The sequence below is a fragment of the Sceloporus occidentalis genome, unplaced genomic scaffold (assembly GCF_023333645.1).
Source record: "Sceloporus occidentalis isolate IW3139 unplaced genomic scaffold, rSceOcc1.0.p SCAF_32, whole genome shotgun sequence".
Classification (NCBI taxonomy): domain Eukaryota; kingdom Metazoa; phylum Chordata; class Lepidosauria; order Squamata; family Phrynosomatidae; genus Sceloporus; species Sceloporus occidentalis.
Window position 1 is genome coordinate 5,953,527 of NW_028317012.1, and position 144,179 is coordinate 6,097,705.

Below are 144,179 nucleotides of genomic sequence, written 5' to 3' on the forward strand. Positions count from 1 at the left end.
GAAATTTAAAGCTATAGCGCCCCAAATATCAGCCCAGTAGAGAGCAACTGCCATTTTTCAACATTCTACAGGGGGTTAAAAAAAAATTCCCCATTCGACCAATACAGTTACACTGCAGATATCTCAAACACATGCCCCTCTATTATTTCTGAGAATATGGTGCATTTTTACTGTGGAAATTTAAAGCTATAGTGCCCCAAATATCAGCCCAGTACACAGCAACCGTCATTTTTCAACATTCTACAGGGGGTTAAAAAAAATTCCCCCATTGGACCAATACAGTTACACTGTATATATCTCAAACACATGCCCCTCTATTATTTCTGAGAATATGGTGCATTTTTACTGTGGAAATTTAAAGCTATAGGGCCCCAAATATCAGCCCAGTAGACAGCAACCGTCATTTTTCAACATTCTACAGGGGGATATTATAGAGGTACATCTATGTGTAAAAATATTGTTTCAATGGAGGAACATTTTTTCGCCATATATGATATAGAAAAATGTCTGGTTTTAACCAATGGGATAAAATGTAGGGCTCTATATCTTTAAAATTCCACAGTAAGCTTTTCCATATTGTAAGATATTATAAAGGGGGGTATATGTGAAACTACTGCACTGTTAATATTTTGGTCCAGTGAGGGAATTTTAATACCTTCTAGAATGTTGAAAAAATTACAGTTGATAACTACTGGGCTTATATTTGGGGTGCTATAGATTTAAATTTCCACAGTAAAAATGCACCATATTCTCAAAAATAATAGAGGGTATGTGTTTGAGATATCTGCAGTGTAACTGTATTGTCCAATGGGGAATTATTATTTTTTTTTTCCCAGTCTCATTTATTCATAAAAATGCATAAAAGCGCACAAAAAAGCGATCAAATACATACAACGGTATGACAGAGGCCGTATCAAGTAAATCGGATGAAGGTACACGTATACAAGTACAAGTATACAAATTCTGCATGACTTAACCCCTTCAATCCCAGGGGGTTTTGGTACCTCAAAGCCCAGAGCAATTTTGCCATTTTTGGGGTATGTCGGTTTAGCGATGATTCTCTTTTCCTGTGAATAGTGTACCCATGTAAACTATATATTGTTTTTTCAAGGAGAGATAGAGCTTTCGTTTGATACCATAGTTGGATGATTAGCTGAAAATTTAGAATGAGAAATTTAGTAAAAACTAGCGAAGATTAGAAAAATAAACTAATTTTTTTTTACATTTTCCCTCTGAATCCTCACAAAATTAGGTAAAGTGATGGAAAATCCCCTCCAAGTTTATCAATTCAGGTGTCCTGATTTCAGAAATACCTAATTTATATAGATTTTCCAGACTTTCACAGCACCAGGGAGCATACTATAAGGTGTACAATTTTGTATAATTTTTATGCCTATGGCTTAACGGGTTTGGGGGTTGTGAACGGGGGTAGAAGGGTTATACTGGCTAGATGTTATGCTAGGGCAATGGGATGTAAGGTTTTTTTAAGAATTTTTTTTATTATCTTTTTTTATATATTTTTTTTTATTTTTTTTTTATTTTAATTTTTTTTACATTTTTTATATTTTTTACATTTTTTTTTTTACACAGTAATGGTTAGAGGTCCTCCTAGGGACCTCCTGAACATACCAGTGATGTCGCAGTGACATCACAGCTCATATTATAATTTTTTTTAGTATTATTTATATTATTATTTTAATGATTTATTTAATATTATTTTTAAATGACTAACCGTTTTTTTTTTTTTCAGCTTTTCTGTTACAGGCCGGGAGGGGGAGTGAGAGAGATGGTTTCTCATTCCCCTCCCCGCGATCCCCCTGCACCGATCACACTGTGATCTCTATGCAGGTCCTCACAGACCTGCATAGAGATCGCAGCGTCTCTGTGCCCTGCGGGGATATCCTGCCCTCCGATGACCTTCCGGGTTACGTCAGCAGTGACGTAACCCGGAAGGGAATGCCCGATCGCGCGTTTGCAACTGCGCGATCGGGCAGTTTACCGGTAACAGCTTACCGGCTTTCATGCCGGAAGCTGTTACAGGCGATCGGACAGCAGAAAGCCGGCAAAGCCGGCTTCTGCTGTCAGTGGGGAGTCCAGGCTGTCAAACGACAGCCTGGTCTCCCGTGCAGCGGCAGGGATGTGTCCCTGACGCTGCACGAAGGGCTGGACGTTTTTTTTTTTTTTTGTGGGCGTTTTTTGGACGTCCCGGTACGTCTATAGGGGATTGAAGGGGTTAAGATACATCATACCAAGACATTGATACATAGTGACAGCCTTGTACAACATAAATGAGACATTAAGAAATGAACAGAGGAATGTAACACCAAAACAAAGTAACAGGATTGTACCCCATTGTCTTAGGAAAGTCGAGGTGAGAGGATATCTCCCTAATATCATCACGGGCCCCGATGGGCACCACTAAAAATGAAAGAAAATCACACCACATACTAGTGAGACGTAATGCCCGTCACGGGAGGTGTGTATCTGACAGAGGGGTAAAGGAGAAGGCAGAATATAAAAGGAGGGGAAAAGAAAGGGGAGGCGGCGAGAGAGGGGTCATAAGTAATGAGATTGTGCGAAAAGGTGCCTGGCAGGCGGTACGCGAGGTGATAGAACAAACTATATTGAGATAGGTCAAAAAGAAAGGATACAATACAACCAAGGGCTGACGCTGGAGATCGGGGCCTGAAAACGCAGAAGGTAGGGGAGGCCAGGGCGGCGACCGAAGAGTATATTACGAGGCGGATGGGGGCTGACAGTGCAATATGGAAGTGAATCCAGGCGAGGGGAATTTTTTTTTTAACCCCATGTAGAATGTTGAAAATTGGCAGTTGCTGTCTACTGGGCTGATATTTGGGGCGCTATAGCTTTAAATTCTCACAGTAAAAATGCACCATATTCTCAGAAATAATAGAAGGGGGTGTGCTTGAGATATGTGCAGTGTAACTGTATTGGTCCAATGGGGGAATTTTTTTTAACCCCTGAAGATTTTTGAAAAATCCCATTTGCTATGTATTGGGCTAATATTTGGGGCGCTATAGCTTTAAATTTCCACAGTAAAAATGCACCACATTCTCAAAATAATAGAGGGGCACTTGTTTGAGATATCTGCAGTGTAACTGTATTGGTCCAATGGGAGAATTTTTTTCAACCCCTGTAGATTGTTGAAAAATGACAGTTGCTGTCTACTGGGCTGATATTTGGGGCCCTATAGCTTTAAATTTCCACAGTAAAAATGCACCATATTCTCAGAAATAATAGAGGGGCATGTGTTTGAGATATCTGCAGTGTAACTGTATTGGTCCAATGGGGGAATTTCTTTTAACCCCATGTAGAATGTTGAAAAATCCCATTAGCTGTCCACTGGGATGATATTTGGGGCACCATAGCTTTAAATTTTCACTGTAAAAATGCACCATATTCTCAGAAATCATAGAGGGGCATGTGTTTGAGATATCTGCAGTGTAACTGTATTGGTCCAATGGGGACATTTTTTTTAACCCCCTGTAGAATGTTGAAAAATGACGGTTGCTGTCTACTGGGCTGATATGTGGGGCACTATAGCTTTAAATTTCCACAGTAAAAATGCACCATATTCTCAGAAATAATAGAGGGTTATGTGTTTGGGATATATACAGTGTAACTGTATTGGTCCAATGGGGAAATTTTTTTTTAACCCCCTGTAGAATGTTGAAAAATGACGGTTGCTGTCTACTGGGCTGATATTTGGGGCCCTATAGCTTTAAATTTCCACAGTAAAAATGCACCATATTCTCAGAAATAATAGAGGGTTATGTGTTTGAGATATATACAGTGTAACTGTATTGGTCCAATGGGGGAATTTTTTTTAACCCCATGTAGAATGTTGAAAAATGACGTTTGCTGTGTGCTGGGCTGATATTTGGGGCACTACAGCTTTAAATTTCCACAGTAAAAATGCACCATATTCTCAGAAAAAATAGAGGGGCATCTGTTTGAGATATGTGCTGTGTAACTGTATTGGTCCAATGGGTGAATTTTTTTTTAAACCCATGTAGAATGTTGAAATATGACATTGATCAAGTACTACGCTGGTAATTGGGGTGATATATCTTAAAATTTCCACAGTAAAAATGCACCATATTGTAAGATATTATATAGGGGTGTGTGAGATATGTGCAGTGTAAATGTGTTGGTCCAACGGTGGAATTTTGTAATATATGCAGAAATGTTATAAAAGGTAATTTGCTAGATATGAGCTGATATTTACCTTTAATTTGTTTAATAAACGTATCTAATTTTGCAGGGAGATATATTTGTGTGAGAACTCTGCAAAATCCAATAAAAATTGTAACATTATATGATTATTATCACATTTCCAGGTCTAATGCACCTTTTGCTAATGTAATGAAAAAGCGTCTGATGGCATGTCCACTGATTTGAAAGTGTCTGATAGCTTGACTCCAGTAGTATTTCAGGGGACGTACTAAACCGCATATTGGGATGATGGGATGATTGGCTGCAATGCTCAGCACTATCAATAGGTGTCGGTACACATTTTACACTCATGGTAAATCAAAGTATGTACTTTTAGGTAGTTCTTGATACTAAATTGCAATGAATAAATTGCAAAAAGAAGCTGCAAATGTTTAACTATTTCCTTGCTGAAATATATACAGTTTTATAACAGAATCATAGTAAATTCTATAGAAATAATAGAAAAATGTTATGTAATCAAAATATTGATTTAATATGGTACATGTATGTGCAACACCATATTTTACCTGTTTTGATTGGCACAATATGGGAATATACATTTTAAACATGGGGATTATGGGTGGAATATTATAGTTACACATGCTAAGGAACATATTTGACCCTTTTCTGATAAGGATATGGGTATAATATTTTTTTACATGGGGTTTATGAGTGGAATATTATAGCTTCACATGCTAAGTAACATATTTGACCTGTTTCTGATAAGAATATGACTATAAACATTTTTTTACATGTGGATTAGAGGTGGAATATCATGGTTACAAATGCCAAAGAACCCGTTTGACCTGTTTCTGATAAGAATATGGGCATTTTATTATTTTTACATGGGGATTATGGGTGGAATATTATAGTTACACATGCTAAGGAACACAATTGACCTGTTTCTGATAAGAATATGGCTATAAATAATTTTTATAAATGGGAATTATGCGTGGAATATTATGGTTACACATGTTTAGTACCTTATTCGACAAGTTTCTGTTAAGAATATGGCTATAATTATTTTTCTACATGGGGATTTTGGGTGCAATATCAAGGTTACACATGCCATGGAACATAATTGACCTCTTTCTGATAAGAATATGGGTAAAATCATTTTTCTACATGGGGATTATGGGTGGAATATTATGGTTACACATGCCTAGTAATGTATTTAGTAACATAGAAAGTGACGGCAGATAAGAACCAGTAGGCCCATCCAGTCTGCCCAACCTCTGAGTACTTTCCTTTAGTACTTGCCCTTATCCTATATCTAGCTTGGCCTTATGCCTATCCCATGCTTGCTTAAATGACTTTACTGTATTAACATCTATCACTTCTGCTGGAAGGCTATTCCATGCGTCCACTACCCTTTCCGTAAAGTAATATTTTCTGATGTTACCATTAAACCTTTGCCCCTCTAGTTTATGGTTGTGTCCTCTTGTTGTGGTAGTATTTCTCCTTTTAAATAAACTATCTTCCTTTACCTTGTTGATTCCCTTTAAGTATTTAAATGTTTCTATCATATAGAAAGATCCTATAGGTTAAGATCCTTTAACCTGACCTGGTAAGGTTTATCTTGTAATCCATAAACCATTTCTATATCCTTCTGGAGATACGGTCTCCAGTACCGTACACAATACCACAATACTCCAAGTGAGGTCTCACCAGTGATCTGTACAACGGCATGAGCACTTCCCTCTTTCTACTGCTAATACCTCTTGCTATACAACCAAGCATTCTGCTAGCATTACCTACTGCTCTACTGCATTGTCTGCCTACCTTTAAATCCTCAGAAATAATTTCCCCTAAATCCCTTTCCTCACACGTTGAGGTTAGGACAGTATCAAATATTCTATACTCTGCCCTTGGGGTTTTATGCCCCAGGTGCATTACTTTGCATTTATCTACATTAAATCTACATTAAATGCCACTTGCCACAGCTCTGACCATTTTTCCAGTTTACCTAGATCGTTTGCCATTTGGCTTTTTCCTTGTGCTTTTTCCAAATGTCATGGTGATTAAATATGTTACTGGGCACGTGTAACCATGATATTCCACCCATAATCCCCATGTAAAAAATATCTATAACTAGATTCCTATCAGAAACAGGTCAAATGTGTCCCTTTGACCATGCTATTCCTCTCATAATCCCTATGTAGAAAAAATATACCAACATTCTTAGCAGAAATGGGTCAAATATGTTACTAGGGGTGTGTAACCATGACATTTCACCCATAATCCCCATGTAGAAAAACATTTATAACCATTTTCTTAACAGAAATAGATCAAATATGTTTTATGGCACATGCAATCATATCATAGTATCCATAATATCTATGAAAAAATGTAATCATACCCAGTTTCCTAACAGAAACAAGAGAAATACATTACTAGGCATGTGTAACCATAATATTCCACCCATAATCCCCATGTAGAAAAATGATTTTACCCATATTCTTATCAGAAAAAGGTCAATTATGTTCCATGGCATGTGTAACCTTGATATTGCACCCAAAATCCCCATGTAGAAAAATAATTATAGCCATATTCTTAACAGAAACTTGTCGAATAAGGTACTAAGCATGTGTAACCATAATATTCCACCCATAATCCCCATATATAAAAATTATTTATAGCCATATTCTTATCAGAAAAGGGTCAAATATGTTCCTTAGCATGTGTAACTATAATATTCCACACATAATCCCCATGTAAAAATAATATTCCCATATTCTTATCAGAAACAGGTCAAAGTATTCTTTGGCATCTGTAACCATGATATTCCACCCATAATCCCCATGCAAAAAAATATTATACCCATATTCTTATCAGAAATGGGTCAAATATGTTATTTAGCATGCGTAACTATAATATTCCACCCATAATCCCCATGTAAAAATAATAAAATGCCCATATTCTTATCAGAAACAGGTCAAATATGTTACTTACCATGTGTAACTAATATTCCACCCATAAACCCCATGTAAAAATAATAATACTCCCATATTCCTATCAGAAAAAGGTCACATTTGTTCCTTGGCATCTGTAACCATGATATTCCACCCATAATCCCCATGTAAAAAAAATATTATACCCATATTCTTATCAGAAATGGGTCAAATGTGTTATTTAGCATGTGTAACTATAATATTCCACCCATAATCCCCATGTAAAAAAATGAGTATACCCATATTCTTATCAGAAATGGGTCAAATGTGTTATTTAGCATGTGTAACAATAATATTCCACCCATAATCCTCATGTAAAAATAATAATATTCCCATATTCTTATCAGAAACAGATCAAGTATGTTATTTAGCATGTGTAACTATAATATTCCACCCACAATCCCCATTGAAAAATAATAATATTCCTATATTCTTATCAGAAACAGGTCAAATGTGTTCTTTGGCATCTGTAACCATGATATTCATCCCATAATCCCCATGTATAAAATATTTATAGCCATATTCTTATCAGAAACAGGTCAAATGTGTTCCTTAGCATGTGTAACCATGATATTCATACCATAATCCCCATGTAAAAAAATATTATACCCATATTCTTTTCAGAAACAGGTCAAATATGTTCCTTAGCATGTGTAACTATAATATTCCACCCACAATCCCCATGTAAAATGAATAAAATTCCCATATCCTTATCAGAAACAGGTAGAATATGTTCCTTAGCATGTGTAACCATGATATTCCACCCATAATCCCCATGTAAAAAATGAGTATGCCCATATTCTTATCAGAAATGGGTCAAATGTGTTACTTATCATGTGTAACTATAATATTCCACCCATAATCCCCATGTTTAAAATATATATTCCAATATTGTGCCAATCAAAACAGGTAAAATATGATGTTGCAAATACATGTACCATATTAAATCAATATTTTGATTACATAACATTTTTTTCTATTATTTCTATAGAATTTACCATGATTCCGTTATAAAACTGTATATATTTCAGCAAGTAAATAGTTAAACATTTGCAGCTTCTTTTTGCAATGTATTCATTGCAATTTAGTATCAAGAACTACCTAAAAGAACATACTTTGATTTACCATGAGTGTAAAATGTGTACTGACACCTATTGATAGTGCTGAGCATTGCCGCCAATCATCCCATCATCCCAATATGCTGTTTAGTATGTCCCGTATTTCAGTAAATGTCCTTGGGTAGATGAAATTACTGAAACAACTTGTGATTTGTATTCAGAAACACCCACCGAGTACAGGAATACCCCATATACATGGGTCGGGTATGTGTTTTGTAAAGGACTTTTACTCATGTATAAAAGCTAATAATAAAAAAAAAAACCTGCTAAATAGATTCTACTATTTGTCCTGAGTTTAGAAATACCCAATGTTTTTATGGTTTTTTTTGCTCTTTTTCTGCACGTTTATGGGGCAATAAGTATGGGTAGCGTTTTGCTATCTCAAAACCATTTTTTCCAAATATGTTAATCCCCCCCCATGTGCTATTTCGGGTATCTTTGAAGCCAGCCAATGCAATTTACCCCATCAAACCATATATTTTTTTTAAACTAGACTAATTCAAATGCTGGTGTTCTAACTCTTTCCATGCACTAATTCTACCGCCAGTCTTTGTCAAACTTTATGGTAATATGAAACGAAAAAGGAACACCTTCACAAGTGGGTGAATCTTGAAATTATATAAAAATAATAATGTACAGTACCCTACAGATCTTGCTGCTCCCGTAGATCAAACACTCCTCATAGGTGTTACAACAAACGGTATATACAGAAGTCGGGGCGCATAGATATGTGGGAAAAAAGATAAAACGAATATAGTGTAATAAGTTCGAACAGAAAACAAAAATTTAAATATTTGTTGCACTCACAAGTGTACTTGAAAGTATTAGTTCGTCAAAAAGTCCAGACTCTTTTCTGTCTTGGGACTTCTGTGTAGAAAATAGGAAACGAAATTGTTGACTCTTGAACTTCTCCTGAGGAAGCCAAATTAAAATTGGCGAAACGTGCTTACAGGCACTTTCACTGGAGCTTCATAGAAGCCCCAGCGGAAGTGAATGGCAGTAACGGAGGCTGTCTGTGCACATCGTGCAGACCCCCACCAGCTGACAGAGAGGATGATCCTCGCAGGAGACCTCGATTCTCTGTCAGCCGGTTGGGGTCTGCACGATGTGCACAGACAGGCTCCGTTACTGCCCTTCACTTCCGCTGGGGCTTCTACATCATGTGATGCTGCAAATGCATCGCAGGAGCGGAAGTGGAGGGGAGAGGCGGAAGTTGTCTGTGCGCATCGCACGGACACCCACCGGCTGACAGTGGGGGGAATCCAGGTCCCCTGCACCATTGCGGGGGATCTGGATTCTAGTGTTATAATCCGATCTCTGTTTGAGGTCGGATTATATAAAGAGAGGAATTTTTCAGAGCATTTGCTCTGAAAAAAACCTCTTTTTATAATCGATAAAAATCGATTCGACTAATCGATAATGAAAATCATTGTCAACCATTTTCATTATCGATTAGTTGTTTCAGCCCTACCCCAAAATGTGTTCAGCAACATCTCCTGAGTACAGTGATAACCCACATGAATGGTTTGCCTGGCAGTTTGGGGGCAAAATGGCCACATTTGGGGCAATCGCATTTTTCAACATGAAACTTTGACATTTGGTGATCCACTGCCCATGCCCTATTTGATACATCTTTTCAAAACTATGGTATTTCAAATGCTGGTATTTTAACTCTTTGCATGCACACATCTTACCACCAGCATTTTTTCAAAATTTGCAGTATTTTATGTGTATTTTCCCCACACATGTACTTTAGGTATAAATGTTCAGCTCCTGGTATATGTCACTCTCACACAACACCCCAAAATGTGTTCAGCAACATCTCAGTGATACCCCGCGTGCATGGGTTTGTTGGGTTTTTGGGGGGCTAAAAGGCCACATTTGGGCCATGTGCATTTTTCAAATTGGAAATTAGATGTGTGGCCATCCATTCCCCCCATGTTAATAGGGACATTGTTGAATCTGGCCAATTCAATTTACCCCGTCAAAGCATGCATTTTTTAAAAGTAGTCACCCCATGGGCATTTAACGTGCCAGTATTTTAACTCTTTCCATGTGAGAATTGTTTTAAGCTAAAGCGCTAATTTTAGGACTTGCTCATAAAAATATTTTTATATATATATTTTTTTTTTCGCCTTTTTTTATTTTTACATAAGTGGTGACATCAGTGGGAAATAATTTTTACATTTTACTATTTTTTTTTTATAAACGATTTCTTTTTTTTGTCCTAATTCTTTTTTTTTTTAAATGTATTTATTTTACTAATCATATTGTGATCAGAAAGCTGGGCTCCATGGACTTGCCTGGTTGAATGCAGACCCTTCATTGTTTTTTTTTGTTTGTTTTTTTTAAGGACGCCGCCATCTTGCGAGTGGCAAAATCACTCGCAGTGGGGTCGTGATCGAGTGATTTCAGCGACGCCATTGAAGTAGATCGCTTTCTGCACCCTTTCGAAGTCATGACAGTGCTGGCACGTCAGTTATCATTAACCGTTTGTTTTCAGGTGACGTGTCCCCTGACCGTCAATTGTCATTAAGGGGTTAAAACTGGTTAAAATGTTATGCTTACTGCATAAAGTAGCTGTCCTGGGTCTCAACATTAATCCAAGGCGTTTACTGCAAAATTCAGTACTAAGAAGCGAAAAAAGCATCCTCTCAAAAATATATATATGTTTGCAGAGGCTTAGTTAAAAAAAAGGCTGCACTGGTGCTAATACCTTAACCCAGAGGCCCCCTGAGTCCAAAATTTATTCTAAACTCTTTCTAATACAGTATTTTACAATGGATAGTGAAGTCAAGGCATTTTAGAACTTGCTCATTAAATATTTTTCTTTGAACTGGATGATTCCCCTTATGTCATCATGGTGACCTCACTGGTCTTTTTATTTTTACATTTTAAATTTTCAATATTTTTTCATTTTATTTTACTGATCACATAGTGATTAGTGAGCTCAAAGGTCTCAGGAGGGCCTGGAGAGACCCTTTGTGAACTATTTTATTTTGAATGGGTGCCGCCAAGAAGACAGCATGTCTCTAACAGGTGGGTGATTGAAACACTCCTAGGAGTGCTCAAACGGGGACCCTGACTTTTTTGTGTTGCTGAACGCCTCTACGTAGAGGCACTTCACCAACTCTGGCTTTTTCTTTAATTGCTGGGCGCCACCATAAATGAATGGAGTGAATACGATGGCTTGTACAGGGTACCAACTTTTTTTTTTTTTGTTGCAACACTAGCTGAGTGAAGAAAGCAATCGATTCTTTTCTATGCTCGGTTAATCTCATGACATGACTTCAATTGTCATTAAGGGGACATATTTCTGTGACGTGCCTGGCACATCAATTGTTTTCGAGGGGTTAAACTTGACAGCAAGCAGGTCCTTAAGGACATTGCGGATACATTTCACAGAAGCTGGTGTATAGGGTTAGATTTTAAAATTCTTGTATATAAAATATATATTTTTCCATGTTTCCCCCCAAAGTATTTAACTGTGGCTTTTTGTGTGGTTACAATGGGATTAAGCCCTCCTCAGGTATATACCAAAAGTGGAGATGTAATTCTGTTTATTTCTGGTTTGCTTGCTACACATTAGATTTTGATTATGAGTCGGCAGAGGTGATGTGTCTCGCATTCGGATGATGTTTTGCGTTTCCCTTCCACTTTTCTCCATTCTGTATCCCAACTTTGCATTCATCTGATTCAATAAAAAGACATTTTTCAGAAAAATAATATATATTTAAAACTGTGACCTTTTCTCCCCTCTGTCGTTTACCTGTCAGTGTTGTGCACTGACTCTGGAGACTAGACTGTTTAGGAGTGTGTGAATATCAGTACTGGATGTTGCACAGGGAAAGTTGGAAGTTAATCGTTAAGGTCCTGTTTTTGATAAATTTGAATGCTAATAATTGAACCCTTATGGTTGTTTTCCACTGTTTTTCTTTAAACATAAGCTTTATATTTATAATTTGAAGTATCTTTGTGTGTACTGCGCCTTATTTGATACTCTATGGTGTCGTAATGCTTTGACTATAATAGCCGTTTTGTTTTATGCTATATGAAGCACTAAGCACAATATTTTAAAAAATGTATTTATTACTTTTGACTTGCACTTTTAGCTATCCCTATTGCAATTCTTTGTAGGTAATCTTTGCCTTCTAATTTATCAATGATGAAGACACTTCCTGGGGTTGGTGTTTTTGGAACTGGGAGCACAGCAAGGGTCTTAATTCCATTGCTTCGATCTGAAGGATTTTGCATTAAGGCGCTTTGGGGGAAAACGGATGAAGAAGCCAAACAATTGGCAGAAGAAATGGATATTTCATTTTACACTAGCCGTACAGATGATGTGTTACTTCACCAGGATGTAGATCTTGTGTGCATCAGCATACCTCCCCCTCTCACACGGCAGATTGCAGTGAAGGCATTAGGTAAGGTCACACTTTATGATGTGAAAGTCCATATAAACCTTCAACTGTTAGTGGTATAATAACCTCTTATACATGTTCTTATTGATTTTATTTTTAATATTGTGCTTTATGATATAAAAAAAAACAAAAAACACTTCAATGTGTCTTACTACATCTAGATTGTGCATGCATTGTTCAGTTACTGGAGCCAGAACATCCAGGGTTCTGTCTCATTTAATGTCTCCCTTGGCCATCTAAGGTGAAACCAGGCATACTTCCAGCAAATGCTCAGTTGTACTCCCATTTAAGTCACTAGGGGCTTGGCATCCATTTAAGTCCACTGGAGTAGCAGAAGGCAATTGGATGTATACATGCTAGCAAAACATCGGTGTTCAAATGCCATACTCATGAATGGCTAGTACTACACCCATAGTAGCACTATTGAGCATGTGTCAGAAATACAATGCATATTTTTTGGTTTTCAGATGTACTAGAAAAGAAAGGCACTAAAATAATAAGGAATGAACAAAATGTGTATTAGCATAGCTTATTTAAATTTTATACAAACAAAAAAGCAATAATGCTGGATGTGAATATAACAATTAATGAAGACCAAGTAATCATCAAATTCAAATGAATGGATGAAGAGCGTTGAAGAGAATGTAGAGAAATACTACTGTTAGGAAAAGCTAATCAAAGATTCAGAATGTTAGAAAAACAAGTTCTTCATGTGCCTTTATTACACCCATACTACTGTGCTTGCATGTAGGATGCTAATCAGGTGACATTTTTGGTAATGTACAAAGTATGATGAATGTGTTTAATATAGATAGTTGCATCAGAGGTCCCAAGTATCCTGGAAATTCCAGAAGTCTCCTGGAAATAAGATTGTTTTGTCTGCCTCCCTGATGCACGGATATATCAAATGCACGCTATCTCAATGTCTCCTTACTGACTTCTTCCATGTCCCTGTCGCTTTTTCTACAGCTCGGCTTTTTTCTTGCCTTTTCTTGGCATTCTGTTTTCGTCCATTTCTGTCTGGTATCAGCTCCGTTAACCATGCCTCCCAGATTACAAATTAAAGTTTGTATGAATGCTAGTACACAAGACAAATTTGGACTAAAACATGCATTTCTAACAATTTTAATTGCAGGGAATATTCTTTTGTGAAGTGGCCATCAAGTTTTAAAAATACACAGGCAGAACAAATACATAACCACAACAAATCCCAGGTGCCAGGTCGCCATGACGACTCAGAATTTTGTCCTGGCGCCTAGGAGTTTGTCAGCCTCTTACATCCACAAAAAAATGAGTCTGGGCAGACAGCACAGCCACTCAGAGCCCGCCCCCGAGCCTGAGATCACTCCCACGGAGTGATCCTGTAGGCTGAAACCGCGATTGCAGGAAAACCTGCAATAGCGTTTTCAGCTGCCACAGGCAGCTTCAGGAAAGGGGGTTCAGTGTTGATTGGGTCCCCACACACTGACACAACATCCCCCTGCTGCCTGATCGCTCCATGAGAGTGACAGGGCAGCGTTAACCCCTTCAATGCCGCGGCATTTTAGGGGTTAATTCCCGTTTTGTATTGGGCTCTGCTGCTGGAAGGCCAGGCAGGCCAGCAACAGCAAAAACGAGCCCCCGCAAAAAGCCCTTTGATGACTCCTGTAGGCATGGAAGCCTACAGCAGTCATCAGAGAGACTCCCCCCTGCAATGGCTGGTTTATAGACCAGCCATTGCGTCCCAGCTGCCAGAGGCAGCTTCAGGGACAGGGGGAGAGGGTTCTTTGGTCTCCACATGAGTGTGGAGACCAGCCCCAACACCCCCCTGCTGCCATGAGAGCGACAGTGCAGCGTTACCCCCCTTCAATTCCACAATTGTGTATACCACATTCGTGCCATTGCAGGGGTTAACATTTAAACATTATTAAAAAATAATAATAATTAAAAAAAAACAACAAAAAAACAGCACTGACCTGAAAGTCCAGGGTGCTTCCAGGTCAAATGATGTGAGTTTAGTAAGTGGGCTGATGATGATCAGATCACTCCTAACCAACTTAGTTAATTTAAAAAAAAAATCCTGGCTTCTTACTTTTTTAGCTGGCGCCTAGATTCACAACAAATTTGTCAAGCCCTGTTCTAAAAGCTACACATATGTACATTTTGAGACAACTGTGTCTTCGGTGGCATTAAATATATAAAGTCATTCCGGTTTCTGGAATACATACCATTGTACAACCGTGGGACCTCTGTTAGCATCAAAATAGACTTGCCACTAACACATTGCAAGTACAATTTGCAGTACAAATAATGTATCTGTCCAAAAAGCCCCCAGTATATATGAGACGACATTGTGGTTTAGATCGCTAATTTCATGGTCTGTGTACATAATAATTTTGAAAAGACTTTTAAATTAAAATTCACATTCTGACAATTTGAGACAAGGAGGGGTTTCTTTATGTTGTTGCTATAGTCACATTTAGGTGCCACCTCTAAGAAACGGCCTAACTAGAGTTATACAGTATAACATATACACACTATATGGACAAAAGTATTGCAACACACTGAATTACTAAATTCAATTCCATCAGACTCGTTGCCACAGTTGTATAAAATCAAGAACATAGCCATGCATTCTGCATTTATAAACATTTGTGAAAATAATGGGTCATTCTGAAGAGCTCACTGAATTCAAGCTTGGTACTGTGGTCGGGTACCACCAACAATTCTGTGGTTTCATGAGTTGGAGTATGGAGATGCGTTAATTGCTAACACTTTTATCACCCTGCATCCACTGATCAAGCCACCATTACGGAATTTCGCTCGGGTGATATGACCGACCACACTGTGTTTTTCTATTACAATGAATTATGCTTCTCTTTTTGGCAGTGATGGGCGAATCTGGGTTTGGCAAATGCCAGGAGAACTTTACCAGCCCTGTGCTTGTGCCAGTGGTGGGCGAGGTATAATGATATGGGACTGTTTTTTATTTTTTTAGGGGTTGGGCTAAACACCTCACTTCCTGTCGAGGGAAATCTTAGTGCTTCAGCATAACAAGACATTTTGCATAACGCTACGCTTTTTGGGAACAGTTTAGGGAAGGCCCTGTTCCATTCCAGCATGACGGTGCCCCAGTGCACAAAGCAAGATCCATAAAGATATGGTTGGGGGAGTTTGACGTGGAAGAACTAGAATGGCCCGCATAAAGCTCTGACCTCAACTACATCAAATGCTTTTGGGATGAACTGGAACAGAGATTGCAAGCCAGGCCTTGTCGAACATCAGTGCCTGACTTCACAAATCTTGTGGAAAGCTTTCCTAGAAGGGTGAAAGCTGCTGCTGTTGCAAATGGGGGCCCAAATACATATTAATGTCTATCTTTTAGAATGCAATGTCAGAAAAGTCCCTGATCGTGTGATTGCCAGGTGTCCCAGTACTTTTGTCCTTATAGTGTACACTAGATAATTACAGACCTATTGGCCTGACACATGGGGGGAAATTCTAGGAAAGTTTAAGGTATAATCAGTAATATGAAGGATAGATTGTGCCAGACTAACTTACAGTTGTGCTCAAGTGTGCATACCCTGGCAGAAATTGTGAACTGTTGGCATCTCTTTTGAAAATATGGCCGTTTATGCAAAAAAACTAAAGCTAGTGCTCATATGAAGCCAATTACTACATAGTTAGGCTCCTTTTGTAAATCATAATGATAACATATATCGCCCAAATGGCCCAGATCACTTGTTAAAATGGCAAAGGTTAATTTCCCACACCTGTGGCTTTTTAACCCCTTAATGACAATTGCCGGTTCTGGCACGTCATTTGTCATAATCGACTTGTTTTTCCGTGCTGTGCCAGAAGATTATGACAAATGACGTGCCAGAACCGGCATGCCTTTAAACGGGTGCAGAAAGCGAACGATCCGCACCAGGGGCCATGTCTGGCCCCTCCCCGGGGCGTCAACAACCGCCATACACTGTATGGCGGCGGACGCCCGTTTTAAAAGTGTTTAGGAGGCGATCAACGATCACCTCCTAAACTTAAATGGTGTCGCTGGAATGCCTCGATCAGGAGGCATCCAGCGACACCAAACACTTAACTCTGGATGATCTTCGCCAACTGCAAGATGGCGGCGGCCCGGGAAAAAAAACAATAAAGGTGAAAAAGTTCGCTAGACGGTCTCCTGACCCTCTGGCTCCACTTGCAGGTTGAATACAGGTACTGCATTCAACCATGCAAGTCAATGGAGCCCAGCTTTCTAATCACAGTGTGATTAGTAAAAATAAATTAAAAAATAAAATTAATAATAATTAGAAAAAAATAGTAAAAAAAACAGTAAAATGTAAAAATAATTTCCCACTGATGTCACTATCAGGGGAACCTTCAAGCTGAAATTTTTTTTAAAATTTTTTTAAAAAAAAGGCAAAAAAAATAAAATATATATATAAAAAATATATTTTTGTGAGCAAGTCCTAAAATTAGCACATTAGCTTAAAACAATTCTCGCATGGAAAGAGTTAAAATATTGGAATATTAAATGCCCATGGGGTGTCTACTTTTAAAAAATGTATGATTTGATGGGGTAAATTGAATTGGCCGGGTTCAACAATGTCCCAATTAACACGGGGGGAAGGATGGCCACACATCTAATTTCCAATTAGAAAAATGCACACGTACCAAATGTGGCCTTTTAGTTCCCCCAAAAAATGACAAACCCATGCATGTGGGGTATCAATGTACTCAGGAGATGTTGCTGAACCCATATTGGGGTGTCGTGTGACAGCGGCATATACCAGGAGCTGTAAATTCATACATTACATAGGTGTGTGGGGGAAAAATACACACAAAAGAATACTACTGCAAACTTTGAAAAAATTCTGGTGGTAAAATACCAGCATTTAAAATACCCTGGGGTGTCTAGTTTTCAAAAATATATGGTTTTGTTGGGCACACTGAAATGGCGCGGCTCAAAGATGTACCAAATAGGGCATGGGCAGTGGATCCCCATATGCTGAAGTTCAACATTGAAAAATGCGCATGTCCCAAATGTGGCCCTTTTGCCCCCAAACAGCCAGGCAAAATCATTCATGTGAGGTATTGCTGTACTCAGGAGATGTTGCTAAACACATATTGGGGTGTTTTATGATACTGACATATACCAGAACCTGTTTATTCATACCTGAAGTAAAATGTGTGTGACAAAACAAATGCAAAAAAAATTACTACCATAAAGTTTGACAAAGGCTAATGGTAGAATTAGTGCTTGGAAAGGGTTAAAATACTAGCATTTGGAATACACTGGGCTGCCTAGTTTTCAAAAATATATGACTTGATGGGGTAAATTGCATTGGCCGGCTTCAAATATACCCGAAATGGCACATGGGGGGAAGAATTACCAGATTTGGAAAAAATGGCTTTGAAATAGCAAGACGCTACCTGTACTTATTGCCCCGTAATGTGTAGAAAAAAGCAAAAAAACATAAAAACATTGGGTATTTCTAAACTCAGGACAAATAGTAGAATCTATTTAGCAGGTTTTTTCATTACCTTTTATAGATGAGTAAAAGATTTTTCAACTAAAAGTTAGAAACAGTCATTTTTTTCTAAATTTCACCATATTTTATACTTTTTTTAATAGTAAATAATATGATACAATCAAAACAATGTCATCTAAAGAAAGCCCTTCTTGTCCTGAAAAAAACAATATATAATGTGTGTGGGTTCAGTAAACGGGAAAGAAGAAAATTACAGCTAAACACGAGCAGTGCAGAAATGTTAAAACGGCCATTGTCACGAAGGGTACAAAAAGTAAAATCAGCCTTTGTCACGAAGGGGTTAAATTAAAATTAGTATCTGTGTAAAAATAGTCAATGAGTTTGTTAGCTCTCGCGTGGAAGCACTGAGAACAGGCTAGATACTGAGCCATAGGGAGCTCAAAAGACCTGCGTAACAAGTTAATAGAACTTTTGTAAAGATTGAAAAGGATATAAAGATATCCAAAACCTTGAAAATGCCAGTCTGTATGGTTCAATCATTTTAACCAGCCTCCCTGTGCCATGCTTCACCCACTAACACATGTATGCTATCACACACATTCATACAGATACTCATTCATAAATATTCCCTCAATCATATACACACTCATTCAGATATTCCCTTATTCAGAGACTCATTTACACATACTCATTCATACACCCTCCACCCCCCCTTATCTGCAGATCACCGCCCAGGGGAAGCAGGAACCAGGTGACTTAATTAGGGCTGCAACTAACGATTATTTTAATAATCTATTAGTTGGCCGATTATTTTTTCGATTAATCGGATAAAAAAAATGAAATTTTTTTTAATTTAAAATAATGTAATAAAAAACGTACAATTTGGGGGGCGTGGCTTGCCTTGCTTGGTGATGGCTGCTTAGGCTCTTAGCTCCTCAGCGTGCCCGAAGAAATCCGCATCCATCCTCACTCAAAATTCGCCATGGGCCGCCTGAAGCGCCCCTCTCAACAACATGAAGCTCCTGACTCACAACCCAGGTCATCTGGGCATTCTCTGCGGCAATATTTTCAGACCCCCGCGGCCTTGGACACGCAGCCCCCATCTCCTGCAATGGCGCCTTCACCTGCCAGTACATCATCCTCGGAGGAGAATCCGCACACCGTACCCAAGGAGGATGTTGCGCTGTCGGCTGCAACACTGCAGGACATGTTCCGATCTCTTCCCACAAAAACAGATTTTAGCAATCTCATCTCCGAAATGAAACTCGTGTTACACGAGGAAGTGGCGGCACTGCGAGCAGATATCGCTGGTATCGACAGACGCACTACTCACCTTGAATCATCGCTGGACACTAACGTGCACCAACTGACAGAGCTGCGGCAGACCACAGCACAGCTGCGCACCGTGACAGCAGACCTGCTCCGCACGGTTGAGGACCTGGAGAATCGAGGTAGGCGCCACAACATACGGGTCAGGGGCATACCGGAACCAGAAGGCCCTGAAGACCTACGGGCCTCACTGACCCGACTATTTAACTCCATCCTGGGCCGTGCACTGGACTCCCCCATTAGGATGGACAGAGCCCATCGGGCCTTGCGGCCGCGAGGTAGGCCCTCAGACCCACCCAGGGATGTGATTTGTTGCCTGCCAGACTTTCTCCTTAAAGAAGAAATCATGGCACAAGCCCGTAATTCCCGCACCTTCGAATTTGAGGGTCGTACGGTATCGCTCTTCCAGGACCTCTCCTCAATAACCCTGCGTAATAGACGCGCGCTGCGGCCTTTGACGACCCTCCTGAGTGATAGGGGCATTCGCTACCGCTGGGGATTCCCCTTTCAGCTGATAATTCCGCATGCTGGCACGACACATTTTGTGAAACAGCCTGGAGATGTCGAGTCGGTGGCTAGATTGTTGGGGATCCCCACGCCTCAAGTGGAAAACTGGCTCCTTGCCCCCGGTTCGGCCCCTCGGGAACCGCAAGCTCCTCGACACCCACGGGCTCGACGCATGGGAGAAGTAGCTGATGGTAGATATTCTGCCTTCACACACGAAGAATGAAGGGCTGACCGGCCCAGAGCTACCTCCCACGGATATCTCCGCTTACACACTACACATCTGAGTGCATCCATATTATTATTTTTTTTTTTTTTTTTTCTCTCCACTCTGTCACCTGTTGGGCTATACTCTGTTTCGGTGATACTGTGGCCCTACAAGAGTCGACTACCGCACCCGCTGGACACTCCTTCTCCACTGCAACATACATCCATACACACAGACGGGGACCGTCCTCTATTCAAGATAGCGGTTGACACAAACCTCAGCTTGTGGACGCTCATTTGCAGCCGCACGCACAACCCGGTTCCCATAAGATGACTACTCGCACTGCTCCTCAAGGACGGTATTCTGGGTCTTGCCCTCCGCATGTTCCTGATGTCCCGGGTCATCACGCTCTTCTACTGACTGCCTCGGCTACCCTCGGACCGCACCCAACCGTACGTTTGTGGGCCCCGGCCTCGGCGCGTAGGATGCATGGGACCCTCAATTTGACTTCCCTACTGCTGCCATACCCATGTGGTCTTTTCTGCGGCCACTGATTCAGATGCGGTGTCGTCAGCTGCGGTATTCTTTGCATAACATTGTCATGTATTAACTAGATTCTATGGGGCCAGGGAGTGGTGGTAGTATCGTGGGACTAGTTGGTTACCGCTTTATATTCCCCCCCCCTTTTTAATTTATTTATTTATTTTTATTTATTTATTCTTTCTTTTTATTATTATTTTTTATAATTTTTGTAAATTTTTTTTTTCTCTTTTTTCTCCCCCCCATTTCATACACGTACTCTATTGCATACACTTCTTTACATTTAGCTTCGGTTCTCAGCTTGTGAAGGTGGGACCCCTGCTTCCTATAACTAGTTTGCGGTTTACAGCGCATATCGCGTACAACCCTTCTTTTGTGTATGTGTATGTATATATACATATATATGTATGTATATGTATGTGTATATGTGTCTATACTTAATTTATTTTATTTATTTATTTTTAGTAATTTTTTTTTTTTTTTTTCTTTCTTTTCTCCCCCCCGCTCCATACATATTCCCCGTTACATCCACTCCACTACATTTAGCTTTGGTCCTCGGCTTGTGGGGGTGGCACCCCTGATTCATCTAATTAGTTTCCAGTTTACAGCATACCGCATACAAACCTCCTTTTATAACTATATATATGTGTGGGTTTGTTTTTTTGTTGTTGTTGTTTTTTTTTTTTTTGTTTTGTTTTTTTTTTTTTTTTTTCTCTGGAAGCACTCCGTTGATAGAGATACTCGCTCCATAGTGGATGGTCCCGCGGGTCACTAACACTGTTATTATTTTTCTTAAACTCCCTACAGCATTTTGACCTATTTAGGTTACTCGGTTACTTCTGCGATCTTCCTGTTACTTGTTGCAGGAGTCGTTAACTCGCCTGTTTACTGGGATATGTTTGCTGGCTTCATTAACTCTGAGTTTTCTGTACTATGTATTTGCTGTGTTATGGGTTTGTATGCTATTACTGATCTACTATGTGGGGCCCACTGCTACTGCCGACAACGCCACTGATTGGGCCCCCCATTAAATAACCAGATATACTCGATTAGACCTCTGGGGCATCACTCGTTGACTGGGAGCTTCTCGTTTGGAGCTTTTCTGTTTGTTTACTCCTCACTGATAGTCCCAGTAGCTTAATCCTGCACCCAAGTCGGTTTCCAGTCCTTCTGGCGTCCCTAGACGCTCTCCACTGGCACCTGGCAGTGGAGACTGACCACACACTCCCCGCCCATGGCTGGGCGGGTGTCTGCTGTTACTCAGGTTGGTTGCCACACTGCTCTTGAGTCGGGACATGAGCTTCTATTTCACTGTTGGGGGGGTTCTGGCGACCCCTTTTTCCGCTACCATCGGATGGTCACATGCATTGTTCATATGTAGCTGGGCGTACGCTGTGGAGCACTGTGATTCTCCCCTTCTTGGTTTTTCTCCTGGAGACTGGGTTCCCGGGGACTCTGACGGAGGTCACTCCGGGCACGGCTTCCATTAAACCCCTGGCAGTTCGGGACTCTACCGGAGCAGTTGGTCTCGGCTAAACTCCGTAGACCTTGCCTCCGCTCTTCCCGACACCTGCTGCTGACTGCTCGTTTTGAGCTTCCCGACCTTATTCGGTCGGGACACTTTCTTCCCTACCCTTCTCACAACCCCCCCCCTCCTTTTATTTCTTTTTTTTTTTTTTTTTTTTTCTTCCTCTCTCCTCCTACCTCCCCTGCCTATCCTTTTGTTGCCCCTCTTCTGTTGTCTAATTTGTGTTTCAACACTCCTTCACCATGCCCACTCTGGGGACATCCTTTCGCCCTTCCCCTTTGGTGGTAACGAGCCTCAATGTGCGCGGACTTAACACCCCAGAGAAGCGTTCCCGGTTGTTCAGGGAGCTCCGTCGGACTTCCCCCTCGGTTGTGCTGTTGCAAGAGACCCACTTCAGAGGATCCCATGCCCCGACACTTCGCGACTCGTTGTATCCCCATGTGTACACAAGTAATTACACGTCCTCTAAATCTCGAGGCACTGCCATTCTGATCTCCCGCCGGGTTCCCTTTCAAATGCTTGACATCCGACAGGACCCTGATGGTCGATACACGTTCCTCAAGGGTACAATAAATGATCAGATGTTCACTTTCGCCTCCGTATACTTACCCAACCGCAGACAATGCTCTGCGCTCTCACGTATTCTTCGGGTCCTGATGGAGTTCAGGCAGGGTGCGCTGATCCTAGGTGGCGATTTTAACATCCCTCCCGATCCCCGGGTAGATACCACTTCAGGTGCCCCCGGCTTGTCGCAGTCCCATCTCAAACACTTCAACTCTATTCTCCGACAGCATAACTTGGTCGACTGTTGGAGGGCCTTCCATCCGGAGGGCAGAGACTATACCTGTTTCTCTGCTCCCCACCGAACATACCAACATTACCAAATGGGGTCAACGCTGAGCTGCACAATCGGGGCGGCGGGGCTCTCGGACCATTCGCCTGTCACCCTGTGTATTCGGGCACGACTGTTCCATCCCACCTCTACCTCCTGGCGCTTTAATGAATCCTTACTTGCAGACGACGAAGTGAAGCGTGAGATTTCCGAACGCTTACAACTATATTTTTCGGAAAACACGGGTGTTGGAGTGGGCCATTCCTCGGTTTGGGAGGCCCATAAATGCACTATCCGAGGGTTTCTCATCAGCAAAACCACCCAGATTAAGCGAATGAGAACCCAAGAGATCACAGATCTCTCGAATCGCATAGCTGCCTTGGAATCGCTTCATAAACAATCAGGTGATGAGGATGACTATCAGGAACTTTTACTCTTGCGAAAGCGTCTCAGCACGTTGCTTAACTATAAAATTCAGAAATCTCTTTTGTACTCTAAGGCTCACTATTATGAGTTTGACAATAAGAGCGGGCGAATGCTTGCGAGGGCTCTAAAAGCTAGACAGCAATCACTTTATATTAGCAAAATTCGGACGCCCCGGGGACTGACCTCCTGCTCTCCCGCCGACATTGCTGACTCCTTTTGTCAGTATTACCAAACGCTCTATCATCTCCCTGGAGCTAACACAGATGCCCAGAGGGGGTCTCTCATTAGGGATTACCTGGCGACACGTGTTCGCCGCAAACTCACGGCGGAGCAAATGGGGAACCTTGACTGCGAAATCTCAGGTGACGAAGTTGGGGCTGCTGTGAAGACTATGCATTCTGGGAAGGCTCCTGGCCCGGATGGGCTGACTCTCAGGTACTACAAGGCGTTCTGGGAGCACTTGCAGGGACCCTTCACGTCCATGCTTAATGGAGTCCGCAGTGGGAGCCCCTTACATCCCCACTCCCTCATGGCAACGATCTCTGTTCTGCCTAAGGAGGGAAGAGACCCGGCACTCTGTCAAAGCTATAGGCCCATTTCCCTCTTAAATACGGATGTGAAGCTCTTTGCGAAAGTCCTCGCCACTAGACTTCAAGTTGTCTTAGGCTCCTTAATTCACCCGGACCAGACTGGCTTCATCTTGGGTAGGGAGGGTCGTGATAGTACCTATAGAGTTCTGAATTCGGTTCATTTGGCCCGGGTGACTGGTCAGAGGCTCCTCCTCCTGTCAACTGATGCGGAGAAGGCCTTTGACAGTGTCGCATGGGACTTCATGTTGCAGACCCTGCGGGTCTTCGGCTTTGGCCAATCATGGCTTCTTTGGATTGAGGCCTTGTACTCTGCCCCTTCTGCGCGTATCCGCATAAATGGCGCCCTTCACCATTCACAATGGCACCCGGCAGGGTTGCCCCTTATCCCCGCTTTTATTCGCTGTGACCTTGGAGCCCCTTTTGCAGTCGATCCGCAACAATCGAGATATCCACGGTTTGCTTTGCTCAGGACACACATACAAGGTGTCGGCCTACGCTGACGACCTGTTATTCACGGTGACCCAACCCAGGATTTCCCTACCGGTCCTACAGGAGGAGCTGCGGCTTTACGGGTCGCTCTCTAATTTTAAAATCAATACGGATAAGTCCGAGCTTCTAGACGTCTCGTTATCCCCTGATGAGGCGCGGGCGGTTAGGGGGTCATTCGGTTATAAGTGGTGTCAGGGTAGCTTGCGATACTTGGGGACCTGGATTCCCAGTGATTTGAGACTGGTTTATCGGGAGAATTTTCCTAGGATCCTGGCGCAGATACGGCTTGACCTGCGACGTTGGTCCTTCCCCCATATCTCTTGGCACGGTAGAGTTAACGTGCTCAAAATGAACGTTCTCCCACGAGTCCTCTACCTTTTTCAGTCACTCCCTGTCTCCATCCCGAGGGAGTTCTTCTCAGAACTTCGTTCCCTAGTCATCAGGTATGTTTGGCAGGGCAAGAGCCCTAGAATAAGGCACTCTACGCTTATTCGGCCAAAAGAGAAGGGGGGCCTTGCGCTCCCGGACTTTCGGGGGTATTATCGCGCTACTCACCTTCTGCGCATGCTCGAATGGCGCTTCGCTCCACCCGCTAAGCTCTGGATCTCACTGGAACAGGCCACTACGCAGGTCCCTCTGTCATCTTGTTTGGGGATCCGCCCAGGGGCTCTCCATTCGTCCGAGACAGAGAATCCTTTTGTCCGCGCCACGTTGATGGTGTGGCGCTTGCGGCATGTGGGTGGGACTCTCACCTCCTTCCCCTCTCCTCTGACCCCCGTTGAGGGTAACCCTGACTTCCCACCTGGCATGGAGCGGGGTTACCTAGACTCATTGGGGTTGCCCCCGCGCACGCTCCTCTCCGCGGTGTGGGGTCAGAGTGCCATCCTCCCTATCGACCGCGCAATTCCTGGCACGGAGCTCACTCTGCTAAAACGCTTCCGATATGCCCAACTTACCCGATATGCGTCATCTATCCCGGGCAGGCACCACATCTCTAGAGCGTTGACACCCTTTGAAACGCTTGCTGGCCGCGACTCGTTGCTTAGGAGTGGGGTCTCTTCGCTCTACCGTCTGTTGATGGCAGCTGACCTCTCCTCACCGCCGAGGTTTGCTGGCTCCTGGGAGGCCGCCCTGGGTGAGACTCTGACTGAACCACAGTGGGATGGGGTTTGCGCATTGGCACATAAATGCTCAATGGCAACCAGCATGCAGGAGACAGCCTACAAACTGTTGGCGATGTGGTATAGGACCCCTGTGACTCTTGCTAGGTTCTTTCCCGGCAGCGATCCCTCCTGCTGGAGATGCGGCGCGGAACCCGGTACATACCTACATCTTTGGTGGGGCTGCAGCAGTCTCCAACCATTCTGGCAAGGCGTATTTCGAGGCTCGGGGGAAGTGGTGGGTCAGTTGATTCCGCTCTCCCCGTGCCTTGCTCTTCTTCTGCACGGTGGGCCCTCACGGACCCTGGTTAAAACTACAGTGCTGCGTCATCTTCTCAATGCGGCCCGTAGCTTAATTCCATTATTCTGGAAACGCACAGAGGCCCCTTCCCTGCGCCTTTGGGTATCCCGCGTAGAGGAGATACGAGTCATGGAGGAGCTCATTCATATGTCTAACGATAAAATGGACAAGTACACGGGTGTATGGGCGAGCTGGCTGTCTTATCTGTCGTCCGCCTCGCTGCGGGCTCTTCTCACACAACCCTGAATGCATCCGATTGCGCTTGGATCGTTCCCGCCTACCTTCTTGACTTCATTGTCTATCCCCCATACCCTGACCTGATGTGTTTACCCTTGCCCTCCCCTCCCTCCCCCCTCTTTTTTTTTTTTTTTTTTTTCCGTAATCCGCTGGATCTAGTCCTTTCACCTCATGAATCGCAGTGCTCCACGGCATGTTATACCCTCACTTTATCATTGCGCCTGTGACTGATGGTTGGGCTCGTTTTGTATCACATTGTACCTGTATGTACTGCACCACTCTGAATTCACTTGGACGCTGGCGCTCCATGCAGATTCGCGGTCCGCGACATTTTCATGTTACGTCACTACCTGTTCCTATTGGTTATGTAACCTCGTGGTTGACTGTAGTGTATCGAATTGTAATGTTGTAACGCCAGGCAGACCATGGTGCACTGCAGGACGTTATATCCTCCTGTAATGATCGCAACAATGACCTATGTTCGTGTCCACCATCGGTCACACAATGGCTGTATGTATCATACCGTACTGTATCATGCTGGATCATCAACTCTGATGTTGCTCTCCCTCTTAACCCTTTACTTCCTGTACCCTTCTTCGTTTGACATGTTAAAACAATAAAAATTGATTTACCTAAAAACGTACAATTTACACTTTGATCTCTTTATTGTAATGGCCTCTCTCTATTCACCTTCTTATTTTACTGACATAATAATAAAAGCTACAAGAACCCAAACAGTGTTTCTCAAACTAGGTTTTAATACAAAGTTATTAGTAAATATTAATTCATATGTTAACTATTTTTCATATTTAATAAAAACTATGAGAAAAAAGCCTTGTTTATATTTTCTTTTATTTACCAAACTGCCCCCAGTTATGCACATCTGACCCCCAGCTTGCCACTCTGCCCCCAGATATGCCTTATACCTCCTATATGCCAGAGATTCCACTGTGCCCCTGATATGCCACTGTGCCCCCGATATGCCTTTATACTCCTTATATGCCAGTGATATGCAACTGAGCCCCCTGATATACCTATGCCCCCCTGATATGCCTAATATCGATATGCCTTATACCCACTATATGCCTTATAACTTCCAATATGCCACTCGCCCCCATTTATGCCTTATACCTCCCTATATGTCACTGTGCACCCTGATATGCCACTCTGCCTCTCCCATAAATACCCTGCACCACCCTGAAATTCATTATACTCCCTGATTCACCACTCTGCCTCCCCCAGATATGCCACTCTAAAATTCATTATACCCCCCATACACCACTCTACCTCCCCCTATACACCACTCTAACTCCCCCAGATATGCCATTCTGCCTCCCTGAAATTCATTACACACCCATACACCACTATAACTCACCCATATACCACTATGCCTCCTCCCCATCCCATACACCACTCTGCCTCCTCCCCCCTCCCATACACCACTCTGCCTCCCCCCATACACCACTCTGCCTCCTCCCCCCTCCCATACACCACTCTGCCTCCTCCCCCCTCCCATACACCACTCTGCCTCCTCCCCCCTCCCATACACCACTTTGCCTCCTCCCCCCTCCCATACTCCACTCTGCCTCCTGTCAGCAAGGGAGGTTCACAAGACACCAGGGAGCCGGGTAGAGAGGCAGAGGCGTATGGGAGGGGGAGGAGCCAGAGTGGTGTAAGGGTGGCTCCCATACACCCCTCTGACTCCTCCCCCCTCCCATACACCGCTCTGCCTCTCTCCCGACTCCCTGGTGTCTTGTGAACCTCTGTTGCTGACAGGCACTTACACTGCCGCTTCATAGAAGCCTCAGTGTAAGTGAAGGCCAGTAACGGAGGCTGTCTGTGCGCATCGTGCAGACCCCCACCGGCTGACAGAGAGGATGATCCTCTGCAGGAGACCTCTATTCTCTGACAGCCTCCGTTACTGCCCTTCACTTACGCTGAGGCTTCTATGAAGCTGCAGTGAAAGTGCCTGTCAGCAACGGAGGTTCACAAAATACCAGGGAGTTGGGAGAGAGGCAGAGTGGTGTATGGGAGGGGGGAGGAGTCGGAGAGGTTTATGGGAGTGGAGGGGGGAGAGACGGAAGTTGTCTGTGCGTATCGCACGGACACCCGCTGGCCGACAGTGAGGGGAATCCAGGTCCCCTGCAGCGTCGCGGGGGATCTGGATTCTAGTGTTATAATCCGATCTCTATTTGAGATCGGATTATATTAGGAGAGGAGTTTTTCAGAGCATTTGCTCTGAAAAACACTCTTTTTATAATCGATTTGACTAATTGATAAAGAAAATCGTTGTAAACGATTTTAATTATCGATTAGTTATTTCAGCCCTAGACTTAATGTGACATGACTCCGCTGGGTCACGCCGGTGCTCCGTCACAGAAGCCCTGGCAAACGTGTCGGGTAGCAGCGGAGGTTGTCTGAGCGCATCACACGGATGTTTACCGGCTGCAGGAGAGGAGGAACCAGGTCTCCTGCAGCACTGCGGGGGATCCTCTTTGGCAGCCAGGGGACGTCTGCGCGATGTGCGCTGACAACCTTCGCTGCTGCCGGCCCGTACTTCCGCCGGGGCTTCTATGATGGAGCACCGGAAGGTCATGTGACGCCAGCGCTCCGTCATAGAAGCCCTGGCAGAAGTGGAGATTGCCAGAGAGGAGGATCTTATTATAAGACAACCTTGAATATAAGTTGAGGGGTATTTTTCAGAGCATTTGCACTGAAAAAAACCTTGTCTTATAATCGAGCAAATACGGTAGTTTAAAATTAAAAAAAAAAATGTAATAAAATCTGAAAATTAAAAAGACCCCAGTCATGTCATTATGACACCGTAAGGGGAACCATCCAGTTTAAATATTTGAGCCAGTCCTAAAATTGGCACTGTAGCTTCCCAAAGATTCTGCTGTTGAAAGTGTTAAAACACAACTATTTGAAAGTACATTGCATATTAATTCGCAACTTTTGGTATATGTCTCTTCCAAACATCCCTGTAAGAATAGTAAAGATGTGGACTTCATTGGTTACAGAGGTTGTGCTATGAAATTCAATTGATGTGTTTAAAGGGATAGTCTAATTTCCCTGAAACCCCTATTATAGAAGAATGCATATGAAAGTACTCTGTATACTTTAACCCCTTAAGGACAATAGGGGTTATTACTCGTAGTACCGTATTTGCTCAATTATAAGACGACCCCCCAAATCTGAATATTAATTTAGGGGGAAAAAAAAGCCTGAATATAAAACGACCCTATAGGAAAAAAGTTTTACCAGTAAATGTTAATTCATCTAAACTATTTTTTTTTAATAAAAGCTATGATTGAGAAAAATATTTTGGTTTTATTTCCTTCTATTTTCCAACCTGCCCCCCCAGTTATGCACATCTGCCCCAGAAATGCCTTATACCCCCTATATGCCACTGTGCCCCATGATATGCCTTTTAACCCTCTAAATGCCACTGTGCCCCATGATATGCCTTTTAACCCTATATGCCACTGTGTCCCATGATATGCCTTTTGACCCCCTATGTGCCACTCTACCTCCAGAAATGCTTTATACCCCTATATGCCACTCTGGCATTTAGAGTGTTAAAAGGCATATTATGGGGAAGAGTGGCATATAGGGAGGTTTAAGGCATTCAGGAGGAAGAGTGGCGTATGGAGGGTTAAAGGCATTTCAGCAGGCAGAGTGGCATTAAGGGGGTTAAAAGGCATTTCACAGAGCACTCTGCCTCAGAAATACCTTATGCCCCCCATTTAACACTCCCCCCCCCCCCACCAAACTTACCGGTGCTTCTGACTTCCCTGTCATGTAGCCGGGGCAGCGTGTAGATCCCACGCACTTACGCTGCAGCCGGAAAGAGGCGTGGCTAGCAGCGGGGGTTGTCTGCGTTCATCGCGCAGACCTTCCCCGGCTGTCAGCCACACCTCCTTCCTGCTGCAGCGGAAGTTGTCTACGCGAATCACGTAGACATCTACACGCTGCCCCCAGCTACACACCGGGGACTCAGAAGTACCGGTAAGTGGGGCGGGGGGGGGGGGGGGACAGGAGGATCCAGGTCCCCTGCAGCTGCGGGGGATCTGGATCTTAGTCGTCTCATAGTCAGACCTATTTGAGGTCTGATTATAAGACGACCCCGATTATAAGACGAGGGGTATTTTTCAGAGCATTTGCTCTGAAAAAACCTCGTCTTATAATCGAGCAAATACGGTATATTGTGGGACAATGGCTCTTTTAACATTTTTCAGTGCTGCTGTTTAGCTGTGATTTTTCTCTTTCTCATTTCATGCTCCCACACATATTATATATCGTTTTTTTCAGGACAAACACGGCTTTCTTTAGATACCATTAATTTTATCATATAATCTAATTTACTATAAAAAATGATAAAATATGGGTAGTTTTTTGTTTAAAAAGTGAGAAAGTAATTTTTTAACAAACTTTTACTCATCTGCAAAAACGAATGAAAAAACCTACTAAAAAGATTCTACTATTTGTCCCGGGTTTAGAAATACCCAATGTTTTTTTGCTTTTTTCTGCATGTTATGGGGCAATAAGTACAGGTAGCATTTTGCTATTTCAAAACTGTTTTCCAAATCTGGTAATTCTTCCTCCCATGTGCCATTTTGGGTGTCTTTGGTGCCGGCCAATGCAATTTACCCCATCAAATCATATATTTTTAAAAACTAGACACCCCCAAGGTATTTGAAATGCTGGTATTTTTACCCTTTCCATGCACTGATTTTACCACCAGCCTTTGTGAAACTTTATGGTAGTAAATTTTTTTTTGTATTTTTTTCACACACGTTGTACTTCAGGTATAAATTTACCGCTCCTGGTATATGTCCATGTCAAACCCCCCAATATGTGTTCTGTAACATCTCCTGAGCGCATTGATACCCCCCATGCATGGGTTTGTTTGGATATTTGGGAGGTAAAAGGGGCGCCTTTGTGAGGTGTGTATTTTTGCCATTTAGACATCTGATCCTACTGCCCCGGTGTCCCATATTTGGGACATCTTTGAACCCAGCCAATTCAATTCAGCCATCAAATCATATATTTTTTAATACTATGTGCATTTGTAATGCTAATATTTTAACTCTTTCCATGCGGGAATTATTGTGAAGATAAAGAATTGTAGGACTTGCTTATTAAAAACTTTTTTTATTTTTGTTTTTGGTTACAGTGCAAAATGCAAAAAAAATGACTACCGCAAAGTTTGACAAAGACTGGTGGTAAAATGAGTGATTGCATTGGCCGGCTTCAAAGATACCCAAAATGGCACATAACATAGTAACATAGTTCATAAGGTTGAAAAAAGACCAAAGTCCATCAAGTTCAACCTATATACATATTGTGTCCCTACTGTGTTGATCCAGAGGAAGGCAAAAAAACCCTTATGAAGCAGATGCCAATTGCCCCATACCAGGGGGAAAATTCCTTCCCGACTCCAAATATGGCAATCAAAATAAATCCCTGGATCAACGTTCTGTCCCTATTAATCTAATATCCATAACTTGTAATATTATTGCTTTCAAGAAACACTCCTTTTGAACTCTTTTATTGAGTTTACCATTACCACTTCTGGCAGAGAGTTCCATAATCTCACCGCTCTTACTGTAAAGAACCCCCGTCTGTGCTGGTGTAGAAACCTTCTTTCCTCCAACCGTAGAGGATGTCCCCTTTGTTTCCTATCACTGAGCCAGTTACTTACCCACATACACACATTCTCCCCCAGCCCAAGCATTCTCATTTTATGTACCAGCCTTTTATGTGGCACTGTATCAAATGCTTTGGAAAAATCAAGATATACGACATCCAGCGATTCACCCCGATCCAGTCTTGAGCTCACCTCCTCATAAAAGCTGATCAGGTTAGTTTGACAGGACCGATCCCTTGTAAACCCATGCTGATATGGAGTCATACACTTATTTTCATTGAGATACTCTAAAATAGCATCTCTTAGGAAACCCTCAAACAGTTTACACACAACAGAAGTTAAACTAACAGGCCTATAATTCCCCGGGTCACTTTTTGTCCCCTTTTTGAATATTGGCACAACATTTGCTATGCGCCAGTCCTGGGGAACAGACCCTGTCACTATAGAGTCCTTGAATATTAGAAATAGGGGTCTGTCTATTACATTACTTAACTCCCTTAGAACACGGGGGTGAATGCCATCTGGACCTGGTGATTTGTCTATTTTGATTTTTTTAGGCGGCACTGCACTTCTTCCTGGGTTAGACAGGCGACATGTACTGGGGCAGTTATCTCATCCTGCTGTATATTACCTGGCATTTAATTTTCCTCTGTGAATACAGCAGAGAAGAATATATTTAATAGATTAGCTTTTTCCTGATCCCCGTCTATAACTTCTCCCTCATTACTTTTTAAGGGGCCAACGCTTTCATTTTTAACCTTTTTACTATTTATATACTTAAAGAACATTTTGGGGTTTGTCTTACTCTCTTTGGCAATGAGTCTTTCTGTCTCCACTTTTGCTGCTTTTATCTGATTTTTACATATTTTATTTTTTTCCCGATAGCTTTTTAGTGCTTCCTCACTGCCTTCCTGTTTTAGTAGCTTAACCCCTTCGTGACAATAGCCGGTCCGGGCACGTCACTGAAAATCGTGACGATTATGACAATTGACGTGCCAGGACCGGCACGTCTTTAAACGGGTGAAAAAAATCGATCCGTGATCGATTTTTTCACTCAAACGGTGTTGCTCTAATGCCTCGACATCGAGGCATTGAGCAACACCAAAAAAAACATTCCCGCCCCCCCCCGATCGCTCCTAGGAGCAAAAAAAAAACATGTTTGAAAGACTGCACGTCTTTCAAACATGGCGGCGCCCGCCGCCGAAAAACGGGTTTAGGAAGCGATCGCGAGTCGCTTCCTTTGCTTAGCTGGTGTTGCTAAGATGCCTCAGTATCGAGGCATCTTTGCAACACCTGTTTAGCAAAGGAAGCAACTCGCGATCGCTTCCTAAATGCTCAACTTACCTTCCCGGTGCCGGTGTCTTCGAAACACACGCGGTGTTTCAAGATGGCGGCGCCCATCAAGCCGGGGGGCGGAGCCTGCTGACATCATCGGGGGGGTGTTGCTGGATGTCATGGACATCCAGTGAATAACACCCCTAGTGGTCAGATCACTCATAAGAGTGATCATGATTTGATAAATCAAAGGCAATGTTTTCTAAACATTGCCTTTGATCAGTATTGGATCTGCCCCCCTCCTTCACTTGCTTCTAGTGAGGGAGAGAGACAGATCAGTGTGTTCTGGTATTTCAGGTATTCCCTAATAAAAATATATATATATTGATCCAAAGGCTCTTATAAGAGCCACCCATATAATATTAACCCCTTCATTGCCATTGATCACTGCATAAACAGTGATCTTGCATAGTGGCAATTGTTTTGGGGGTTTTTTTTTTTTTTTTTACATGTTTTTTTACTTTTTTTTAGGTTTTTTTTTTTATTTTTCTTTACCCAGATGTAAAATTCCTACTGAATTTGAATTGCTCATGTTCCAAATGTGGCCCTTTTGCCCCCAAACAATCTGACAAACCCATGCATGTGGGGTATCAATGTACTCAGGAGATGTTGCTGGACACATATCTGGGTGTTGTGTGACAGCAACATATACCAGGAGCTGTAATTTCACACCTGAAGTACAAAGTATGTGAAAAAAACACCAAAAACAATTACTATCCCAAACTTTGACAAGGGTTGGTGGTAGGATTAGTGCATGGAAAGGGTTAAACTATCAGCATCTAAAATACCCTGGGGTGTCTAGTTTTCAAAAATATATGGTTTGGTGGGGTAAATTTAATTTGCTGGCTTCAAAGATGCCCCAAATACCACATAGAGACAGAATTACCAGATTCAGAGAAAAATGGTTTTGAATTAGCAAAACGCTACTTGTACTTATTGCCCCATAACGTGTAGAAGAAAGCAAAAAAACATAAAAACATTGGGTATTTCTAAACTCGGGACAAATAGTAGAATCTATTTAGCAGGTTTTTTCAGTAGTTTTTTATGATGAATAAAAGATTTTTCAAATAAAAGTGAGAAAATGTGTTTTTTTTCAATTTTTCGTCATATTTTATTATAGGAAATTACATCATATGAAAAAAATTTTGGTGTCTGAAGAAAGCCCTTCTTGTCCTGAAAAAAACAATATATAACTTGTATGGGTTTAGTAAATGGGTTAAGAGAAAATTACAGCTAAACACAAACACCGCAGAAACGATAAAACAGCCATTGTCACGAAGGGTACAAAAAGTAAAATCAGCCTTTGTCACGAAGGGGTTAAATGCCTTTTTTTTGCCATTTATTACCCCCTTTACATTTTTATTTATCCACATTGGTTTTCTCTTGTTCCTGACTCTTTTATTCCCATACGGTATGTACCTTTCACAGTGAGAATTTAAGATATCCTTAAAAATCTCCCATTGAGTGTCTGTACTCTTGTTTTTGAGGACATTTTCCCAATTTACAGTGTTAAGGGCTTCTCTTAGTTGATCAAACTTTGCCTTCCTAAAGTTCATAGTTCTTGTGGCTCCTCTAAGAGTTCCCTTATTGAAGGACAAGTTATAATGTATCATATTGTGACCACTATTCCCTAGATGCCCCCTGACCTGCACATTAGTTACATAGGGGGAAGAATTACCAGATTTGGAAAAAATGGTTTTGAAATAGCAAAACGCTGTACCTGTACTTATTGCCCCATAATGTGCAGAAAACAGGAAAAAAAACAAAAACATAAAAGCATTGGGTATTTCTAGATGAGTAAAATATTTTTCAACTAAAAAAAATTTTCACCATATTTTAGACCTTTTTTTTTTATTATTTTTTTTTTATCATAGTAAATAATGATACAATCAAAGCAATGTCATCTAAAGAAAGCCCTTCTTGTCCTGGAACAAAACAATATATAACTTGTGTGGGTTCAGTAAACAGGAAAGAAGAAAATTACAGCTAAACACGAGCAGCGCAAAAATGTTAAAATGGCCTTTGTCATGAAGGGTACAAAATATAAAATCAGTCATTGTCACAAAGGGGTCAAGGACTAGGCTGTTTTGTTGTTTTTTTTAATTATTATTTCTATTATTATTATTATTTTGGACCATTTGTGACCGAGGCTGTTTTTAACGTTTCTATGGTATCTGTGTTTAGCTGTAATTATTTTTTTTTTTTTTTCTAACTTAGTGTATTAACACAAATTAATTGGTTTTCAAGAATGGCTTTCTTTAGATACCATTATTTTGATCATATCATCTAATTTAACTTTCTTTGGTTTATAATCTGTTATCTACAGAAGCTAATTGAAAATTGATTCTGATATTTGTTCTGAGTTTAGCAATGACCTTTTTTATTAATTTTTTTTTCCTTTTACCGTTTTTTGGCAATAAGTTCAATTAACGTGCTATAAAGCCGGCCAAATTCGTATTCAGTTTACTCCCATCAAACTATTTCTTTTTCCAAACTAGACGCAACAAGCTATTTCAAATGCTGGTATTTTAATACTTCATGCGAATTTTAGAACTTGCTCATAATTATACATTTTTGGGGATTTGTTAATTTTTATTTTTTGTGTTCTTGGAATTGGATGGTTCCTCGTATGGGGTCATGGTGAGAACACTGGGGCCTTTTTTTTTAACGTTATGTTTTATGATCCAAAACCTGGAGAGTTCTCAGGTATGGGATCCTAGTTAACTTTAACTTATCATTAAATGCAATAATAAATTGAGCTTAATTTAAACTGCTTCTGGATGCTTTTTCAAACAACTATTTCTCAACACCAAGCTCATTTGAAACATCAAATGTGCCTGGTTCATGCAAAGTTTATACCATGCTGGCAATAAATGACCTTTTTCAAAATTGTTATGTCTCAATTGCCACGTTAGGCTTTTTTTCAACATTTTCCAAAGGCCTCAACTGCCTAACCAAATAAGCATTGGTACCAATTCTGACAGCGCCAGGTCCTGCTTTTAACAAATTAATCAATCCAGTATTTGTAATTCAAGTCATTACCAGCTCTGAGTATAATTTACTTATGGTTCTGGAAACTTACATTTACATTTAACTACTTCCAGAATCCCTGCCTAAGGCCTTACACACCGTGCCAACACACTTGAAACTGTTAAAATCTACATTCAAACTATAAAGCTTTTACCGTGCCTGTGAAACGGTCCAAAAAAAATTATCATGCAAAAGCTCAGTCCTTATATAAATCTTTAATTATTCCTTCCCCCAAACCAAGCCTTGCAACACCAGTGACCACCCCATTCGATTTATTAAACTGTGCAATCCATTTCAATTAGACCAAATGGGCTAACTGCATAAGCACACAGGTGGGGGGGGAGTGTTTGATGCATGGATTAAACATTTATTTGGGCCAGCGCCCTGCATCACCATTGCCTACTGAAGGGCACCATGCTGCAAGTGTGTCGGGAAAAGCTGATCACCACGTTCAAAGAGGTGCTCTACTGGATCTTCTGCAGAATATCGACCATGCGCAAAGAGGTACAGGGCATGCAGACCTCTAATTTTGAATAGTTTGAGGATAGCTGGAATTAATTACACTACTGGTTTTCTAATTTAGGACATTTTTACTTTTCCAAAAAAATAAAATTTGGTTTTTATAGCTTTTCAGCAGTTAAGGCGGCTTCGGGAATCCCCTGAGGTATTTCCAAAAGACCTTTAAACAGAACCTGGTGGTGGCAGTGAATAAAGTTTGGGGGTGTGGGGTGAACTGGTTTGGGGTTAATGTGTGTAATTGCTCTGGGCTCTGTGGGGAGGGCTGCAAATAAGCCTGCAGGGCGGGTTTTTACCATTAACCCTTTCAGCCCACGTTCCACCCTTACTGCCCAGCAAGGCAGCGGGTAGTGGTTATGGCTGCTGTTGTGTTTTATGGGCTTTCCTGGTATTGCTTCACTTTTGAGACTTTTTTGAGTAGGGGTGTTTGGAGGGTCATAAGGCTCTTCTGCGTCAAGAGATGGAACAGTGCATCATTGTGTTTGATGAAATACCTCAAAGGAAATGTTAGAGGTTAAGATGATGAGAATCCAACTTTGCTACATTTAGACTTTTACCTGGTGAGTTGGATGTCCCTGATTCTTATTGGTGTTATCCTTAAAGGTTTTATTGATGATTTGTGCCCACTAAGAGGTCTGTTTTTTCTGAATCATTTTGAATCGCCCACAAGGTAAATTTTCCCTTTTCTTGATGATGTATCAACTGGTTCAAAATATATAAAAGTTATAGGTTCCATTAATCATTTAAGATTTAACACTGACTTCTGTCTAAAGTGAATGTAGTAAAGCAGGGCTCGACAAATCCCAGGTCGCCATGAGGTGTTTGTCAGCCTGTTAAATCCCCCCAAAAATGCCCCCACGTCGCCACAATCATGGTGATCGCGGCGGTGCTGCTGCTGTCTGCCCAGACCAGCACAGCCACCCCGAGCCCGTCCGTGAACCTTTGATTGAGTGATTCTGTAGGCTGAAAATAATTGCGTTTTCAGCTGCCACAGACAGCTTCAGGGAAGGGGGTTGTGTGTTGATTGGGTCCAGGGGCGGCCCTACCATGGAGCAGAGTTGGGCAATTGCTCCAGGCGGCACTTTTTTTTTTTTTTAAAGCGGAAGCCCTCTAGCTCGGTCTCAGTGGCGGCTTGTAATGCTGAGCGACTGAAGATGATGTAATTTCCGGCGCTCAGCATTACAAGCCGGCACAGAGACCGAGCAGGGAGACTCGCCGCAGGACTGATGAAAGGTAAGTACAAGGGGGGGTAGATAATAGGGAGGGAGAGTAAGGGTAGATAATGGGGGGGGGCACTTTAAACTTCGCCCCAGACGGTAGAGCCCTGCGCGGGACTACTTTTTTAATCCCGCTCCCGCCCGCTCCCGCGGTTTTTAATCCCGCTCCCGCAATGTGGGTGTGCCGCTCCCGCCACATTTGTGGCCAATCCCGCCCGCTCCCGCCACATTTGTGGCCAATCATGCCCGCCTCCTTACCTGATTTCCCGCGCAGTCCCCCTCGAGTTGTTCCCTCACGGCGTCTCTTCTCTTGCTCCGCCCAGGAACAAGGCGGAGTCACAGGAAGTGACGTCACATCACGTGACTCCGTTTTGTTCCTGGGCGGAGCAAGCTAGGAGACACTGTAAGGGAGCAGCAAGAAGGCAGCCTTGCGGGACTGCGCGGGATTACCGGGACCCGCAGGTACAGTGCCTGACCGCCCGCTCCCGCCCGCAGCCCCAGCAAGACCGCCCGCGCCCGCAAGTTTTTTGGCGGGTCCCGCGGGACCCGCCTCCCAGTGCAGTCCTCTACCAGACGGCATTATGTCTTGGGCTGGCCCTGATTGGGTCAACAACATCCCCCTGCTGCCTGATCGCTCCACAAGTGCAGCGTTAACCCCTTTTTTTTGCTTTTTTCTGCACGTTACAGGTCAATAAGTACAGGTAGCGTTTTGCTATTTCAAAACCATTTTTTCCAAATCTTGTAATTCTTCCCCCCATGTGCCAATTCGGGTATCTTTGAAGCCAGACGATGCAATTTACCCCATCAAATCATATATTTTTGAAAACTAGACACCCCAGGGTATTTCAAACGCGTTTAGGAGGCGATCAATGATCACCTCCTTCATGCGCATTTTTCAATGTTGAACTTTGGCATTTGGTGATCCACTGCCCATGCCCTATTTGGTACATCTTTGAGCCATTTCAGTGTGCCCTATAAAACCATATATTTTTGAAAACTAGACACCCCAGGGTATTTCCAATGCTGGTATTTTAACTTATTTTTTCAAAGTTTGCAGTAGCATTTTTTATGTATTCCCACACACCTACTTTATGTATGAATTTACAGCTCCTGGTATATGTTGCTGTCGCACGACACCCCAATATGTGTTTAGCAACATCTCCTGAGTACGGTGATACCCCACATGTATGGGTTTGTCAGGCTTTTTTTTGGTAACTAAAAGGCCACATTTGGGACATGTGCATTTTTCTAATTGGAAATTAGATGTGTGGCCACCCCATGGGCATTTAATATGCCAGTATTTTAGCTCTTTCCATGCGAGAATTGTTTTAAGCTAATGTGCTAATTAGGGCTGCGATGTGCACAGACAACTTCCGTCTCTCCCCTCCACTTCCGCTGGGGCTTCTACGATGCAGCGCCAGCATCACATGATGTAGAAGCCCCAGCGGAAGTGAATGGAAATAATGAAGGCTGTCTGTGCACATCGTGCAGACCCCCAGATTCTGACAGAGAATCGAAATCTCCTGCAGAGGATCATCCTCTGTCAGCTGGTGGGGGTCTGCGCGATGTGCACAGACAGCCTCCGTTACTCCCCTTCACTTCCGCTGGGGCTTCTATGAAGCTGCAGTGAAAGTGCCTGTCAGCAACGGAGGTTCACAAAACACCAGGGAGTCGGTGTATGGGAGGAGGGAGAGAGGCAGAGTGGTGTATGGGAGGAGGGAGAGAGGCAGAGTGGTGTATGGGAGGGGGGAGAGAGGCAGAGTGGTTTATGGGAGGGGGGAGAGAGGCAGAGTGGTGTATGGGAGGAGGGAGAGAGGCAGAGTGGTGTATGGGAGGAGGGAGAGAGGCAGAGTGGTGTATGGGAGGAGGGAGAGAGGCAGAGTGGTGTATGGGAAGGGGGAGAGAGGCAGAGTGGTGTATGGGTGAGTTATAGTGGTTTATGGGGGGTATAATGAATTTCAGGGTAGCAGAGTGGTGTATGGGTGTGTAATGAATTTCAGGGAGGCAGAGTGGCATATCTGGGGGAGGTAGAGTGGTGTATGGGGGGTATAATGAATTTCAGAGTGGCATATCTTGGGGAGGCAGAGTGGTGAATCGGTGAGTATAATGAATTTCAGGGTGGCGGAGTGGCATATCAGGGTGCATAGTGGCATATTGGAAGTTATAAGGCATATCGGGGGGCACAGTGGCATATAGGAGTATAAGGCATATCGATATTAGGCATATCAGGGGGGCATAAGACATATCTGGGGGTAAAAGGTATATCAGGGGGCTCAGTTGCATATCAGTGGCATATAAGGAGTATAAGGCATATCGGGGGCACAGTGAAATCTCTGGCACATAGGAGGTATAAGGCATATCTGGGGGCAGAGTGGCAAGCTGGGGGTCAGATGTGCATAACTGGGGCAGTTTGGTAAATAAAAGAAAATATAAACAAGGCTTTTTTTTCTCATAGTCTTTATTAAATATGAAGAATAGTTAACATATGAATTAATATTTACTAATAACTTTATATTAAAACCTAGTTTGAGAAACACTGTTTGGGTTCTTGTAGCTTTTATTATTATGTTAATAAAATAAGAAGGTGACTAGAGAAATGCCATTGTGATAAAGATGAAAGTGTAAATTGTAAGTTTTTTTTATTACATTATTTTAAATAAAAAAAATTTGCATTTTTTAATCCGATTAATGGAAAAAATAATCGGCCAACTAATCGATTATTAAAATAATAACTTGCTCAAAAAATATTTTTTTATATATTGTCTTTTTTACATTTTTGGAACTTGAAGGTTCCCCTGATCGGTGGGAAATAATTTTTACATTTTACTGTTTTTTAAACAAATTTTTTTTATTATTATTATTTATTTTACATTTTACTAATTACACTGTGGTTAAAAAGCTGGGCTCCATTGACTTGCATGGTTGAATGCAGTACCTGTATTCAACCTGCAAGTGGAGCCAGAATTCTCTAGAGGGTCTGGAGCCCCTCTGGCAAACTTTTCCAGCTTTGTTGTTGTTTTACAGGGCGGCCGCCATCTTGCGATTGGCAACTCGCTCGCAGTGGAGGGTCCTGGGGTGAGTGTTTGGTGTTGCTGAATGCCTCCTGATCGAGGCATTTCAGCAACACCATTGAAGTTTAGGAGGTGATCATTGATCGCCTCCTAAACATTTTTAAAATGGGCGTCCGCCACCTTACAGTGTATGGTGGATGTTGACGCCCCAGGAGGCATTACAGCAACACCGTTTGGGTGTAGAACGCGAACGTAGATCGCTTTCTGCACCGGTTTAAAGTAATGACGGTCCTTCGGGTGACGTGCCCGGACCGTCAGTTGTAATTAAGGGGTTAAATAGGTAGCTTTTTTTTTTTTTTTTTAACCATAATGCATAACTTTGCATTTCTCTATATTGAACCTCATCTGCCGCTTGCACGGCCAGTTCCCAAGTGCAAAGAAGAAACATCTAGATTAGTCTGAATTACCCGGCCTAATTTTGTGTCATAAGCAAAAACTGTGACATGGCTCTCAATGCAACCTGGGAGATCATTTATAAATAAATTAAAAAGAAGAGGACCAAGGACAGATCCCTGAGGTAATCCACTTAATACCTGGGTACAGGCTGAGAAACATCCATTCACAACAACCCTCTGCATTCTATCTTTTAGCCAATTTCTGATCCACATTCAGACATTTGCCCCTAAGCCTATTTCTGTTCGTTTTGTAGAGTAGCCTTTTATGTGCAACCGTATCAAATGCCTTAGCAAAGTCCAGATAAATCATATCTACAGCCACACCCAGGTCCATATTTGTATTAACTTCTTCTTAGAATGCTAATAGGTTGGTTTGACAAGACCGGTCTTTCACAAATCCATGTTGACTTCTACTAATTGGATAATGGGTCAAGATTTGAACCAACCCTTCATGAAGTAGTCATCTTTTTATAGTATGTGTGTGTATATGTGTATATATATATATTTTTAGGATGCCATTCCCTTTATGAAGATATTATTAATGATTACTGTTATGAGTATATAAAAACAAAATTGAACACACAAATGTTACTAGGTCTTTACACTGACAGTTATGCATATTACTTATTTAATACCTTTGTATGTAGTAGGATTGAAATTTTGCTTGATGTGTGGTGTTTGATAAATAATACTACCCATACTGATGGTATAGAAGAATCTCTGCCTACTATAATTTTGTGGAGCATTGTTGTAAAACTGAAAATTATTAAAAAAAAAAAAAAAAAATTTATGGAAAGCAAAACAATAATATCACTAAGCTCCTTGAATGCTGAATTGTAGTATTTACATGTTGTAACTTTTTTTTTTTTTTTTTTCCCTGGACTGGCAGGAATTGGGAAGAATGTGCTCTGTGAAAAGGCTGCTACATGCCTGGATGCTTTTTTGATGGTGAAAGCTGCATGTTACTATCCAAAGCTCATGAGCCTAGTGGGTAATGCTCTGCGGTTCCTGCCAGCCTTTGTGCGCATGCGACAGCTAATCCTAGAGGAAGGCTACGTTGGGGAAGTCCAGATATGTGATGTACGTGTTTACTGGGGGAGCTTGCTGAGCAGCAAGTACAACTGGATCTGTGATGAACTAATGGGAGGAGGTGGACTGCACACAATTGGTACATATGTGGTAGATCTTCTCACTCATTTGACAGGCAAGAGGGCAGTCAAAGTTCATGGACTTCTTAAGACTTTTGTAAAGCAAAACAAGGCTATCACTGGAATCCGCCATGTAACCAGTGATGATTTCTGCTTTTTCCAAATGCAAATGACCGGAGGGGCTTGCAGCACAGTAACACTTAACTTCAATATGCCCGGTGCTTTTGTACATGAAGTATTGGTTGTGGGATCAGCTGGAAGGCTAATTGCACGTGGAACTGAACTTTATGGCCAGACAAACTCTTCTCCAGAAGAAGAGCTTTTACTTTCAGATACTCTGACCATGGATAATGTTGTTTTCAATGGATTTGAAAAGGTCCCTCAGCCTTATCTTAAAGGCATGGCACACATGGTTAAGGCACTGTCTCTCTCATTCCAGGATCAGGAGGATCAAAGAACTTGGGACCATAAGCCATTAGCAGCTGCTGCCACCTTTGAAGATGGCTTATACATGCAAAGTGTTGTAGATGCAATCCGGTTGTCAAACCGTTCTGGGGAATGGGAAACTGTTAAAGTGATGACTAAAGAACCTGGTTCCAACCAAAATATGTGTGAAGCTATTCAAGGGAACAGCTTTTAATTTCTATTAAAAAAATGTCTTCCTTATATCAATGCTTTATTTATTTTAACTTTTTTTTTAAAAGCCCTACTTGTCCAGAAATATATATACCGTATTTACTCTATTATAAAAGTAATTTTATGTACCCAGGAAAACAAATACTGAAATACTGTGTTCAGACATTTTACTGTAATGTTTAGGACAGACTGGCACTAAAATGGTTAAATCAAGTGTTAAAATGCCCCTAGTAAAATACTTTGGGATGCCATCTTTAAAAAAATATATACTTTTGTTTAGCAATTTTTATTTTTCTGGCCGCTATTTTGGCGTAACTCCCAGGATACCACATTAAAAAAAAATCTTATTTAGAAACAGTGATACAGGGTTAAGTATGAATCACGCGTAAGTGCCAAAATAAATGAAAATACAAGGCATATGAGGTGTTTCCAAACCTCTTTTGGTTTACACTTTTGGAAGTTTTTCTCCATTTGCACTGGTTATATATAGTTTTTATAGGTGGAACTGAAAATATTCTGTTTACTTCGTAATTTTCCCCACATTTTTAGATATTTTTCATACTGAATGATGGTTTGGGGGTGCACTAAATGAGTTAGTGGGCAATCAGAGTTGAATAGTTATAGCAAAGCACAAAAACACTCTGGTCCTTTAGTGCAAACATGGTGAAAAAAACCCAGTCCTGAAGGGGTCAAATAGTTTACATTTGACTTAATATTTACTAGTAAAACTTCTTTCTTATAGGGTAGTCTTATATTCATTTTTTTTTCTTTAATTTTTCTAAATTAATATTCAAATTTTGGGGGGGTCGTCTTATAATCGAACGAATATGGTGTATGAGATATATGAGGTATATGTAGATCAGCAGTTTCTGAAATACTCAGAAATACTCAGACCAGATGTCGGGCACCAACAACCATGCCACATTCAAAGTTACTTCTTCCCCATTCTGATGCCCGGGTTTGACCACGTCTACATGTCTAAATGCTTTGAGTTGCTGCCATGTGATTGGCTGATTAGCTGTTTGTGTTAACAAGCAATTGAACAGGTGTACCTAATAGAGTGGCCAGTGAGAAAGTGTGTATGTATGTATGTATATATATATACACAATGTGTATGTGTAAATTACTGTATTTGCTCCCATTTTAAGACACTTCCCCCCCCCCCCCCCGAGTAAATGATCTGGGGGGAAAACCTTGTCTTGTATACAAGACCACCAAATAAAGGTCTGACTATAAAACTAAGATCCAGATCCCCTGCACAGCTGCAGGGGACCTGGATCCTCCCCTCTGGCAGCCGGTGAACGTCTGTACACTGCCTGGAGATAGCCTCCTCTGCTACCCGACACATCCCCAGGGGCTTCTATGATGGAGCACAGGCGTGAAGTCCCTGGTAGCAGCGGAGGTTGTCTGCGCAAACGTCCAACAACTAGTTTTTAATAAATTACTCATACTAAGTGTTTGACTAAACATGGGAATACGGTATCAAATTAAAGCACTTCCTCTGGTTGAAAAAAAAACCCCAATATATAGCTTACATATATATTAATTTTCCTCTAATTTTCCATGAAAGTGGGGCTGGTTTATCGAATGGTGGCTTTACACAAAAAAGTGTTAAATACCTTTTTATTATAATCATTGACTGGTTGCCAAAAGTCTGGCAGGATCAAATTTGAAAGCATCAGTTTATCAGTTACAAATGCCTCAATATAATACTACTGCCTGAATCATCACTCTCATCTGGGAATATTCCTGCCGAAATGTATCTCTTATTGCATACCCACCAATAACCTCTGCTTCCAGCCAAAGATTTCTTGAAATTTTCTTTTCATTGCACGGCTTAGCCAAATAACTCCATTAATCCTTAGCCATGTAACTTTTTGTGTACGGTGTCAAAGGACGGCTCTACTAGGTGGAGGGAATGGTACAAGTAGCCAAGAAATAAAGAGTTAGAAACAAAACTGGAATGCAAAGAAAAGCAGTTAAAGAGCACAGATCCATATATAAAATTGCCTATTCTAGATCTGGTGGTTATATAAAAGAAAAAAACATTAATAGTTGCCCAGACAGCAATTGCACAGGGGATTCCTGGGGAACACCCGTTTTGAGCAAGCGCTTAAACGTTAGGGCTGAAACCTCACGTAAATTAGCTCCTAGCAAGCGGGACCCTTTTAAAATATCCATTGTACAATCATTATGCAAATAAAACATGCTTAAAGTATATATCAACAGGAGTACAACATAATAATAATAATTTGCAAATCAGTTCAATATTTGATTGTGTTTGCAGAGGATACAAGCACATAAATACAGATACATATCAGCTGGCAAGCATACCGAAAATCCAAGTGTAACTGACACAAAGGTCTTAAACTATTGCTGTAAAGTGTTTAGATTTGTATAAGGAATATCAGACACATCTTCACCTCCCTATTTTTTCCAGTTCTAATTATGGGATAAATGTGAAAATAACTGCTTTAAACAGAACAATAGGAATACATTTAAGTTCATGAATCTATTTTTATGAAGACTTTGGGGTGAGAAAATATTTTAACAGCTTCATCCATTTCTGAGAGTTTTTTCTCCAGCTCCGTTCGTCTGTTTTGAATGCTGAGTGTGTTTGCTCGGAGCGGTAACCCCAGTAACTCTTTTGTCAGCTGAGTCTGGGCTAAGGATAAAAGAGAAATATAAGTCAATACTTCATTACTTATTTCAAAAGCTTTATTCAGCTGTATGTAAGAGCAAAGAAACCCCCACTACACAATATTACACTCACAGGACCAAATCAAGGTGCCACTGTGCCCCATGATATGCTTTTTAACCCTATATGCCACTGTGCCCCATGATGTACCTTTTAACCCTATATGCCACTGTGCCCCATGATATGCCTTTGACCACCTATGTGCCACTCTACTTCCAGAAATGCCTTATACCCCTATATGCCACTCTGGCATTTAGGGGGTTAAAAAGCATATCATGGGGCACAGTGGCATATAGAGGGTTTAAGGCAGTTCTGGGGCAGAGTGGCAAGCCTGGGGGCAGATGTGCATAACTTGTGGGTAGGTTGGAAAATAAAAGGAAATAAAAACAAAATATTTTTTTCTGGAAAACAGGAAGTGATGTATCGCAATAAATGCGGAAAGCGGAAGTCGTCACAATAAGAAAGATGACCGCTTGAAACCGGAAGTGCTAATGATGTAACAGGAAACGATCGTCAGATGCACCTTGTATGATCGCCTCTATTTGTATTACCACCACTATTTGTATTAATTCCCCCAGCAAGCCCATTTATTATTGATTTATGTGATGGCCCCTATCACATACACGCACTAGACGTTCATTTTTAACTACATAATAAGTACGTCTCCTTGAAGTAAAGACTATGATTGAAATATGATTTGAACTGGCAGTTTGTTTAATATTAGACCCTGCTGCCGATATATCTCTCTCAATAAATATATATATATATATATATATATATACACATACACATACATGGTATAAGGTATACATAAATAATGGAAACATAGCATAGCAGATATGGATCTACAGAATAACACAAAAACCCAGCTTTGCAGGTATAGATCAATTGGAATTCACATAAAAACATGGCATTAAACGTAAAAAAAACCCTAAATTACAGGCATAGATCACAGGTTGCACACCCCAAAGCCAGCCCTGGTATCCACACTGCTTACATAGAACCTGACCAGCGCCCAGCACAATTCAACTTTGTTGCCAAACAGCCCAGCCTGTGCCATCTTTGTCCCATAAACACCCTGCTTGTGCCATCTTGGTCCTGAAGGCTCAAACACCCTGCTAGTGCCATCTTTGCCTTTCCACAATTATACATCTGATATACACACAAACACTTTTACAGTCACTCACTAATTTACTTTCATTCACACAATGCATCCATATATTAATTCATACTCAATTACACTCTTTACTTATTTCAATATTCTTACTACCCTCTTTCTCACTATCTACCCGCTCAATTATAGGCCGCACCCGATTGTAGGCCACACCCTTAAAGTTTGGTGCTATTTTAAAGAAAAAAATATTTTTAAAGAAAAAATACACATAAGTGGAATGGTAAAGCAGTATTTTATCTAATGAACATGAATACATGTATTGTATCATTTTTGGTATCTCTTATGCAGTTAATCAGCATATGTTATATATAAACAGAAATTTGGAAAACCAATAGCCAATAGCCCCCCTTAATTCATAATCCACCTTACTTATAGATGTGCCCCTCTGCCCCCTGATATGCCACTATGTCCTCCAGATATGCTTTATAACCTCTGACATGCCACTCTGTCCCCTGATATGCTTTATAACCCCTGATATGCCACACTGCCCCATAAATGCTTTATAACCCCTGATATACCACTCTGTCGTTGAGTGGGGTGTCATGTTGATCAGTATTGCTTCAGACCTGATGAAGAGAGGATAACTCTTGAAAGCTTGTCTTTTAAATATTATGTTAGTCCAATAAAAAAGGTATCACCACATACTCTGCAATACTCTGATTTTTTGACATAGTGTCTAGTGGACTAATACGGCTTAACCCATTTACGTTACTATGAAAGATAACGAATACCGAATACAGCCTCTTAAAGAAGCAAGTAACCAAACTGATTAAAAAAGCAACTCAGATCAACAGTGACATCTATATTAAAAGCTTCCATACAAGAGTAGCATCCCTCGCTACCACACAACAGAACAGAATCCTACACAACCTCCTACCTCCAGAAAGAAATGACTCGCATAATTTAATGAATAATAAAAACATCATCATCAAGTCAGCTGACAAAGGCGGATCAGTAGTCATCACGAACACCCAGGACTACACTGCAGAAGGAAACAGACGGTCTGATGAATTCTACTACAAAAAATTGAACCAGGACCCCACCAGGGAATATACAGAATATCTTATTAAACTAATCAGATCCTTCTCAAAACACATGCAACAAGAATTAGAAAATCTTGTGCCTTCCAATCCAAAAACAGGGACTTTCTACATGCTGCCCAAAATCCACAAGCCAGGCAACCCAGGACGACCCGTTATTACACAATATTATTACTGAACCAATATCTGGCCTTATGGAAAACAATCTTAAGCCCCTAGTTATCAACACTGAGAGCTTTATACAGGACACCACAGATTTTCTTAATAAACTGAGCCTAGTCACTAACCTACCTGCTAATACTATACTCGCTACTATGGATGTGGAGTCTTTATATAGTATCATCCCCCACAAAGATGGTATTGATGCCTGCGTTCAGTGGCGTCGCCCCCCTAGGATATTCCTTGCCCCCCCTGTTGGCCCCCCGCCGAATTTGGAGCCACCCAGGACTGTCCCGCAATGGGACTTTAACCCCTTGACTGCTAACGACGGCATGGTGCTGCTGTTAGTAGTCCCAGTCAGGTGCTAACGACGGCACCATGCAACTTTATTAACAACTGGCAATTGTCAGTTAAAGAGGTATGGGGGCATGCTGCTTAGATGCCTGTATCTCAGGCATCTAAACAGCTACAGATTTTCCAATTACCTCACCTTTCCAATGGTATATAGGTTGTAAAAAAAGAATAAAACAATTTTAAATTAAAAAAATAAAAATGTAAAAAAAATGAAATTATTTAAACATAAAGTAGTTTAATTTAAAAAAAAAAAAATAAAGTTTAAGTATTCTAGCTAAATGATCACTGTGGTAGCCAATGTTACCACAGTGATCATATAGCTATAAAAAGTCACATTCCCTTTTTAAAAATGGCCAATACTAATTTTTAATCCCTTTGATCATGGGGTTAAATTTAGTCAACGGTAGAGGGAGGCAATTTTTGAAATCCTGATGAACTGCAAATATTATTAAAATCAGCCAGTTAGCCTGTGCGGTACGTGAGTAACCATCTCATCCCTAGAGCGCCTTGCATTTTTACTGCAAAACTTATTTTTGCTGTAAAAGTGATTTTTTTTCTCCCTTTACCATCATTTCTTTGGGATTGTAAGGGGAAAGAATGGTGTGTGCTTCTGTGAGTGAATGTATGTAAAGTATGGTGTGTGCTTCTGCGACTGAATGGAGATATGAAAGGCGTGTGAATGATCAGTAATTAGGGTTGAAGCCTTGACTTGGCATTACTGCTCACGTAGGAAGTTAAATTATGGCACAAAAAGTACACATTTGCAAGAACTACACCCCTTGCCGCATCAAATGAGGGGCTGTATGTGTTTCTAGTACAAACCTGGTGTGCGCAAGACACAAATGAACATGTCGCTATGGTTAGAAAAAACATATTTTCTAGCCAAAGCGACATATTCCATCATTATTTGTGCACTCAACTTTTGTCCTAGAAATACATGTAGGCCCTCATTTGAAGCTCCAAGGGGCGTAGTTTCTCAAAATGGATGAATTGTCCAAATGAGGGAGAGCATGAGTTAATATGTGGATGAATTGTCTGAATGAGGGAGAGCATGAGTTAATGTATGGATGAATTGTCTGAATGAGGGAGAGCATGAGTTAATGTGTTTGTGTATCATAGATGTATTATTGTGGAAGGACAAAGATGGCACTAGCCGGATGTTTGAGCCTTGGGGACCGAGATGGCACAGGCCGGGTATATATGGGACCAAGATGGCAAATCTTATGTGTGTTATCTGGGTGCTGGCCAGGTTCTATGTGGGCAGTGTTGACGCCAGGGCTGGCTTTGGGGTGTGCAACATGTGATCTATCCCTGTAATTTAGGGGGTTTTAAATATACCTTTAATGCCATGTTTTTATGTGAATTCCAATTGATCTGCACCTACAAAGCTGGGTTTCTGTGTTATTCTGTAGATCCATATCTGCTATGCTATGTTTCCATACATTATTTATGTATACCTGCAAATACAGGGTTTGTATGTCTTGTTCAGTTGATTAATACCTGCAATGCTGTTTCCATGTATTTATTTGATCTATACCTGCAATGCTACGTTTCATATATTATTATTGTATACCTGCAAATACAGGATTTGTATGTCTGATTCTGTTTATTTGATATATACCTTCAATGCTGAGATCACAAGTGAATTTTAATTGATCTATACATGCAAAGCTGGGTTTGTGTGTTAATGTGTTGATCTATACCTGCTATCGGCAGCAGGGACTAATATTAATATAAATATCGGCAACTGGAGCTAATATTAATATATATGGGCAGCAGGGGCTAATATATATATATATCAGCAGCAGGATCTAATATTTATATATATATATCGGCAGCGGGGTCTAATATTAGGCCCTGAAATCATTTAGTGCAAAAGTTAAGGTATTGTGTTGTTTAATGGATTTCAAGGATTAGTCGTACTAAATTGTGGCTTCAGACTTCCCATGTTGAATGATCAAGTATTCTATTGTCCAATAACAAAAGTATCATTCCATAGCACATTACTTTTGGCAATATATATATATATATATATATATATATATGTATATGTTTTTTCAGTGGTATGATTTAATGGTGGAAATTATTAAGCCCACCCAGTTTGACTGTGGTATCTTGTGTGCCCCCCCTATATATTGTTTCTAGAGTCGCCACTGCCTGCGTTAAATTCTAAACATGCACCGAAATGAAAAATTGGAGACGTAAACCGAAACCGAAATTTTAGGATTAACTTGGCCGAAACCGAAAATGACCCCAAGCTTTAAAAAAAATAAAAGATAAAATAGCCACACTTTTAATAAAAGTAAGTAACACACCAAAATGAGACAAAAAAAAAATCACCACCATTAATATATATATATATATATATATGATTAACAGCAATCACACTCCTATCATGCCAAGGCATACCCGGATTCCAGCAAGTAGTGGCTGACTTGGCATGATTGGAGTGTGATTGCTGTTAATCATATATATATATTAGTAGTGTTACTGTTTTTTCTGTCCAATTTTGGTGTGTTACTTACTTCTAATAAAAGTGTGGTTAACACACCAAAATTGGACCAAAAAATTCACATATATAGACTTCTGCAGGGTCCCGGCTGTACGAGCAACTTCTCTAGCCCCGTCCCCAGGGGAAGAAGGAAGGGGCAGAGTCATGTGATGTGCATTCACATGACTCTGGTGAGTTCCTGCTTTTCCTGGCCGGTACAAGAGACGCTGCTCGCACACTGTGCGACCAACGCACAAGTAAGCAGCCGCTGCAGACGATTATTTACGGCCGTTTTTTTTTTTTTTGGCACTCTGCCGATAATGCCCTATTCGGCCGATAATATATCGGTGCATCCCTATTAAATTCCTCTCCTCCCACAGCGCTACAGACAAATATGACAGCCAAGCTCATAAAATGTATACTTACACACAACTATTTCAATTTCAACAAATGACCGGGGCAGCCATGGGCACCAAAATGTCACTGCAATATGCCAATCTTTTCATGGCCGACTTGGAACAGAGATTCCTAGCCACTCACCCATACAAACCACATAAATATTATCGTTATATAGATGATATTTTCATAACATGGACAGAGGGAGAAGAAAACCTTTCATAATTCCATGAATCTTTTCAAAACAATAAAACTCAAACTGAATTTCTCAAAACATAATGTGAGCTTCCCGGACACAGTATACAGAAAACCTACAAACAGGTACAGCTACCTTCACAATTCAAGCTTTCATCCCAATCACACAAAACAAGGCGTCATCTACAGCCAAGCTATGAGGACCGAGACAAACACCTAGGCGCGCTGGCAGAGTCATTTCAGAGGAAGGGCTACAAGGAGAAAACTATATCTAAAAAATTAAATCCGCTCTAAGAACACCACGGGAAAGGCTTCTAGAGTACAAAAAAAAAAAAGAATAACACAAACAGGATCCCTCTGGTGGTTACCTACAACCCAACCCTTGAGGAGATATGCAAAATTATTAAAGATCTACAGCCAGTACTCTCAGAGGACCCCATACTGAAAAAAATATTCCCTCAGCCCCCGATACTGGCATTTAAACAACCACCAAACCTGAGGAAAAGATTAGTGCGCAGCAAACTGGCCCAAGAACAGGAGCATACACAGAATGGCACTGGGGAACCTTCAAGTTGAATTTTTTTTTAAAAAAAATAAAAAAAAAAGGTAAAAAAAAAAATATATATATATAAAAAATATATTTTTGTGAGCAAGTCCTAAAATTAGCATATTAGCTTAAAACCATTCTCGCATGGAAAGAGTTAAAATACTGGCATATTAAATGTCCATGGGGTGTCTACTTTTAAAAAATGTATGATTTGATGGGGTAAATTGAATTGGCCGGGTTCAACAAGGTCCCAATTAACACGGGGGGAAGGATGGCCACACATCTAATTTCCAATTAGAAAAATGCACACGTACCAAATGTGGCCTTTTAGTTCACCCAAAAAATGACAAACCCATGCATCACCCATCACTGTACTCAGGAGATGCTGCTGAACACATATTGGGGTGTCGTGTGACATATACCAGGAGCTGTAAATTCATACATAAAGTAGGTGTGTGTGGGAAAAATACACACACAAAAATACTACTGCAAACTTTGAAAAAATGCTGGTGGTAAAATATGTGCATGCAAAGAGTTAAAATACCAGCATTTAAAATACCCTGTGGTGTCTAGTTTTCAAAAATATATGGTTTTGTTGGGCACACTGAAATGGCCCGGCTCAAAGATGTACCAAATAGGGGATGGGCAGTGGATCCCCAAATGCCAAAGTTCAACATTGAAAAATGTGCATGCCCCAAATGTGGCCCTTTTGCCCCCGAACAGCCAGGCAAAATCATTCATGTGGGGTATCACTGCGCTCAGGAGATGTTGCTGAACACATATTGGGGTGTTTTGTGATAGTGACATATACGAGAAATTTTTAATTCATACCTGAAGTAAAATGTGTGTGACAAAACAAATGCAAAAAAATGACTACCACAAAGTTTGACAAAGACTGGTGGTAGATATGGTGCATGGAAAGAGTTAAAATACTAGCATTTGAAATACCCTGGGGTGTCTAGTTTTCAAAAATATATAGCTTTATTGGGCACACTGAAATGGCCCGGCTCAAAGATGTACCAAATAGGGCATGGGCAGTGGATCCCCAAATGCCAAAGTTCAACATTGAAAAATGTGCATGCCCCAAATGTGGCCCTTTTGCCCCCGAACAGCCAGGCAAAATCATTCATGTGGTGTATCGCTGCGCTCAGGAGATGTTGCTGAACACATATTGGGGTGTTTTGTGATAGTGACATATACGAGAACTTTTTAATTCATACCTGAAGTAAAATGTGTGTGACAAAACAAATGCAAAAAAATTACTACCATAAAGTTTGACAAAGGCTGATGGTAGAATAAGTGCTTGGAAAGGGTTAAAATATTTTTTGGAATACCCTGGGCTGTCTAGTTTTCAAAAATATATGATTTGATGGGGTAAATTGCATGGGCCGGCTTCAAAGATACCCGAAATGGAACATGGGGGGAAGAATTACCAGATTTGGAAAAAATGGCTTTGAAATAGCAAAACGCTACCTGTACTTATTGCTCCATAACGTGCAGAAAAAAGCAAAAAAACATAAAAACATTGGGTATTTCTAAACTCAGGACAAATAGTAGAATCTATTTAGCAGGTTTTTTTATTACCTTTTATAGATGAGTAAAAGATTTTTCAACTAAAAGTTAGAAACATTTTTTTCAAAATTTTTCACCATATTTTATACTTTTTTTAATAGTAAATAATATGATACAATCAAAACAATGTCATCTAAAGAAAGCCCTTCTTGTCCTGAAAAAAACAATATCTAATGTGTGTGGGTTCAGTAGCGGGAAAGAAGAAAATTACAGCTAAACACGAGCCGCGCAGAAATGTTAAAACGGCCATTGTCACGAAGGGTACAAAAAGTAAAATCAGCCTTTGTCACGAAGGGGTTAAAGTACTCAAAGGGAATTTCAAAGACTCTCAGGAAAGGAAAACATTTGAGATGAAAATGATAACATATTTCAACACCATAAAAGAGGGACTTAATGTGGATTCTGGTTTCCTGACACACTGCCAGAACTTCATATGACATTCATCTTAATGTCCAACATGTGTCTTATTGCTGTTATTGTCTCTGATGTGTTAATTGGTTTCGCTAGGTTTATTTGTTCTGTCCTTTGGTTATCTTTCTACCTCTCTGCATTCTTCACCTCCAGGTACACCTGATAAATGGTTTCATTTTAACTATACTTTTCTCCATTCTTCACCTCCAGGCCAATTATTTATGACACCCCACAACTAAGATAATAGACCAAGGGATAAGGCAACGGTTCAGTGACAGGAGGCAGAAGGTTTTAGTTCATGGTGTATATTCAGAGGAAGGACTTGTTATTAATGGGATACCGCAGGGATCAGTATTGGAATTCGGATTTGAATATTTATTAGTGATATTACGGAATGTTTTAATAGAAAGGTATGTCTTTTTGCAGATAATACAAATATCTGCAACAGGGTAGACCTTCTGTAAGGACTTACCTGCCTCTCCGGTCCCGCGCCGTGGCCGGTCCCACGACGCTTCCTCCTCGGCCAGCTTCCCGGGCAGCGAGTACCACCGCTGCCCGGTTGGCGTCTTCACCGCGTGGCCGACCACGCAGCAAACAGGTAGCCCAGCGCCATGTGATAAAAACATAATATTACACGTTACAGATCTAACGTGTTCTTATAACCTCGGGTGACCTCCTTAATGCAGGACACACCTCCACCTGTCCCTATTTAAACCTGGACTTCCTCTTCTGGGTCACCCTTGGTTGGTGTATTTCTGCTATTTGCTTGCGCATTAGATTGTTACTGACTGCTCCGGTTTGACTTGGCTTGTTGACCACGTTCCTGTCTCCTGATTCCTGCTCGTCTGGTATTGATTCGGCTTGTTGACCTCGTCTCTGGATTCTGATTTGGCTTATCCTGATTACCTGTCTGACCTGGTTGGTTCTCTGACTTTCTGGTTCCAGTTTGGCCTGGCCCACTCTGCCATCTGGGGTCCTACCTCACCATACCATTACACCTTCCAGGTGAAACAAGTCAAATGTCAAATTACTTAAGTAAATTAGAAGAATAGTCGTGAGTGTGGTAAGCAGAAAATGCAATAAAAAGCAAGGTTGCATAGAGAGAGGAATTACCGTATTTGCTCGATTATAAGACAAGGTTTTTTTCAGAGCAAATGCTCTGAAAAATACCCCTCGTCTTATAATCAAGGTCGTCTTCTAATCAGACCTCGATTAGGTTGCCAGGCTGCTTACCACAGGGCTTGACAAATTTGTTCTGAATCTAGGCGTCAGGTAAAAAAGTTAGGAGCCAGGATTTTTTTTAAACTAACAGTTGGTTAGGAGTGATCTGATCATCATCAGCCCACTTACTAAACTCACAGCGTTTGACCTGGAAGCACCCTGGACTTTCAGGTCAGTGCTGTTGTTTTTTTTTTTATAAATTATTAATTTTTTTTTAACTCTTTCGATGCTGATGTTCCATTGGAGCACAGCATTGACTGATATTTAGTCCCCACAAGCTTGTGGGGACAAATGTTAACCCCTGCAATGCCAGGAATGTGTCATACACAATTGTGGCATTGAAGGGGTTAACGCTGCACTGTCGCTCTCATGGAGCGATCAGGCAGCAGGGGGGTGTTGGGACTGGTGTCCACACTCATGTGGAGACCGAAGAACCCTCTCCCCTGTCCCTGAAGCTGCCTCTGGCAGCTGGGACTCAACTGCTGGTCTATAGACCAGCCATTGCAGGGAGGGGAGTCTTTGATGACTGCTGTAGGCTTCCATGCCTACAGGAATCATCAAAGGGCTTGTGGGGGCTCGTTTTTGCTGTGGGCTTCTAGGCAGACCACCAGCAGCAGAGCCCCCTGCAAAACGGGAATTAACTCCTAAATGCCGCGATCGCGGCATTGAAGGGGTTAACGCTGCACTGTCGCTCTCATGGAGCGATCAGGCAGCAGGGGGGTGTTGGGTCAGGTCCCCACACTTGTGTGGGGGCCCAATCAACACTGAACCCCCTTCCCTGAAGCTGCCTGTGGCAGCTGAAAACACGATTGCTGGTTTTGCAGCAACCGCGTTTTCAGCCTACAGGATCACTGTGGGAGTGATCTCAGGCTCGGGGGCGGTCTCTGAGTGGCTGTGCCGTCTGCCCAGACTCCTGGGCAGACAGCAGCAGCGCCCCCGTGTGGTAGCTCAGCCTCTTACATCCGCATTTTTTTTATGGATGTAAGAGGCTGACAAAACCTAGGCGCCAGGACAAAATTCTCTGTCGCCATGGCGACCTGGCGCCTGGGATTTGTCGAGCCCTGGCTTACCAGTGCTTTGGTCGCGAGCAGCGTCTCTCCTTCTAGCAGCAGGAGAACAGGAAGCTAGTAGAGTGTCACATAACTCTGCCTCCCCTCCTTCCTCTGGGGGCGGGGCCAGAGAAGTTGCTCGCACAGCCGGGCCCCTGCAGAAGTCTTCGAGTGAGAGATCTGCAGTTCAGGTAAGGGGGAGGGGGAGGGTTTTTGAGCAAGTATGTGTGATTAATGGAATGAATGAGTATTTAAATGTTTGTGAATGAGTGTGTGTATAATAGCATGGATGTGTAAGGTGGGTGGTGGTGGTAGCATGGCATAGGGAGGCTGTACTCACACTCCTATCATCCCCAGGTTCCAGCATGTACTGGCTGCTTTGGCTTGATAGGAGTGTGATTGCTGTTAGCAGTTTTACACATATATATATATATATATATATATATATATATATATATATACCTCCAGAAATGCCTTTTAACCCCCTATATGCCACTCTGCCCCATGATATGCCTTTTAACCCCCTATATGCCACTCTGGCATATAGAGGGTTAAAAGGCACATCATGGGGCAGAGTGGCAAATAGGGGGTATAAGGCATTTCTGAGGACAGAGTGGCAACCCTGGGGGCAGATGTGCATAACTGGGGGGGGGCAGGTTGGGAAATAAAAGGAAATTAAAAAATATATATTTTTCAATCATAGCTTTTATTAGATATGAAAAATTGTTTACATGCATTAATATTTACTAGTAAAACTTCTTATATTCAGGCTTTTTGTTTTTTTCCTAAATCAATATTTAGATTTTGGGGGGTCGTCTTATAATCAGGGTCGTCTTATAATCGAGCAAATACGGTAATAGAGGGAAAAGGGAGGTGGTTCTGGCACTTTACATATCTCTGATCAAACCTCAGCTAGAGTATTGTGTACAGTTCTGGAGACCCCATCTTCAAAATGATTCTGACACATTAGAGGAGGGCTACAAAAATAATATGTGGTTTGCAAGATAGAAATTATAAGAAAGATCAAGGGATCTTGATATGCATAGATTGGAGAAAAGTTTGAAAGGAACAGCGACGTTAGGACAAGAGGTCATAGTCTAAAACTAGAGGTTGTCAGAGGCTAAGAGGTAATTAACACACAAATGGGATAGAGATAAAGTTATCCTCACTATTGTACGATACCAAGGACTGACAGGGGTTTGAATACCTTACATCAGGACAAATGGGCAGGCTACCGTATTTGCTTGATTACAAGACGACCCTAATTATAACATGACCCCCACAAATCTTAATATTGATTTAGGAAAAATAGAAAAAGCCGGAATATAAGACTAGCCTATAGCAAAAGGTTTTACTAGTAAATATTAATGTAAACTATTTTTACATATTTAATAAAAGCTATGATTGAGAAAATTAATTTTTTGTTTTTATTTCCTTTTATTTGCCAACCTGCACCCCAGTTATGCACATCTGCCCCCAGGCATGCCACTCTGCCCCCAGATACGCCCTATACCCCCCATATACCACTCTTCTCCCCCTCGACTTACCAATGCATCCTTAGACTTGCACCCCGTGCTTCAGACTCCCTGGTGTCTAGTGGGGGCAGCCGGTGGAGGGTATGCGCAATGCAGATCTATTTGAGGTCTGATTGTAACATGACCTTAAATATAAGACGAGAGGTATTTTTCAGACCAAACCTCGTCTTATAATCGAGTAAATAGGGTAGATTGGATGAATGGTTCTTAGCAGCTGTCAAATTGTATGTTTCTATGATCAAGACTGAAATTGTACACACTAGAAGTAAAATGAAATGTAGCAATATATTCTTACCCCCTCTTATATTATTAAGAGTTTTCAGTCTTTCAGCCTCTGGCATAATAGTGTGCCCAGGGGGTAGTAATTGATCGGAAGTCTGTTTCTTATCCTTCTCTTTTTCCATGTACCACTTCTCCTTGAGATCCAAAAGACTATTAAAAGAGAGGGAGAGACATACATTAACACAAAAGAAGGATTATTCGCATTAATATTTATTAAAAAAATGTTCATGCAACTTCTCAGAATTCATGAGGTAATAACTTTGCAGAATAAGTTGTGTTTAACTACATCAGCAGTAGTTCACATTAATAGTTCGGTCATGGGTAACTAGGACATAACAAGTAATGGATAACATAATTTGATTTACAGAAACAGGCGAGGAGGGCCTCAAACAAGAGTCTGTGCAGTCTTCCCTCTTTCTGACCCTACCATGACATTGAAAGGTCCCGGTAATCTCCCCCGTAGTCATCCCCACAGTCCTTTTGTCCCCTAAGCCACACCTCTCTTTTACTTGCTCCCTGTAGCTCAGGTATGGATCAAATAAACAACACATGTAAACAGCACATGCATGTAGGGCCGCAACTAACGATTTTCATAATCGATTATTTTCATAAATCGATTATTTTTTCGATTAATCGGATAAAAAAATAAATGTAAATTTTTCATTTATTTAAAATAATTTAATAAACAAACAGGATGTTAAAAACAAACGGCAGAATAAAAAAACTGAGAAAAATGCATTTCTTGTTTTTATTTCCCAACTTGCCCCCCCAGTTATACATATTTGCGCCCAGGCTTCCCACACTGCCTCCCAGATATGCCTTATACCCCCTAATATGCCTTATACCCCCAGATATGTCACTCCGTCCTCCCCAGATATGCCTTATACCCCCCAGATATCCCATAGTGCCCTCAGAGATTCACAGACTCGTTCGCAGCACACTGACACAATACTTTTACAAATAAATACAGGATTAATCTTCACTGCCCCCAGGATTTAGATTTCCCTTAGTTTGCCCCCCCTTTACCTCTAACTGCACCTTAAGTTAACTTTATTAAATTAATTAAATTAACTCTCAGTCCTCAGCATTAAATTAACCCTTAAGACTCCATCAACCATAACTGCCCCCTAAATTAACCCTAAACAGGCCATTAACTATAACTGCCCCTAAATGAACCCTAAACACCCCATTAACCATAGCTGCCCCTAAATTAACCCCCACCTCCCCTAACTTTCAGCAGCCCAAACAATGTTATACTCACACGATATAAGGAAATGGGAGGGGGCAATCATCAGTGTGACTGCAGGGAGGGACTGTGAGTCAGAAAGGGGCAGGGCCAATCATCAGAGTGACTGCAGGGAGGGACTGTAAGTAGTAACTGCTGTGAGTCACACTGAATGAAACGGATTATAAAACAAGGGGTACTTTTCAGAGCATTTGCTCTGAAAAACCCCTCATTTTATCGATAAAAATTATTATCGATAAAAAACTAATTGATAATGAAATTTGTTGGCAACAATTTTCATTATCAATTATTATCGATTCGTTGTTGCAGCCCTACGTGCATGTATATATCAACTAATAAAGACATAAAAATCCTGTATTTGCAGGTATACATAAATAATATATGGATACATATTGCCGGTATAGATCAACAGAACACACAGACCCAGCATTGCAGGTATAGATCAACTGGAAATCACATATGAACTCCGCACTGAAGGTATAGTTCAAATAAACAACGCATAGAAACAGCACTGCAGGAATTGATCAACTGAATAAGACATACAAATCCTGTATTTGCAGGTATACATAAATAATGTATGGGCACATAGCATAGCAGATGTCGATCAACAGAATAACACATCAACCAAGTTTCGCAGGGAATAGAACAATTGGAATTCACATAAGAAGGTATAGATAAAACCCTGCTCCCCTCAGTCTCCTCCGCGAGGCCTCTAACTTTGTCGCGGTGCCGGCATGTCACGCTGAGAACCAGAATATGACATCATATGTTCCTGAACACACATTGGGGTGTTGTTTGACAGTGACATATACCAGAACCTGTATATCTATAACTAAAGTACAATTTGTGTGAAAAAAAAATAAAAAAAATTACTATTACAAAGTTTGACAAGGTGTAGTTGTATAATTGGTGCATGGAAAGGGTTAAAATAACAGCATTTGGAATACCCTGGGGTGTCTAGTTTTCAAAAATATATGGTTTGACAGGGTTAAATTGAGTTAACCGGATTCAAAGATATTCCAAAGAGGAGATAGAGGCAGAATGACCAAACGACCACCTGAATTACGCATGCCCCAAAAGTAGCTCTTTACCAGCCAAACAATCTGACAAACCCATGCATGTGGGGTATCGCTGTACTCAGGAGATGTTCCTGAACACACATTGGGGTGTTGTTTGACAGTGACATATACCAGAACCTGTATATCTATAACTAAAGTACAATTTGTGTGAAAAAAAAATTAAAAAAAATTACTATTACAAAGTTTGACAAAGTGTGGTTTTATAACTGTTGCATGGAAAGGGTTAAAATAACAGCATTTGAAATACCCTGGGGTGTCTAGTTTTCAAAAATATATGGTTTGAATGGGTTAAATTGAGTTAACCGGCTTCAAAGATGTTCCAAAGAGGAGATGGAGGCAGACTGACCAGATTTGTTAAAAAAGGTTTGGAAATCATAAAACACTGCTTGTACTTATTGCCCTATAACTTACAAAAAACAGCAAAAAAACATAAAAACATTGTGTATTTCTAAACTCAGGACAAGTAGTAGAATCTATTTAGCTAGTTTTTTTACTTGCTTTTTAGGTGAGAAAAAGATATTTCAAATAAAAGTCATAAAATGTGTTTTTTTTTTCAATTTTTCACCATGTTTTTTTTATTTTTTTTTATAGTAAATAAGATGATAAGATCAAAATAATGAACAAGAAAGCCCATCTTGTCCTGAATAAAACAATATATAACTTATGTGGGTACACTAAATGGGTGAGGAGAAAAATACAGCTGAACACAAGCACTTCAAAAGTATTAAAACAGCCTCGGTCCCACAGGGTACAAAAAGAAAAAACGAGCCCGGTCCTTAAGGGGTTAAAACAGCCTTGGTCACAAATGGTACAAAAAATAAAAAACAGCCTGGTCCTTTAAGGGTTAAATCAGTTAAGTTATGGTTCAAAACTATTGCGTTTCTACATTTGGTGCAATAGGATTGTAACTCTAATCGCACAAAAATATATATTTCTGTGAAGTAGACAGACCAGAGAATTTCATCAGGAGCATTTGGTCAATTTTTATGCAGCTGTTTGGCCACCAATCACTGTCACACTCAGCTGTAGCAATAATTCCCTGTGCTTTTTTGTTTTTCTGGGAATTACAGGGCACAAGTAGGAACATGACCATTACCGATTCCAAACATGAAATTTTCACATTTTCGTTAATTGGCCCTATGTCTCTATTGGGCCTGTTTAGCACCCCCCTAATTCAAAATACACCATAAAAATATATATTGCTGTAAAGCAGACAACCCAGAGTATCTCATCAGGAGTATTTGGACATTTTTTATGCAGCTATTTGACCACCAAATTTAGCATTACATTATCTGCTTACCTGTTATCAGAAATAAATACTCCCAAGTCATTCTCTTCCATTGTCACTGACAGAACAGTGCCCCACTGCTATATCCATACCTGGGAACTTCTGAGCTTCGGCTACTTAGAGTCTCCCCTTGCGGGACGTGGCCAGGACTACCCACTGATGGGGGAGGTCCCCCTGACGTTGGGGGCGTTCCCGCTGACAGCGCCGGGAAACACCCCCGTTTAAATGGAAAATTGAGGATTTGGGTCTTGACCCAAAGAACCGGAGAAACGGTGCTTCACCCAGTCAAACCCGGAGAGTTCCCAGGTATGGCTATATCCTGCCTTGAGACACTTGAATGAGTATGCGTGATTGAGGGAATGAATCTGTGAATGAATGAGTGTGTGTGTGATAGCATGGATGTGTAAGTGGGGGGGCATGGTACAGGGTGGCTGTAAGTGATCTGCAGACCCCATACTGCTGGCAGCATCAATAATCAATCAATGTATCAGGTTTCAGCATGTACTGGCTGACTTGGCATGATAGGAGTGTGATTGCTAACAGCAATCACAGTCCCATCATGCCTAGGTTCCAGCATGTACTGGTTGCCTGGGTATGATAGGAGTGTGATTACTGTTAGCAATCACACTCCTATCATGCCAAGTCATACTGTTGATTTTTTTGTCAAATTGTGGTGTGTTACTTACTTAATAAAAGTGTGGTTAACACACCAAAATTGTACAAAAAAATACAATATTAATTTTTTTATGATTGCTGACAGCAATCACACTCCTTTCATGCCCAGCCAACCAGTACATGCTGGAATCTGGGTATGCCTGGGTATTGCTGTTAACAATCATAAATATATATATATATATATATATATATATATAAAATATAATATATAATAACATATATATATATATATATATATATATATATATATATATATATATATATATATAAAAAAAAAACACAATATATATATAAAAAACACAATATATATATTATTAAATTGTTTGTACAATTTTGGTGTGTAACTTACTTTTATTAAAAGTGTGGGATTTTTTATTATTTTTAAAAGGTGGGGGGGTCATTTTCGGTTTTGGCTAAGTGAACCCTGAATTTTCGGTTTTGGTCCAGAACTATTTCATTTTTACTTATCCAGAATCCTGAATTTGTAGTCACAAATCTTTCTAGGCCCAGAAATCAGTGAGAGGAAAAGTAAAGGTTTTGTGTCATTTACTTTATTTTATTCTGCATATCTTATTAAGGGCCATATTTTCTCGCACGTATACAATTCTGATTAAGTGGCCCACTGCAGAAAAAACTTGGACACCCCTGCGTTAGGTGATTGTCACTCTTGGCCTCTTTTGTCAAATACATGGTTGGTACTCAAAGGGTTGAATCTACAGGTAAAGGTTTTCTTTTGGAAGAGTTTCAGAGCTAAGTGCACTAAAAACGTAGGTGTAGTTTACCTGACAGTGCTCTGGAAGCTGCTTAATAGTGAGTATGATTTTATTCTTTATTTTTTAATGTGTTTTTTCCCCCCTTATTAGTTTGAATTTTGGACTGCTCATTGAAACGTACAAACTGTCTCATGAACTTTTGCCCTTGAAAATATGTGTTCTTCATGAACATCTACTGTTTAAATTTTTAAAATAGGAGACAGGAGATGATCTGCAGGAAAAACACTGCATTTTAGTCACAATGTTAGCATTTGTTTTGTTGTGAATATGCAGATTTCAACAAAATATAAATTGACAAATGATGGCACAAAAATTACTTACTACTGAGGAACATGCCCTTTCTGTTTGGAGTCATACTCTTTCTGCTTCAGTTGTTTCTGTTCTAACACCTCATTAAGATTCTGCAGGGACCGGGAACGTCTTATATGGGTGCATTTTGCATTTCTTGCATTGAGAGCAATAAAGTCTTTCACCTGCAATTATGGAGACAAACACTATTATTAGAATATTAATTAACTACCATGAAATTAGATTCTGAACTATAATGCCACTCATAAAAGTAAAACCATTTTGCACAGGAGCATGCCCTTGGTTGATTTAATGAATTATCTTTTTAACATTGCAGAGGTGGCATGATAATTAAAAAGCAAACTAATAATCTCTTCAATATTGGCTATAATAGCCTATTTGTTTGCAAATGGTTAGTGTATTTCTTTACCACTTACATTCAACATTGTCATACATCATTGTCTGTAGCTTTTTCTTTAGATGTTAAGTTTTATAACTGGTTTATAACATATCATATACGATTTGCTGCATATCCTGTATCTTCTTGACTTACTGCACCCCTGGAACTATTCAATTTTAAAGGATTGCTTTTCAACTTTTGTGAATGTGAGAGAATACATGAATTAATGTCTGTATGAATCGTGTGAATGCGGGAGATAATGAATGAATTAATGTGTGGATGAATTGCGTGAATGAGTGAGAGTATAAATTAATGTGTGGATAAATTGTGTTTACTCAGCTGCATTTGACACCATTGATCATCAGATTCTAACTAAGATCTATGCGGTCTGAAAGGTACAGTTCTAATGTGGTTTAAATACCGTATTTGCTCGATTATAAGACGACCCCCCAAAATCTGAATATTAATTTAGGGGGAAAAAAAACTGGATATAAGATGACCTTATAGGAAAATAGTTTTACTAGTAAATATTAATTCATGTAAACTATTTTTTCATATTTAATAAAAGGTATGATTGAGAAAAACAGTTTTTTTTGTTTTTATTCCCTTTTATTTGCCAACCTGTCCCCCCCCAGTTATGCACATCTGCCCCCAGGCTTGCCACTCTGAAATGCCTTATACCCCTATATGCCACTCTGCCTCCCTGATATGCCTTATACCCTCCTATATGCCACTCTGCCCCATGATATGCTTTTTAACCCCCTATATGCCACTCTGCCTCCAGAAATGCCTTATACCCCCTATATGCCAGGGGCATATCATGGAACATAGTGGCATCTAGGGGGGCATAAGGCATTTCTGAAGGCAGAGTGGAATATAGGAGGTTAAAAGGCATTTTTGGAGACAGGGTCGCATAAAGGGGGTTATAAAAAGGAATATCATAGGGCACTCTGCCTCCAGAAAAGCCTTTTGCCCCCATATATACCCCCCGACTTACCAGTGCTTTTGACTGAGCACCGGAGGGTCATGCGACGCCGGTGCTCCACCATAGAAGCAGAAATGCCAGCAGTAGTGGGGGTTGGCTGCGTCCATCGAGAGGACCTTAGCCGGCTTCCAGAGAAGATACTTCACCGCAGCGCTGCGGGGGATTTTCCTCTCTGGCAGCCGGAGAAGGTATGCGCGATGCGCGTAGACAACCTCTGCTGCTGCCAGCACTTTCTCTGGCGCTCGGTGATAGACGCCCGGTGTAAGTGCCGGCAGCAGCTAAGGTTACCAGACAGGAGGATCCAGGTCCCCTGCAGTGCTGCAAGGGACCCCCGAGCCTGAGATCACCCCCCTGCTGCCTGATCGCTCCATGAGAGCGAAAGTGCAGCGTTAACCCCTTCAATGCCGTTTTGTACAGGGCTCTGCTGCTGGTCTGCCTGGAAGCCCAGGCAGGCCAGCAACAGCAAAAACGAGCCCCCACAAGCCCTGTGATGACTCCTGTAGGCATGGAAGCCTAAAGCAGTCATCAAAGAGACTCCCCCTGCAATGGCTGGTCTATAGACCAGCTATTGCGTCCCAGCTGTCAGAGACAGGGGGACAGGGGAGAGGGTTCTTTGGTCTCCACATGAGTGTGGAGACCAGCCCCAACACCCCCCTGCTGCCTGATCGCTCCATGAGAGCGACAGTGCAGCGTTAACCCCTTCAATTCCACAATTGTGTATAACACATTTGTGGCATTGCAGGGGTTAACATTTGTCCACACAAGCTTGTGGGGACTAAATATCAGTCAATGCTGTGTCCAATGGAACATCAGCATTGAAAGCGTTAAAAAAATAATAATAATAATTAAAAAAAAAAACAAAACAACAAAAACCAGCACTGACCTGAAAGTCCAGGGTGCTTCCAGGTCAAATGCTGTGAGTTTAGTAAGTGGGCTGATGATGATCAGATCACTCCTAACCAACTGTTAGTTTAAAAAAAAATCCTGGTTCCTAACTTTTTTAGCTGGCGCCTAGATTCACAACAAATTTGTCAAGCCCTGATGTAACTACATATATAAGTTAATATATTATGTTCACCTTGTAAAGCGCTTTGAGTCCCACTGGGAGATAAGTGCTATATAAATGCTTGTTGTTGTTAGCCCTGCATGACTTTCACAGCCACTACAATTAACTATGTATTTTGCAGAATACATTTGCTTTTTATAGCCAGATAATAGTGACGTAATTTAGTAGAAATTATTAATGCTCTTGCAAGACCTACCTAATAAGGTGGCTCCTAGGTTATTTCATATTGTGTTTAAAATGTTAGGGAAGAATATTATCAACATGGAAATGGGTTAATCTTGTCAACGTCCACCATATATTGTATGACGATGGATACCGTGGCATTCAGTGACACTGAAAATCCATCCCAAGACCCACTGTAACCATGGGCATAGGAACCACTAAAAATCAGGGGGGGGGGGGTAGAATTCTCCTCAATCCTGACCCTGAGTCTTACACATAAACTGCCCTTACACACCTACCCATAAACACACATACACTGCCCTTACATGCCCATTCAGATTGCCTTTACATACACCTGCCCATTATCACGCATATACACATACACTCCCCTTACACACACCTGCCCATACATACTACCTTTAGACACACCTGCCCATAAACACGCATATACACATACACTGCCCTTAAACACACATATGCACATACACACCACCTTCCAAACACATAAACAACTTCACTACTCTAACACATACACTGCCCTTACACCCCTTTCTCCCCAACTCTTACCTTTCTCATCCTGCATCATGTGCTCCCTAATCACTATGCCCCAGCTATTGATGCAGAGCATGGGGGTACGACTTCATATCCCGGTGCTCGGCATCAATTGCGACAGACCTTGCACTCTCTAATGTTGGGCCAGTTAGAGGGGGTTTGTGATCTCCCCAACCAGTCCTGCAGGCTGCCTCTCTCGCTTTAATTTATCTGGGGGAATATCTCTATTTTTCTTTTCCTCCCGCATGGGGCTAATATTTATTTATATATTGGCAGCAGGGGCTAATATTAATATATATTGGCTGCAGGGGCTAATATTAATATATATCGGAAGCAGGGACTAATATATATATCAGCAGCAGGGGCTAATAATATATATAGGCAGTAGGGTCTAATATTTATATATATATATTGGCAGCAGGGTCTAATTATATATATTGGCTGCAGGGGCTAATATTTATATATATTGGCTGCAGGGGCTAATATTAATATATTTTCGGCAGTACGGGCTAATATTAATAAATATTGGCTGCAGGGTCAAATAATATATATCGGCAGCAGGGTATAATTTTTATGTATATCGGCAGCAGGGTACAATATAAGTATATATCCGCAGCAGGGGCTAATAATATATATCCGCAGCAGGGGCTAAAATAATATATATCGGAAGCAGGGTGTAATAGTTCTATATATCGGCAGCAGGGTCTAATATATATATATATATATATATATATACCGTATTGGCTCGAATATAGGCCGCACTTTCCCCCCCCCACTTTAAGTCTTTAAAGTGGGGGTGCGGCCTATATTCGGGGTCTAGCGCCCGACAGGCAGCGGGGTTAGGATACAGATCCCCCGCAGCGGTGCAGGGGACCTGCATCCTACTCTCTGATACGCTCAGACAGCCTCCCCTGCCAGCACTTTCCACGGGGGGGGTGCCGGCACCGGAGGTTGTCTAAGCGCATCGTGCGGACGGTCACCAGCTGCGGAGGTTGTTTGCCCGCATCGCCGCAGCCGGTGACCGTCCGCATAATGCGTTTTACCTCTGCCCCCAAGACTTACCAGAGCAGACTCCCGGGTGTCTTGCGGGGCCAGCGGGGGACATCTACGCAATACGCGTATACAACTTCTGGTGCCGGCACACTGTGCTCTGGTAAGTCGGGGGGGGGCAGAGTGGCAGCAGATCCCGGGGGGGGGGGGACAATGGCAGCATATCTCGGGGGGGAGGAGGAGGACAGCGCCAGCATATCTCGGGGGGGGAGGAGGAGGACAGTGGCAGCATATCTCGGGGGGGGAGGAGGACAGTGGCAGCATATCTCGGGGGGGAGGAGGACAGTGGCAGCATATCTCGGGGGGGAGGACAGTGGCAGCATATCTCGGGGGGGGGAGACAGAGTGGCAGCATGTTTTTTTGGCAGCAGGGGCTAATAATATATATTGGCAGCAGGGGCTAATATTAAAGAATGAAAAATAACTGCCAGTTCAGCTGTTACTTTGAAATCATATTTCAATCACGGTCTTTATTTCAAAGAGATAAGCACATATTATGAAGTTAAAGATGCACGTCTAACGCATATATATATTGTGTATATGTACTATGCAAGTTGATGGAGCCCAGCTTTCTAATCACTATGTGATTAGCAAAATAAAAAAAAAGCTTAAAAAAATGGTAACATTAAAAAAATTATTATGCATCAGAGGAACCATCCAGTTCCAGCAAAATGTTAAAAAAAAGTCCAAAAAGAATGAAATAAAATAAAAAAATAAAGTTTATTATTATGAGCAAGTGCTAAAATTAGTGCTTTATCTTCCCAAAAATCTTGAAATGGAAAGAGTCATGAAAAGTAAAAGCATTTCAAATACCGAAAGGGTGTCTAATAAAAAAAAAAAATGAATGGTTTTATGGGGTAAATGGGAGTGACCGGGCTCAAAGATAGGGCATAGGCACAGACTGACCAAAATGGGGGGGGGGGGGGAAAGCACACTTCCCGAATGTGCCTCGAATGAGTCCAGTGCCTCTGGTGTTAAATAAAAAATTGCTGGTAGTTCTCGAGGTATACAGTCATATAGTGGTTGCATTAGAACAGAAGCGTCGGGAATCCAGGGACGACAGTATGAAATGAGACCCAGAAAGGTCTGTAGCTGATGTGGAGTTTCTGGCGGAGCCAACTCCAGGATGGCCTTTTTCCGTGCCATTGTAAGGTGTTTACGGCCTTTGGTAATACAATGTCCCTGAAAAATCACTTTTTGAAGGCATAACTGTAGTTTCGATTTGGAGACCTTACAGCCAGCTGTAGCTAAAAAAATAGAGTAAGTCCATGGTAGTTTCTTGACACATGGATGGGTCTGGAGCACAAAGAAGTAGGTCATCCACGTATTGCAGGAGCTCAACTTCCGGGTGAGCGTCCTGCCATGAAGAAAGCACAGAAGACATAGCTTTGCTGAAACTGGACGGGCTGTTTTAAGCTCCTTGTGGCATCACCGTCCAGCATGTGTGAATGCAAAAAGATATTGACACGAAGGGTGTAATGGAATAGAGAAAAAGGCATTAGCAAGATCAATTACAGTGAACCAGGATGCCGTAGGTGGAATGCTGGATAGAAGAGTATGTGGATTTGGCACAATAGGGGTATCCAGAACCGTGGCTTCGTTGACAGCGCGTAAATCTTGTGCCATCCTGTACACTGGAGGTTGGCCTTTGATCTGCTTCTTTTTGACTGGATACAGCGGAGTATTGCAAGGAGAAGTAGTAGGTATTATTGCACCGGATTCTAGGAGTGCAGCTACTTGAATAGATATTGCATCTAGTTGGGCCACTGATAAAGGATATTGGGCCTTGTATGGAAGAACGTTAGGATCCTTAAGCACAACTTGTACCGGTGGGACGTTGAGACGTCCAATGTCCATAGGTCCAGAGGCCCATAGGGTAGCTGGAAGATGGTCTAGCAAGGTATTCAAAGAATTAAATAGATCATCCCAGGTTTCGGCACCAGGATCATGTACTACTGCCATAAGCATACAGGTTTCTTCAGGGGCAAGAGCAGTGTTGAGAGTGACAGTTCCTTTGTCAGTGACGGAAATATTGGCTTGGATTTTGCTGAGAAAATCCGCTCCTAGAAGATTGAAGGGGCAAGTGGCACTGACCACAAATTGAGCTAGAGTAGATGAAGACAGATGTATTGAAGAGCTTGTGACGGGTAAGGGGCGTGTGAGTGGGTTGTGTTGAACCACGCTTTCTAACCCACTACAGGGGAGTTGTAATCTCTGATAACCAGGATGGGTGTGCATCCGTCTCACAAAGCACGCTACGAGCAACGCCAGTGTCAACAAGAAATGAGCAAGGTTTTCCGGCTACATCAAGAGTGATCTTAGGGGAAGGGCCGGAAGGAGGGGCGGAGACGGCCATGCAAATAGAGTCCCCCATCTCCATTTGCTTGCCTATTTCCTATGGCTGAGGAGGAGGAGGTAGAGGAGGAGTGTTCTGGTTCTGGTTTTGGTTCTGGGCTTGATAAGCGGCCCAGAGATGGCGACTACGGCATACTCTTTTAAGATGACCGACTTTTCCGCATCCATAGCATTTACGAGGTTGTCGCTGTCCGTCCGTGGCTTCATTAGTGGCATCGGCTCCGGTCATTACCGCCATGATGGCGGACTTTTTCTTGCTGTTTCCTGCCTCCAATCCTTTAACAACCTGTATAAGGACTTCGAGGTCCATTGATCTCCATTCAGGGCGGCAAGTGGTAAGTACTTTGTTGAGATCAGAACGTAGGCCGTCTACAAAAGCACGACCCAGCATACGGAAATGTGCCATTTCTTGGAAGGAGAATCCTAGATCACGAAAATGCTGCTTGATTCTATGGGCAAACTTTTCCACTGACTCTCCTTTTTCTTGGGTTATATCTTGTAAAGATACCGTTTGTTCGGACAATCTGTCCTTTGCCCAGATTTCTTATTGTTTGATGAACAGTTGACCCGACTCAGTAGATCTGGGATCACAAGGTGGGAAAGATGGGTCTCATATCTGGTCGAGAATGAGGCCTGCATAATCTCCTGATTTGGCTTGGACAATACTAACAAGTTCAGACCAAGTACATCCATAGGTGGTCCAGGCTTGTGAGATTTTGCAATAGAATTGCGTTGGGTGTGTATCGGGCTCGGGGAGCTCTTTAACAATTGTGTACAATTGTTGTGGATTAAATGCTACATACTTGGAGCACGGTTCTGTAGAAGAGAGATCATCCCGTGGAGAACTTTCTGTGGTGAGTCGGGTGGCTTGCACTATAGCCCCAGACATTATCTCGGCAAATTGTGGAGAGAAAGGGTTGTTAGGATTAGTATTTCCCATAGATGGAGGTGGTTGAGGGGCAGACGTACTCGAAGGCTGCTCAGGGTTAGAGTGCCGTGAACGGTGGCAAGGGCCTGGGGAAGATCATGCGAGTTGACCTGGATCGGACCTGCATCTTCTTCGTCAGATTGGTCAGTATATGTATCTATTTCTGTGGGAGCGAGAACAGGTGGGTGTTTGGGTCTAGACCCTCCTTGGGGTTTAGCTGGTGGTTTTGGTCCAGGCAACTTTTTCCCCTTTTTGAGTACCATACCTTCATCGGCATAGGATTGAGTCAGGGCAGATGTTGCGCCCTCGGTTGTATCTATTTCCTCCCCTTCTGCACTGTCGCCCGGGCCCATCATCATTATCGGGGCAGTAGTGCCGGGTGTACGTCCCGGGGGTGTAACTACGGGAGGAGCGGGTGGAAATAGTACTGCTTGAGTGTTTTGCCTCCCTGGAGTAGTAGGCCTTCCTCAGCCTGGTGCTGGGCCGGAAGCATAACAGCACTAGTAGATATATTCGCCTTCTTTGTTTCCTCACCGCTTCCCATTATCATGATTGGGACCATATGTCTGGGTGCCGTAATCTGGGTAGGTAATACAAATGTGCCATCCGGATTAACTACTGGGTACAATGACACTGTGGGAATAGACATAGAAGACAACGGAGCCGGAGGTAGGCCAGAATTTTGGGCGTTGTCAGCTAACAAAGATGGCGCCGATGCCTGTACCGGATATAACATAGAAAACGGGGCAGGCAATTGGTGGGGATTTTCCACTAAAGACAGTTGGTGAAGTGCATCACAAGATGGCGCTGGTGTCTGTGTCAGACACGACACAGTAGCCGGAGTAGACAGGGGGCGGGGGGCCTCACAGTACAGACAAGAGCGACGGCTTCCTGACGTCATTGCATTACAGGCTGGGCAGCTCCACCCCTTGTCCGACGACTCGGCGCCATTATAGAGCGGTGGCGTATGAGACATTGGAATTTTACACAGATATCTTGAGTGCTTTTCATCATACATTTCTTCGCCATCTAACGATTTAAATTCTTTGCTACAATCTAGTCAGATTTTAACAGTATCTTTCAATCCGTCGTCGTCTAATTTTCCTGCTTTTTCATTTAGGAGGTTTTGCCAGGTGCAAATTGATAAGGTTCCTCCTCTGGGTACTTTATATCGTTTTTCCAACTTAGATAATTGCTTAATGTATCTTTTCCCTCGTCTGTCGACAACTAATTGAGAGGGCGTACAGAACCCACTTGGAACGCTGTTATCGTTCCCCATTCCGCAATGATATCGTAACCTTGTCCGCAACCGTCCGAAACAGCGAGGCACACACACACTGTAGTAATATTATGCACTGGGGACAGGCGACTGGGCTGTCCAAAATAGTGTTAGTCTTATGGCACCGTCTGGGATCAGAGCAACTGGGTTGATCAGGTGTAGACTTGCAACACTTTACCGATTCCTTCCCACTACAGTGTGCTGGGGACAGGCGACTGGGCTGTCCAAATTAGTGTTAGTCTTATGGCACCGTCTGGGGATCAGAGCAACTGGGTTGATCCGGTGTAGACTTGCAACACTTTACCGATTCCTTCCCACTACCGTGTGCTTGCCAGAAAAGGGAGGCACCACAGTTCAACAAGTGACTACGACAGTATATTTACATGGGGTTCTTTTATTGCCTCTCGAGGGTGCGTCAACCACCTGAGTTCCCTCCTCTGAATACACACGTGAGTAACGAGTGACACACAAGGTAGATAAGAAACGATCTTACCTTGTAACTGGGCTGCAGTCCCAGGGTCCAATCGTCAGCTCACGGCGTGAACTCTCCCCGGGAGGGACCTCCGACAGGTACGACTTCCTCGAGCCCCACGTTGGGCGCCAACTGTTTTGGATGCTTTCCAATAAAGCCTTTCTTCAATTGTTGAACTGCTCCAAATTATGTGAATATAAATGTATGTGCACGGAGAGAGAAATAAGACACACGACACACTCTGGGTCAGGTCCAAAATCACTCTGCTTTATTTTGTTTATATTATAGATTATATAGTGTCCGGAAAGAGAGACGTCAGGTTACGTAAAGCTTATTAATTGATTAATCCTGAAACTATGCGGAAATAGGCAGAAAACCGTTAGAAGCAAATGTTAGATACTTTCCTGCAACTAGATATAGCCGGATGGTGCTTGTGGTTAGTAAAACATAGATAATTGAATACACTGCTACTTGCGTCTCCCACGTATCTGCGTGAGGTGTAACCCTTTATTGGTCGAGGCCAGCTTATATTCATTAAAGCAATAAGCGTTTCTTGCTGATATATAGTGGTTCCATAACATTCTTGCCCAGAAAATAAGCAAGTGCAGAAAAACACTATTTTATATAGTAGTAGTAGTAGTATATAGCAGTATCCCCAAAGTTAGTTTGGCTTTTCCCCAATTCGAAATACCGCATGTACCGCAGAGAGATCTTCAATTCTCCCAATCTCCTCCACATGGAGCACCCAATCCCCGAGAGTCAGGAAGCAAGCCTTCTTCCAGAACAAGGGAATGAGGCTTTTGGCCGCATCTAATACGTATCGGACTACAGAATTTTTGTAGAGCGTGCGGTATGGTGAAGCAGCATAGGTAGGGCCTGAAAGGGCGGAGGAGAATCCGAAAGCTCCCAGACCACTCTGTGTACGTCTCCCCAGAACCCAACTATCACGGGGCAGTCCCACCACACATGTAGCATAGTTCCCACATCCCTACCACATCGCCAGCATTTATCAGAAGTGTTTTGGAACATGAGGTGTAGCTTCTGAGGCATTCGATACCATTGTGTCAGAAGCTTGTAGTTTGTTTATTGGGTCTTAGTCGTCCTGAAGCTTTTATGTGTGAAAGTGAATATTCTCTCCCAGTCCTCATCTGAAAGTCGTGTGGCACAAGTGGTTTCCCGGACCATACAGAAAGAGGGTCTTGTGGTGTGTGAAGACTTCAGGAGCAAGGAGACTGCTCTCCCTGGCAGCCGCTCCCCGATGCACCAGTTTTAAAGCACGTTAAGTCCCTGTGTAAACAGTGTTGGTTTGGGAGTGTGGAAATGTAGTGTGTAACTTTGTGGTATGTGAACTGCTCCAGCCAGGTAGGATCAGTCCCCGGATTCAGTGCCTCCAATGCAACCCCCCCACCTCTCAGCAGAGCCTGGGTCCGGAGCTGCATTGGCAATCCTAGGAACCCCGACCTCCCCCGGTAGGAAATCTGGGTTGTCCCACAGCGGCAACAAAGGCGAATGAGATGTGGATAGCCAGGCGCTCTGCCCCGTGGACCTCCACAACTTCAAAGTGGACGATATAAAGGGATGGGACTCCCCTTCGACCCTCCCAACACGACCCCAAACAGTGTGCAACACCCTGCTCCTCAAGTCGCCCAGCTCCAATGTGACCCAAGGTTTTGCATTTGGACCCATCATATTCCACTCAATAACCCGTAGCAAATGCGTGGCTTGGTATTATTTGTAAAAGTCTGGTAAAGCGAGGCCACCTGAGGACTTGGGCCAGTTAAGCTGCGAGAACCTCTGCCTGGCCTGAAGCATGTAGCAGCAGAGATCCTGGAAAAGGGAGATCTTGTGCCCCTCGAAAGTCCAGAATCTTTGGGCTCTCGTCTTCTGCATGATCTCCTCTTTTAAGGTGAAGCTATGTAGACAACAAACAATATCTCTGGGGGGATACCCAGGACCACCTCTATACCGTAAGGCTCTGTCAGCTTGATCAAATTTGATGGTCTTTCTGCCCAGATCCTCAGGCCAGTCCAAGATCATGGCGAACAGTTTGTCTAAGAGGCATTTGAGGTCCTCAGGACGTTCACCTTCCGGCATGCCCCTCACTCTGATGTTGGCTCTCCGGCCTTGGTTGTCCAGATCTTCCAGGTGCTAAAACAAGTTTGCAAGTCGGGCGGAGCAGGACCGTTTAAAGCTCGTAAGTTGACGGTCCACTTCACGCTTTCTGGTCTCAGCAGTCGAGACTCTAGCGTCTAGGTGCGAAATGTCTGCCCGCAGGGCCGTAACCTTGGCACGCACAGTCTGCTTTACCTCCGTTACAAGGAGACTGAAGTCGTCCTTGGTAGGTAGCGAGGAAAAGATGCGGCGCCAGTCTCGTGAAGAGGGTTCCGGGTAGCTAGCTAAATTGTGCTGAGGCAGGGTCCCTTCCGAGGCCTGGAAGCACCCGGGCGATGGCGCCATATTGAGTTCCTCAGGCTGTGAGTTTAGCAGACCTGGGGTGCTAAAATACTCCTCAAAAAAAACCAAAAAACTCCTTGAGAGACGTCGTTTGCGGTCTGCTGCTGGTCCTCGGAGTGGCCGGCCGGCTCTGTCGATGCCTTTTTATTCCTGCCCATGTCAGGTTTTGCAGGTGTGTTTAGCTATTTTAGGAGCGGATGGCACGGAGCTCTCAAGTTAAGCGGCCATCTTCTTCGCCAGGCTAAGCACGCCCCTGGAATATTTTAAATTTAAGCAGATATTTTTTCTATTAAACAAACATGTATAGTCTATTTTCTTCTGTTTATTGCAGCCCATTTTGTGTGAGAGAGAGCAAGGTGAAATATAGTGTTGTAAGTTTTAATATACTCGCTGTCGAGGAAGTAGCCTGTGATGTGAACAACTAGGTATATCTGAAGACACTAGATCCAGCCATTTATGGCTTTGTCTATGGGAGTAAAATACCAAAGGGTATTATATACCCTTTATATATGAGTGTTATATATTCAAAATTTGCAAAGAAACTACACTATAAGATTCCTGTTGTTCTTCTTTTACAGACATATACTATAGTGTCATCTTTTTACAAAGATAAAGCGTAATTCTAGATATGCGCACCCTTACTAATGTTATAGATCTATCACGTTAGTAATTTCAGTTTTGTGTAGGGCTGAAACAACTAATCGATAATAATCGATAATGAAAATCGTTGTCAACGATTTTCATTATCGATTAGTCGAATCGATTTTTATCGATTATAAAAAGAGGGTTTTTTTCAGAGCAAATGCTCTGAAAAACTCCTCTCCTTATATAATCCGACCTCAAACAGAGATCGGATTATAACAGTAGAATTCAGATCCCCCGCAACGCTGCAGGGGACCTGGATTCCCCTCACTGTCGGCCGGTCTCTCACCTCCGTCTCTCCCCCCTCCCATACACCCCTCTGACTCCTCCCCCCCATACATCACTCTGCCTCTCTCCCGACTCCCTGGTGCTTTGTGAACCTCCGTTGCTGACAGGCACTTTCACTGCAGCTTCATAAAAGCCTCAGCGTAAGTGAAGGGCAGTAACGGAGGCTGTCTGTGCGTATCGCGCAGACCCCCACTGGCTGACAGAGAATCATCCTCTCTGTCAGCTGGTGGGGGTCTGCATTGCACAGAGAGCCTCCGTTACTGCCCTTCACTTACGCTGAGGCAGAGCGATGTATGGGAGGGGGGAGGAGTCAGAGGGGTGTATGGGAGCCACCCTCCCACACACCCCTCTGGCTCCTCCCCCTCCCATATGCCACTCCCAACACAGGGGGAGGAGTCAGAGTGGTGTGTGGGAGGGGGAGGAGCCAGAGTGGTGTATGGGTGAGTTATAGTGGTGTATGGGGGGGGTATTATGAATTTCAGGGCATATAGGGGGTATAAGGCATATCGATATTAGGCATATCAGGGGGGCATAAAACATCTGGGGGTAAAAGGTATATCAGGGGGCTCAGTTGCATATCACTGGCATATAAGGAGTATAAGGCATATCAGGGGGCACCGTGGAATCTGGCATATAAGAGGTATAAGGCATATATGGGGGCAGAGTGGCAAGCTGGGTGTCAGATGTGCATAACTCGGGGCAGTTTGGTAAATAAAAGAAAATATAAACAAGGCTTTTTTCTCATAGTGTTTATTAAATATGAAAAATAGTTAACATATGAATTAATATTTACTAATAACTTTGTATTAAAACCTAGTTTGAGAAACACTGTGTTTGGGTTCTTGTAGCTTTTATTATGTCAGTAAAATAAGAAGGTGAATAGAGAGAGGCCATTGCAATAAAAGAGATGAAAGTGTAAATTGTACGTTTTTATTACATTATTTTAAATTTTAAAAAATTGCATTTTTTTTATCCGATTAATCGAAAAAATAATCGGCCAACTAATCGATTATTAAAATAATCGTTAGTTGCAGCCCTAGTTTTGTGCTTTAACTCAAACTCAGCTTTTGGAGATCCTACATTATCATTATTGTATTGTTTACCTGGAATGGTTGTAATATACCTTTTTGATAAAATAAAAAATCTAGGATACCTCCTTAGGTTTGATAAAGACCTAAAATATAACTTGGTGGTGGCTGTGAGTGTTTTGGGGGTGAACTTGCGCTGTGTTCTATAGGGAGAGTGACAGGACAGTATGGCCCTATCTGTGACAGCTCATTTTACATTTAGTGCATTAAACCCTTGATGACAATTGAAGTGCCAGGACCGTCATGGCTTTAAAAACGGATGCAGAAAGCGATCTACATTCGCTTTCTGCACCCAAAGGGTGTTGATGTAATGCCTCAATCGGCATCAGAGGCCATGTCTGGCCCCTGCCCAGAGCATCAACATCAGCCAAACACCCGTTATAAAAGAGTTTAGGAGGCGATCAACAATCGCCTCCTAAACTTCAATGGTGTCGCTAAAATGCCTTGATAGCGAGGCATTCAGCAACATCGAACACCCACCCCAGGATGTGCTGTGACCTCTCCAGAGAGCGGGATAGGGTACAAAAAATAAAATCAGCCAATGTCATGAAGGGGTTAAGATAAATCCAGCACAAGCAACAACAAAGTTAGATAGATAATATTATAGGTTACCTTGCAGTTTTGCTCTTCTGTGTCAACTGTAGATTTTGAACCGTCAGGATCTTGTGACAGTGATCGTTTAAAATGCATTCTTGAATCACAGCGAGTGTGGGCCTTTAAAAATTTCTGCGCTTCTGGCTTGGAAATTATAAAATTCTCCTACAATTAATATCAATCAATACATTAGACAATTAGATCATTATTTATATAACATGATACATTTTAAAACACAAATCTCGCGTCATAAACAGGCTAGCAATTGAAATGTAGCTGTGCTCAGCGCTGCTAAGTTTTACTACATAATATATCATTGCATATAATATACAATCTTCTCCGGTTCCAAGGTACAAAATATAGAACATATATCCACTACAGATTTTAACATAGTACCTTCTATAGGGTCTCCATGCACAAGACTCACACCCTTCTCTCTCTCCCCCAACCAGACACCCAAATACTTTAGAGAGGTATTTTATATCTTGCAGGAAATGGGGAAAGCTATATTCCTGTGGGCTGTAATTGCAATATATACAATTTCTAGCAGGGGACAGAAAGTGCTCCAGCCTTTGGCTTACTATATGAACATTACACCCATTACACTGTTATGACACTCTAAAGACATGGCTGAATGAGTTTGGTGTGGAAGAACTTGACTGGCCTTACATTCGAGGTCATCTTATAATTGGACCTCAAATAGAGGTCTGACTATAAGACTTAGATCCAGATCCCCCCGGAGCGCTGCTGGGGACCTAGATCCTCCTCTCTGGCAACCTCCGCTGCTGCCGGCACTTCCTCTGGGGATTCTATGACCGAGCGCTGGCATGACCTTCCGATGCTCCACCACAGAAGTGGAGGTTCTCTGCGTGCATAGTGCAGCCATTCGCTGGCTGCCAGAGAGAAGAATCCCCCGCAGAGCTGCAGGAGACCTGGATTCTCCTCTCTGGCAGCAGGTGAACGTCTGCGCGACAACCTCCGCTTCCGCACGGCACTTCCACTGGGGCTTCTATGATGGAGCACATGTTTTTTTCCTATAGGGTAGCCTTATATTCGGGCTTTTTCTTTTTTTCCCCTAAATTAATATTCCACTTTTGGGCGTCATCTTATAATCATACCTGGGAACTCTCCGGGTTTGACCCGGAGATTGCTGGGTGAGCACTGCTTCTCCGGTTCTCTGGATCAAGACCTGAATCTATCGGGTCACTGGGTCTTGACATGCCCACTCTCCACCCATTTTCCCTTTAAATAGGGACCGCCCACCGACATCAGCGGGACCTCCCACTGACGTCAGCGGGCAGTCCTGGTCGCGTTCCACAAGGTAAGGCTCCAGGTAGCTGGAGCCCAGAAGTTCCCAGGTATGCTTATAATCAGGGTCGTTTTATAATCCAGCAAATGCAGCAAAATTTGATTTTGTAATGACACTAGTATTTAATCTTTTCTTTGTCAAATATGAACAATTCTTCTACCCGACCTTTAAGTCCTCCAATATTTTTTATTTATATATTTGAACATGTTTACTAAAGGGTACATTTATTGAAAAAGTGAAATATCCAACACAAGCACAGAATCGTAAGTAGCATAAATTTAAAATTAATTAAATCAGTCCAACCTCATTAGCATAAAAATGTAGAAATGTGGAATAATGTAGTATTATTCTAATCAACGTATATTCTACTTTGATTCTAATTTGCCAGATGTGCCAACTTTACCTGAAGCTGTTTATTAAGTTTGGATTCCACATTCTCATATTTGTGTGATTTCCAAAGTGCTTTAACAGGCTTAGGACCCAATTGTTCTTTCTCCATTTCTTTCTCTCTGCACCTTTTCTGGATTTCTCTTAACCTTCTGATATTCTCTTTCTCGTGGTCCTTGACCTTTTCTGGTGGTTATAATATAAGGGTATTAAAAGTCTGATAAACATATTCAGAATAAAAAGAGCCAACATAATAGCATCAAACTATTCCAGCCATTACATACCTGAGGTCTAGTGAGAGCATTGTAAATTTAAATATTCCATTCCTAATGCTTTATCAAAGTTTTCTTAACATAGTGAAAAAAAGTAAATCATGTCTAAGACGCTAAGATGTTGTAGATGCTTTGGGGCAATTCTGATTTGTGGTGTTAATTCTGTGTATTGACCAAGCAGTGAAACAGAAAAAAATCTAAATCAAAGGACCACATTTGCTCGATTATAAGACAACCCCGATTATAAGATGACCCCCAACATTTGAATATTAATTTAGGGGGTAAAAGGCCGAATATGAAATTGGAAAGGTTTTATTAGTTTATATTTATTCACATGTAAACTTTTTCCATATTTAATAAAAACTATGATTGAGAAAAATGACTTTTTTGTTTTTGTTTTTCTGGATTTTCTTTTATTTGCCAACCTGCCCCCCAGTTATGCACATCTGCCCCCAGGCTTGTCACTCTGCCCCCAGAAATGCCTTATACCCCACTAAATGCCACTCTGCCCCAGATATGCCTTATATCTCCTATATGCCGTTCTGCCCACAGATATGCCTTATATCCCCTATATGCCACTCTGCCTCCAGAAATGCCTTCCCTGATATGCCTCCCAGAAACGCTTTACGCTCCCCATACGCCATTCTGACCCCAGATATGCTTTATACCTCCCTATATGCCACTATGCCTCGCTGATATGCCTTATATCCCCTATATACCACTCTGCCTCCAGAAATGCCTTATACCCCCCCATATGACACTCTGGCCTACACCCCCTGGCGTCTAGTGGGGGCAGCCGGTGGACGTCTGTGCATAGAAAACCTTCGCTGCCCATTAGTTCCACGAGGCTTCTATGACCGAGCACCGGAAGGTCATGTCACGCTGGTGACATGATGGAGCACTGGAAGGACATGTGACGCCAGCGCTGCGTCTTCTAAGCCCCAGAGGAAGTGTCGGCAGCAGTGGAGGTTGCCAGAGAGGAGGATCCAGGTCCCCAGCAGCTCTCGAGCAAATGCGGTAATATTTGGTGGGACCACCTTTTGCCTTTAAAACAGCATCAATCCTTCTAGGTACACTTGCTCAAATTTGTGGGGGCATATAGTTGGGTGTATTATTAAACAAATATACCAAATAGGTGGTAATGATCATCAATTTAACCCCTTAAGGACCAGGCTGTTTTTTTATTTTTCTACTCTTCCTGAAAAGGAAAGAAAATTGAGCTGTAATTTTATTCTATTTTTATTGGGTTTTTTTCAGCATAAGGTGGTCTTTCTTCAAATGCCATTTTTTATCATATCATCTAATTTACTACAAAAAAATTAAAATATGGTGAAAATTTGAAAAAAAGCACATATGCTATTTGGGACATCTTTGAACCTGGCCCTTTCCATTTTACTCCATCAAACCATATATTTTTGAAAACTACCACCAAAGGTATTTCAAATGCTGGTATTTTAACCCTTACCATGCACTAATTCTACTACCACCCTTTGTCAAACTTTCTGGTAGTAATTAATTTTGTGGGTTTTTTTCACATAAAATGTAATTCAAGTATAAATTTTCGGCTCCTGAAATATGTAATTTTAAAACAACACCCCAATGTGTGTTCAACAACATCTCCTGAGTGCAACGATACCACCCATGCATGAGTTTGTCAGGTTATCGGGGGCTAAAATGCCACTTCAGGTTTTCAACTTAGACTTTTGACATGTGGTCCTTCTGCCCCCAAGTCCTAATTGGGGAAGCGGGCCAATTCAATTTATCCCATCAAACCAGATATTTATGAAAACTAGACACCTCAAAGTATTTCAGCCCTTTCCATGCACACATTCTACCAATAGCCTTTGCCAAAGTTTGTGGTAGTATTTTTTTTTTTTCACACAAATTGTACTTCAGGTATGAATTTATAGGTCCTGGCATATGTCACTGTCAAACAACACCCCAATATGTGTTCAGTAACATCTCCTGAGTACAGCGATAGTACCCATTCACGGGATTGTTTGGGGGCTAAAATGCCACTTTTGGGAGGAGTGCATTTTTCAATTTAGAATTTTACCATCTGGTCATCCTGCTTTCTTGGCCACAGTGAGCTAGTGATTCTGTATCTTCCAGACAGATGTATATAGATTAGCCCATATTTTAGTCATATATTTTTATGTCCTCAATAGATGCTGGGCCTTGGTTGGGGAAGATGGCATCCTTGGGAAACCATAATATGTTGAGTGAGGGGTGAATTATTGTTCTACTGGGTTATTAAACTACATATTTCCTCCTTGTATGATGGAGGCTCAGGCTTATGCAGGCCACCTGGTGTACTCCTCTTACGTTTACCTCCAGGTATGAAGTAATTCTCAGGATAACAATATTTTATAATCCAGACATATTATTAATATTGATTAAATAAAAAGAATATATTAAATAAATAAAATAAATAAATTAGTCCCTTTTTTCCAGTGTTCAATAATTCATCATCAAGTTAATCAAGGCATTTACATCATGATAATAGTTAACCAGGAGAATTCTAAATAATTTTTTTATATTGTCCTTAAGTGGGGAAGAGATTAATTTGCAGTAAAGCTAAGCAAGTTCCACCTTTCCCTTATTTCTGAAGATACTTGATACGTAGAATTAAATAGGTCAGTCAATCAATAAGCAGTAATTAATCAACATAAGTCAAAATCAAGAAGTGTTTAAATGAATTATATTGATTCAATTTCATTGAGTGGGAGACAAATCAGTTATAGTAAAGCTTAAGCAGCTGAGCAGGAGTCCAGATAAAAGCCCAATAAAACATATTCATATTAAACTTTATACTGTAGTGCTTTCTTCAGTCAAGAACATTCAGTCAGTCAAATATATTCAGAATTTAACACGCCGTTAATAGCTTAGATTATTTGACGTGAAATGCTTCCTGTGTAGCTGAGACTTAATTATATTCTTAGCAAAAAGCACAGAGATGCAAAGAAATAGTGTTAGTAATTTAAAAAAATGATAAAAAGGTTTAGCCGTTGAGAAAACAGGAGAAAAGTATAGTTAAAATGATACCATTCATTGGCTAACTGAGAGTTTAATTGTGAGCTTTCTAGACCAAGTTGTTAGGTCCCTTCCTCAGGCATTAATGAAGCTAACAGACTTTTCTAAATACAAAAGCACAATTCACAAGTTAACAAACACTTTAGATAAACACAGAGGTATTGGGGGATTTGTTCAGCAGTAAATTAGCTGGACTAGCAGAGATCCAATGGACAGATATGGTTCAATCAAAGCATCCTTGGTCAGTTTACTCTCTGGTTAGAGGGGCCATAAAACCATTTGCCATATGCCAGATCCATGAAGGTGTCAAATGTTCCCAGGAATAAGTTGTTTGTAGTTAATTCGAATTGTGAGAGGATTAATGGGTTGTAATGTTATAATGGGAGATGAATTCTCTGCCTCTATTGAGGCCAGTGAGTAGGTATTAAAAGGGTTTAGTTTGACCTCCCATATTTTTCTCTCCCTCTGGGTGCAGAACGATCCCATCAGTACTGACAGCTTCACATCCCAAATGCTGTGTCCAGGCTGACAGAAATGTTCTCCATCAGGTGTTGGCTAACACGGTACAAAACATTTTAATCATTTTACTATGGAAGATACCAGAAAGTGCTGCACAGTTATGAAGCTTATGAATTCCCTAAAGAAACTTGCACAACTGGACAGCGACATCTTCTTCCTGAGCAGATGTAAAAAAGAAAACCTCACCCTAAAGGATTAATTTTAAAGAACCCTACCCTGGACACCTTCAACAGGAGGTACGTATCAGGACATCGGAACGGATACGGAAAAAACTCATCAAAATCTGCTACAACAAAAGAAGACAAGTTAACACAGAGATATCTACTCTCAATGAACAACTGGAACCAAACACAGAGGATAAAGAATTAGAGCTGAAACAACTAATCGATAAAATTGATAATAATCGATAATGAAAATCGTTGTCAACGATTTTCATTATCGATTAATCGAATAGATTTTTATCGATTAAAAAAAGAGTTTTTTTCAGAGCAAATGCTCTGAAAAACTCCTCTCCTTATATAATCCGACCTCAAACAGAGATCGGATTATAACACTAGAATCCAGATCCCCCGCAACGCTGCAGGGGACCTGGATTCTCCTCACTGTTGGCCGGTCTCTCACTTCCGTCTCTCTCCCCCCTCCCATCTGCCTCCTCCCCCCTCCCATACATCACTCTGCCTCTCTACCCGGCTCCATTACTGACAGGCACTTTCCCTGCAGCTTCATAGAAGCCTCAGTGTAAGTGTAAGAATCATCAGTGTAAGAATCATCCTCTCTGTCAGCCGGTGAGGGTCTGCATCGCACAGACAGACTCCGTTACTCACCTTCACTTACACTGAGGCTTCTATGAAGCTGCAGTGAAAGTGCCTTCAGTAACGGAGCCGGGTAGAGAGGCAGAGCGGTGTATGGGAGGGGGGAGGAGTCAGAGGGGTGTATGGGAGCCACCCTCCCATACGCCACTATGCCTCTCTATGCGGCTCCCTGGTGTCTTGTCAGCAACGGAGGTTCACAGGAGGCAGAGTGGAGTATGGGAGGGGGGGAGGAGGCAGAGTGGAGTATGGGAGGGGGGAGGAGGCAGAGTGGTATATGGGAGGGGGAGGAGCCAGAGTGGTCTATGGGAGGAGGCAGAGTGGAGTATGGGAGGGGGGAGGAGGCAGAGTGGAGTATGGGAGGGGGAGGAGCCAAAGTGATGTATGGGAGGGGAGGAGGCAGAGTGGAGTATGGGAGGGGGAGGAGGCAGAGTGGAGTATGGGAGGGGGAGGAGGCAGAGTGGAGTATGGGAGGGGGAGGAGGCAAAGTGATGTATGGGAGGGGGGAGCCAAAGTCATGTATGGGAGGGGGAGGAGGCAGAGTGGAGTATGAGAGGGGGGAGGAGCCAGAGTGGTGTATGGGAGGGGGGGAGGCAGTGGTGTATGGGAGGGGGAGGAGCCAGAGTGGTGTATGGGTGAGTTATAGTGGTGTATGGGGGGTATTATGAATTTCAGGGCATACAGGCATATCAGGGGGCATAAACATATCTGGGGGTAAAAGGTATATCAGAGGGCTCAGTTGCATATCACTGGCATATAAGGAGTATAAGGCATATCGGGGGCACAGCGGAATCTGGCATATAAGAGGTATATATATGGGGGCAGAGTGGCAAGCTGGGGGTCAGATGTGCATAACTGGGGGCAGTTTGGTAAATAAAAAAAATGTAAACAAGGCTTTTTTCTCAGTTTTTATTAAATATGAAAAATAGTTAACATATGAATTAATATTTACTAATAACTTTGTATTAAAACCTAGTTTGAGAAACACTGTGTTTGGGTTCTTGTAGCTTTTATTATTATGTCAGTAAAATAAGAAGGTGAATAGAGAGAGGCCATTGCAATAAAGAGATGAAAGTGTAAATTGTACGTTTTTTATTGCAATTTTTCTTCAATTTAAAATAATGTATTTTTGTATCCGATTAATCGATTAATCGACAAAATAATCGGCCAACTAATCGATTATTAAAATAATCGTTAGTTGCAGCCCTACAAAGAATATTTACAGCAGTACTATAAAAGACTCCAAAAAGCACTCAACACAATGTCAGGATCCATTCTCTGCTCCCTGAACCATGGCTGAATCATACATCAAGCTAACACATCTGCTACCACTAGTGGCCACCCTCCTCCCTCTGGAGTGAGCTGAACCTGATTATCAGGTACAGCTGTGCCTCATGAACTGAGTGAAGCCTGCCTTTATAAGACCTGCCCTGCCCATCAGTCTGGGCCTTGGCATTGAAGTTGTAGGACTGCCTTTGCTCTGAGCCGCTACCTGTACCTGAGCTTGCTCCTGAACCCGTGCCCGTGCCCGTGCCCGTGCCCGAACCCGTGCCTGTGCCCGAACCCGTGCCTGTGCCCGAACCCGTGCCTGTGCCTGAACCCGTGCCTGAACCCGTGCCTGTGCCTGAACCCGTGCCTGAGCCCGTTCCTGTACCCGTGCCTGAGCCGGTACTCGTGCATGATCCAGTACCCGAGCGTAAGTCCGTACCCGTGCATGAACCTGTACACGTGCTTGGCCCGGTAGTACTCCGTTCCCGTCCGCCCTGCCAGTGGGCCTCCGTTCCCGTCCGCCCTGCCAGTGGGCCTCGCCTGTGCCTGTGCCTGAACCTGTACCTGGACCCGTACCTGAACCTGCCTGTGGGCTTACCTGCCAGTAGGCCCGCACCCGAGCCTGTACCTGTGCCTGTGGGCTTACCTGCCAGTGGGCCCGCACCCGAGCCTGTACCTGCACCCGAGCCTGAACCTGCACCTGCGCCTGTACCTGCCTCAGCTCCCGTCTCTCTGCCTCAGCTCCCGAGCCTGTACCTTCCTCAGCTCCCGTCTCTCTGCCTCAACTCCCGAGCCTGCACCTGCCTCAGCTCCCGTCTCTCTGCCTCAACTCCCGAGCCTGCACCTGCCTCAGCTCCCGTCTCTCTGCCTCAACTCCCGAGCCTGCACCTGCCTCAGCTCCCGTCTCTCTGCCTCAACTCCCGATCCTGCACCTGCCTCAGCTCCCGTCTCTCTGCCTCAGCTCCCGAGCCTGTACCTGCCTCAGCTCCTGTCTCCCGTCCTTTCCAGTTCTGCTACTCTGTCTGTACCTATCTCTCAGTGTCACCATGCATAAAGGAGTACAGAGAGAGTCCCCCATATCCCCTGCACATGGACTCCTACCAGACCTGCTCGCCCTGGTCCTGACACACAAAGAAGAAGAAAATACAGAGATTAAGGCTAATTTCAGGATTTTAAACAGAACCTCCCAAACCAACCGAACAAAGCTGTGTGATCAACCTCTCCATTTACACACCAAACAGGGATGAACTGTCAGTACTCTCTAAAGGTCTATCATTTTGCCCAACAAGACCTCTGGACAAAATAACCCTGTGCAGTGATATGGAAAAATTCTTTCAAAAACTTAGACTCAAGGAATTCTTTAATGACAGAACGGACAATGAAACCAGTGACACTATGGAAAGACACAACAGAAATCCACTTGGACTCCAAAACCAGGATATAACCTTACACAGAGCCAACTTAACTACAAAGGAACAGAAGGGCATTAGATCACTTAAGAACAATCATGGGTGCAGTATAAAAATCAGAGACTCCAAATACAGAAAGCTATCTGTCACAGTCCCGGGTCCCGGCCGGCACAGGCAAGTGATCGCCCGTACGCGGCAAACTCCGGGATCCCGGGTTGCTCCCTCAGGTCCCGGCAGACACAGGCAAGCCGATGCCTGTGAACGCCGGGCTCCGGGATCGCGTGTCACTGACTCGGATCCCGGCAGACACAGGCAAGCTGATGCCTGTGACCGCCGGGCGCCGGAGTCAAGTGTCACAGACTCGGATCCCGGCAGACACAGGCAAGCTGATGCCTGTGATCCACCGAGCTCCGGGTCGTATAGGGCTTCCTCCGGGGGTCATTCTACTACGCTGCAGCAGCCTGCCTGCAGCAGTGGAGACCCCCGGAGTCAGAGACTTACCCGAACTCGGTCCCTTCCTCGCGGCAGGAGCGTTTCGTTGCCACGCAACTGGAGGCGTGGTTTCGATGGCCGACTGGAGCTTCAGCGGTGACGTCATCTTGGGGCGGGGTTAGGTTCTGGCGACAGATTTAAAAGTCAGGAAGTGCTCTAGCCAGTTACCCTGTTGTGGTCTTTGCGCTCAGTTGTGTTTCTAGTTACTTCCAGTTATTTTTTTACCCTTTGCTTGTCTGACCTCTCTTTGCCTGCCGATTTTGTACTGTTGCCTTGCTGATCCTATTGCTGAACCTTGATTGTCTGACTACCCTCTCTGGATCTCGACCACGGCTTACCTGACTACCCTCTCTGGATCTCGACCACGGATTGTCTGACTACCCTCTCTGGATCTCGACCACGGCTTACCTGACTACCCTCTCTGGATCTCGACCACGGCTTGCCTGACTACCCTCTCTGGATCTCGTCCAGGGCTTGTATTGTTCCTGTGTTCATGTCCTGTTTCGGCTATCCAGTCTGTGCTAAGCCTTTCACCTTGTACTGCCAACTCCGTTCCTACTACCTATACCTACCTTATCTGGCCTCCTTGCTGTTGGGATCATCTAAATCCTGGGGTGCTGCTGCCAGGGGCTCCTCCTTTGGTTGTAGTATTTCAGGTGGAATAACTTCAGCGGTGACTGCCAGTGTAAGGGAGGTCGTGACACTATCAATATCACCAGAGAAAACCTCCTGAGATACCGGCAGCCACAAAAAAAGAGATCAAGTACCATTAGTGGTCACCTACAATCCATAAATGGAAGCTCTGCGCAAGATCTCAAAGGAATTACAAGAAATCTTGCACACTGATGAAAGACTTCGGACAACATTCCCACATCCCCCACTGCTTTCATTCAAACAGCCTCCCAATCTCAAACAATGTATAGTGAAGAGCACCCTTCACAGGCGAACAGCAAATGGTACCTCTCCCTGCCAACAAAAGAGATAAAAGACGAGCGTTGGTACCGTGTTAGCTGTAGAATTACAGGAGACAAGTGGAGTTTGAATGATACCTTTATTGGCTAACTGAGTAAATATAGATTGCAAGCTTTCAAGACCTCTCAGGTCCCTTCATCAGGCATGTTATACAACAATGTGAAATACCTCTAAGTATCCTTCAAATAACATGGTTAAGAATGGGAAGCTGATGAGGGCGTGTCCTGCTGCTCTGCGAGATGGCTGCTTGAGCCACGGGCTCCGTTGACCCACTGCCTTTTCTGCCCGCGAATCGGTCTTCATCCTCATGATGGGCAAGCACTCGCGACCCTCAAGTACCCCTAAAGCCTCCCAGATCAAGGAGCGGACCGCTCACACCTCGGCGAAGGCTTTTTTTCATAATATTCATGACGCGGACTCCCGCGACTCCATGTTGCGGCCTTCGCCGCCGGACAGTCCAGTTGGAAGATAATCTTCCTGCCTCGCACCCGCGCTCCCGTCAACTTGATGCCTCTACGCGGCAACCCTCTCTTCACGACCTGCCGACGAAGGCGGATCTTGTTGCCATCATAACGCATGCTCCTCTCCGGGCTGACCTTCTGGAGATAAAACGCGATCTACAACAGATCGGTGAGCGCTTGGCAACGCTAGAGCAAGACAATACCAGTACCCGCACTACGGTGGATGCTCTTTCGGATCAACTCAAGTTACAGGCTACTGCTATTTCCTCTCTGCTATCAAAAGTAGAAGATTTAGATAACCGTGGCAGACGCTCTAATTTAAGGGTTTGGGGCCTACCTGAGTCTGTTCCTCCTACGGATCTGGTGACTGTCATTCGCTCCATCTTTAATAACCTGCTCTCCAGACTGGATGAAGCGGAACTTCAATTTGACCGAATTCATCGTGCTCTTCGGCCCAGATTGCCTGACACTCAGCCGCCACGTGACATTGTCTGTTGCGTCCGGGACTACACCGTGAAGGAGGCCATTTTGGCGGCCTCCCGCAAGGTTAGTGCGCTGGACTGGGAAGGCCACGCGATACAACCCTTCCCTGATCTGTCTTCCCGGTGTTGCGGCCTGTCACCACAGCTTTGAGGGAGGCTATGATTCCCTACCAGTGGGGGTTCCCTTTCTCCCTTATCATACGGAAAGGCTCTGATCGGCACATCATTCGACATGTTTCTGACGTCCCTGTGGTGTTGGATCTTTTGGGACTTCCTAACATCGAGGTCCCGGATTGGGAATACTCCTGCGCTGTACCGGCGAAATTATCACTTCCAGACCTGGCATGGTCCTCCAGACCGCAGCGTAAACGACGCCCTAAGGGTCCTGTGCAGCCCGACACTTGAAGACATAGGGTGCGCGCCACCACTTTATCTACAAGCAACACGGTTTATATCTACTGCTCTGACTTCTGGATGAACTCTTTTTTATGCTTTCATGCATAATATATATATCCCTGCAGGCAGTCCCTACACGTTGTACTTACTTTATGTACAAGGCGCACGCTCTGTTACCTGTGGTGCTTCCTTTGTGTGCTGGCTACCCTGCTGTCGGTCAGCTATATAAGTTTTTATTTGTTCTACTTTATCTCATTGGCCTGTAAACTATGTCACCTTACGCCTTACACCTTACACATTACACATTCTTGCCATTATGGATCTGCCCGTTTTTGGCGGTTTCGCTTCACATTGCTCATGTATGTGGGTTTGGGCCCCATCGTCTTTATGCCGCAGTTGTTACTTACCGATTTGCTATGTTTTTTGTTTTTATACTTCTTGGGAGGTTCTTTATCCCGGGAGGTTACGTTTTACTTTTGGCAGTGGGTCTCAAGCCCGTGTTGGTCTATGTGGTATGTACATTTTGTGCTATATACGTACTTGTCATTCTTACTGCATGTTTCTACATGCAAGTCCTCTGAGCCGGCCAGCCAGACCCTTAGTGGTCCTGGTACTTGGCTTGTCCCGTTCCTCAGGTTCGATGGCTCTCCTGTTACGACCTCTGTTACTCCCTTGGCCGAGCCTTGACTGGTTCCTTGGGAGCACATCTGTTTTATTCTGTTTGTATTGTTTTTCATATGTTTGTTTTTGTTTTTTTGACGCGTACCACTTACCCGCCGTCTCCTTGATCTCTCCAGGTGTTCTCCATGCGCCCTAACGCCATACAATTGACCACTCTCAATGTCCGGGGGCTTAACAAGCCGGAGCAACGCTCTAAGTTGTTCCATTTCCTACACACTACCAAGACTAAGATAGCTTTCCTACAGGAAACGCACTTCAAAACGGGTAGTGAACCGAGATTTTTCTCTAAACATTTTCCCAATATCTTCCTCTCTAGCTCTCATGAATCCAAATCGAAAGGCGTCGCAATTCTTTTGCATAAGTCTCTTCCCTTTCAACACCTGGACACCTGGAGGGATGAGGAGGGGAGGTGAGTTTTTGTTAAGGGAAATGTTGCTACGTATAAATTTACACTGGCGTGTGTATACGCTCCCAACCGTAATCAGACCAGTTTCCTTATTTCCGCTTTGTATAGATTGGCTGATTTTCAGGAAGGGATTACTGTCCTAGGGGGAGATTTTAATATGGTTTTGGACCCTAGGATTGATAGTTCCTCAGGCACATCGCATATCCCCTACTCCCGCATCGCCAGGGTTAAGCGTCTCCTCCACAGCTTACAATTGGCTGACGCGTGGAGAACACAACACCCATCCACCACGGATTTTACATATTTTTCTCCTACACACACTAGATACACTAGAATTGATTCGTTTTTTCTCTCTCACTATCATCTGCCAATGCTCGCCACTTCTAACACTGGAACTTCCATACTGGGTGACCATTCCCCTGTTCACATTGAATTGTCTCTTGCTCACCTCCCCCCTAAAGTTTGGGCTTGGAGTCTTAATGTGCGGGACGCAGTCACCTCTTTACCCAATGGGAAATGCCCTGGCCCTGATGGGCTCACGAAGTCCTACTATGTCAAATTCCTTAACATCTTGGGTCCCCACTTGGTTACGCTATTTATCCCCTTCGTGACAAAGGCTGATTTTACTTTTTGTACCCTTCGTGACAATGGCCGTTTTAACATTTCTGCGCTGCTTGTGTTTAGCTGTAATTTTCTTCTTTCCCGTTTACTGAACCCACACACATTAGATATTGTTTTTTTCAGGACAAGAAGGGCTTTCTTTAGATGACATTGTTTTGATTGTATCATATTATTTACTATTAAAAAAAGTATAAAATATGGTGAAAAATTTAGAAAAAAATGACTGTTTCTAACTTTTAGTTGAAAAATCTTTTACTCATCTATAAAAGGTAATAAAAAAACCTGCTAAATAGATTCTACTATTTGTCCTGAGTTTAGAAATACCCAATATTTTTATGTTTTTTTGCTTTTTTCTACCCATTATGGGGCAATAAGTACAGGTAGCGTTTTGCTATTTCAAAGCCATTTTTTCCAAATCTGGTAATTCTTCCCCCCATGTGCCATTTCGGGTATCTTTGAACCCGGCCAATGCAATTTACCCCATCAAGTCATATATTTTTGAAAACTAGACAGCCCAGGGTATTCCAAATGCTAGTATTTTAACTCTTTCCATGCACCATATCTACCACCAGTCTTTGTCAAACTTTATGGTAGTCATTTTTTTGCATTTGTTTTGTCATACACATTTTACTTCAGGTATGAATTAAAATGTTCTAGTTTATGTCACTATCACAAAACACCCCAATATGTGTTCAGCAACATCTCCTGAGCGCAGCGATACCCCACATGAATGATTTTGCCTGGCTGTTTGGGGGCAAAAGAGCCACATTTGGGGCATGCGCATTTTTCAATGTTGAACTTTGGCATTTGGGATCCACTGCCCATGCCCTATTTGGTACATCTTTGAGCCGGGCCATTTCAGTGTGCCCAACAAAACCATATATTTTTCAAAACTAGACACCACAGGGTATTTTAAATGCTGGTATTTTAACTCTTTGCATGCACATATTTTACCACCAGCATTTTTTCAAAGTTTGCAGTAATATTTTTGTGTGTGTATTTTTCCCACACACACCTACTTTATGTATGAATTTACAGCTCCTGGTATATGCCGCTGTCACACGACACCCCATAATGTGTTCAGCAACATCTCCTGAGTGCAGTGATACCCCCACATGCATGGGTGTGTCATTTTTTGGGGGAACTAAAAGGCCACATTTGGTACGTGTGCATTTTTCTAATTGGAAATTAGATGTGTGGCCATCCTTCCCCCCGTGTTAATTGGGACGTTGTTGAACCCGGCCAATTCAATTTACCCCATCAAATCATACATTTTTTAAAAGTAGACACCCCACGGGCATTTAATATGCCAGTATTTTAACTCTTTCCATGCGAGAATTGTTTTAAGCTAATATGCTAATTTTAGGACTTGCTCACAAAAATATATTTTTTATATATATATATATATATTTTTTTTTTATTATTTTTTTTAAAAAAAAATTTTAACATTTTTTTTCAACTTGGAGGTTCCCCTGATAGTGACATCAGTGGGAAATGATTTTTACATTTTACTGTTTTTTTTACTATTTTTTTCTAATTATTATTAATTTTATTTTATTTTTTAATTTATTTTTACTAATCACACTGTGATTAGAAAGCTGGACTCCATTGACTTGCATGGTGAATGCAGTACCTGTATTCAACCTGCAAGTGGAGCCAAAGTTCTCTAGATGGTCTGGACCATCTAGCGAACTTTTAAAATTTGTGGTTCCTGTTACAGGACGGCGCCATCTTCCTTGATGGCGAAGATTGCCGGCAGCTGCGGCTGTGACCGCTCTCCGGAGCGGTCACAGCCCATCAAAAGGTTAGTGTTTGGTGTCGCTGGGTGCCTCCTGATCGAGGCATTCCAGCGACACCATTTAAGTTTAGGAGGCGATCCTAAACGCCTCCTAAAGCCTCCTAAAGCGCCTCCTAAACGCTTTTAAAACGGGCGTCCGCCGCCATACAAAGTATGGCGGATGTTGACGCCCCGTGGAGGGGCCAGAGATGGCCCCTTCGTGCCGATCGCGGCGTTGCTGAATGCCTCGAGGTCGAGGCATTCAGCAACGCTTTTTGGGTGCAGAAAGCGATAGTAGATCGCTTTCTGCACCCGTTTAAAGACGTGCCGGTCCTGGCACGTCAATTGTCGTAAAGCACATGCTTTTCCGTGCCGTGCCAGGACCGGCAATTGTCATTAAGGGGTTAAATAAGGATGGGTTTCTTGTACAAATGCAATATCTATATTTTCATTTAACATGGAACCATAAAGAAAAGATCTTTTATACGGTGAGTTCAACCCTTGCGCGTTAATTGTTACTAGTTTAAGAGTCATAAGATTAATTGATGAAAAAGTGTTATAACAAAGACCCATATTCATCGCCAGTCCGACACTCCTCCGTATTAAGACCTTTTTAATTTCAAGAAAGAGACCATAGAGCTTAACACAAAACAAAAAATGTAATGTAATATAAAATACCTTTTTATTGAACATTCCATGTTCGACAGTATAAACCTTCCTTTTGTCAAGATAAACATCTAAGTGAGACATGGGCAGCAGTATAGGGGTTAAGAAGCAGGATAGAGACTGATGAGGTACAGGTCATGGCAGTTTAAGGTGGTTGTAAATTAGTTTAACCAGTGTGGGGGTGGTAAGGGGAGTGAGGGTAATTATGGCATTGCTAAAAAAAACAAACCTCATACACCTCATACACATCTCTTTAGATAAATAAACCAAGTTAGGCCTGTAACATGAGGATAATGCATAAATTAGAGTAAAATCACAGAAAATGTGACAGGAATACTATTTCCATGTTTAATCAGGTGTCTTTAGTGTTAAAATGCTTAATCATCTTTATTTCAAAATGTTTTTTTGGCTTGTGTGTTTTCAAAGTTCCGCTTCAGTACTTTTATCCTGAGGTCCTTAATGGAGTGGTCCCCCTTGGTGTATTGATGGCAGACCAGGGTGCAGTTGTTGTAGAGAGAGAGTGTATATGTAGGTTCATCCTTAGTCTCAGTTTCTGATCATGTACTCAACATTAGCAGATGTATGTACATGTGTATGATACCTTGATATTGTATGTTTTGTTGTTGTGATGGGCAGTATTCCCATTACATATGGGTTTGCATAGCTAATAGCAAGATATATTGCATAGTTTGGTACCGGACTCAATAATATTTTGTACACTCTGCAATTTCGTATGGACCAGTTTCTGTTCCGGTTTGGGTGGTTGTCTGAAAGTGAGGATAGGTGGAATATTTATTTTAGCGCTGTATCCTGTCAGTAGTGGCTGTAAATCCTTATATATCTCTTTGCAGATTCCCTCTAGTGTAGGTTTGTATGTAGCCACTAATGGGATACATATAATGGTATCATTTATATTGTATTGTAACAATTGTTCCCAGGGATTTTTGGTACCTCAAGTCCCGGTGTAATTTTGCCATTTTTGCAGTATGTCGGCTCAGCGATTATTCTCCTTTCCTGTGAGTAGTGTGCCCATGTAAACTATATACTGTTTTTTTTCAAGGAGAGATAGAGCTTTTTTTTATATATATTTTCCCCTCTGAATCCTCACAAAATTAGGTAAAGCGATGGAAAATCCCCTCCAAATTTATCAATTCTTTCCATACTTTCCCAGCACTTATAGGGAACATACTATAAGGTGTACATTATTCGTAGAATTTTTACATTAGGTATTATGGGATTTCAACTCGAATGTTAAACAAATAAACCAAAAATACCCACAAAAGTATATATTTCTGTAAAGCAGACAATCCAGACAATCATATCAGGGGTATTTGGGCATTCTTCATGCAGCTATTTGGCCACCAATCACTGTCAAAGAGGGCTACAGAAATTATTTCCTGCGCACACATCCTTAGTTTTTTTTTTCCTTTCTAGAGCGCCCTATCCATCCCTTACACAGTACCCTAGGGTAGTATTTTTTTATACTTATGGGTTAACGGGTTTGGGGGTTGTGAACGGGGACAGGAGGTTTATACTTTTTAGATGTTGTGTTAGGGCAATGGGATGTAAGGGTTTTTTCCTTTTCTTATATGTATTTTTAATTTTTATTTATTTTTATGCACTGTTATCAGTGCAGTATGGTTAGAGGTCCTCTTAGGGACCTCTTGAACATGTAATTAATGCTAGTGATGTCACAATGACATCGCTTAGCTCACTTTTTTTAAATTATTATTTATTGTATTTTAGCGATTTTTTTGTTAAAAAAAAAAAATCACTAACTTTTTTTGCTGATTTGTGTTTCAGCGTGAGGAGAGTGAGAAACATAGTAACATAGTAACATAGTTCATAAGGTTGAAAAAAGACCAAAGTCCATCAAGTTCAACCTATATACATATTGTGTCCCTACTGTGTTGATCCGAGTAAATAAAGAATTTATCAGAATAAATCCCTGGATCAACGTTCTGTCCCTATCAATCTAATATCCATAACTTGTAATATTATTGCTTTCAAGAAACACGTCCAGGCTCCTTTTGAACTCTTTTATTGAGTTTACCATTACCACTTCCTCTGGCAGAGAGTTCCATAATCTCACCGCTCTTACTGTAAAGAACCCCCGTCTGTGCTGGTGTAGAAACCTTCTTTCCTCCAACCGTGGAGGATGTCCCCTTGTTATAGATACAGTCCTGGGTATAAATAGGTCCTGGGAGTGATCTCTGTACTGTCCCCTTATATATTTATACATAGTTATTAAATCCCCCCTAAGCCGTCTTTTTTCCAAACTAAATAACCCTAATTCTGATAATCTTTCTGGGTACTGTAGTCCTCCCATTCCCCTTATTACTCCGGTTGCCCGTCTTTGAACCCTCTCCAGCTCCACTATATCTTTCTTGTACACTGGTGCCCAGTACTGTACACAGTATTCCATGTGTGGTCTGACTAGTGACTTGTACAGTGGTAGAATTATTTCCTTGTCGTGGGCATCTATGCCCCTTTTGATGCACCCCATGATTTTATTTGCCTTAGCAGCAGCTGCCTGACACTGGTCGCTACAGGTAAATTTACTGTTAACTAAAACTCCTAAGTCCTTTTCCATGTCAGTCGTCCCCAGTATTTTCCCATTTAATACATATTCCCAGCCTGGATTTTTCTTCCCCATGTGCATAACCTTACATTTATCTGTGTTGAACCTCATCTGCCACATCCCAGCCCAAGCCTCCAACCTATGCAGATCCATTTGTAATCGTGCACTGTCCTCTATTGTGTTAACCACGTTACAGAGCTTAGTATCGTCTGCAAAGATTGATACTTTACTATACAATCCCTCTACAAGGTCATTAATAAATATATTAAAAAGAATAGGACCCAAAACTGACCCCTGTGGTACCCCACTAGCAACAGTAACCCACTCAGAGTATCCCCCAGCCCAAGCATTCTCATTTTATGTACCAGCCTTTTATGTGGCACCGTATCAAATGCTTTGGAAAAATCAAGATATACGACATCCAGCGATTCACCCCGATCCAGTCTTGAGCTCACCTCCTCATAAAAGCTGATCAGGTTAGTTTGACAGGACCGATCCCTTGTAAACCCATGCGGATATGGAGTCATACACTTATTTTCATTGAGATACTCCAAAATAGCATCTCTTAGGAAACCCTCAAACAGTTTACACACAACAGAAGTTAAACTAACAGGCCTATAATTCCCCGGGTCACTTTTTGTCCCCTTTTTGAATATTGGCACAAAGTTTGCTATGCGCCAGTCCTGGGGAACAGACCCTGTCACTTTGGGTGTCCTTGAATATTAGAAATAGGGGTCTGTCTATTACATTACTTAACTCCCTTAGAATGCCATCTGGACCTGGTGATTTGTCTATTTTGATTTTTTTTAGGCGGCACTGCACTTCTTCCTGGGTTAGACAGGCGACATGTACTGGGGCAGTTATCTCATCCTGCTGTATATTACCTGGCATTTCATTTTCCTCTGTGAATACAGCAGAGAAGAATATATTTAATAGATTAGCTTTTTCCTGATCCTCGTCTATAACTTCTCCCTCATTACTTTTTAAGGGGCCAACGCTTTCATTTTTAACCTTTTTACTATTTATATAGTTAAAGAACATTTTGGGGTTTGTCTTACTCTCTTTGGCAATGAGTCTTTCTGTCTCCACTTTTGCTGCTTTTATCTGATTTTTACATATTTTATTTTTTTCCCGATAGCTTTTTAGTGCTTCCTCACTGCCTTCCTGTTTTAGTAGCTTAAATGCCTTTACATTTTTATTTATCCACATTGGTTTTCTCTTGTTCCTGACTCTTTTATTCCCATACGGTATGTACCTTTCACAGTGATAATTTAAGATATCCTTAAAAATCTCCCATTGAGTGTCTGTACTCTTGTTTTTGAGGACATTTTCCCAATTTACAGTGTTAAGGGCTTCTCTTAGTTGATCAAACTTTGCCTTCCTAAAGTTCATAGTTCTTGTGGCTCCTCTAAGAGTTCCCTTATTAAAGGACAAGTTATAATGTATCATATTGTGATCACTATTTCCTATTTTCATAGCTATCATCCAACCATGTCTCTGTTATACCCACTATGTCATAGTTTTCTTCAGACATTATTAACTCCAGTTCGTCAGTTTTATTGGTCAGACTTCTGGCATTAGTAAGCATACAATTTAGAGGTGTATGGTTTTTTTTCCCTATGAAGCCTATCCCTATTGACTATTCTAACCCCTCCCTCCGCTCCACCCCCAGGTACATTTATAAGCCCCAGCTTTCTATCTACACTATCTTCCCCTTCTATATTGTAGTTTCCCTCCCCCCCTTTACCTAGTTTAAACACTCCTCCACCCTTCTGGCCATCTTCTCCCCGAGCACAGCTGCACCCTCCCCATTGAGGTGCAGCCCGTCCTTACCGTAGAGCCTGTATCCGACCGAGAAGTCGGCCCAGTTCTCCATGAACCCAAACCCCTCCTTCCTACACCAGCTTCTGAGCCACTTGTTTAGCTCCCTAATCTCCCGCTGCCTCTCTGGTGTGGCACGTGGTACAGGTAATATTTCAGAAAATACTACCTTGGAGGTCCTTGCCTTAAGCTTGCTACCTAAGTCCCTGAAATCATTTTTAAGGACACTCCGCCTACCTCTCACTTTGTCATTGGTGCCAATGTGCACCATGACTGCTGGGTCTTCTCCAGCCCCTCCCAGTAATCTGTCAACCCGATCCACGATGTGCCGAACTCGAGCGCCAGGCAGACAACACACTGTTCGGCGATCCCGGTCTTTGTGACAGATCTGTCTGTCCCCCTAATAATTGAGTCCCCCACTACCAGCACCTGTCTGGCCTGCCTTGCGCTCCTCCTTCCCTCCTTACTGGAGCAGACACCCCTCTGGTGGTCAGAGGCAGTGACTTGCTGCAGTACTGCTAACTCTGAACTAACATCCCCCTCATCTGCCAACCGGGCAAACTTGTTGGGGTGTGCTAGATCAGGACTAGCCTCCCTGGCGCTTTTCCCCCTACCCCGCCTTCTAACTGTAACCCAGCTAGCTGCCTGACTGTCCTGTACCTCCATCCCGCTATCCTCCCCCACCTCTACCCCCGAGAGAGCTTGCTCAGTGAGCAGCAGACTCTTCTCCAAGTTGTCAATAGATCTCAGTGTTGCCAGTTGCTCCTCTAGACTCAGGATTTGTGCTTCCAAATGAGCAACCCGCACACATCTCGCACAGCAATATGCACCCTCGAAGCGCTGATCAAGGATTGCATACATTGAGCAAGATGTACACCTGACCGCATTGTCAAACATGGAGGACATCTTGGCAATGGGTATAGCTCAAATAACTGGCAAAAACAGACAGTAAGGTGCAATATATATATATATATATATATATATATAAATATAAATATAAATATAAGGAATCACAAGGATTTATACTTTACCCTCCTTCTTTGCTTGTAACTCCTCACTTAGAGATGTCACTTAGGAGATTCGCCCCAGCTCAGGATTCGCTTGTGTGTCCAAGCTAAATGCAACTGCAAAAGCCAAGCAGAACTCACATGGTTTCTCACTCTCCTCCCTGCGATCCCCCTGCACCGATCACACTGCGATCTTTATGCAAGTCCCCATAGACTTGCATAGAAGTCACAGCGTCTGTGATCTGTGCCTGCAGACCCTGCAGGAGATATCCTGTCCTCCGATGACCTTCCGGGTGACGTCAGCAGTGACCCGACCTGGAAGGGAATGCCCGATCGCGTGATCGGGCATTTAAAACTGTAACAGTTTTCCGGGAGATTGGGCACCCCTGCTGACAGGGGGGAGTCCAGGCCGTTCATTCATTATGAAGTGTTTCCTCTCCTTCTGTCCATATAATGAATGGGTCATCAATGTAGCATTGATACAGTTTGTGGCACTGTAAGTCAAAGAATGTCAGTTCTAAGTAAGCCATAACGAGATTAGCATATTGTTGTGCCATCTTTTTGCAGTTCCTATTAACTGAATGTAGAAATTTTGGTTAAAAGCAAAGTAATTATGAATTAATTTAATTTAGTTACTGCTTCAGGGCTATACAATTGTTTTGGGAATACAAAGGTTTGTCTTTGATAACACTAGTTGTTTTATGGACAAAGGGTTTTAACCCCTTCGCGACCGGGACGTACCTCGTACTTCATGGTCACATGGTACCTGTGAACAATCTTAGCGATCGCGGGGGCACTGCTGCTGCTGTCTGCCCAGGTGTCTGGGCAGACCAGCACATACACCCTCCCCCCCGAGCCTTCGATCACTCCCACGGAGAGATTCTGTAGGCTCAAAACGTAATCCACCGGCTGCCCCCACTTGCATACCTATAAGTAAGGTGCATTATGGAAAACCCAAGGGGTTTCACGAAGAAACACAGAAGATAGGTGGGTTCTCTTCAACTAACTTAATAAAATACCCCATCTCCAACAGGCCTCATCCTTTCTCCAGTGGGATGGGGGTTAAAATAATATAACAAGCCATTCAGGGATAGTTATTCCCTCCCTGCCCATTGACCCACTCAAGCTGCAGGAAAAACTTTAAATCACCCATAAAAACCATCTGCAAAGGCATTGACCACATACCATACTTCTCCAGCTCCCTCCATTCTTGCCCTTAAGGCTAACCTGACCTGATGGCAGGTGGTTGCCCAGGAGCGTGTATATAAACTCACGTTCACCATCGCATCCAACAGTCATGGGAATGGGCGTGAGGTACAGGATGGGGTCTGTGCTTCCCACAGTAACTTTTACCACATATGAACCCCCAAGAGACAGTGGCAAGGGGAGATTATATAATTTGTCCTAATGTTTAAAGAACAATCTTATATTAACAATGAAATGATTGAAAAACAAAGATTTAAGCAATATTGAATATTTAACTTTAACCAAATTGTGCTTACTTTTAGATGGTGACTCAGGATGAAGTGAGAGCCCTTCAAACCGCAGGAGGATACCAACGGTCCCACTTTTGCCTCTTTCAAAGATGTCACGTGCATTAGGACGAACTCTTGGAGCAGGATTCGTTGGACAGGCACTGTAATAAGCTGGGTATAAAGTGGGATCCGGGGCTAATGGACCGGGTAAAAAATTTAACTTAAGGCTACTGCCATCTTGACTTCCACAGGCTATAATTAAAAGAAAAGAAAAAAAGAAAAGTGGGAGAGTTACCATAGAGAATGAGAGAATCAGATACTTATTTTAAGTGTGGGGGTTTTGTTGTAGCAATTTTCTAAATCATGTCTGGCACAAATACTTGTATTACGTAGCATGTAACATTTCTAATGAAACTTTAAGCTTAGACCGGAGGCATGACCTTAGTAAAAATAATGATGACTCCTTTACTTTTTTTTTTGTTTGGCTCTGGTTGCGACTCTGATTTGTGTTATTTGCTCTCATTGTACTCAAATGGAAAAACATCACCGATTCCAACTAGATCGGCGAGTTCTCCGCCACGGGCTAACTTCGACCTTCCATCTTCTCTACATGCTCACGCATTCCTCGGAGCCTCTTGCCTAATATAATTTACCTGTGTCTCGGTCTCATGTTTCTTTCCGATGTTTGTGCAGCTGATGTACCGTCCTGCGTGTCGGTTGCCTCTTTTCTTTTCTTTTTTTTTTTATTATGGGCACCAATGACACTTTTTCTGTATTGTACTACAGTTCCGGTGAATAAAAAGTTTTCAATTTAAAAAAAAGTGAAAATAATGATGCACCTATGATGATTGTATGATGATTACCCCTAGTGGTGGGTGTGGTAAAATTCCAATAATACCATTTCCCTTTATGTCTTGCATGATGTTCATGCTCCATTTTTATTAGAGAGATCAACAAAGAAAGATATTAGCCATTGGAAAAAATACTGTAAATATATATCAAGAACTATGTTTGACAACCTTGTAAGCAGTTTACACTGTACCACTATATTTATATTAGATAGTAGCCTTGTCAATGGGAATTGTCATGCTGGGCTGGACTGAAAGCAACTTGTACTATGATAGGATCCTTGCTGTATGCCCCTCCAAGCATAACAATTCAAACGGACCGGCCAGTTTACGTTGTGTGCAGGAGGGAAGGAAGAATTTGTCATATTGTGTGAATTAAGTGAAAAGCAGCTGTGCGCTGTGTAGGGATGGAACTGTGGAACTATATATTATGTGGATGGAGAGGCTTCTGAAAAGTATTGTGTGTGGCATGACAAAGGGGCTGGTTGAAGAAGGAAATAAGTAGAGAGAAAATAGACAAAGAGTGCTAAGAGAGAGGATAAAAAGAATAACGAGCTGATACACTAATCACATGATCTAATATAGCAATGCAAAATATATAAAAAGAGAAAGAAAATCTTCATAATGTGCAAACTGAAATTTTATATGGAGAAAAGCTTTTGTGTATAAATTCTCTCCCTTGAGCCACAAGATAAGAAAGATTTTACAATTCTTCAGTGATCAGAATATGCCTGAGATATTCCATCTTCCCATTTTATTTTCTTATGGAAGGGAACCTAATCTCAGACACTGCTTGAAAGCAAATGTAGGTACTAAATGAACCAAAAACTAGATTTTAATTGGCCTGTCAATTTGGTTCTTTAAACTGTATTCATTGCAACAGAATTATCAAGGGGAGTAGCTTTTCAAACCCCCATAAGTGCAAGCAATATAAGTTAGAGCATGTTTTCACTTATACCGTATTTGCTCGATTATAAGGACGAGGTTTTTTTCAGAGCAAATGCTCTGAAACAAAAACCCTTGTCTTATAATCGGGGTCGTCTTATAATCAGACATCAAATAGGTCTGACTATGAGACGACTAAGATCCAGATCCCCCGCAGCTGCAGGGGACCTGGATCCTCCTGTCTCCCCCCCCGCCCCACTTACCGGTGCTTGAGTCCCCAGCGTGTAGCCGGGGCAGTGTGTAGACAACTTACGCTGCAGCCGGAAGGAGGTGTGGCTAGCAGCGGGGGTTGTCTGCGTCCATCGCGCATACCTTCCCCAACTGTCAGAGATCAGAGTTTCCCGCATAGGCAGCTCTACTGGGTAGATGTAGTCTGGATGCCCCGGGGGGAGTCACGGGAAGTGACGTCACATCACGTGACTCCGTTTTGTTCCTGGGTGGAGCAAGAGAAGAAGTGCTTTGAGGGAGCAGCGAGAAGGCAGCCTTGCGGGACTGCGCGGGATTACCGGGACCCGCAGGTACAGTGCCTGACCGCCCACTCCCGCCCGCAGAACCAGCAAGACCGCCCGCAAGTTTTTTTTCCCAATGCAGTCCTCTACCCCAGAACACCAGTGCCTAAGCACTTGAGAGAAGTAGGACATCAAGTACACCAAATGAGGTTCCAAGTCAATGGCTACGTACCAAAATTAAGATGCATTTTGAAACAGAAATAGCTTGGATTACCTGGTTGGAGGCATTACACTCCAAAGGATTTAACGTGGATTATAAATATATGCATTCGCTATAGAGAACATAGTAACTCCTGAGTCCTGGATATGCCCTGCATCACCCTGTAGTAGCTATTTGACTCTATTCACCCTGGTACATTGAGGTGATATGGGGTTAATCGACTTATCTACCATGTATTCCTATGTACCTGTGGTAATTTCTCTTCTTGTCGCCCTTAGAAAATATGCCTCCACTTTATTCAACTACACTTTGGGGTTAGCAATACTTTTGATGTTTGTGTGTTCCTTACTACTGAGGGGTGAGTTCTGTCTCTTTTTATTCAGTATAACTTGTAGAAATCCTTTTGTTTTTTTTGTTTTTTTAAATCAAAATTGTTATTGTTTTACAAGTGAAAGGACGACAAGTAGGGAACACACAAAAAGGCGGAACAAGGAAAGGAAGGGTCCAAATGGAAGGAATACAAAGCCCTGACACAGCAGGGTAACACAATTGACACAATATAAAAAAACAAAAAAAAATACATACACAAAACTCCCACAAGGCGAAACAAGGGTGAACATGACCACAACGAGGGGGCGTGGCCGACCGTTGGAGAAGATGGCTGCTTGAGACCTCAGCTCCGTCGGTCCCCCGGTGATATTAGCTTTTATTAGCCAACAATAGCCACCATGGTGCGTAATAGACGGCAGTCCTCTGCCCTGTCGGTGCCTGGGGAGGGTGCCGGGTCGTCAGTTGCCTCCCTTCGGGAGTACTTTCGTACCCCAGCGGCGCTGGCCTCACAGGCGCCTGAAGACCACGAGGAAGCATCGCCCGCCAGTTCCCGCGACTCTGGTGACAGGCGAGAGGAAGCTGTTTCCGGAGTGCCGGGTTTACCTACCTGTTCCGCGGAGGTTCGCCAGCTCTTTTCCTCTGCTCCGTGGCGAGAGGACTTCAGCACGCTGCTTTCGGAGCTTAAGCAGACCGTGACCGATGCCGTAGCGGGCCTTCGGGCGGACTTGGATGCTGTGGACCGTCGCCTCACGCTCCGGGAGTCTGAATCGGCTCAGCAGGCCCAGAGGACATCTGCCCTGGAGCTATCCTCCGCTCGCCACGACTATTACCTGGCCGACTGCAGGAGGCGTCTGGAGGACCTCGATAACAGAGGCCGACGGCACAACATTAGGATCCGGGGCCTTCCGGAGGTCACGTCTGACCCCCCTGAGGATGTTCGGGGCCTGGTGGTCCGCCTGTTCAACAGCCTCTTGGGGCGGCCTCCTGAGACTGTGCTCTCCCTGGATCGAGCCCACAGGGCTCTGAGACCTCGGGGTCCCTCGTCAGCGCCCCCGAGAGATGTTATTTGTTGTGTGACCGACTACCAGCTGAAGGAGCAGCTTATGCGACGTGCGAGAGAGGTGGGCTCCTGGACTTTCGAAGGCACTGCGGTCACCCTCTTCCAGGACCTGTCCGATATCACCCTGCAGAATCGGAGAGTGCTGCGGCCCCTTACAGCCGAGCTCCGAGGCCGTGGAATCTCATATTATTGGGGCTACCCCTTTAGCCTTAATGTGCGATCGGGGGGTTCTGTTCTTTCGCTTCGCTGTCACCGGGAGCTGCCTGCTTTCTTAAGGGACCTCCGCCTGCCTGCTCTTCAGATTCCGGATTGGAACCTCCCCGCCTTACCGGCGGATCATGCAGCTCGCCCTGGAGGGGCTTCTCGTCGACCGGAGCGGTCGCCGGGCCGCGCGGGCCGTCGCGGCAGATTGCCTTTGCGGCTTCCGGAGGCTACGGACCCGGAGGAATGATCTTCGGGGGATGCGTCCCTGCTGTTTCTCCGCTGTTGGAAGTCCGGGTTGGCTTTGGGTTGACTTACCATCTCGGGACTCGTGTGGAGGCTCTGGCTGGGTCTTCCTGGGCCCTCCTGCCGCATTCGGGGACGCTATCCTGATCCTGGCCACCTCTGTCATTGTGCAGAGGTTCTAATCGTATCGCTGCGCGAGTTTATTTTTATTTTTCTTTATGTTTTGTGGGGTTATGTTTGTTTTCTTTAACTTTTAGTGCGGGTCGTGTGGGGGGGGGGGGTTTAGAGTGTTTCTTTTCGGTACTGCATCCGCTGCCGTCAGGCTCTTACGTCTGTCACTAATTGGGGCCCTGGGCTTATGCCTTGGGTGTTCATATGCTGGCTCTGGGTGTGGTTTCTTGCGGAAGGGGATGGGGTTCGGCTCTTTTGGGTGGGGGTTGGGTCGGGGGGGTTATGTTTTGCCTTTGTTTTCTTTTGCGCTGATAATTTGATACTACCTCTAGCCTTTGATATGCCGTCTCTGTGGGAGTGAAGCGTCCTGCGTTTGCTCACTCCTTATTTTTTACTCCTAGACGACACTTCCGCTCGCATTTCCGTGTATTGGTTGGGGGGTTCGGCTCTTTTGGGTGGGGGGTTGGATGGCGGGGGGTTTGTTTTCCTTTTTCTTTTTTGTTGCGCTCATGTACCACCGCTGCCACTTGCCATCTGCTCGGTTTACTGGGGGGGGCGCTGAGAACCGCGGCTGCTCGCTCCTTTCTCCTGGCGGGCAGCACTTCCTTTTCTGCACGAGAGTGGTTCTTTGTTGGGGGGGGGGGTCGGCACTTTTTGGGGGGGGGGGTTGTTTATCGTTTTTATTTTCTTTGCGCTACACTATCGAGGTCCTCTGGTGTGCAGTCCTGGTGAAGGGCGGCGTGCTGCGTGGTTCCCTTCTCTCTGCTTCGTGGTTACACTTGGTCCCGTTTCTTTATCCTGGCGGGGCGGTTGCTGTGTCATGCTACTTTACAGGCCGGGGACCGGAGAGTGGTCTCATGTTTATCGTTCCGTTCGTTGTTTTTGTTTTGTTTGATTTTGTCCGGCTTCTTCTTTTTCGGCCGTTCCTTCGCCTCTGACCGTAGGCGTCGTGCCGTGCTGGTAGTGCACTGTGGTTCTGCGGTTTTTGGACCTACAGTGTTTTCTTTTCCAGCTGACGCCCTTGGTACTTTTCCTTTTTTTTTTTTTTTTTTTTTTGGGAAGGAGGGTTTTGTTCTCCCTTCTTTTCCCTTTCTTTTTGTTTGTTTGTTTGTGGGTCGGTTTGTACCTGCTCCCTCCCCTCTTCCTTGTCTCCCTATCCTAGTGTTTCTTCCCTTCCCCCCTTGTATTCTGTGGACACCGTCATGGCTTATAGGCCAGCTGATCTCGCCGTCCTGTCCCTTAATGTTAAGGGCCTTAATGTGCCGGAGAAGCGGTCGGCCCTGCTTCGTGATTTGAAGCGTCACCGTATTTCGGTGGCCTTTGTGCAGGAGACTCATTTTCGGGGCTCGGCCCACCCTAGTTTGATGTCACGGGATTATCCTGTGTCCTTCCTCAGTAATAACCCTCAGTCAAAGTCGAAGGGGGTGGCGATTTTGTTTTCACGACACTTTCCGCTCACTGATGTTGAACACCTGGCTGATCCGGGCGGTAGATTTATTTTTGTCAAGGGGCGGGTGGCCGGTCAGGCCTATACCTTCGCTAACGTTTACGTCCCTAATGTGAAACAACATACGTGGCTCTCTAAGACGTTGCGGGTGCTCCGTACCTTTCAGGAAGGTTTATTGCTTTTTGGCGGTGACCTTAATGTGGCTCTCCACCCTAAACTGGACTCCTCCACGGGTACGTCCCAGACCCCTTCTGGGGTTTTGCGGAGAATTCATGCTTTACTCACTGCTGACCAGTTGGTCGACTGTTGGAGGGCCCTTCACCCGACGGACAAAGACTATAGTTTTTACTCCGTCCCTCATAAACGTTACTCCCGTATTGATTGTCTTTTTCTCACGCACTACCATTTGTCCCTTTTGAGGGCGACCAGCTATGGTTCCATTACATGGTCGGATCATGCCCCTCTGACGCTGACCCTTGCATCCCCGTTGACCCGTCCTACTCAGACTTCGTGGCGGTTGAATGAGTCCTTGCTGTCTGATGAGGGGGTACGGGACTCGATTGCCACGGCTCTCCGCGACTATTTTTTGACCAATGTCACCCCGGGTGTGCCCCTTCCTACGGTTTGGGAGGCTCACAAATGTGTGGTGCGTGGCCGGTTTGTCCAGATGGGTGCTGAGAGGAAGAGGGCCTACGCTCAGAAGCTTCGTGATCTTACTGTGCAGATAGCAGCCTTGGAGACAGTTCATAAGGATTCTTTGCGTGATAGCGACTTTAACCGTTTGCTTGTGCTTCGGGCGGAACTCGCCGATATCCTTCATAGTCAATTCCAGAGGCACTATGATAGGCTTAAGGCCATCTTTTACGAGCATGGAGATAAGCCTGGGAAGTACTTAGCCCGCGCCTTGCGTCGGAGGAGGCAACTGTCCTATATACCCAGAATTCGCTCCCCGGGTGGTCACCTGCGCTATCTCCCGTCAGCTATAGCGAAGGAATTTGTTGCTTTCTATTCCTCCCTGTATAATCGTTCCCCCACGCACGACGCCCCTGAGGCGCTGGAGAGCCATAGACTGGCTATTCGCCAGTATCTATCACGTTACTTGCCGCGCCATTTGTCCCCTGCCGACTCTGAGCTCCTTGAGGCCCCGATCTCCAGTGAGGAATTGGCTTGCGCGCTCAAGTCCTCTAAGCCGGGGAAGTGCCCGGGCCCGGATGGTTTGTCTTTGAGTTATTATAAGGTTTTTTTTGATGTTCTTGGTCCCCGGTTGGTGGCTGTGTTTAACTCCATTCTGGACGGTGCGGGCTTCCACCCCCACACTCTGGCCGCTACGATCTCTGTGATCCCGAAAGAAGGTCGGGACCCGGAGCTTTGTGGGAGTTATAGGCCTATTTCCCTTCTCAATGTGGATCTGAAGCTATTCTCCAAGGTTCTCGCTATGCGTCTTGGGCGCTTCCTCCCTGGTTTGATACATCCTGACCAGTCGGGGTTTGTGCCTGGCAGGGAGTGTAGGGACGGGACCTTGCGGGCGGTGAACTTGATCAACTTGATTAAGCGGTCGGACGCCAAGGCTATTTTATTATCTACGGATGCCGAGAAGGCCTTCGATCGGCTTGATTGGACTTTTATGCTTGAGGTGTTGGGGGCGGTGGGCCTTGGCCCGCATATGCTGGGCTGGGTTTCCGCACTGTATACTTGCCCGTCGGCTAGGCTGCGTATTAATGGGGCCCTCTCGGACCAGTTCCCTATATCTAATGGCACTAGGCAGGGTTGCCCGTTGTCCCCTATGCTCTTTGTCCTCTCTCTGGAGCCTCTTTTGGAGGCTGTTCGAATTAATCCGGACGTTACCGGTGTGGTGGGTGGGGGCGTGCATCATAAGGTGGTGGCTTTTGCGGATGATATGTTATTCACCCTTGTGAACCCGCGTGTGTCCTTACCTGTGCTGATGGATGAGTTCAAGAAGTACGGCTGTCTTTCCAATTTGAAAATTAACTTGTCCAAATCTGAAATTTTGAATATCTCCCTCCCTGCGACTGAAGTGGTAGTGTTGGCTTCCTCCTTCCCTTTTCGGTGGTGTGTGGGTAAATTGCGGCACCTGGGGGTCTGGTTGGCGGATGATGTCTCCCTCTTATATAAATTTAACTTTCCTCCTCTGCTTGATGCGATCCGGAAGGATCTTCGGTCTTGGGGTTCTCTGTTTGTTTCCTGGGTGGGTAGGGTGAACGCTCTTAAAATGAACATCCTCCCCAGGGTGCTGTATTTGCTCCAAGCCTTACCGATTGCTTTGCCGCGTGCTTTCTTTTCCTCCTTGCGGGCGCTGTTTCTCTCCTTTATCTGGGCGGGGCGGGCTCCGAGGTTGGCTCTGGCCTTGTTGCAGAAGCCTAAGGCCGCGGGGGGTCTGGGCCTTCCCTGTGTTCGCAATTATTACTTTGCTTGCCATCTGTTGCGTTCCCTGGAGTGGACCTACCGCCCTGCCCATAAGTTGTGGGTGGCTCTGGAGGCCGACGCTGCTTCAGTGCCGATACAGGTGCTTTTGTGGCTTGAACCGTCTGTGGCTAGGAGGCAGACGGGGGGTCACCCCTTCCTTTTGGCTACTCTGGCGGTTCTCCACTCGGTTTCCCGTAAGTCCCGGTTACTTACCTATCCGTCGCCACGGACGCCGTTGCACTATAATCCTGATTTTCCCTCGGGTATGTTGGGAGGCTTGTTTCTGGTGTCGGCTCCGGGCGCTGCGCCGACATTGGGTTCCTATATGGAAGGGACGCGGCTCCGTTCCCTGTCTGCCATTGTTGGGGGCGCTGCCCCGACTGCGCTGCAGACTCTGCAATATTTACAACTCAGGGCTTATGTTATGTCTATCCCTCAGAAACCCAACCTTATTAGGGACCCCACGCCTTTTGAAGCACTGCACTTGAGAGATGCTCTTCCTCCTCATGGGATCTCCCTGCTTTATCGGCTACTCTTGAGCGTGGGGGATGGGGATTTGCCGGCCTATGTGGGGAAATGGGAATCGGATCTCGAGGTGTCCCTCTCAGCGGCGCAGTGGGGGAAGATTTTCTCCTTAACGCATGGTTGCTCCCTTAGTACCAGGTCTCAAGAGCTCTCCTATAAGTTGCTTACGCGCTGGTACCGTACGCCCTCTCGCCTGCATGGCATGTTCCCTGACCACTCGGAGTTGTGCTGGAGGTGTGGCTTGTCGGTGGGGTCGATCCTTCATATCTGGTGGGAGTGCCCCCTTATTGTTCCTTTCTGGAGAGCTATCGAGGCTGTCCTCCCGCGTTTCACTGACTCTCCGCCCCCTTTTCATCCTGCCAGTTATTTGCTCCATCATACCACCACGCCTGTTACGGTGTATAGGAAGTCCGTGCTCCGACACTTGCTAGACGAGGCTAAAGCCTTGATTCCCTTGCATTGGGCTTCTGTTACCCCACCCTCGTTTAGGGAATGGATTCTGCGGGTGGAAAGGGTGCGCGCTTTGGAGGAGCTGGTGGCCCGTTCTGATAGACAGGGCGAGCGCCATGGACGGACCTGGTTCTACTGGTCCCAGTTCTTTCTGGACCCCTCCACCCAACTTCTGCTGCCGTAATTAGGCTGGGGTCCTGGGATTCCTTTGTTGGGGTCTCTGTTTCCTGTCATGTTTCTCCTGCTTGGGATATGTCACCGTGTTTAGCCCTGCTGCGTCAGGGTGTTGTGCTGTGCTCCTGCGGTCATGCGCTGTCCATATTTGATTTTGATTTTGTTTTTGTCTTCCTTCCCTTCCCCATTCTGTTTTTGTTTTCCCTTCTCACTTTGTGTATAAAATGTTTTAAAACCCAATAAACTTTTGATTTACAAAAAAAAGAACATGACCACAACAACCTCCACGATATTAAGCTAGGAGGGTCCATGTGGAAGGATCAGCTATAAAATGAATCCAGTAAAACCACACCCTCCCATGCTTCTTTACTCGTATTCCTAGCCACCAACTCCTCAAGGACCCCTACGTGCTCTACCCTAGCAACCCATTCCCTAAAGGAAGGTGGCGAGGTCTTGCCCCAATGTATGGGGATCAGGGCTTCATTCAATAGATGCCATACCACCAATTTTTTGTAAACCGCCACCGAAACAGAGGTGTGATGCAGCAAGCAGTTGACAGGGTCGAAAGGAGGGGGTGAGTCGGTAAAATGATGTAGGACACATATATCAGCCTCCAAAACGGAACAATAAGGGGACATTCCCAATATGTAAAACTGATCCCCCTGGTGATCCACATCGCCAACAGACATCCTGGTAATCAGGAAACATGGTGTGGAGACGCGTCGGCGTACAATAAAACTGAGTCTTTGTACTAACAGAGCACTGTGTCAATCGAAAAATCCTAACCCACTCTGACCTGGATAACGACATGTCAAGGCTTGTTCCCATTTACCCACAAAAGAGGGCAAGAGGTCATCCTCCACCTGAATGAGAGTGCTATATAAGATAGAAATGCCATGCGACTGTAAGGCCTCTCTCGTATGTAACCATTCAAAAGGGGTAAATTCACGTATAAGATTATGTTTTTGCGGGATAGAACAAATGTAGTTTCGCAATTGTAGGTAATGAAGGGTATGCAAGGCGGACGTCGAAACAAAGTAGAGAGGGCCAGGATCTGAGCATATAGATTCGCAACGTCGGGGACTCCTCAGACTCCGTCAGTAGGATAGCCCCTCTAGTCAGGCCCAGGAGAAAATCAGGATTGTGTCGAAGGGGGGTCAAGGGTGAAGGATATGTCGTCAGATTATGCCTCCGGTGTGTGCTATGCAAAACAGCTAGAGTAGCTAGAATAAAAGGATTACCCCTTGCCTTCCGTCAAGCCACCCCCGGGACCAACCAAGGGAGGACTCGCAACGGAAAAGCAGCAACCGCCTCCCGGGTTAACCACAACTTATGTGACGGACAGTAACTCCACTCCAACATCCTCAGCAGATGATAGGCCAGATAATAGGAGCGTATACACGGCAAACCAAGACCCCCAGCACATTTAGGCTTTTGCAGCAAAGATATCGCCAACCTCGGGGGCTTCCGACCACAAATGAACGAAAGAAATAACGCCCGAATCCAGGAAAAAAAGGCCTTCTATTCTAATAGGTAAAGCTTGAAGCAGGTACAAGAGTCGAGGAAGCACATTCATTTTGAGCGCGTGAACCCTACCAAGCCACTAAATATATAAGGGACCCCAAACCTTAATATCCTGCTTTATCGTCTCCAGAAGTGGAGGTAAATTAAAACGATAGAGGAGTGAAGTATCTGCCGTTAACCATATTCCAACATGTCTGAACTTCTGAGAACACCATCAAAAAGGGAAAGAGGAGGCTAAGGACTCCACCTCCCCCCGGGGGAGAGAAATATTCAATATCTCGGATTTCGACAAGTTAATTTTCAGGTTCGACAACCGCCCATATCTCTGAAATTCATCTAACAGCACTTGCAATGACACCCGATGATTCGTGAGTGCAAACAGCATATTGTTGGCAAACGCCACCGTTTTGTGATGAACAGCCCCACTCAACAGACCCGTAATATCTAGATTGCCCCTAACTGCTTCTAGGAAAGGCTTCAGCGAGAGGACAAAGAGCATAGGGGATAATCTGGAAAAGTCATCGTCTTGCAACGTATCCTTGTGAATCCTCTCCAAACTCTCTATCCTAGTATATAAATCACTTAAGTTCTGAGCGTGAACCCTCTCTGATCCCAGCCTGACCAGATGTACTCTGACCACACGTTTATGTGCCTCCCAAACCGTAGGGAGTGGCATTCCCGGAGTTCGCCTCAGGAAGACCTTGGATTCTGATGTTACGTCGGCGGCCCCTGTTGTTGAGGTCCTCGAGCAGCCGACGGAATTCCGCCAGGTAGTGCAAGTGCTGTGTGGAGACTCTCACAAGGTCAGCAGTTCTCTTCTTGTCTGGAAACCCGCCGCTCCACACGCATAAGATCAGATTTGAGGCGTGCGATGGCGTCTGATACTGTCTGCTTCAATTCAGTCAGCAGGGTACTGAAATTCTCCCTCCACGGCGAAAAAAATCTGATGGACCTCTGCCGAGCAGATAGGTAACGCCTCCAGGCGGGTGATCGGGGCCCTGATCATCAGAACCACCAGGAAGTCCTCAGAGGCTTGGGAGACCAGCAGCGCCAGGGTGCTGAACTATTCTTGAAGAGACGGCACCGAAGAGGTAGTACCGTCCCTGGACTACGACAGAGTCGACGGTTGTCTTTTCATACGACCCGTTGTGGTAAAAGCACATATATTAGCAAAAAAAGCTAAGTTGCCAGCGGAGCTCTAGACACAGGCGTCCAGGTCCTCCAGCGGCTAGCCCCGCCGTAGAAAGACTTTTAGCTACATTTTCAGATGTAGATTTAGTTTGTCCTCAGGCATATTCCGTATGTCTGGGCCATGTAGTTGCATACACGTGTCTTTAAAGCTACCGTTATGTTACCAATATCATTGCATACATCTCTAGCACATAATGTTCACCTGGTCCTCCTGCTTTTGGAGCAAATGCCAAACCTGGTAAGCCATTGACCTGCACAAAATAAGAACATTTGGGGGCTTGACCATTGTTAGAAAAATGCTTATGTTATCGTAAATATTATTCCTGACAAAGACATAAGAAAGCAGGGAATGTCTAGTCTATGATATATGCACGAGTTCACGCCAACACGTCTACGTCTACCCTATGTGCAAAGGGTCAAGTCTAGGCCATTCTTAATTATGCAGTTTAAAGAGGCGTAACCTGCTTGAAAAGTAACCAATCATAATGATGCATGCTATTAGAAGTAGATAAGAGGTTATATAAACCATGTAATTCAAACATGTAATCAGACAACGCTTCGACTTTTGTGTGTTGTGTGCCTTGTCTCGATTATGCGCATGATCTAAATAAATTAAAACTCTTTCTGACGAGAATTCGACCATTAATTCAACCAACAACCATAATGACAGGTATTGTGACCACCCCCATACACTCCTATTGGAGTACAGACCGGGTTTTATCAACCCCCTTTTTTCCAGTATTATGACCAGTTTTTAATATTTGAACCTGCTAAAATTCCTGCATTTTAATAATAATTTGATATAATATAATTTGATATTTGATATAATTTGACATTTGATAATGTCCAATGCCCCCCTAAAGGTGACTGTGATAATTCAGAATCCACTTTCAGTGTTATTTATTAATACACTAGGCCAGGGGTAGGCAACCTTCGGCATTGCAGGTGTTGTGGACTACATCTCCCATAACGCTCTTACAGTTATAATGCTGGCAAAGCATCAAGGGAAATGTAGTTCACAACATCTGGAGTGCTGAAGGTTGCCGACCCCTGCACAAGGCTGTCCATTCTCATGTTATTAAAATTATCTATTATTTATTAGGCACCAACAGTGATGTAGAATGTGAGGCGTACGTCATGTTTATGTCGCATTTCCCAACTTGGCATATAGTATTTTTGTCTGCAATACGTTTGTACAGTGTTTCCATTGTTTCCCTATAATATTGAGTGTATTTTGTTTGTGTTACCTAGGTCACCATAACTTACATTGTGATTTTCAGGATCCACATCTTGATTTCAATAAAACATTCTGGGTATTGGGAAGTCATTGGAAATGTTTCTTTGGCTTCTTGGCTGTGTTCAAGTGAGTATCTGTGAGAAAGGGAAAGCTTGGTCCTCTGCCCTTAAGGCAGGGATTTTGAGAAGCACAAGGTGCCTTCTTTGAGCCCCTTAAGCGGTTTCCTCTGGGAGCACTCCCACAGTTTTTGTTTGGGTTTAAGTTGAGTAATTTTAACTTTTTGTGTCCAGTAAGTGAAGGGCTGTGGCCTTATATGGTACATTCCTTTTTACTTACCTCATAATTGCACTTGTTTGCTTGCGCACGTGCCTATTATTTTTGTATATAGTTTTTGGAAGAAACAGCACGGAGAACTATTGATACAGACACAGACTTGATACACTGAAAACCTGTGGAGATTGATCCTGGCTTTTTGGTCGGAGAGATGGATGACGCCTTTTGGCTCCAGTCTCTCCCTGGAGATTACAACGGTCCTCCTCCTTGCACTATAAGGAGGACCAAGAAGATCTGGCCCTCCTTCAGGCTAATGTCAGGAAGGGAAGGAAGAGGAAGTACCTCCTCAGAAGGTGTGGGAGTTTGCCTACCAGTGTGCTCTTAACTCAAGCACTTGGAGCACCCTCACATTCTTCATAGCAAAGTCGGGATATCTTAACAGAAGTGTACCAGTTTCTGCCTGAAGACTTGTCTGAAGGTCTGGCTGCACCTGAAGGCCCACTGATATGGTTAACCATCACTACTCTTAGAAAGGCATGACATACAGGGATATAAATAGAATAACATTAATAGTTTAGAGCTTCTTGATCCAAGGAGAAATCCCATTGCCTCTTGGAGTCAAGAAGGAATTTTTTTCCCCTGATGGCAGAATTCGAAGTAGCTTAATTAGGGTTTTTTTTGCCTTTGGATCAAGAATAGGAAGGTTAGATAGAAGGGTTGAACTTGAGGGACTTAGGTCTTTTTTCAACCTTATAAACTATGTAACTATGTACTCCAAGTGTGCTTATGGGCCCTGAAGATCACGGTTCAGGTCTGTCTGGTGGTCCTACGACAGTGACCCACTATTTGAACGACTATACAACCAATAGCCCATTATCAACTTCTTTGCTAGTACATTTTTGGAAATTACACATTAGAGCAGAATGTCTGCATTGATTAATCCCTTGTTCTATTTAAGGTTTATAAACTTTGCAAAAGCAGTATGGGATATACAGTGTCCTTCAGGATATATGAGATGAAGGACAGTCACCTAGATCCCCTTAGCTGCCCAGACTCTGTTGGTAGAAGTGGGAAATTTGTGTGGAATATCCTCTTACCCCTTTTGAATCCTACCACTTCTGGGCAGATAAACTATATGACCTCAGAGGTTTTTTTTACGTATTTAATACCTTATTGACACCCCAGCCAGTGTCAGGGTCAGAAAAAAAACCAAATGTTTCCTAAAACAGATTACCCTAAACAAAAGCACAAAAGCACAGAACAACTAGTGCTCGGCACAATGATGACATTCTGGCCTGTAAATATGAGAGGGGAGGGTGATGCACAGGTCCTAAAAACAGCGCATCATCAACTATAATAAAAACATGAGGAAGTAGATCTTTCCAATCAGTGTCTACAGCCGTACCTAGTGTTGTGTAAAGCCAAAACAAGGAATCTTACCTGACCTAGGTTGTCATGTTCAAAACTTACAACACATTCTTAGAGTTCCAGTTAAATATCCTGATAGACAAGTCGTACATCTTACGGGCAGGCATTTTACTTGCACAAGCCTCACCGCTGGTTCCAAACGAAAGGCTCAAAAAAAGATGCAGAGTGTGCTACAAAAAGGTATAAGGAGGGACCTCTGCCCTCCCTCTACCTCTCTGCCGGAACACTGCATCGATTATTGTGTTTGATGTATCATTTGAAAGTAGAGTGTTAGATTTTTTTATAATGGTCTTCTTTTACATTGGGGTGCGTTACAAGAGGAAAATTTGGGCGTAGTTTCAATTGGCACATAAGATGCACTAAAATCGTAAACAATTATCAATAAGTTTGTGACTTGCAATTTCCAAAAGAAACATAACACACCTATACATGTGGTGTACATTTGTACAAATCGCTGATAACGAGATGGGCCTTCATGACATGAACAAAAAAGAATGTCAAAATCTCTGAAATTTCCTAAGGATGTGTTCATTTGTTTGCCATGTTTTGACACTTTTCAATGACATATACACTTATATAGCTCATTGATTTTTATGGCTGTGGTTGATGGGCCAGGAAACAAACAATTTAAAGTCCATCACCCTACAGTGAGAAGGATTACTCAAAAGTGGAAAACATTCAAGACAATTGCCAATCTTCCCAGGAATGTACATACCAGCAAATTCTTCCCAAGGTCAGACCGTGCAATGCTCAGAGAAATAGCAAAAAAACCCAAGTTACATCTCAGACTCTACAGGCAGTTTATTACAGTACAATTAGAAAAAGACTGAACAAGTATGGTTTATTTGAAAGGGTTGCCAGGAGAAAGCCTCTTCTCTCTTAAAAGAACATGGCAGTACAGCATAGGTCTGCAAAGTTGCATCCGAACAAACCACAGCGGCACGTTTAAAACCGGCACCGAGTATTACTCAGTGCTCAGTTATTGTGCCGTATTGAGCTCCTCACTGCTTCTATTTTGATCTTTGTGAACCTGACCCTGGGTATTCTTAGTGGACTTTGCTGATCTCCGTGAACCTGACCCTGTCTATCCTTGTTTGACCTCGCTGTATTGTGTTTCCTGGATTGGTGGCTTCCTGCATCCCGGACTCCTCCTCATTAACCCCAACACTCTACTAGCAGTCAGGAGAGTAGACTATCCAGCATAGTGGGGAGCCATAAGGCAAGGAATGCTAGACAGGTGCTGATGGTATGTTGTCTCCCGGGTGCTCAGGTTTGACAGATTGTTGGGAGGGGCTGGAGATGATCCAGCGGTCGTAATACACATTGGTACAAACAACAAAGTTAAGGGCAGGCAGGGGGGTCCTTAAAAACGATTTTAGGGCACTAGGTCAGAAACTTACGCAAAGGACCTCTAAGGTAATATTCTCTGGAATTTTACCGGTACCATGCGCTACATCAGGGAGACAGCGGGAGCTTAAGGAAAATCAATGCGTGGCTAAGAGTGTGGTGTAAGAAAGAGGGATTTGGGTTTTTGGAGCAGACTTTGCAGTCGGCTACAGACTCTACAGCAGGGATGGACTGCATCTCAATGAAGAGTGGGCTGCAGTGCTAGGGGAGAGGATGGCTAGAGGAATCGAGGATCGTTTAAACTAGGTTCCTGGGGGGAGGATAAAGATAGAAATTAAGTGCTACCTAGAGTAGACTGGGAAAAGGGGGTGAGAGCGTGGTGGGGTTAGCATAGGCAATATGAAGCTACATAGTACAAAACTTGCAGTCATCAAGTATTTGTCAACTGATGAACCAAAAATGGGTAGTAACTTTTAACTGTCTTTTAGCAAATGCTACAAGCTTGGCAAACAAAATGAGTGCGCTGGAAATATTGATAAGTGATGAACAGTATGATTTGATCGGTATCACGGTGGGATGATACGCATGACTGGTCAGTTACTTGCTTTTTAGAAGGAACAGCGTAAATAGAAAAGGGGAAGGGATTTGTTTATATGCAAACCCTAAACTAAAGCCCAGCATGTAGATAGTAAAAAGAGTTGCACACTACTTGTAAGTGTAAGCTACAAGCCACCACACATTAGCAATGAAGGGGAGGATCAGCTGCTATTTAAAACTGAAAAGGCTGCCAATAGGAAAGAAGTTTTAATCATGGGAGATTTTAATTACCCAGATATAGATTGGAATAGTGGAACTGGTCCCACTAAGGACAGCAAGTCTGAACCTGCTTGATGACCAATTTATTTCACAATTAGTAGAGACACAACCAGAATGGATGCTTGTCTGGATCTGGTAAAAAGTAACAGGCTTGCCACATTGCCTCCCAGATATGCCACATACCCCCAGATATGCCACTCCGCCCTCCCCACATATGCCTTATACCTCCTGATATGCCACTGTGCCCCCTGATATGCCTTATATCCCCACATATGCCTTATACCCCCATATGCCATAGAGCCCTCTGATATGCCTTATACCCCTAATATGCCACTCGGCCCACCAAATATGCCTTATACCCCTTATAAGCCACTGTGCCCCCTTATATGCCATTCTGCCTCCCCCAAATATGCTTTATACCCCCTATATACCTCTGTGCCCTTGATATGCCCCCCCCAGACTTACCCCCCCCCCCGTGCTCCAGACTCCTTGGTGTCTAGTAGGGGCAGGCGGTGAGCGTCTGCGCAATGTGCGTAGACAACCTCTGCTTCTGGTCGCTGGAGCGTCTATGACTAAGCACTGGAAGGTCATGTGACACCGGTGCTCCATCATAGAAACCCAAGTAGAAGTCCCGGCAGTAGCGGAGGTTGTCTGCGCGCATCACACAGACAGCCACCAGCTGCCAGAGAGAATGATCTGGGTCCCCTGCAGCGCTGCGGTGGATCCTCCTCTCTGTCAGTCGGCGAATGTTGCGCATTGCGGCCAGACCACCTCCGCTGTGCTGACCGATACTTCCTCCGGGGCTTCTATGGTGGAGCACCGGAAGGTCACATCACGCTGGTGCTCCATCATAGAAGCCCTGGCGGAAGTGGAGGACAGTAGCGGAGGTTGTCTGCGCGCATCGCACAGACACCGCCCCACCGGCTGTCAGAGCGGAGGATCCGAGTCCCCTGCAGAGCAAATGGATTCACCTTATCAATAATGAAATTTGTTGGCAACGATTTTCATTATCGATTATTATCTATTTTATTGATTAGTTGTTGCAGCCCTAGTATAGAATGGGATGGATTGTTCTCCGGACTAAACACAGAGGACAAATGGAATACCTTTAAGCACACATTGCAAAATTACACATCCCAATATATAAATCCAAAAGAAGCAAATCAAATCCAATGTGGCTTACCAGGAAAGCAAAACAGGAAATAAGAAATAAACAAATGGCATTTAAGCATTATAAAAATGAGGGATCAGGAGTATCATTTATGGCATATAAAGATGTCAACAAAGCCTGCAAAAAGGCCATTAAAATGGCTAAATTGGAAAATGAGAAACTAATTGCCAAGGAGAGTAAAACTAATCCCGAGAAATGTTTTAAGTATGTAAATAAAACGAGTTAAAAAGGTAGAGAATGTTGGTCTTATTATCTGAAATAGGAAACTTGCTTAGTGAGGACAGAGAGAAAGCTGACATCTTAAATATTTTTTTTCTTCTGTTTATACCAAGGAAGAACCAATGATGGAGCCCATGCCGGCTAATTTTAAGGGACAATTACAGCAAACGTGGGATTGGCTGCCGCAAGAAAAAAACTGCTCAATTAAATACTGTTAAGGTAGACAAGGCCCCTGTACAGGATGGTATACACCAAGGGGGACTTAAGGAGCTAAGACTAATTCTGGCCCAACCATTATTACTGGCCTTTGGGGATTCTTTCATTTCAGGCATAGTTCCATTAGATTGGCGCAAGGCAGATGTTGTGCCCATATTTAAAAAGGGATCAAATCTCAACTGGCAATTACAGGCCAATAAGCTTAACATCAGTAGTGGGGAAATTATTTGAAGGGCTGCTAATGGTATACATTCAAGAACATATCCAGAATCCAATTAGTAGAAGTCAACATGGTTTTGTGAAAGACAGGTCTTGTCAAACCAACTTATTATCATTCTACGAAGAATCTAGAATCTAGTAAAAATCTAGATATGGGTATGGCCACAGATGTGACTTATCTGGACTGCTAAGGCAACCTTGTATTGGTATGTTAGCATGTATGTCTTGGTATTTTTAATATGTGAACGTGTGTCTTTGGCCATGCTAATATGGCTGTCTTGGTACGTTAGTGAAAGTGTGTGTAATGTTAGCATGTACAGTGCCCTCCACAAACATTAGCACCATTGGTAAACATGACCAAAGAAGGCTGAAAATTTGTCTTTATTCTTTAACCTTTTGATCTTTTATTTAAACAATACACAAAAATACTCTGATCTCATGGCTTATCCAAAGAAAATAAAAATTGTTAAATGTGTGCCACAATTATTGATACCCTTTTAGTCAATACTTTGTGCTACCTCCCTTTGCCAAGATAACCACTCGGAGTCTTCTCCTATAATGCCCGATGAGGTTGAAGAATACATGGCAAAGATTTGAGACCATTCCTCCTTACAGAATCTCTCCATAGCCTTCAAATTTCAAGGTCAACACTGGTGGACCTCATAGGTTTTCTACGGGGTTTACATCGGGGACTGGCATGGTCATGTTATGGCCTTGATTTTGTGGTCAGTAAAACATTTGTGTGTAGATTTTGATCTGTGTTTTGGATCATTGCTGAACATAGAACCCAATTCCATTTGAAGTTCCAGTAGTGTCTGGCAAACTTTTTGGACGAGGGGGTTTTGTCCTTTGGAACCCTTCCAAACAACTTGTTGTGATGCAGGTGACGTCGGATTGTAGTTTTGGATACTTTCTGACCCCAAGATGCAACTAACTTCTGCAATTCTCCAGCTGCGCTCCTTGAACATTTTTTGGTCAATCAAAAAATCTTTTTAATAGTGCAGAGCAGGGGAGGGCTGGCAGCCTAAGGCCTGGGGGGCAAGTCTAGTCAACTGGCCCATTGTGCCACCAAAGCGGCTGCGAGCGACATAGAAAGCGGCCGTCCTGCGGCACCTAATGAAATTAAAGCGGCCGGGGTGCACGCACCACGCTGCCCAATGGCCGTGCCTCAGCTATTCATCCCACCCCTTGACGTGGGACGAAGAGCTGAGGCACAGCCATTGGATCTGACTGCCGCACGACGCAGGGGGCGTACCGAGAGGCACCCCCCCCACACACTTTAAAACTGCATAGTTTCTATGGTTAGGCAAACATTGACAGGGGTACAGCATAATTGTTATCATTATATACTGAGGCACACATTGACGGTGGTACAGCATAACTGTTATCATTATATACTTAGGGATTACGCTGTACCACCCTCAATGTGTGCCTATCACTATACATTGAGCCAGACACTGACAATACTGCACTACAACCCCTATCACTATATACTAAACCAAACATTGATGTGGTGTAGGCCTACCGCTACAGTGACTGGCTTAGTATATAGTAGGGATGCACTGAAACTGAAAATTCAGCATTCACTTGGCCAAAACCGAAAAAAACAAAACAAAAAAAAAACAAAAAAACTTTAAAATACTTTATTAAAAGTAACACACCAAAATTAGACAGAAAAATCAATAACACTAATATATATATATATATATTTATTAATACTGTTATTGAATTATTCTGTCCAATAAAAGTGTTGTTAATACACCAAAGTTGGACCAAAAAAAATTATTGATGACAGCAATCACACTCCTATCATGCCTAGGCAGCCAGTACATGCTGGAATCTGGGCATGAAAGGAATGTGATGACAGCCTCCCTATGCCATGCTATCCTCCAACACTTACACATCCATGCTATCTGAAAAACTCATTCACAAACATTCAGCATAACACCTATCACTCTCACACACTTACTAATCCACTCTCCCTGAAGTTTTTCCTACCTTTCCTCTGTCACTGTATCTCCTCCTCTTCGTTCTTCTTCTTCTGTGTCCTGTCCCTCCGGTGCTTCAGTGTTGTGCGCCGGGGTGCGTGGCTTCAGTGTTGTGCGCCGGGATTTGACATCAAGTCTCGACGCACAGCCACAGTTGCCGCGCTCATCGTTTCTGGAGGCGTGCCGGCCTGGTGGCACCCCTCAGATGAGGTACACCAGGTACGCTACTGGCTTGACGGCCGCATTCAATCCTGCTCGTAGCCGCTTAGTTTTGAACTTTGCGGCTGCGTTGAATGTTCGTCTGCTGGCCGGCCCACCGCCCCTGGTGCAGAGACAATATACGAACACATTCTCAAAAAGGTTAAATCATAAACTTTTCAAATTCTCTGGAACGTCTTAGTTATTGCACGGATGGTGGAGATTGGCATTTCCAATGCTTCTGCAATATTCTTATAGCTATCTCCTATTTTGGGACTCTCAACAACATTTTGCCACACATAACAGCTATTATCCTTGGTCTTACCTATTGTTATAAATGACTAAAAAGAGAAAAAGGGGTTCCACAAGGTACTGTATTTATACTGCTCTATATTATTATTGGACTGTTTTTGTTGAACTATAGTTCTGTACTTTTAACTGTTTATTTTTGACGGGTGTTCTTGTTTAACTGTAAATCTTATACTTGATTGTGAGTATGGTTATGGGAGTTAGCAAGATTGATGATCTGACTCAATGCACATCTTGCTTCATGTATGCATGCCGGGATGAATCCATCCAGGGTCCATACCTCTGTGGCAAGTGTGAGCAAGTGGCTTCTCTGGAAGCTCATATTAGAGATCTGGAGAAGCAAATTGCAACTTTGAGAGAGATAGACAATCTTGAAAGGAGTCTGCTGCTCACTGAGCAGAGTGTAGTGGGGGCAGGTAGTGAAGAGGGAGGAGATAAGTCAGCTGGGGAACAGGCATGTAGCTGGGTAACAGTTACACGTGGTGGTAGAGGGGGAGGAAAGAGGAAAGGTTTAGCTAGTCCTGACCTTGTGCAGCCTAACAGATTTGCCCGCTTGAGTGAAGATGTTGGGTGCATCAGCTCAGGAGTAACTATACTGGAGGAAGCTGTTCCTTCTAACAGCCGAGGGAACAGCCCCTCTTGTATGAGTGGGGTTGAGAGCGTAAGAAAGGCTAGACAGGTTGTGGTGGTAGGGGACTCTATTATTAAGAGAGTAGATAGGATAATCTGCCGCTCTGATAGGCTCAACCGGACAGTTTGCTGTCTCCCGGGTGTTCGGGTCCGGCATGTTGCTGACAGAGTGGATGGATTATTGGGAGGGGCTGGGGAAGACCCGGCTGTCATGGTCCATATTGGTACCAATGACAAAGTCAGTGGAAAATGGAAGGTCCTAAAGAATGATTTCAGGGAATTAGGAGATAAACTGAAGAAAAGGACCTCCAAGGTAGTATTTTCAGAAATATTACCTGTGCCACGCGCAACAGTAGAAAGGCAGCAGGAGATCAGGGGGGTAAATGCGTGGCTAAAGTCATGGTGTAGGACAGAGGATTTTGCGCTTGGGTACAATCTTTATAGCGGTGATGGATTGCACCTAAACGGAAGAGGGTCTGCTGTGCTAGGGGAGAGGATGGCTAGAAGGCTGGAGGGGTTTTTAAACTAGTGGTGGGGGGGGACACAGAGATCATGAAAATGGAGATAGCACAGTAAGGAGAGGGGCTTCAGATCAGAACAAGGGGGTGGAGATGGGGGGAGGGGCAAGATCAGAACAGAGGAGGTATGTATTAATAAAAATTCTCATAACATTCAAGAGACTCAGGGTAATATTAAATGTATGCTTGCTAATGCAAGGAGCCTAAATAACAAAATGGGAGAACTAGAGGCAATAGCATACACTAAGCAATATGATATAATAGGCATAACAGAAACATGGTGGGATGAGACCCATGACTGGGCAGTTAACTTAAAAGGTTATGTTATATAGGAAGGAGAGAAAAAGCAGGAAGGGAGGAGGAATATGCTTGTATGTTAACAACGAGCTAAAGTCAAATATTCAGCATCTTGAAGGCGACAAGGGATTTGTGGAAGCTTTATGGGTAGATATCAACTTGGGGCAAAAAAAAAAAAAAGGAAAATAACTAATGGCTGGGATATGTTATAAACTACATAATGTTAATAATGATGAGGAAGAGCAGCTGTTAGGGCAAATTGATAAAGCTGCACATCTGGGTAACACGTTAATTATTGGAGATTTTAATTACCCGGACATAAATTGGGATAGAGGGACTAGTAGTTCTGCAAGGGGATTCAGGTTTTTGAACCTGTTAAACGACACCTTCATGTCACAACTGATACAAGCACCAACTATGAAGGATACTTGTTTGGATCTGGTGATAACAAACAATCTTGATCTTGTGTCTAACATTAAAGTGGGTGAGCACTTCGGTAATAGTGATCACAATATGGTCTCTTTTGAAATAAACTCAAAAAAGAAATTGCCCATGGGGAATACTAAAACGGATAATTTTAAGAAGGCCAATTTCAATAAGATAAGGGCAGCTTTACAACTTATTGACTGGCATAAACACTTCAGGGATAAAAACACTGAGGAAAAATTGAGTATTTTCAAACAAATATTAGCAGGGTACACTTCTCAGTATGTACCACTAGGAAACAAATATAAAAGAAACAAATTGAAACCGATGTGGCTTAGTGGGGACGTTAAGCAGAAAATAAAAAATAAGAAAATGGCTTTTACAGCATTTAAATCAGACAAATCAAAGGCATCCTATATAAGATATAAAGGAAGCCAATAATGCATGCAAAAAGGTGATTAGATGGGCTAAACTAGAAAATTAGAGGGTGATTGCCAAAGAGAGCAAAACTAACCCCAAAAAATTATTTAAGTACATAAATTCTAAAAAAACAAAAAATGAAAACGTAGGTTCATTAAAAACAGAGAGGGGAGTGTTGGTTAAGGAGGATCAGGAAAAAGCAGAAACTTTAAATAACTATTTTTCCTCAGTATATATTAAGGAGGAACATATGGCAATGCATATACATAGAACTACTGAATTTTTTTTTCTGTCAAACTGTGAGTGGATGGCTCAGGACAAGGTGCTGCAGCAACTAAAGAAATTTAATGTTAACAAAGCTCAGGGGCCTGACGGTATTCACCCACGAGTACTTAAGGAGCCGAGTCAGGAAATAAGTGAATCTTTCGGGATTCTTTTCTTTCAGGATTGGAGGAAGGCAGATGTGGTTCCTATTTTCAAAAAGGGTTCAAACCCTGTGCCCGGAAATTATAGACCTGTGAGCTTAACTTCCGTGCTGGGAAAGTATTTGAAGGGCTGTTTAGGAATAATATTCAAGAATTCCTAAGGAAGAACAGTATTATTAGCAAAAATCAGCATGGTTTTACGAAACATAGGTCCTGTCAAACTAATTTAATTGCATTCTATGCGGTAGTAAGTAGAAGTGTAGATCAGGGTGTTGCAGTGGATGTAATCTACTTGGATTTTGCCAAGGCGTTTGACACGGTTCCACACAATAGGTTAGTATTCAAACTGAAGGAAATTGGTCTAGATGCAAATTCTTGTTCTTGGGTAGAACATTGGCTTAGAGAACAGAGAGTTGTTATAAATGGTAAATTTTCAAACTGGTCAAAAGTGGTAAGTGGTGTCCCTCAGGGTTCTGTTCTGGGACCAATTTTATTCAACATATTTATAAATGACCTGGCAGTAGGCGTTGAAAGTCATGTTTCTGTGTTTGCAGATGACACTAAACTAGGTAAAGTAATACAGGGTGAGCGGAATATTACAGTGCTGCAGAGGGATCTAGATAGACTGGGCACACAATTGGCAGATGAAATTCAATGTAGATAAATGTAGAGTTATGCACTTTGGGGTAGGGAATGCACAAGCAACCTACACCCTAAATGGTAGTGAATTAGGGGTATGAGAATGATTTGGGAATTGTTATAGACAACAAACTAGGCAACAATGTGCAATGTCAGTCTGCGGTTGCCAAGGCCAGTAAGGTATTGTCGTGTATAAAAAGGGGCATCAAGTCGCGGGATAAAAATATAATTTTGCCTCTGTATAAATCAATGGTAAGGCCGCACCTTGAATATGCTGTGCAATTTTGGGCACCTATTCTAAAGAAGGATATCATAGCACTAGAAAGGGTGCAGAGGCGGGCTACAAAATTAATAAAAGGAATGGAGCACTATAGTTATGAAGAAAGGTAAACAAATTTAAATCTGTTTAGTTTAGAAAAACGTCGCCTCAGAGGGGATATGATAACATTATATAAATATATTCGGGGCCAATACAAACCATTGTGTGGAAATCTGTTCATAAACAGGACTATGCATAGGACACGTGGTCATGCGTTTAGACTGGAAGAAAGGAGATTTAGACTAAACCAGAGGAAAGGGTTTTTTACAGTAAGGACAATAAGGATGTGGAATTCTCTGCCTGCAGAGGTAGTTTTATCGGAGTCTGTACAGACGTTTAAACAGCAACTGGATGGATACCTTGAAAAACATAATATTCGGGGATATAATCTTTAATTATGGGGAAACAGCTTATTGATCCAAGGAGAAATGAAATTTTGGGGTCAAGAAGGAATTTTTTTCCCTGGTTAGTGCAAAATTGGAAAGAGCAAAAGTAGGTGGGGGGTTGCCTTCTTTTGGATCAACAGCAACAAATTAACAGATATAGGAAAGGCTGAACTTGATGGACGCATGTCTTTTTTCAGCCTATATAACTATGTAACTAAGGGAATTTGGCCTATGTGTTACTTAATATTTATATCCTTGTGAAATAGAATTTCCTGTTCCTAGTCACCTAGGTGTCCTACAAAGTGTAAAGTATCATAATTGTAGGGCTGAAACAACGAATCGATAAAATCGATAATAATCGATAACGGAAATCGTTGTCGACGATTTCCGTTATCGATTAATCGAGTGATCGATTCGTTGTTGGAGCACTCGGCTCCTTTTACTTACCTCCGCGAGCGTTCCCCGCTTCCGCTTCCGGTTCGCTCTGTGCGAGTGGCTCCGTTCGCACAGAGCGGTTCGCTCTGTGCGAGTGGCTCCGTTCGCACAGAGCGGTTCGCGCTGTGCGAGTGGCTCCGTTCGCACAGAGCGGTTCACTCTGTGCGAGTGGCTCCATTCACACAGAGCGATTCGCCAGGGTGGGGGTGGGGTTTCAGGGGATGCAGGGCAGAGTGGGGGTGGGGGGGCAGGCCAGGGTAGGAGACTGAGTGCAGGGCAGAGTGGGGGTGGGGATGCAGGGCAGGGTGTGAGTGTGGGGGCAGGGCAGGAGACTGGGTGCAGGGCAGAGTGGGGGTGGGGGTGCAGGGCAGAGTTGGAGACTGGGTGCAGGGCAGAGTGTGAGTGTGGGGGCAGGGCAGAATGTGGGGGCAGGGCAGAGTTGGAGACTGGGTGCAGGGGCACAGTGCAAAGTGCTGGGTGCAAAGTGCCAGGGCTGGGTGCAAAGTTCTGGGTGCAAAGTGCCAGGGCTGGATGCAAAGTTCTGGGTGCAAAGTGCCAGGGCTGGGTGCAAAGTGCAAAGTGCCAGGGCTGGGTGCAAAGTTCTGGGTGCAAAGTGCCAGGGCTGGGTGCAAAGTTCTGGGTGCAAAGTGCTGGGTGCAAAGTGCTGGGTGCAAAGTGCTGGGTGCAAAGTGCCAGGGCTGGGTGCAAAGTGCTGGGTGCAAAGTGCCAGGGCTGGGGCAAAGTGCTGAGTGCCGGGTGCAAAGTGCCGGGTGCAAAGTGCCAGGGCTGGGGCAAAGGGCTGGGTGCAAAGTTTCTTGAACAGTAATAGTCCACCTCTTTTCAGAATGTTTGGGGTTATTTTGTTTCAGAAATATTGTGTTTGGGTTTTTGTACTTTGAAAATATTGGTTTTTTATTACATCATAACAAAATAAGAACGTTAATGTAAATTTTAAGTTGTTTTTTAACATCCAGTTCATTAAATTATTTTAAATAAACAAAAAATTTGCATATTGTTTTTTTTATCCGATTAATCGATTAATCGAAAAAATAATCGGCCAACTAATCGATTATTAAAATAATCGTTAGTTGCAGCCCTACATAATTGTAGCACACATATACATCACAATTTTTTTTTTTTTGATAACAATAAAGACTTTTCAAAGCCTTCTTTGCTCATATTGGTGCCAATACTTGTGGAGGGCGCTGTAAACATGTGCATTTGTGTCTATATGTGAGCATATATGTCTGGGTATGTAGTCAAAGCGTGTGTTTGGGTATGTTATTATGTGAACATATGTCTTTAGTTATTTTAGTATGTGTGTCCGCATATGTTATTGCGTAAACATTCTTTGCTTGGGTATGTTAGTATATATGTGTCTGTTGTGTTAGTCATGTGTGATTATGTCTGGGTATGTTTGTGTGGGTTTTTGTGTGTATATTAGTTTGTGCACATGTGTGTTAGCATTGAGTGTCTGTGTGCATGTGTTGATGTGAGTGTATGTGTGCATGCAAATTTCTGGATGTGTGTGAGTGCCCCTCCCAAAGTCAGGTTCTGGATCCTACCCTGGCTCTGCAAGGGAGCTGTACACACCAATACAGATCAGTGAGACTAAAGTCTTGAACACCACAGTATCTCAGCCAGGTACAGTCATAGGACAAATTCCACCCTCTTTTAATTCAATGGTTCCTTAGCAGGTGTAAAACTTAGGTAAATATAACCTCAGATGAACAACAGCACATGACATATTACACTATGTCATGATTTATTAAAAAAAAATAAAGCCAAAATGGAGAAGTGAAAAAACTAAGTACAACTTATGATTCTATAGCTTGTAGAACCACCTTTAGCAGGAATAACTTGAAGTAATTGTTTTCTGTATGAAAATTGTTGTGGAGAAATTTTGGCCCAGTCTTCTTTACAATGTTGCTTCAGTTTATTGAGGTTTGCAGGCATTTGTTTATGCACAGCTCTCTTAAAGTCCCACCACAGCATTTCAATTGGGTTGAGGTCTGGACTTTGATTGGGACCTTGCAACACATGTTCTATTGTTCTATTTTACAGCCATTCTGTTGAAGATTGGGATCATTGTCTTGTCCCATGACCCAATTTCAGCCAAGCTTTAGCTGTTGGACAGATGGCCTCAACTTAGACTCCACAATACTTTGGTATACAGAGGAGTTCACGGTCAATTTAGTGACAGCAAGGTTCCCAGGTTCTGTGGCTGCAAAACAAGCCCAAATCATCACCCCTCCACTACTGCGCTTGACAGTTTGTATGAAGTGTTTGTGCTGATACGCTGTGTTTGGTTTTCGCCACGGGAGGCTCCATGACTTGGGGGGGCGTCCTGAGGCTGTATTTCCCGTTATAGAAAGCGGACCCCTGGATTGCATTTCATATTTCCTGAAGGCAACAGTGGACACTAATTGCAGTGCAATATCTGGTTCCTTTGCTTGGATTTATGTTTTAGTCACCATGTACCTGATTAGGGGTACAGGGGGCAACGGTGAGAGAGCCAGAGCTCTTTAGATGCCAGTTACCCCCTTCCTCCTGCCTGTCTGTGTAAGGTGGTGTGGTTTTCTGTTATAACTCATTTGCATATGATCTGCATATTGCGTTTTACTTATGGTGTGATGCATGCGTAACTTACCGCCAGCCAATTGAAAGGCTCTTGGAGGCTGGGGGTGATTGCTTCCTCAATGGCGCTGTGCATTATTGGTCTTGTTTGTCCAGAGGACATTGTTCCCGACTTCTTGTGGTTTGTTCAGATGCAACTATGCAAACGTAAGGGTTGATGCCATGTTTTTTTAAGAGAGAAAAAAGGAACCTGACAACCCCTTCTAAACAAACCATACTTGTTCAGTCTTTTTCTAATTGTACTGTCATGAACTTTAACATTGAACATGCTAACTGAGGCCTGTACAGTCTGAGATGTAACTCTTTTTGCAATTTCTCGTATTTCTTGGGTTGAATTGAATGTTTTCCACTTTTGAAAAATGGTTCTCACTGTAGAATGATGGACTATAAATTGTTTGGAAATGGCCTTATAACCCTTCCCAGATTGCTGATGTCTTTCCTCCTTGACATCATGTTAAAACACACCGAAATGCAACAGATGATTGTATGGTATGTAAAACCATAGAATTCAAAGAAAGTGTATTTTCTCACACGACTAAGTGATTGAGAGAAAGAAAGATAGTGTGTTATCTGGGTGCAGAGCAAGTCCTACGTGTGCAATATAGGTGCAAGGCTGGATATTGGAGTGTGTGACCTATGATCTATATCTGCAATGTATGGGCAGGTGATGTGTATGATGGTTGTTATACAAGCGGCTGAGCCAAAGGGGTGGCAAAATGAGCTTTAGCCTAGAGTGACAAAAAATCCTTGCACCAGCCCTAGCAGGGGCAGTAGACTGCTGGGATGCATAGCTAGAGGCATTAGTAGGACAAATATGGGGAGGTGTTTGTGTGCCAGTCAAGTTCTTCCACACCAAATTCATCCAACCATGTCTTTATGGACCTTGCTTGGTACACTGGGGCACAGTTATGCTGGAATAGAAAAGGTCCCTCCCCAAAATGGAAGCATAGGATTGTCCAAAATGTCTTGCCATTCCCTGGAAAGTAAGGGGCCTAGCCCAAACCCTGATTTCAATAGATAAGAGGTGTGCTTCAATATTTTTGTCCATATAATGGTTCACAAAGCAAGGTCCATAAAGACATGGTTGAATAAGTTTGGTGTGGAAGAACTTGATTGGCCCACACAGAGCCCTGACCTCAACTCCATCGAACACATGTGGGATTTAATGGAACCGAGATTGCAAGCATGGCCTTCTCGTCCAACATCAGTGCCTAAACTAAATAAATGCTCTACTGGATGAATGAGCAAAAATTCTCACACAACAAGCCTTTCCAGATGAGTAGAAGCTGTTATAGCTGCAAAGGAGGGGGACTTAATATGAATAAATATGTATTTAGTAGGGCTTCAACAATTAATCGATAAAATCGATAATAATCGATAATGAAAATCGTTGCCAACAAATGTCATTATCGATTAGTTGAATCGATTTTTATCGATTATAATATTAGGGTTTTTTCAGAGCAAACGCTCTGAAAAATACCCCTCATTATAAAATCCGTTTAGTTTGACTCACAGCAGCAGTTCCTACTTACCAGTCCCTCCTTGTAATCACTGTGACAACTGGCCCCGCCCCCTTCCTTCTCCAGAACCACATGGCTTTGACACTCATCTAACTGTAAGTATAAAATTAATATTTGGGCTGCTGAAAGTTAGGGGAGGTGGGGGTTAATTTAGGGCAAGTTATGGTTAATGGGGTGTTTAGGTTAATTTAGGGGCTGTTGTGGTTGATGGGGTCTTTAGGGTTAATTTAGGGGATGCTGTGGTTAATGGAGTGTTTAGGGTTAACTTAGGGGCAGTTATGGTTAATGGGGTGTTTAGGGTAGTTGTGGTTGATGGGGTCTTTAGGGTTAATTTAGGGGATGCTGTGGTTAATGGAGTGTTTAGGGTTAACTTAGGGGTAGTTATGGTTAATGGGGTGTTTAGCGTTAATTTAGTGCTGAGGACTGAGGGTTAATTTAATTAATTTAATAAAGTTAACTTAAGGTGCAGTTAGAGATAAAGGGGGGTAAACTAAGGGAAGTCTAAATCCTGGGGGCAGTGAAGATTAACCCAGTACTTATTTATAAAAGTATGGTGTCAGTGTGCTGCAAACGGGTCTGTGACTCTATGAGGGGACTATGAGATATCGTGGGGGTATAAGGCATATCTGGGGAGGACGGAGAGACATATCTGGGGGTATAAGGCATATAGGATATATAAGGCATATGTGGGGAAGGCAGTGTGGCATGTCTGGGGAGGACGGAGTGGTGTATCAGGGTATATAAGGCATATCTGGGGCCACAGTGGCATGTCTGGGGGTAGAGTGGAGTGGCATATGTGGGGAGGGCAGTGTGGCATGTCTGGGGAGGATGGAGTGGTGTATCAGGGGGTATAAGGCATATCAAGCACAGTGGCATATGTGGGGGCAGAGTGGAGTGGCAGGTGTGGGAGGCAGCGTGGAGTGGCATGTCTGGGAGGCAGCGTGGAGTGGCATGTCTGGGAGGCAGCGTGGAGTGGCATGTCTGGGAGGCAGCGTGGCATGTCTGGGAGGCATATCCCAAATAGGACATGAGCACAAACTAACCAGATGTAAAAATTAAACAAAAATACAAAAAAAGATGGCCCTGTTAGCCCTCAACCAACCCAACAAGCCTGTGAATGGGTGGCATCACACTTGAAATATCTTGGGGTGTCTAGTTTTCAAACACACACACATACATTATATATATATATATATATATATATATATATATATATATATATACACACACACACACACACAACAACAATAGAATCTCACCTGCTGTGGGATATTTGTAAAAGTCTGAGAATCCTCTCAAATCTGGAGGAATAGGTCCAGTATTTGAAGAAACTCCTTCTGTCATTATTTTATCCTTTGCAGTTTCTGTGGAAGTACCAAACACAGTTAAAATTAGAGGTAAAAAGCAGAAGGCACATTATGACTGTTCTTCCTGTACATAATTTTTTTTTTGGTTCAGATGAAGGCAAACGTTTAAGATATTGCCCATTGGCATTCAATGGTGTGGTCATGATTGTCCCCCCCCTTAACAAAGGGAGCATCATGACCAGCCATTTTCACTATTTCTTTGTTCAATCACAATTCCCTTCTTCCATGTCTATTGTTTCAGCATAGTCATTTACCATGAAAAATATGTCATAAAGCAGAAAAACAAATTAACCTAGCTTTTCTTTTTTAAAACAAAGTTTTTAATTCCCATTGCAAAAATAGAAAATCAAATGCAAAGTACATTGATTTGCTGTACATTCCACATTTGACTATTATTTAAAAAAATAAATTGTACAGTGAGCAAAAGGATCCTCCACTGTGTAAGATTCCAACCTGTGGCAAGTATGTGTGGTGGCTAACCTGGAATAAATATAATTATTGGAGATATCACATTAGTGCTAATCCAGGAGAACAATGACTACTAATAATATGTGAGACATCTATTCAATGGTTCTAGAAGAATTCAGTAAAGCCTGCACAAGTGAGGAGAAAAAGGTACAGAAGGATTTAAAAAAAAAAAAAAAAAAAAAAAAGAGCGAGAGAGAGAGAAAAAAGGGGGTAGTGGCATTTCTAACAGCACCTGGGACATTTTCCAATGCACCAAAATGACAATGGATATAATGAAAATAAACCAGTTTGATGTTCAAAGAATCGTGAAGATCAATAGGGTAAATTAGCAAAAGAAAAATATATTCATACACACAGTGATAGATAAATATCATACATATGATAAAATAACCAAAGTCCATAACATGTACAAACAGTGAGTTGCCAAGAAATTAAAAAATGTTTAAGTTGAATTGGTGCATGGAAAAAGTTTAAATATTTGCATTTGAAATACCCTGGGATGTTTTGTTTTCAAAATATATGGTTTGATGGAGGTAAAGTGGCTGGCTTCAAAGTGACTCAAATGCAACATGGGGGCAGTATGACCAGTTTTGAAAAAAATGGGTTTGAAATAGCAATATGCTACTTGTATTTGCCCTAAATCTTGCAAAGAAAGTAAAAAAAAAACAAAACAAAAAAAAACAAAAACATAAAAATATTGGGTATTTCTAAAGTAAGGACAAATAGTAGAATCTATTTAGCAGTTTTTTTATTAGCTTTTGTAGAGGAGTAAAAGGTTTTTCAAATAAAAGATAATTGCTTTTGTTGCCATATTTGTTTTATATTTTATAGATGATATGATCCAAAATAATAGTAACCAAAAAAAGCCATTCTTGTCTTGTCAAATTACAGCTAAACATGAGCACCGCAGAAATGTTAAAACAAAGGATACAAAAATAAAAAATAGTAGTTCAAGGGTTAAAGATGGTTTTAGTATTGGAATGCAGATGCTGTATATTGCTTGGCATCTTTCAGATGACAGTTCTTTTTGAATTATTAAAGGCAAATAATTTGTCATGCAATAATTAGTATTAAAAGCTTTATAACAAAAGGACATGCGTTCCTATGCTTCTCTTACCATTTTAACTTCTTTCATATATTTATCTTAATAACAATCTTAAATTATGCTGAAAGGGAACATAATAAACGCACCTATCATAAATACCAAATTATATGTATCCTTACATATATCCGATTTCCTACCAAAACACCCGTAACACGTTTGAATATTTCTTACCCAAATTGTTTGCGCACCGCCTAATCCCAGTAATGAAGTTCACCGTGCTGCATGTATAGTAGAACGTCTTTTAAGCCATCCGTTCTCACCACAACATACGTATATATTCTTCCTTTACGTCTCAATTATAGATAGTTGATTTCTTTTTGCGTGTGTGTTTTATCCAACAACCTCCGAATTAGCAATAACGTACCTCACACAACTTCTTCCAGGCTGTCAACACGCAACTCCTGCATTTCCTAGCAACAGCTGCTTCCGTTTCCGGCCCAAGATTACCATAGCAACTAAAACGTTACCGAAAACGAGACTTTTAATCGTTTAATTTTCGTCGTAGCCACTTACATGGCAGGCTAACACATACATGGTTGTGGACCTTTTCTTCCTGTAACAGGTTACAACTGACCTCAGCCGGGCGTTATGAATAAGTTATCGCCAGCTATAGCCCGTCAGACTTATTTTTTACAAGCATGCTTAAACTTGGTAGAATTTATAGACGCAATGTGTGACATATGGGAAGTATACCCACAAAAAAACTAAAAGTCTTAGGGGAGGTAAAAGTCTTAGGGGGGTCTAGAGGAAAGATTTGTTATCCCGAGGTGTAAAATAGCACCTTATAATGCATACTATATAGTATTCGAATCGCAATATTGTGTGAAAAAGTATCCACAACAGCAAAAAATTTCAGCTGTATTCTAGTTTAACTCTCCAAATGATTTCTCCAAACTCTCCAAATATTTTTTTTACCTAAAGCAAGTATGTGCTTTGCCTGAAAGCAATTGAGAGTAAATATATATATATATGTATATAAAAACATTCACATCCTCCTTCTGGGATGGTAATAAACGACTATATGGGGAGCCAGCGTTTAAATACCAAAGCCAATGATTTTGTTTTTTTGTAGCTCTTTTAACCCCTTTGTGACAATGGCTGGTTTCAGGGGAGGGCTGGCAGCCTAAGGCCTGGGGGCAACTCTAGTCATGTGGCCACCGAATCAGCCCACCATCTTTTCCTGATTTTCTAACGCAGATTGATGTAATGTCATCATACACGGGATGCCTGAAGCCACAATTTAGTGCCAGTAATCCTTTTTAATAAAATATGCAGATTGAAACAGAGTAAATAACACAAAACCTTTACTTTTCCTCTCACTGATATCTGGGCATAGAAAGTGCATTTCTGAAGTGACTACAAATTTAGGAGGGCGTTTTATCTCTGAATAACTAAAAATTACATTTGTTTAATTTATTCCTACAGAAATGAACCCCATTGTGACAATGGCTCATTTTATTTTTTGTACTCTTCGTGACAATGGCTGTTTTAACATTTCTTTATTTTTTTCTTTCCCGTTTAAATAGATTCTGCTGTTTGTCCTGAGTTTATGTTTTGCTTTTTTCTGCATGTTATGGGGCGATAAGTACTGGTAGCGTTTTGCTATTTCAAAGCCCTTTTTTCCAAATCTGGTAATTCTTGCCCCATGTGCTATTTCGGGTATCTTTGAAGCTGGCCAATGCAATTTACCCAATCAAACAACAACCCCTATATGTATTCAGTAACATCTCCTGAGTACAGTGATACCACCCATGCATGGTTACCCTGGCTGTTTTGGGTCAAAAAAGCCATATTTGGGGCATGCACATATTTCAATATTGAACTTTATTTGGGGATCCACTGCACATGCCCTATTTGGTACATCTTTCAGCCCGACCAATTCAGTGTGCCCAATAAAACCATATATTTTTGAACATTAGACACCCCAGGGTAATTAAAATGCTGGTAATTAAAATGCACTTATTCTACCACCAGCCTTTGTCAAAGTTTGCAGTAGTATTTATTGTGTGTGTTTTTCCCACACACATTGGTTTAAATTTACAGGTCTTGGTATATTTCGCTGTCACATAACACTCCAATATGTGTTCAGCAACATCTCCTGAGTACAGTGATACCGCATGGGTTTGTCGGGTTGTTTGGAGGCTAAAATGCCACATTTGGGACGTGTGCATTTTTCAAATTGGAAATTAGACGTGTGGTCATCCTCCCCATGTGTTAATTGGGACATTGTTGAACCCGGCCAATTCAATTTACCCCATCAAATAATTCATTTTTTAAGTAGACACCCCTTGGTCAATTAACATGCCAGTATTTGAATTCTTTCCATGTGAGAAAATAAAGCGCAAATTTTAGGACTTGCTCATAAAAATATTTATATATATATATATATATATATATTATTTTTTGGCCTTTTTTTAAAAACATTTTTTGGAACTGCAAGGTTCCCCAGGTGGTGACATCAGTGGGAAATTATTTTTGAATGTTACCATTTTTAAAAAAAAAAAAATTTAAACTTTTTTTTTTTTTTACATTTATTTTACTAATCACATTGTGATTAGAAAGCTGGGCTCCATTGACTTGCAGAGTTCTCATTATTTTATATAGGATGCACCGCCATCTTGCCAGTGGCAAAATCTTGCAGTGGCGGTTGTGATCGCTCTCTGGAACGGTCACAGTGCGTCCTGGGGTGGGTTTACGGTGTCGCTGAAGGTCTCACTATCGAGGCATTTCAGCGACACCATTGAAGTTTAGGAGGCCGATCTCGGTTTTGCTGAATGCCTCGACATCGAAGCATTACAGCAACATTGTTGGGTGCAGAATGCAAACATAGATCGCTTTCTGCACCCGTTTGAAGTCATGACGGTCCTGGCATGTCACTTGTCGTTAACCCTTTGTTAAGCGGCCGCAATGGCATCTCAGTGTGCCGGCCCATGGACTGGCCGGCCCACCGCAGGTGCTGCAGGCTTTCCCCCAGCTTTAAAGACGGCCCTGTGTCACAAAGTTCTTGAGAATACAAGTGAGGAACCCAGTATGCAGCAAAGGCACTGATGAATAGAAGAATTGTCAGACAAGCCGGGTCAGGAGTGGAGAAGGCAGCGAAGTCAGGAACAGGCACTGGTCAGCAACGGAGATGGTTATCAGACAAGCCGGATCAGGAGTGTAGAAGGCAGCGAAGTCAGGGACAGGCACGGGTCAGCAACAGAGATGGTTATCAGACAAGCCGGGTCAGGAGTGGAGAAGGCAGCAAAAGTCAGGGACAGGCACAATTCAGCAACGGAGAGACAATCAGGTAGGTAAACTGTAAAGGCACTGCTCAGCTGGAACAATAACCGAGCACTGAATGGAAGTCAGCGCTTGGCTTTTGAATCTGCCGCTTTGACCAGGCTCCGCCCCCAACGGGTGACGTAAAGCTAGTTACGTTACGTTGTCTCCAGGGAGGCAAGCTGTGAGAGAGGGGGCGTGGTTCGCCCCCGTACGTACCGCCCATCACTTGTGATGGGGATACCGGGAAGGACCTGCCCCGGGTGCTTGCTAGATGCTGGCACCTTGAAGCAAGGTCCCGGAACTGCAGGAGAGGTAAGCCACGGGTACTCGGGGGAATTGCTACATTACGGTCCGTGACGCGGACCGTGACAGGCCCCCCCCCTAAGGAGAGACCTCCGGGCTCTCAGGGGACCAGGTTTTAAAGGATGACGTGAGTGGAACTCATGAACCAACTCATCCGCATGAACCTCTTCAGCATCTTCCCAGGAGTTCTCGTTGATCTCATATCCTTTCCATTGGATGAGATACTGAAGGCGACCCCGAAATTTCCGAGAATCCAGAATTTGTTCGACTTCGTATTCTTCAGCATCATCAATAGAAATAGGAGCCGGAGGATCAGGATGTCGGCCCGGGAAAGGATTGGTGTTCCAAGGATTCAGGAGGGAAACATGAAAAACGGGGTGTATTCGCATTGAACCAGGTAGTTGCAATTACACAGCAGCAGACGAGAGGACACGAGTAATTGTATATGGACCAATATATTTAGGTCCCAATTTCTTAGTAGGACACGATAGTTTCAGATGAGTAGTTGACAGCCACACCTTGTCCCCAGGTTTGTATACAGGAGCAGGAGAACGATGGGTATCAGCGAACCTTTTGTATCTTTGTTGAGCCTTGGTAAGTGTGCTGTGCAAGGATTTGTGGATAGCAATCATCCTTGTGACCTGTTCAGTGACAGAAGGAACTGAGCTGGGTATCGGAGAACCTGGTAGCATGAATGGATGGATACCATAATTTGAAAAGAAGGGAGATTTCTGTGTTGAAGAATGTATGTGGTTATTAAATGCAAATTCTGCGAGAGGAAGAAATTGGTACCAGTCATCTTGTAAATGCGAAGTAAAACAACGGAGGTATTGCTCAAGGGTTTGATTTGTGTGTTCTGTTTGTCCATTGCTCTGGGGATGAAAGGCTGTAGAGAGAGAGCGATGTATGTGAAGCTCATCACAAAAGGCTTTCCATAATCTGGATGTAAATTGAGTCCCTCTGTCAGACACAATACGTTCCGGTAGTCCATGCAATCGGAAGATCTCTTTTACAAACAACACCGATGTTTTGTCTGCTGTAGGTAAGTGTTTGGCGGGGATAAAATGAGCCATCTTCGTCAATCTATCAACTACGACCAGCGTGGTGTGTTGTTTTGATGATGGTAAGTCTGTTATAAAGTCCACGGATATATCCGTCCATGGTTTTATGGGAACCGGCAGAGGACACAGGAGGCCGGCAGGTTTAATATGAGAGTTCTTCGCTCTGGCACATATTGTACAAGAGATTATGAATTGTCGTACATCCTCTTGAAGTGTAGGCCACCAGAACTGTCTACGTATAAGGTCCGTAGTTTGAGTGATACCTCCATGCCCAGCTGCAGTAGAGTCATGGAATTGTTGTAGTACCTGCTGGCGTACCCCAGGAGGAGCATAGAGCAACCCATTGTGGTAGTAGAACTCTCCATTAGGGTGTAGCTGCGAAAGTTCAGAGGGATCCATGTTCGCACAATGCTGACGGATGAGGTCCCACGATTGTGTGATTGTCAGAAAATGACCTGCTTTCAATACAGTGTCTTCCATTTGTGGATGCGCCGTAGGTATTTCAAACATGCGTGAGAGAGAGTCAGCTTTGGTGTTACTGGAACCGGGTCTGTAAGTTATATGAAGCTGGAATCGAGAGAAAAATAAAGACCATCTGGCAAGCCGGGTGTCACGGAGCTGGCTAGTCCGACCGACTACCTCCGCTGTCTTGTGCTCCCTTAGCCTGGGACAACACACTTTCCCCGGTTCCCCAGTCACTAGCCGAGACTCAGTGTAGGGTAAAACCAAACGAAGACTGATTTATTTTGGACACACAGGACTGGATATATCCAGCAAAACATACATTAACATAAAACAAGATATTGGGACACAAACCGCCCCCTTAATCTGCCTCTCAGAGACAACAGGGGCAGTAACGGGATTAACAATACAATAGGTGTGGGGGGGGGGAGACTGATTTATACATTAAACATCAAAGAATGGTGGTCACTCCCTGGTGGCAGATCCTGGCTGTCTGCTGGAGATAATCCCCTCAGCCAGTGATGAGATGATACTGCTGGGGGTAGCCACAGAAGTCTCTACAAACCCAGGGCCCATAGTCAATAGGGAGGAGGCTGGCAGTCAGGCTTCTCCAGTGGCCCCAGTGATGGAGGCTTCCGTCACACCGGGCTTGAAGTCTCTTGGCAGTTCTGAAGTATTCCATATTTTTATGGTCGGTGTAAACCGTTATGGGATGAAGTGCACCTTCCAATAAATGTCTCCACTCTTCTAAGGCCATTTTCATGGCCAGCATCTCTTTTTCTCCCACACCATAATTTCTTTCCGCAGGGTTCAGAGTTCTGGAGAAAAAGGCGATCGGGTGAAGTTGATTGTCAGTGTCATCCCTTTGGGACAGGATAGCCCCCACAGCAGAATCAGAGGCGTCCACCTCCAGTACATAGGGCCTTTGTGGCACAGGAAGAATCAATATTGGCGCTGTGGTGAACTGTTCCTTAAGGAAGTCAAATGCTCTCTGAGCAGCTTCCGTCCAACAAAACTTTTTAATGGATGTGAGAGGTGTAATAGGTTGAATGACCTTTGAAAAGTTCCTAATAAACTTCCGATAGAAGTTAGCAAATCCCACGAATCTTTGCACACCTTTTTTGTCTGTGGGAGGTGGCCATTGTAGGATGGTAGCTATTTTCTTAGGATCCATCATTACTTTAGTAGGTGTCAAAATAAAGCCCAGAAATTCCACCGATTGAGTCTCAAACTGTCAGGATCAAGGTGAGGAACCCGATATGCAGGAAAACCCAGCAAAGTCCAAATCAAACCGAAGGTTTAGCAGCGTAGCCGGTAACAATAGCCAGAGGGTCAGGATAGGAGACAGCAACGTAGTCGGTAACAATAGCCAAAGGGTCAGGGTTGGAGATAGCAGCGTAGTCGGTATCAATAGCCAAAGGGTCAGGATTGGAGATAGCAGCGTGGCCGGTATCAATAGCCAAAGGGTTATAACAGGAATCAGGAGAGAACAACAATGTAGCTCTTAACAGCACAATTACTGAGCACTGAATGATTCTCAGTGCTCATTTTTAAATCTACCACCAGAGGTCGCCCTTCCCCCTGTACGTGCTGACGGTGGTGTGTGTTCCCCGCCCTCTCCATTCAGGAATGAATAAGGAGAGGTGGGGGCGCGCGCGCACGCTCTTTGAGACCGGCATCGTGGCAGGATCTGTGAGAGCGGCGGCGTGAGAGCTGGTACCCGCAGTCAGCGGGTACTCAGGTGAGTGACTGCGCTGGGGGGGTTCTCCGTGGACCCTGACAGTACCCCCCCTGAGGGGAGGCCTTCCGACTCTAGAAGGTCCTGGGCGGTTCGGATGACAACGATGGAAAGCAGAGATGAGGTCGGGAGCATGGACTTCGTGAGCTGATTCCCATGAATCTTCATTGGGGTCATACCCTTTCCAGCGGATCAAGTACTGGAGGCGACCATAATGTCGTCGTGAGTCCAGAATCTCCTCCACCTCATATTCTTCAATGTCATCAATCAGGACAGAAGCGGGAGGATCAGGTTGTCTGTTAGGAAAGGGATTCTCCTTCCATGGTTTTAGGAGACATACGTGAAAAACAGGGTGAACAGACATGGTGTCTGGCAATTCGAGTTCCACCACCAAAGGGGAAATGAGACGACAGATACGAAAAGGTCCTATGTACCTTGGGCCCAACTTCTTAGAGGGACAGTTGAGATGGAGGTGTTTGGTTGATAGCCAGACCATGTCGCCCATATGATATATTGGGGCTTCAGTACGGTGATCTGCAAAACGTTTGTGTTGTTGTTGAGTCTTTTGTAGTGTCTCGCGAAGGGTTTCGAATGTTCTGGTGAGTTTGCAAACGTGTTCGGATACTGAAGGAACAGCACGTGAAATGGGAGAGCCCGGAAGCATCGCAGGATGGAATCCATGATTGGCATAAAAGGGGACATCTTAATGGAGCGATGAGCAAACTCGGCTAAAGGTAGGTAATGGTCCCAATCATCTTGGAGATAGGAAGTGAAGCAGCGCAGGTACTGTTCCAGAGTTTGATTTGTGTGTTCCGTCTGGCCGTTACTCTGTGGGTGGAATGCCGTAGATAGGGACCGCTGAATGTGTAACTGTTCGCAGAAAGCCCTCCAAAAATGGGAGGTGAATTGGGAGCCGTGATCCGTTACTATTCTCGTGGGTAAGCCGTGAAGGCGGAAGATTTCATGTATGAACAGTGCGGCTGTCTCGGTGGCGGAAGGGAGATGGTTAAACGGGAGGAAGTGCGCCATCTTCGTAAAGCGGTCGACCACAACCATGATCGTAGTCTGATTATTGGAAGACGGTAAATCATTAATAAAATCTGCTGTAATATCAGTCCAGGGTCCCGAAGGAATAGGAAGGGGTTGTAAGAGACCAGCTGTCTTTTGATGGATCTCTTTGGAGCGGGCACAGGTACCACAGGAGTTCACGAAGGATATTACATCTTTTTTCATCTCGGGCCACCAGAAGGAGCGCTGGATCAGATCGAGAGTTTGTTTGATGCCCCCGTGACCAGCAGCGGGAGTGTCGTGAAATGACTGTAAAATCTGTAAACGATCCTCAGGTGGAACATAAATAAAGTTTTTGTAAAGATAAAAACCCTGTTCATGATGCAATCCGGGAATCTCAGGTGGGCTAGTTCTGCTAGAATGTTGGCGTACTCAATCCCAAACCGAATGAGTTACAGGCAAAAAGTGGTTAGAGGATAGAACGGTATCCTGATCTGGCGGAGCTGCTGCAGGAAGTTCATGCATTCTGGCAGGGAGTCTGCCTTGGTGTTGCGAGAACCCGGACGGTAGGTAATATGTAACGGAAATCGGGTAAAAAATAAAGACCACCTGGCTAGCCGTGGTTGCAAACGTCTGGCGGATCAAAGATATTCTAGGTTTTTATGATCTGTGAAGACCGTAATAGGGTGAAGGGCCCCTTCGAGGAGATGTCGCCACTCCTCCGGTGCAAGCTTTATAGCTAACAATTCCCGTTCGCCGATGCAATAGTTTCTCTCGGCTGGTGTGAGAGTCCTTGAGAAGAAAGCTACTGGGTGCAGTTGGCTGTCAACGTCCTGTCGCTGGGAAAGGATGGCACCGACGGCGGTGTCAAATGCGTCAACCTCCAGTGTATAGGGTCTTTGAGAATCCGGTAATTGGAGTATGGGGGCGGAAGAAAATTTCTTTTTTAGGTGATCGAAGGCTTTCTGAGCCGCTTCGGTCCAGTTAAATCTTTGTTTCTTTGATGAGAGCGCGGTAATAGGTTGTATTATGTAGGAAAATTTACGAATAAATTTACGATAAAAATTAGCAAAACCAACAAACCGTTGGACACCCTTACGGTCTGTAGGAGCTGACCAGTTGAGAATTGCCGAGACTTTCTTTGGATCCATCTCAATACTGGTTGGGGATAGTAGATACCCGGGGAATTCAATTTTTTGCACTTCGAACACACACTTTTCTAATTTAATATATAGTCCGTGTTTTCTTAAACGAGACAATACTTGACACACATGCTTCCGATGCTCCTCTAGTGATGGAGAGTACACCAATATGTCATCTAAGTACACTATTACAAAATGATCTAGGATGTCGTGGAATATATCATTTACAAAGTGTTGAAAGGTGGCTGGAGCATTGCATAGGCCAAACGGCATCACTAGATATTCAAAATGTCCGTAGCGACACCGAAAAGCCGTTTTCCACTCGTCATCCTTCCGTATTCTGACCAGATTGTATGCCCCACGGAGGTCCAGCTTGGTGAAGATTTTGGCAGAACGCACATGCTCTAATAACTCCGAGATTAAGGGTAACGGGTAGCGATTCTTCACCGTGATGTTATTGAGTTCCCGGTAGTCGACACAGGGACGCAAACCCCCATCTTTCTTGTGTACAAAGAGGATGCCGGCTCCCGCAGGTGAAGCGGAAGGACGTATAAAACCTTTTGCCAGGTTATCCTTTATGTATTCTTTTAATGAGACGAGTTCTGGCTCTGAGAGGGGATAGATACGGCCGAAGGCGATAGCCGCACCTGGCAAAAGGTCGATAGGACAATCATACGGTCTGGAGGGGGGAAGTTTATCGGCACTTTTCTTCTCGAAGACATCTTTGAATTGATAATAAGGAAGGGGAATTCCTTGTAAAAGCATAACTTGTGTGTGGCAGATGGATTCAGTCTTTATGCAACGGATGGTGCACTGAGTGGAAGTAAATTGAAGCACACCAGTCTCCCAGTTGATACAAGGATTATGCTTCCTAAGCCATGGGAGGCCCAGGATAATAGGTGATACCGGAGAGGGAGCAACGTCGAATTGGATGGTCTCGATATGGCCGATCCCTATTTGGAGGGTCAAAGGGATGGTCTCCCTGACAATAAGGCCAGTCTTAAGAGGG

General features: G+C 43.1%; 1 protein-coding gene across 1 annotated transcript; it reads left to right on the forward strand.

Moving 5' to 3' along the window:
* Positions 1–12,470: 12,470 nt before the first annotated feature.
* On the forward strand, positions 12,471–43,346 carry LOC149298593 (glucose-fructose oxidoreductase domain-containing protein 2-like). The gene is made up of 2 exons (XM_089487329.1): positions 12,471–12,729; positions 42,448–43,346. The coding sequence occupies exons 1-2, from the start codon at positions 12,471–12,473 to the stop codon at positions 43,344–43,346; spliced, it is 1,158 nt and encodes a 385-aa protein (XP_089343455.1).
* Positions 43,347–144,179: the final 100,833 nt, after the last annotated feature.

What these genes read in the sequence shown, in the direction of transcription:
- LOC149298593 (XM_089487329.1), top strand. Translation starts at nt 12,471, where the DNA reads ATGAAGACACTTCCTGGGGTTGGTGTTTTTGGAACTGGGAGCACAGCA. An exon ending in GATTGCAGTGAAGGCATTAG is followed by an intron (nt 12,730 to 42,447) that starts GTAAGGTCACAC and finishes CTGGACTGGCAG; the next exon opens with GAATTGGGAAGAATGTGCTC.